At 40.1% G+C, this 144,179-nt stretch overlaps 1 protein-coding gene across 5 annotated transcripts; it reads left to right on the top strand.

The window, feature by feature from the left end:
• Positions 1–29,636: 29,636 nt before the first annotated feature.
• On the top strand, positions 29,637–126,478 carry LOC149149890 (U11/U12 small nuclear ribonucleoprotein 35 kDa protein-like). 5 transcript variants are annotated; one of them, XM_089440291.1, is made up of 9 exons: positions 29,637–30,662; positions 51,174–51,332; positions 51,466–51,563; positions 51,649–51,700; positions 124,916–124,986; positions 125,076–125,166; positions 125,322–125,397; positions 125,554–125,666; positions 125,769–126,070. In XM_089440291.1, the coding sequence occupies exons 2-9, from the start codon at positions 51,191–51,193 to the stop codon at positions 125,813–125,815; spliced, it is 690 nt and encodes a 229-aa protein (XP_089296417.1). In that variant the 5' UTR covers positions 29,637–30,662; positions 51,174–51,190; the 3' UTR covers positions 125,816–126,070. The 5 variants fall into 5 exon arrangements, with proteins under 5 accessions (XP_089296417.1, XP_089296416.1, XP_089296415.1 ...); XM_089440290.1 differs by having other exon boundaries at positions 29,649–30,649; positions 51,159–51,332; positions 125,554–125,632; positions 125,769–126,478; XM_089440289.1 differs by having other exon boundaries at positions 29,649–30,662; positions 51,159–51,332; positions 125,554–125,632; positions 125,769–126,478.
• Positions 126,479–144,179: the final 17,701 nt, after the last annotated feature.

Here is a 144,179-nt window from a genome sequence, read left to right as displayed (position 1 = left end):
GCCTTGTTGTTCTTATTTTCCCAAATGGCGAATTCCTTGTCTGAGGTAGGTTGTTCTGGCTCTTTGTCTTCATTTCCAACGCACTCCTTTCCACAACTCAATAACAATGAGAGTGTGTTGGATTTTCCGAGACCACTCAGGATAGTTCTCCTTCCCATTGAGAACCATTCCCACAACATATATAAATGAGTGCATTTTAAAAATATGTACTGTGTAAAAAAAAATCGCTCTTCTGCTGATAAAAAATGACGCGGGAGGTTGACGAAAATGAGGTGGTAGTCTGTAATTCGACTACTGGTTAACTTTGTAACCTCATCAGCAAAGTTGCATCTTTACACAATTCGCGGACCTGTGGGTTATGGGCCCACAACATTTTATTAATTTATTTATCATAGTCGTAATGAACACGATTTCTTTAACGTTTATGACTGGAAACCAAATAAATTTAATCTCCTTTATGATGGTCGGAACTCAACGATGTTTTAATCCCGTTGTATAAAACCTTATCACGTCCGAAATTTAAATTAACTCACATGCATCTTCTGACGCAATATGCATCTGATTACCCATTAAACGAACGGTCCAATCGCTCTGAACCTTAAACTCTTTTTAATGATTTTATTGGGTCCGCTAGCCAAGATAACTTGCTTGCAAGTTCCCACACGATCACCATGGATCTTTTTAAATCCAGTTCTGTACGTGGATTTTCCCCTTGAGGTTCCCGCTTATCAAACACTTCAATCCACGTCGTTGATCTCACTTCTCCAGATCCAACGGATATCACGTCGTCCGCTCACCAACTGACCTGGACGATCTCCATCGTCGATGTGACTCGTCCAATCGAACGGCTGTCGCACAATTTCATGTGAAATCTTGCACGACCAATATTAGGTCAAGAGCGTGCGAGAAAAGCGGTTTTCCTCTACTACGTGTCGCCCGCTAAGCTTAATCGCGTGAATTTTAGGAATATCGTTTACAACCTTTAGGGTGCGTGAGATACTGCTTCCAACTTATCAATACCACCCACGTGCTTAATTCATACTTTTAGTAAAGGTGCTTAATTCATACCATTTAGCGCTTAAACTCAGTATTAACGCTCAACACTAATTGACTGTGATTTATAAATAAAATGTATGAACAGAGAAAAATACCTCACATAACCAGCCGAATGTCTGCAGTAGTTGCCAGAGAGGGGCAGCAGTTGCGAGAGAGGGGAAAACTTGTGGAGTGGTTGCAAGAGGTCAGTTATGCAAAATAGGTAGAACATAAGCATGAGGGAGTTACAGAGCAAAGAGGGACACCAAAAATGGCGCTGGATCTGATACGATGTCAGACCAAGAGGTAACTCCTCAAATGTAATCGTATTATTCATTCAGGTTATTCATTATTATATACAAGAGAGAGTGACTGTTCAGTTCATCTCCCGATGACTCTCCATTTTCTCTATTATTTATTTACACTAAGTACAGTTGTTCACCCAATCCCTATGATTAGGTGTCAACAAAGTCCAAGTATGAGCTTAAAGGAGGGATCAGTGATAGAACTGCCACCATTCTGGAAGTCAAGAAAGTCTTGAAAAAGAGGAACCTTAGTGATCAGTTGCGAGAAATATGTGAAACCTTGGAGCTGCAAGTAAACATGTTCACTAACAGAATTGAAGCATTGATCTAAAAGGGATTGCCCAACATTTATGTGATAAATGAAAAATTGATCACTCAGGAAGAGCATATCCTGAAGATGAAAGAAATGGCTAGAAGCATCATCAAGTTCAGTGGGATTAAGGGCAGTATGACAGCAAAGGCATTTTTGGAAACCATGTCAAATGATTTCCATGTACAGAATGAGGTAAAACACATTTTTGTTGTTAAGCCAACTTTAGCCAAATACACAGAGGTAGATGAAATTTATCGTAGGGTAACAAAATTGACAATACAAAAGAAATGAGATGGGAAGAATTGGTCGATTTACTAGATTGAAGGATAATTCAGAAACAATAAAACAATTGCTAGCGCAACAACCAGCACTACAATCAGTTCAGCAACGCAACACAGTTCCGGGTTGACTCAGCAACCGAAACCATCAAAACAGGGTTACCTTTCTTTTTCAACTATCTACGTGGTCTATTCTTCTGCTACGTATATCAGATTGTTTGTAATTATGCTAATAATACACTGTCAGTTTGACAACAATTTTGTAAAGGATTGTTGTAATTTTCATTATAAATACTTCACTATTTGAAGTATTAAGAGTTGATTTCCGAATGTAATTTCTTATGCATATGTATTTTTCAAAGTACTAGAGCATCAACAATACAAGGACCTTTCACAGGATTCATGTGGTGTATCAAATGGTGATGTGTCCCTTCTGTTTATGTGTTTGAACATTGTTTTTATTTCTCTTTTTTTTCTAAAAAAAATGAATTATCCAACGCAAACTGTGATAAATAGGATTTGTTATTTAGAGCGCCCTATTTTGGGTGTTGATAATTTTAATGTTTTCCACTGAAGTCAAATTTGGGAATTCTTAATTGCTCTTGGATTTCTATTGAACCTTACACTTCTGTTATTTCACCATCCATTTAATTTTTGAAAAGATCCAAATAGTGCAACCTAGCTTGCCCTATGAGAACTCCTCTAAAAATTGATGCAAAATCCAATTTTATTTATAGACTCCATAGCCCAATGGAATTATAACACTCAAATCAACCAAACCAATCAAACAAAACAAACAAGTACAATCATAACTAGCCTAAAATTTACACTAAAACAAAGCTAAATTACACAGAGAGATCCCTCTGTGAAGCTGGTAGGGCTAGATCCCAGCGTCCAAAGTGGTTTTGATAATGTCTTATGTGTTTACTCCCTCAACCTCAAAAATATAGAATGACAACAAGGAGTAACCACTTCTACATCTCCAAGAACAACTTTGTCATGTCAAATACATTCTAATTGATGAGATGAGCTTTATTGGGCCTAAACTTCTTCCACGCATAGATGATTGTTTAAGGGAGGCATTCCCTTTGCATTGGAATATGCCTTTCGACAATTGATATATAATCCTCGTTGTTGATCTTGGGAAACTGCCTCTTGTAAAAGACATCCCCATGTATGTTGACACTTCACATGATAATGCCCTTTGGCGCAACTTTGGCACAATCGTCACACTATCTTACCATATTTCATTAACAAGGGGCCAACCCTGCTGAAGTTGCATTTCGCTGGCTACTTAAAAATCTCAAGAGTGCAACACCTACTATTTAGGATTGGAACCTCCTCATGTCAATGAGAGATTCATTTATATCGATGGATGACCACCAAGCATTCAAAAATTCAATGCATCTACATCCAACCAACCAATCTGTCGTGTTACATAACAAACATATGCTAAAAAAACTGAACATGTCAATTGCACAGTGCTATGTAGAGAAAATGAACCACTACCTTGTTGCTACACAAGAAGAAGATGAATAGTTGGATGCAAAAGTTCTTATTTGCAATGAAAAATAGGTTTCCCTCACATGTAACTTGTGGGTTGAAGCAGTCTTGTCAATGGATCCCTTGGAAAAGTTGTTTCCATTTTCTATGCACCTGGATCAAAACCCCCTAAGTTTCCAGCATTTGTTGTTGTTGATTTCTTCCAACACAAAGGCCCACCATGGGATGCCTTCAACCCAACTTATGTTCCGCTCCCCCAATAATGCAAGGTTCTCATAGGCAAATGCCCGTTTGAATGGCACGGGGCTTAACAATACATAAAACACAGGGAATGACATTACAAAAGGCGATAATGGACATTGGCAACACAAACAGGCAAGGCTTAACATTCACTACCATTTCCAAAGTCAAAAACTTGGCTGACCTCTGCATCTCTCCACAATTTCCCTTCAGCTGCTACTCTCGCATGCAAGGCAATGCTTACATCAAACGTAGGAAATAAGAGGAGTCCATCTTGACTTCAAAGTCTCTACAACCAACTACAATGTGATCGCTGCATGCAATGCCTTCTAATCCCCTTTCAGTAAGTATAATTTTGACTTAATTGCCCCTCGCCCTTCTTAGCATCGTTTATGCTTTTCTTTCCATCCACAATCTATGCTGCTTCACCACCCCTATACTTCCATTTTAATGTGAGGAGACATACTTACTTTCTTTTACAAATAATTGCTACAAATCTCACTTGCATTTTCAATATGTTTTTTCCTTTCTCAAATAAATAAAATCCTCCTCCTCTACAACTTGTTGTCCTTGTATTACTTTTTACATTTCATCAATGTTTTGCACTTTCCTTTACTTATACTAAAAAAATTATGGTTTCCACTTATGGCATTCAACTAATTCAACAACTCTTATTTTCCCCCTCTTCTTGATTATCAAGATGAATAGCGAGTACATGTCCCTACTATATGGATATTGGAAAGAGATACATGGCCAACAAGTTGATCTTCTTGACATAAAGGCCAGACACTTTCGTGTCCGGTCTTCCTTCTCCATCATCTACAACCAACCATTGACCTTCTCAACGGGCTGAAGGCCTTCTTGTAATGCCTTATACATGTTCATGAAAGGGATACGGTAAGAAAGCTTTGGCTGGATTGGAAATACCGCCATTCTCATCTTGGCACTTTCATATATGCAAACTGGTGTTGCCATTGCCATTGCTCATTCTATATATATGCATAGTTGCTTGTTCGATACCATTACTTCAAATCCAATGTAAAAAATAGAAAATGTAGTGTGCTTCATTCCATTCAATTTTCGATACAGTGAATGCAATCTATTGCAATTTTGTTTGTACCTCTTCCCTCACCAACATTGGTGCAATTTTGTTTTTACCTCTTCCTTTGTTTGAGTACACGTCAAGGAAATATATGAGGAACTAAAGAAACCACTTTTATAAGATGTTGAATAAATGTATAATGCTTCCTTTTGTTAATCTGAATATCAAGTCATAACTTATTTCAATTTGATGAAGACTATTGTTATTGTTAAGCCTTTGAAAGAGCTTATATACTATCTTTATGATATAGAAATTGAAGGTTAATTATTGAATGTAAGGCATCCACGCCTAATGTCTTGAAATTTATTGGTGCTATATTTGTTTCTTTGTAACTGGTTTTAGATTCATTTCAATTTAGTGCTCATTGCGAGTTCATTGTAGTGTTGTTACATCTTCCTTTGTTGTATCTTATTTGATTCTCAATCATTTCATTGTTATTTGCCACCTCTTAACTATTATTTCCGTCATAGGATTACAATCCTCATGTGACATGTATATTTGAATAATGGTGTTTTGCCTTTTGAGACCACATACTATCCTTGTTGGTTGGAGTGAACTTGTTTGTCTGTGGTTGTTGGTAAAAATTGGAGTTCTTTTACATATGTTATTCAATGTTTTCTGCACACTTAAATAATATGTGGGTTGACAGTTTAGTAATATGAACTAGTTCATGCACATTGATGCCACGCTCCCTTCTTTCGGATTTTGAAGCAACTTCATCTATATATTCTTTGCCAAAAATATTTTATCTCACAGGATTTAGTTCCTAATATATTGGACTGTTAATATGTTGGTTGTAAAGTTCTCAAATATGAGTCTGTCGATGATGTTTCTTAGTGTATTGTTTGTTGCAAAGTTTGTAGAAATTTTGAATAATATGACACATATTCATAGAGATTATCCTGATTATACACTTATAAGCGGAACATGCATAATACATAACCTCCTCTACGTTGATCATCAAATTACAGAAGCAGAAACATTCACAGGCGTACATAGAAGCATCAATCACACATATCAACACAATATTTTCCCGGGGAAAGAATCTCGCTAAAAACCCCAACTATCTGTATATTATAATGATTGAATCATGTAACAATACATAGTACAATACTCTTCACAAGTACTCAGTACTATCTCCACATGCTACACACAATACAGCTCAGATCTGATCTCCAAATCTCCCCCGCTGCTTGCCTGCCTCCACAGCTCAATACCTGCTCAAGAATTGATGAGAATGGTTTGCCAAACTCGTATTTGACCTGCAAATAATCACTCACACTCTGTTGGACGTGAGAATAGGCTACAATTCTTGATATTGGCCAATTCATTAGCATACTCAATCCCTTTGATTTTGAAAATCATCATGCACAGCTATAGTCACAACTGATAGCAATCTGATCCTCTAACACCTATCCCTGCTGAACTGAACATGCACTGACATGCAACTGAGTTAACTGATGTATTCTATAGTTGCATTATGAGTTAATAACTTGTGAATTAATTAATAACTAATTCACCCAACTCATCTCTAGTCTATTGATCAGTTAGACTAAATACAACTAGTTTAACAAGGCTAAACTGAACACAACTCCATCAACTGCACCTCCAGTCCACTAAACTCAACTCACTTGAGTTCTAACTGAAGTCCTGCATGCAAATATTAGTCATCCCATAGGTAACCACGTATTTCCTTCTGGGATCTGCATGTACCACATCCATAGCTCATCCTGAAGTGCTCCAAGAGAATAAGATCAAGTTTATAGTCCAAATATTATTATGAGACAATAATATTTGACTTTTCTATTTTTTACAGCCAGTCTAAAAATAGAGATCACTCACACTGTGATCACTGTGGTCACACTGTGGTCACCCACACTGTGGTCACCCACACTGTGGTCACCCACACTGTGGTCACCCACACTGTGGTCACTCATACTGTGATCACTCACACTGTGATCATCCACACTGTGATCAAAAATAGAACTTGCGCCATAATTTGCCTGCGGGCCCACTTAGTGAAGGCAACTCTTTTCACTAAGCTCCATCATCTTGTTGCATTCTCAACAAGCATTTCTTGTTGCACACTTTTCAACACTCCCTCTCAACAAGAAAGGCTTCCTCTCAAACCCGATCCTGTAACTTTGGAATGTTCTCCATGCAACACATCTGGCCGGTCCACTTGCTCTGTCATCAAAGTCTCTGACTGCTATTGCCTTTGTCGACTGAAAACTCTACATCTCTGTGCTCTTCAGTATCTGACTGCTCTAGCCTCTGTCACTTTGATCTCTGACTGCATCCGTGCTACTGTTGGTTCTATCTCCTAGCATTGCATCCGCACTGCACCTCCCAACTGACCACCCTGTTGGGCTAGAAACACCCTCTGATGCTGAAGCTCTACCTGCTGCTAACAAGTGCTCCCTCTCTGACATCTTTGCTACTGCAACATCTCCATGCATCTCGCACCATTGCACACCTCTCTGTGCCACCTAGCACTGTGCAAAACACTTGTGCCTCTCGCATTGTTGCAGCCTGCTAGCTATGCGCTGTCCTGGGATTCCCTGCACTGTCGCTCTCTCTGCCGCTCCATCAGCATCTGTCTCTACCCAATCAGTCAGTTCCTGCTACTACACATCTGGGGCTCCCGTAGCAAGGTCTCATCCAAGAGGTTGGGTACCTCAAGGATCCTGCCCCTCCTCCTTGGGACAATCAATCCACATCACCCCACCTCCTACCTGGAGGTATGGCTGCATGCGATCCCTCAGCCCACCTGGCTCGAAGTTCCCCCCTACTGGAGGTCTCTGCATGAGTAGATGTCTCTACTCGATCTCCTCTCAGCTTCCCTTGTTGTGGCTGCTCCACAACCTCCTGAAGCTATTGCACCAATCGTGGCTCCTCCACAATCGTGTGGGACTTCTTCTGGCTCTGCATGTTGAGAGGTAATATACGCTCCCTCTCAACCACCAAGTCTCCATCAGTTGCCTCGCTGCTCAAGGCTTTGCATGCATCTTGAACCTCAAGAGCATACAGGTTCTTGACCCGTGAACCAATCTGCTTCACCTGTCTGGTGATGATGTGTCTAAGGAAAACCTTTCCCTTACTGAAGACTACATCATAGCCTCTGTCTTCCAGCATCGCGATCGACACCAAGTTTCTCTTCAGTCCTGGTACATACTTGACATCGTTCAAGGTAAGGCGAGCTCCATGCTCCCTCTGAAAAATAACTGTGCCTACACCTGAGACACTATACTTCTCATCATTACCCATCCCTATGAGTATCTGGAGATCTTTCTCCTCCAAAGTACTGAACAAACTTTTGTCACCAGTCATGTGGAAAGAAGCTCCACTATCAAGAAACCAACCACTTCCCATCATGGATGAAACCATGCATGCGAAGAGTGTGAAATCCAACTCAAATTGTGAAGCAAGTGCCTCACCTTCAGATCCTTCCCCGGATCCCTTCTTGGACTTCTTCTTTGGGCAATTTGTAGCATAATGACCCAACTCATGACAAATAAAGCATCTCACCTTCGACTTGTCAACCTTATTCCCATCATTGGAAGAACTGGATTTGGAAAGAGAAACCTTCCCCTTCCCCTGCTTCGCCTTACTCGCTAAGGAACAGTTCTCCTCATCCTGCATGGATGAAGAACCGTCCCTGGTGCTCCGTCTAATCTCCTCCTACATCAAATTCGACCATAGTCATTCCCAATTTGGCAGTTTCTCCCTTCCATTCACCGAGTCCTGGTAGCTATACCAACTCTTAGGAAGGTCAAGGAGTGCTAGACTCACCATCCTCATCCGACAGTCACCCCCACACTTCACAGCTCATCCCGGCATTCGGTGAACTTCGTGAGATACTGGGGCATACTGTCTCCATTCTCACACTTAATGTTTCTGAGTTTTATCTCTTGCTTTGGAATTAAATTCGAATTCCACCAACACAAAACTCAACTGCTTCCGATCTAGAATTCGTGAGAACAAAGTATTTCTTGTACATAGATCGACTGTATGGGCATTCACCGGATATCTCACCTTCCAAAAGAAGGATGAATCTACCTGGTCACCCACATTGTGATCACTCATACTGTGATCACCCACACTGTGATCATCCACACTGTGATCATCCACACTGTGATAAAAAATAGAACTTGCGCCATAATTTGCCTGCGGGCCCACTTAGTGAAGGCAACTCTTTTCACTAAGCTCCATCATGTTGTTGCATTCTCAACAAGCATTTCTTGTTGCACACTTTTCAACAAAGTTTTGCAATGATCTATACCTATCACAAATCATTTTGACTAGCAATTTCTCAATGATCTATACCTGTCACGAAACATAGTTGACTTACAATTTCTCTACGAGCTATTGTGCAATTAGATTGTTGTAGCTACTTAATATTATTTAATAAGGTATTTTTCTTGCTTTGCAATTTCTTCACTGCTTTAAGGTGCATTTTGATAAGTTACATTTTCTTGAACCCTTTACTAAGGTGGTTCATCTAGGCGATTTATTCAACTCAATTATAGTTCTTGCCTTAGGAATTTAAGGCCGCTTATTCCTATCTTTTTTTATGGGTTTTTATGAGTTTAATGCATGGAAATCGAGAAAAACAACAACGCATACCCTCTTGCACACAACAAATCATATTAGTAACTTTTATACCTTTAACTATATTCTGACAATAACATTATGAAGTTCACCATAATTAAGGGATCTCAGCCTAAAACAAAGTTCCCCTTCTTGGATAAATTTTCAGGTTAGCCCTACGTAAGTTATAAAAAAAAATTAAGGTTTCAAAGGTTGCTCTTGATCTAATTTCAAGGAGTAAGTATAAATTGACAATCAAGGATGAATAATACACCCATGTGAAGATTAAAGGGTACACTAGACTTGCCATTCTACATTTTAGTAATCTGTCTTTCACCTGAGGGTACTAAATGAAGTCTACTTGATGATCTTAGGGAGTATACAATATATTGAGGAAGTTGTTTTGATAGCCCGGGGTTAGGCGCCTGTCTCACACACAAAATTATGCATGAGTTTCTTACCAAAACAACATACTACCAGCAATTACATTGCAAAACTCTAGGGCAACATCCAGGTGGTTTCAAACCTTGGATGTGGATGTTATTGGATGAATCTTCTGACCAAATAATTAGGAGAGTATGACACACACATTCTAGTACATCTGGCTATACAAGCATACATTTTGGTACTTCAAATTTGAATAAGAGTTTTTTGTGAAATATCTAAGGGAATATTTGAAGGAGATCTCAAAGAAAGGCAACATGTATTACACAGACCTGTACAACAATTCAACGCCAAAACAACTATTGTAGCTGAGTTTTATCCATTTCTTTTGAAGCATAATAAAGACAAATGATAATCATATTATTTCCAGTTGAAGAAGTGCCCGTACTTATGGTCGTGTCTATCCATTTGAAGAGGTCATTTTGTCAACAGATATGAAGATTGGTTGATGGTTTTGCAGCACAAGGTTTCACATTTGAGACCATGGTTTTATCCTTGAATGGTGCCCTCTCATTGTTATTAGGATGTTTACACACTCATGACAGGTGACTTAAGTTCCAGTTAGCACATCTTTTGAGCATTCATTCATGAAGGAGTTTGTTGCTACTTGGTTCATTTGTGGACATATCACCCAAGAAGGCGCACATATGACACTTGTTATTTTTGAGCCTAGACAATTGTCAAATCCTCAATCAAACAAATTCACAAGCACAAAACTTCATGCATATCCATAAGGGCATGTGCCGTACACCTATCTCTTCTATCTATTTGGTCAAACAACATACCATATACCTTCAATAAACAACACACATGCCCTCTTGGCTCATTCCAATGCATCTGTTGAGATCGTTCCACTACTCTATGCATGCTTATCTCACATGTAAGGTTTTATCATATAATTCAAATTCTTCACTTCTAGTAACAGATTTATAGACTCAAAATCCAAAGGATAAAGAAACAAATTGTGGTGCATTTCAACTAATGAGACATAAAAAAACAAAAACAAAAACAAAACCAAAAACAAAAAAAACCAAAACCAAAAACAAAACCCAAAAACAAAAACAAAAACAAAAACAAAACCAAAAACAAAAACAAAACAAAAACAAAACCAAAAACAAAAACAAAAACAAAAACAAAAACAAAACTTTAATCAGGCACCAGGCAGTTGAAAAAACGAAACATCTAAAACTCCAAAGCTAAAAGCATTTTCAACTTCATGTATTTGATCATTTTCCAAGATAGACCCTGTAGCCTACATTGTGCCACAACCCCAAAAGGGCTAATTATAGTTTGCAATTCACACCACACTATGCCATAAGTGCATGAGAAGATTCCAATGAATCGAACATATCCTGCCCTTGGCCATATATCATCTCTTTACTTAGAGACATGCGAACAATTTATTCATGTTTATAGCTTTTACCCAAATTGATTCTCTTACTCGGATTGATTTTATTTTAGGGAGTGAATATATGGTTTCCTTCATTGAACTCAATGATGCTATGCATTATCTTACAACCTTATAGCGTTGTCAAAGTTGTGAAGCTCCATATTGGTGGATCAATTGGTATTGTTCTTTTGCCATAGAAAATTATTGCAATTACATCCCTTTTTGTATTGAAATTATCAGGTTTTTCATTTTAAAAAAATTAATCTTGTTTTGCACTTTGATAGCACAAACAAGCTGATCCCATATTTATTTATGTTGGCTCTTCATGGATTTATTAGCAAGATCATTCTCCCTTTCATAGGATAAAGCAATAATTGTGGAAGAGAGTAAATGATTCTTTCTTTTAAATTGGAATTACAAGATCTGTTTTATAAGGAACTTATGACCACTAAAACTCGTCTAATTCCTCTTCTGCACAGTGGGTCATGCCCATTTCTCTTGTTCGTATAGATTAAATGCACACTTAACTAAGCTTAAATCCATGCCCACAGAGAGGCATAAAAAACTATCAAGTTTTCTACAAGAACTAAACTAGAAATCCATCACAAACTGCACTTCATTTATAAGCCATAGTATGTGTTAGCGCTTGAAATTTCACCTCAGGCTGAGAAAGGTAAACTCCAAGGCAACATCAAACCACTTAGCCTCGTAGCTAGCCCTACAGGGCAGGAGAGGGCTCTCTCCGGTCTATCTCAGTAAAGATCTTCAATGGGCGAGATGACCAATAGGGAAACACTGATTTTAGGCTAGTAAACTGATCAAGAGGTTTAATTTGGGATTTTTAAAGTTTTGGTGGAAAATTGGGGAATGGCAATTTCGGGTGCGGGGATTGGACACAATTTTCGCAGGGAGTTCTTTGGGGCGAGGTAGGAAACAGTATTGATGCCTTTGATAGAGATGGATGGATGAGAATGACTGGTGAGGAGTTAAGGAGAGCAAGCAATAACCTTGAATTCCCCTTAAACAATTGAAAACATTGATATTAAGCAAACTTAAAAGCAGTGCATGACAGTCATGAATTCTACTTTAACACTTCATTTGCCTAATTTGCAGAAGGAAAAGTAAGGAAATGATTTCACATAACACACTTACAAGTACAAAGAGAAACACACCAGCAATACATGTGACCACAAGAATCCCAAAAAGGACTGCAAAACCCTGGTCTTCCTTTGCCAAAAATTGCAGAGATACAATGAATAATACAATAAGAGCTTCTCCCTCAAGAGTCCAACCATGAAAATGAGCAAGAGAGTACATAATATAGATCATCTAACATCTTTCCCTACCTCTAGGGGTCGAGCTTACTATCCTAGGAGCTGTTTCAACCAATTCTAAACTAAGCACTGAAAACTAGGCAGTCAAAACAACTTGCCTCTATAAGCTAGGAAACCAGTTCATTCATTTAATTTTCACCTATCTCATGAATGAATCTTCTAGAAGAGATACATAAGTGTAAAAGTGTCATAAAATTACATCATTTACAACAAGGAGGATAAAAATCAACTCTAAAAAGTCAAACATAGTCAAAACTGCGTTTTGTTGAGCTGTAGGCTGAAATCCTGAGCAATTTGCCTGATGGGTCGCGCGCCATTCCTGAACGGGTCGTGCGCCTTTGAGAGAACTTTTGGGGCACTTCCAGGTGTCCAAATGGGGCAAGAGTAGGCTTGTTGGAAAGTTCTGTATGTCTACTTTCCAGCCCAAGTGGAATTTCTGAATTTGGTGGTCATTTACCCCTCCAAAATTGCAATCTCCCAAGACTGCTTTCTGTGTGTCAAAAATGTGGCAGAAAGTCATTTTTTGCTTGTTTTTTTGACTTTCTGGAGGCCCAAAACTTCATAAAATCTCTTGGCAATGGGTGAGCATGTGTAACTTTTCATGACAAATCCAGAAATGCTGAGTTTTCCCGGAACGGAGGAGCCAAATGAAAGGGTCGCGCGGGGGGTGAGACCCATTGAGGGGACAAAACCTGTTTTTTGCCTGAAAAAACCAAAATGACCCAAAATGCTCAAAATTTCTTGGAATTTGTGCTGGGGCTGAGCTATTTAGTGCCATGCTCCTTCAAGGAAGCCTCGGCCAAGATGTGGAGGGGGTCGGACCTTTTTCTTCGTTTTTGTGCTTTGGTCAACCGCCTTTGGAGCACTTTCATCTTTGCCTTGCACACGTGCATCCGTGCCCAATAATGATTCTTCATGTTTCTAAGCAATTTCTTATCTTGGTTGGCCTTGGCCAACAACCTCTCCAAATGAGCATTGAGCCGGATAAGCATAGACTCTCGCTCAACGGGTACTAAATCATCGGGTCTTCTTCGATTCAAGTTGCGGTCACTACGAATCCTCCACAACTCATCAAGAGTTTGCTCATCCTCCAACTGCTTGTTGCGCTACTCTAAATAGGTGATCGTCCACTGTGCCCCTTCTAATCTCTTCTGCAATGCATCATTTTCAGCTCTAAGGTGCTGAATGATCTCCTTTGACTCTAGGCTAGGAGAACTGATATCAAGATCAACAAGCTCTATATCTGGAACACCTGATGGCCCCTCATCAATCCTGAGCTGTTTGCCCCTCTCTGATACCTGTGCTGTTGTCGGAGACGAGGCCCCTTCCACCTGGTGTGGAGATAACACTCGTGGTGCTGATGAAGAAGGCGAGACCCCTTCCACCTGCTGTGGAGAAAATACTCGCCGAGCTGCTGCAAATAAGGCCCTTTGGCCTCTCTGATAAGTGACCAATGGAAAAGAGCTGATATATCTAGTCACGGGGATGTCATGTTGCTGTGATGGTCCTCCCTCCTCGTGAACAACCTCAGGATGTGGTGGTGGTGCTGTGAAAATCTCACGAGAGATAAACTCTTCCCATGGGATGCCCTGCTGTTTTGACTGTTTAAATGCTGCTCCAAGGGGACAAATAGCACAAGGGAAATGTTAGGGAAGGGAGACTTTGAAGGGAAATTGGGAAAAACATATGAAATAGGGAGTTAAGGGAAGGAATCATGATATATACCCCATCACATATTTATGATTTGCAAAGGCTTTATGAGAGGTAGGGTTTAGTTTGAGATTCTTGATTTTTAGGGATAGGGGTAGGGTTTAGGGCTTTTGGTATTTTTTGGTAGGGAGAATGAGTAAAATGATGAGGGAGGTGGAAATAGGATGTAGGGAAAAAGTGGGGGTGAAAAGGATAACCTTGAAAACAACAAGACAAACCCTAGCTCAACCAACACTTTGACCTTCTTGAGCAAATATGCATTGGATTCATTATTTCAAAATGATGGCTTTAAACAACATTCTCATGCTTTTCAAGCTTTGGCAAACAATGTATTTTCATAAGGAGAGACCTACCTGCAACCTTGAAGCAATCCGGGGTTATTTAGCAGCTTACTGGCGAAATTTGGCGGAGGAATTCCCAACGGGTCGCGCGCACTGCCCAACGGGTCGCGCGCCCTCAACGTGTCGCGCCCGTGTAAAGTTTACACTGCTGGAGGTGCCCTGACGGGTCGCGCACCAATCTCGACGGGTCGCGCGCCTTCACACTTCACCAAATTCGCCCAAATGCTCTTGAAAACGATTGCTCTATTGCTTGAAGGCACAATGAAGCTTAATGGAGGGAGAAAATGACTTTATAGCCTTGTTTTGAATTAATTTCATGTCAAAACCCTCTTTCTAATGTTTTTCATGACACTTTTTAAACTTTGAATGCTGCTGACTTTTTGGTTTCCTTTTGTCCTGAAATTGGTTGAATTGATGTTTTTCCTTGATAATTCTTTGCAGGGATAGCTTCTGAGGGGTCCTGGCAAGGGAACCAGGGCTGCCTGCTGTCTTTTGAAATATTTGAATTTTTACAATTTTTACAAAATTTTGAGAAATGACCGTGGCTTTAAAAACAGGGTTTTTAAATCCAAGGTAAAAAATTAGCTGTACAAGATGAAATCTGTTAAAGAAACACTTTGATAATCATCCCTCTGGCCTGCTGGGCATTTATTGACCTTTAGAAACATGACCTTGAAAACAAACTGGACCTAAACCCTAGACCTAAGACTTTTGACCTCAAGACAAGACAAGCAACTTTGAAATAGTTTATTGGCTGAAACAATTTGATCCAACAGTGCCAAGAGGGGAATAAAGACACCAGCTCCTCCATCAGGGTTATGGCATGCCTAATGGAATGCAATGAGATGACACTGATGAGACACCTACTTATGCAAATGCAAAGAGCTTTGATCACTGATGGAGGGCCACTAGACCGACTCTAACATTGGCTCCAATGGGGATGGTAGCTCCTTGGAGGTGCCAAGAACCGCAGACCTCTAGGAGAGCAGACCAGTGCTTTCAACCATTGGGCAATGGAGTAAAAAACTCAAGCTGAAATGCATGACTGAAAACTGATGATTTGACAACACAAATTAACTCTCACTTAACTAACAACTGACTCAATACTTAAACACAACCGACAAACTGGAAATGATGCTCAAAGTGGAGCTTATTCATCACAACCTACTCTAATAGTTTCATTCATCACCTGATCAAGTGAAATGAAACAACCAATGCAACCAAGTAAGTATCCCGTCTGCTGGTTGAATTCTCCACAAGTTCTCACTTATGAACAACAAGAGAAAACTATTGAAAGGCAACTCCCATGACAATTTGGAAACAGATCCGTAGAATGATATGAATTCTCTATCCACCTCCAAAAACACTGCATAAGGATCTTGAAATTCAAGCACACTGGAACTTAGCTCATCTAATGGATTACTTCTCATTTCCTCATACCATGAATGCAAACTTTGATTTGAGCCTTGTGACGAGACCTCTGCGGAAGATGATGAAGAAACCGGCTGCCGGATCAAGTTCATATCAGCACATGTTTCAAGCTCACATATAGACAATGGAGAAAAACTTTGACTGCAAACCTCATCCAAAACATCAGCTATTGGATCATGAAAAACTTGAAAATACTGCTGCAATGTATCCATTGAAAATGTATGACATCCTTCTAGCTGTTCATCTTTGTCTTGAGAGATTTTATGAAGATTCTGCCTTATAAACTGAAATGCTTCGAAACAAAAGGGTATAGAATCTCCCTGCATCATCAAATCATGTATTTCGTCTTCCACAGCTTCATCTGTAATCTGTCCTTCAATTTCATTTGGTGGCTGCAAATCTGATGCTACAGGCAGCTCAAGAATTTTGTTATCTGTCTCATCCTCAACATTAACACTGAGAGATGGCTGATTTGTGATAGGCTGTTCATTTGAAGATTTACTATGCAATCTACCCTTCAAAAACTAAAATGATTCAAAACAGAATGGTACGGAGTCACCTTGAATCATTAAATCATGTGTGTCCACTTCCAAGTCTTCAGCTGCAACTTGACAATCAATGGCTTTCGGGGATTGCAAATCTGAATATGAGAAGTCTTGAACAAAATTTTCATTGCTCTCAAGATGCTTCAAATCAAGACTTGTTGACATTTGATTTCTGATTGCATGGTAGTTATCTCTGATGAACTGAAACGAATCAAAACAAAAAGGCAAAGATCCTTCACTTACTTCAAACTTTGCTGCACTTTCCTCATCAATGTCATAGCTGATATGTGATGGCTGAACATTGTATTCAAGCTGCTGAAAATGAACTTTTTCCTCCCACAAACTAGCTGTTGATTTGTCTGCAAGATTAGCTTTTGTTTGGAGAACATAATCATCATCATACTCATCAAACTGAGGCAAATCATCGGTATAAAACATATCATCAAGCATGCAGGTCATATCAACAGTTCTTTCTTCGCCAAGGTGATCTACAAAACAATCATTATCAGATCTATGACAACTAGGATAAGAAAAAAAATGTTTTGGATCAGCCATTTGTTCTTCTTCAATCAACGAGCCATGGGATTGAACATCATAATCATTCCTTGGTGTGATCCTTTGCATCATCTCTTCTACTGCACTTACCAAATTGTCAAGCTTCACCTCTAGAGATGTTGATTTGGCCGGATCTATGTTTTTCATCTCTTCTTCTTTCAACCTTGCCCGTCGGATCAACAAATGAGCCTCTACATTTACTGCAGTGTTCTGCATCTCGTGAAGTGTTGCAATATTCCTTTCTCTCAGCTGAAACTCCATTTCCAGATCAAAGGCACCAGGATAGTGCAAGAGAGCAGATCTAGGAGTAGGCCTTATCTCAACTGGCATTGAATAATAAACTTGGTTAAATCTGGCCGAAAACTGTTGTACTATCTCCCCTGGCAATCTTTTCAGCTGGTTATACTCTTCTACAATCAAGAAAAGGTTCTGCCCGATCATCCACCTATCGAGAAAAACTTTGACAAACTGCTGGAAATCTGAGATGCTCGCATCAGGCAGGGCTTTGAACCAACTCTTCACTTTGGCTTGCAAAGAAAGAGCAAAAAGCCTAATACTGACATCTTCATCATCAACTTCAAAAAGATCTAGATAGTGTAGAGGTTGCTCGGGCTTGAGCAAAGCATTGTAATCTTCTCATATTTTCCTGACTAATGCAATATACAGATAGCAAGGGTTTTTAGCTGTGGCTTTCCCCAGGAAATCATTATGTAATATGTTGATTGAATTATTTATTTTGTATGCTTCACAATTTCGCGATCGTTAATTGTTTCCACAGTTGGTAGAGTAGATTCAAGTCTATTGTTTTAGTAAATTACAATTAGCAGTTTGAATCTACAAGGAATTTCTACATGGTAGCAGAGCAAGAATCAAAATAGAAGAGAAGAATTAAAGTCTGTCTTTGCAGGTAAATCGAATTTGCAGGATTATTCTTCAGAGCCAACAAGATGTCGTTTTATGGATTGAGACTCGAGTATGCCCTTTAGGGAAATTTGAATTATATTTCTTGGAAGGAAAAAATAGAGGCAGTGTTGGAAGACAACATGCTAAAGGAATTCATAAACACTGATATTCCTAAGCCTCCAACAACAGATGTTCAAGATATGGCAGAGTGGAAGAAATATGTGGCAAAGGCGAGGAGGATCATTCTAGAAGGAATTTGAGATCATATTGTCTCAAATCTCCATGGGAAAGATACCCCATATGCAATGTGGAAAGCATTGATAGACTTGTTTTAGAACGGCAATGACCACAGGAAGCTGGCACAGAAGGACAAGCTTTAGAAGATCAAGATGGAGAAGGGCGACAGAATACCACAGTACCTGAGCAGGTTCACCTAATGTCGGGATGAACTTGGGAGTGTTGGCATTACAGTTGTTGAAGATGATCTGGTAAGCCTAAAACTTCTAGGCCTTCCCAAGAGATGACTCAACTACCAAGATTCATTAAATGGGAGGGAGAAGCTACCAAATTGGGAGTGATTGTGGTCTGACTTGGTGCAAGAAGGGATAAGGCAAAACACTAGAGATGGAACCTCATCCAAGCATGATGATGATGACAACTGCGCCTTGGATGGAGACGAAAATAAAGGCAAAGGGAAGAAATCCCAATCCAAAGGAGATTCTAGTTAGGAGGGAAGAAGAAGGACATGTTAGAGATTAAATTTTTTCACTGTCATGAGTTGGGACACTATGCCATGAAGTCTCCGCACAAGAAGGCCGCCGAGTATCCCTCAAGAGGAGCGGCAGGTGAAAATCTAGCTTCAAAATTCGAGTTGGATTTCACCCTCATTGCATGCATGGTGACATTGATGATGGGTAGTGTGCGGTATCTGGATAATGGAGCCTCGTTCCATATGACAGGCAACAAATAATTTTTTAGTGACTTGGAGGAGAAGGACCTCCAGATGCACATCAAGACGGGAGATGATGGAAGGTATAGCACAAACGATATTGGTATAGTTACTTTTCAGAGGGAGTTTGGTTCTCCTCTCACATTAAAATATGCCATGTATGTTCCGAGTCTGAAGAAGAATTTAGTTTCAGTTGCTATGTTGGAAGACCATGGCTACAACGTGATATTTAGCAAAGGAAAGGCTTTACTTAGACACATTGTCACAGGACAAGTGAAGCGGATTAGGTGAAGGACCTCTACAAATTGGATGTAGAAGATTTTGATGCCTTGAGCATGAAAGTAGAGAAGGTGCAAAGTTGAGACATTGGTGAATTATTGTAGGGTTGTGTTATGTTATTTCCACGACTAGCCCCAGTAGTTAAGCTGGGCGCAACAGGGGGATGGCAACCCCCTCTGTCAGGGGTTTGAGGGGGGCGGTAGCCGCCATCTACGAGGTCCAGGGGAGCGGCCCGCAATTTTTTTTTGGACCCTATATTAGGTGGGTAGACCTACCTATGGTTTTGTGCATGGATTTCACACATGGTTTTGGGCGCGATGGTTTTCAGTCTAGGATATTTTGTAAATCTGGTCAATGGAACTACGGTTACGTTCTAATCCAGGGTTTATGGATTCTTCGACATATATATATATATATATATATATATATATATATATATATATATATATATATATATATATATATATATATATATATATATATATGTATTGGAACATTGAAAGGAATATAATGAAAAATCAATCTGGTAGTCCTGGTTTTGGGATCCAGGGGAAAATCTCGGTGTATATTTGTTTTATGTGTTATGCTCTCACCATTGTTTATTTTATGGTTTTAGAATTTGTATGCAAGTAATTTCTTTATGGGGTTAAAACCTACATTTGGTATTAGAGTTGTTTTGGCTTCAAGGGGACACCTTTGCTGTTGAGGGGTTTTTCTCGGGCCTGTGGTAGACCCTGTTCAGTGGGAGATATGTGGGATCAATTCTTGTGGTGAAACAAGATGGCGACCAGTGGAAAGATAGGGATTGAGAAATTTAATGGTCGGATTTTTGAGTTATGGGAACTCAAGATGGAGGATCTGTTGGTGGATAAAGATCAGTTTATCGCATTAGATCCGGTACTAAACCAATGACAATGTCCGATGAAGACTGGAAGAAGTTGGATCAGAAGGCAAAAAGCACAATACGATTGTGTGTGTCAAATTCAGTATTTCTGAATGTATCAGGGGAAGCTAGGACAAAGGCTTTGTGGGACAATTTAGGTACTTTGTACCAATCTATGTCTCTAGTGAATATAAATTGTTCCTACGGAAAAAGCTGTATAACCTGAGGATGAAAGATGGAGACTTGGTGACAGAGCATCTGAACACATTTAATACAGTGGCAAGTCAGTTATTATTTGTTGATATTAAAATTTCATATGAAGATAAGTGCATTAGTTTGTTGTGTTCTCTACCAGATTCGTGGGATAGTCTAGTTGTTGTAATAGGTAGCAATGCAACTGCCTTGCAGTTTGATGAAATAGTCTCATCCTTACTGACGGAGGAGATGAATCAGAAAAATATGGAGAGCTAGAATGGTGATGCCTTTTCTGTACGAGGACGCTCTCAGAACATAAACAAAAATAAGTCCTTGAGTGGGAGATCTAAATCTAGAGGGAGATCTAAATCTCCAAGAAAATCTGTAAAGGTGTGCTGGAAATGCAGAAAGGAAGGGCACTACAAAAGGGATTGTAAATCTAAAGCTCCTGAGAAAGGAAAGGGATATGATGATGCTCCTTCTACAGAGGCGAAAACCACCTCAGATGAAGGTGGGGATGTGTACTTGGCTTCTTCTTCAAGTACACATGTAGATCATGAGGCATGGTTGATTGAGTCAGGTGCATCCTTTCACTTCACTCCCCATAGAGAGTGGTTCTGCGAGTATGAGAAATATGATGGTGGTGATGTTTTCTTAGGGGATGACAGGAAGGCTAGAATCATTGGTCGCGGAAAAGTCAAGTTGAAGTTGCAAGGTGGAAGGCTTAGAACACTTCCGGGTGTTCTACATATTCTTGCATTAGCTAGAAATTGATTTTTTTAAGCAAGTTGGATGATGCAAGTGTAAAAACAGTGTTCGAGAAAGATACCTGCAAGATGGTTCGGGGAGCACTGGTATTGATGCGAGGAGTTCGGATTGGAACTCTGTACAAGCTGCAAGGTAGCATTATTATTGATGGGTGCAACAATTATGTGGTTCCTGAAAGTGGAGCAAAAAATCTAGTGGTCTCTGGAGAAAAGACCATGATATGGCATCAAAGGCTTGGACATATTGGAGATAAGGGCTTTCAAATACTTCATGGTAAAGGTGTGGTAAAAGGTATGTCTAATAGCTCTATGGATTTTGATTTTTGTGAAAATTGTGTATATGGGAAGCAGAATCGGGTGAGTTTATCCTCTTGTGGTAAGAGAGCGAAACATATATTAGAGCTTGTGCACAGTGATGTGTTTGGACCTGTGTCAGTTAAATCACTAGGGAAGTTTGTGTACTATGCATCATTTATAGATGACTTCTCAAGGAATACATGGATATATTTCCTCAAGAAGAAATCTGAAGTCTTTGATGGGTTTAAAGAATTTAAGGCTCTGGTGGAAAATCAGATAGAGAAGAAGATAAAGGTGTCGAGGACAGATAACGATGGAGAGTTTTACAAGAAGGAATTTGAAGAGTCATGTAAGAAGTGTGGTATAGCACAACAAAATACTACTCCATACACACCTAAGCAAAATGGAGTTGCAGAAAGAATGAACAAGATGTTGATGGAAAGGGCAAGAAGCTTGCTCAGTGGTGTCAGGTTAGGAGAGGAATTCTGGGCAGAGGCGGTGGAGACTGCATATTACCTGGTCAACAGATCACCTTCATCAGCGTTGGAGGATAAGACTCCACAAGAGCTATGGACTGGTAAGAAACCTTCTCTTTCACATCTGAGGGTATTTGGATGTCATGCATATGTACATGTTCCAAAGGAGAAAAGAACAAAGTTGGATAATAAATATGAAAAGTGCATCTTTATTGGGTATAAGGATGGTTGAAAAGGTCATAAGCCTTGGAACCCAGTAAAAAGGAAGGTTGTGTACAGCCGAGATGTGGCGTTTAGAGAGGTGAAAGATGTTATTAAACATGAAGTCCTACTAGAGGAACCTAAGAAGATAGAGATTGAGCTAAAGGAGGAAGAATCAAACTCTACAACAGAAGAGGAATCATAAGATGAAGAGCCACAAACTTTGGTTGTGAGAAGATTAGTTTGAGAAAGAAGGCAGCCAGAAAGGTATAGTCCATCTGCTTTTTGTTCAAATTTTGCTTTATCTATTACTGATGATGATCCGAAACTGTGAAGGAAGCAGTAGATCCAGAGGATGGCAAACTCTAGAAAGAGGCCATGGTTGATGAAATGGCATCTTTGCACAAAAATGAGGCTTGGGATTTGGTGGAGTTGTCAACTGGAAGGAAACCCATTGGCAACAAATGGGTGTTTAAGAAGAAGATGAATGCAGAAGGAAAGGTGGAGAAATACAAAGCTCGGTTGGTAGCAAAAGGTTATTCCCAGGTGCATGGAATTGATTTTGGTGATATTGTTGCCAAGGTAGCTTCTATTAGATTACTTTTATTTGTTGTTGCTACTTTTGATTTTGAGGTAAAACAAATGGATGTGAAGACAACATTTCTTCATGGGGATCTGGAAGAAGAGATCTACATGAAGTAACCTGAAGGCTTTACGGTGAAGGGTAAGAAAGAACTGGGATGCAAGTTAAAAAGGTCTCTATATGGGTTAAAACAATCACCAAGGATGTGGTATCAAAAATTTGATACATTTATATGGGGACTTGGCTTCACCAGAAGCAAAGCAGATCACTGTGTGTATTTTAAATTAATTGGTGACCATGTTATTTATCTGGTCTTCTATGTGGATGATATGTTGCTAGTTGGAAATGACATATCTAAGATTTGAAGACCAAATTGTCCTCCAAATTCAACATGAAAGATCTTGGTGCTACAAACTATATTTTGGACATGGAAATTAAATGAGATCAGGCAAAGAGGAAGCTCTTGTTAAACCAAAGGAAGTATGTCGAGACAATATTGCAGAGGTTTAATATGTATGATAGTAAAACAGTGAAGGTTCTTATTCCTGTAGGTGTAAAGTTATCTGTTGAACAGTGTCCCAAGACACAAGAAGAGGAAGAAGACATGTCTCGTGTTCCATATGCAAGTGCAATCAGTAGTCTGATGTATGCAATGGTCTATACTAGACCAAACATTGCACATGCAGTGGGAGTATTGAACAAGTTTATGTCAAAACCAGGGAAGGAGCATTGGAAAACATTGAAGTAGGTTTTCAGGTATTTGCATGGCACTAGTGATTATGGTTTGTGCTACCAAGGAAGACTAGGATTAGATAGAGTTTTGGACATCCGTGGCTTTGTTGATGCAAACTGGGCTGGAGATATGGATCAGAGAAGATCTACAAGTGGATATGTGTTTAACCTATTTGGAGGTGCAGTCAGTTGGATGAGTAACAGAAAATCTGTAGTGCACTTTCAACTACAGAGGTTGAATACATGACAGCCATTCATGCAAGCAAGAAAGCAGTCTGGTTGCAGAGATTGTGTTCAAGTATGGGGTTAGTACATCGAGTTATAAGGATAGTATGGGACAACCAAAGTGCGATTTTCTTGGCAAAGAACCCTGCTTATCATTCAAAGACAAAGCACATTCATGTCTTTGTGAGGGATATGGTAGAAGACAAAAAAGGTATTGCTAGTAAAGGTGGACACTTTGAAGAATACTGTAGGTGCATTGACAAAGTTTGTGAGCACTGAGAAGTTCCCTTGGTATAGAGAAACAATGGGCGTTGTAGGGGTTGGATCAATGATTGAGCTCTCATGTGGAAAGAAAACGACAAGTGTGAGAACATTAGGTTATGCTATGTTCTTTCTAGGACTAGCCCTAGAAGTTAAGCCAGGGGGTTAGCCCTGGGAATTTTTTTTTGGACCCTATATTAGCTGGGCAGACCTACCTATGGTTTTGTGCATGATTTTGCACATGGTTTTGGTTTTCGGTCCATGGTATTTTGTGGATCCAGTCAAGGGAACTACAGTTATGTTCTAATATAGGGTTAATGGATTGGGGTTTATGGATGCTTCAACATGTATATATATGTATTGTAACATTGAAAGGAATATAATGAAAAATCAATCTGGTAGTCCCGGTTTTGGGATCCAGGGGAAAATCTCTGTGTATATTTATTTTATGTGTTATGCTCTCGCCATTGTTTATTTTATGTTTTTAGAATTCATATGCAGGTAATTTCTATACGGGGTTAAAACCCACAATTATGGCATAAGAGACTTGGCCATTTTCACCATGGAGCCTTAAAGATCATGCAACAAATTTCTATAAGACTTCTCAAGGGTACACTAGAGTAGCGAGATACATGCAAAGGGTGTACACTAGGGAAGTACACCAAAGCCACTTTTCATGATAATGACAGTAGAGCACAAGTAATCCTTGAAAGAGTTCACTCAGATATGTGTGGACCATTCTTGACAACCTCCATGGCCAAGCACAAGTATTATGTGATTTTTGTAGATGATTTCTCATGTAAGTGTTGGATATTCTTCATGCAAAAGAAAAACCAAACATTCTCAAAAATTTTGTGAGTTTAAAGCACTTGTTGAGAAAGACACATGCAGGAAAGTGAAGGCTCTCAGGAGCGATAACAATGGAGAATATGTGTCGAATGAGTTCAAGAACTTATGTGCACAAGAAGGCATTTGACGAGAGTTAATAACACCCCATAACCCACAACAGAGGGTTGTTGAAAGGAATAACAAAAGCATTGTGGGATGCACAAGCGATGTTACATGATCAGGGCCTACCATTGCACTTATGGGATGAAGCATGCAATAGAACAGTATATGTGAAGAATAAGAGTCCTCGTCGGATTCTCAGGATGAGTACACTAGAAGAAGCTTTTTTCAGGTAAGAAACCAGATGTGGCACACTTCAGGATCTTTGGTTCATCTTACTATCATGTTTCCAAGGATGCAAGGAAAAAGCTAGAACCGACAATAGAGTTGGGCATAATACACCTCACAACTATCGGGTGTACCTGCCATCTCACAGGATGACAGTTGTTCCTATAGATGTGAAGTTCGATGAAGAGAAGGCCACAAGATGTTCCCTTGAGAGGGAGCTTCAGTTACATGCGGATGAGGAGCATTTGGCTCCAAAGGAAGAACCTCAGGATGATGTGGAGTAGAAAGTGGAAGCACCCACTCATGCAGAGACATCCAGAGATGGAAGGAAGTGCACCAGGGAAGTTGACAGATTATTGCATGATTCTAGAGAGAATGTGGGAGCACCCACATCACAACACAGGCAGAGGAGGTCACCAGATCGGTACATTGGGTACATGGATCTAATGAGTGAGCTAGTTGAGACAAAACCATCCTCATTCGAGGAAGCAATGCAGAAGCCAGTATGGGTTGATGCCATGGTAGAGGAATATTATTCCATAGTCAGAAATAATGTTTGGGAAGTTGTCCCAAGTCCAAAGAATAAGTCAATGGTAGGTTCCAGGTGGATCTACAAGGTGAAGCAAGAAGCAGATGGAAGCATCGAGAAACACAAGGCCAAATTTGTGGCCAAGGGGTTCTCTCAGGTGGAGGGAATTGATTATGAGGAGACTTTTTCTCCAGTAGCAAGGTACTCTTCAATCAGATCAATTATAGCTCTTGCAGTGCAAATGGGATGGAAGATACATTAGATGGATGTGAAGGCAACATTCCTCAATGGAGTGATTGAGGAAGAGGTGTACATTGAGCATCCGAAAGGATTTGAGACCTTCGACAGAGATTCACATGTGTTTAGACTCATGCGAACATTGTATGGATTGAAACAAGAACCCTATTCTTGGTACACCAAGATCAACAATTATCTCACCAGGTTGGGCTTCACCAAAAGTGAAGCATATGGAAACCTTTACCATATTGTGGTTGAAGGTAAATTGTTGATTACAGTAATATGTTGATGATTTAATTGTAACAGGTGATGAGAAGTTGGTCAAATCTTGCAAGAGAATTCAAGTTGAAGGACCTAGGGCTCATGCATTATTTCCTTGGTATGGGAGTATGGCAAGGAGATGAGGAATTGTTTGTCTCTCAGGGCAAGTATGTCGACAACATATTGAAGAAGTTCCACATGGAGAGCAGTAAACCGATGGAAACTCCTCTAGCAGGGAATTGGAGGAAGGAAGATGCTCATTTAGGTGAAGTGGAAGAGGCTACCATTTACAGGCAGCTTGTGGATTCACTTATGTACTTGGTGAACACACGATTAGACATGTGTTTTGCAGTTAACCAAATTAGTGAAGCAATGGTTAAGCCAACCAAACTGAATTGAAAGACAACTAAACATGTGTTGAGATACCTCAGAGGCACCACTTAGTTTGGTCTTTGGTACAAACGGACAGAGGGGGTGAAGCTTCAAGGCTTCATAGATACAGACTGGGTAGGAAGTCCATCAACAAGAAGAGCACATCAAGGGGAATCTTCAATATTGGGTCAACAACAATTTCTTGGTACAATAGGAAGCAGAGATTAGTTGCACTCAGTTCAACAAAAGCAAAGTACGTGATTGCTAGTCAAGCAGCTTGTGAGGCTATCTGGACGAGGAAGATCCTTGTTGGGTTATTTGGTCAACATATGGATCCTACAGTGATTTACTGTGACAATAGAATTGTATCAAACTCTCTAAGAATCTAGTTTTTTCGTAATTGGTCCAAGCATATCGACATCTGGTATCATCATCTAGGAGATTGTATGCAGAGGACAATCATGTTGTTGGAGTACATTCCTACAATGGAACAAGATGCAAACATCTTGACTAAGGCACTTTCAAGAGAAAAATTCGAGTTCCATAGAGGAAGAATTAGGTATCTAATAATCCCTTGCTGGTTGAGAGGGAGTGTTGAAAATGCAACAAGAAAATCCCAATTTAATTTTCCCTTGAATTAAATTAGGAGAAAAATTGTAATTCTACATCACAAGGCAACTTGTATGAGTTAATTAAGTTAGTTTGACTTAGTTGGTTTAGTTAATTTGAGTTGAGGGTCTAACTTGAGTCATGTAGAGTGACTTCTACTTTATAGGATCCCTGGGTGAGTTTATTTTGAGTTATAATTAATTAATTCAATTTAATTGAGTTAAAATCAGTTAAACTAGTTCCAACTGTTGGAGGAACTAGTAAGAGGTCTAGCAGTGGGGTGCAACTTCAGTGTTCAACTAGTTAACTCATAATTCAACCATAAATAACTCATGCATGTGTGATCTATGAGTTACACAGTTGAGATTGGAGTTCAAGGGTAGTGTACTATTAGTTGTATAATCATCCAAATTGTACAACTGGTGCATGCAGTGAAAGGAAGGCCTATGATGTATTGCGTATTTGTGGATGAGGAATTTCCCTAATTAATAGGGTCTAATTTCCAAGGAAACAACACAAGGAAATAGGGACTTGAGCTAGTAGAAATTTGGTTAAGTATTGGCCAAGGCATGTTTAGGAAGCAGTGAGAGAGATAAAGATAGTGCAAAGGTTGCTCGGGTTTGAGTAAACCATTGCAATCTTCTCATATTTTTTTGACTAATGCAATATGCAAATAATAGGGATTTTTAGTTGTGGCTTTCCCTAGGAAATCATTGTGTAATGTGCTGATTGAATTATTTCTCTTGTATGCTTCGTGATTTCATGATCGTTAATTATTTCCAAAGTTGGTAGAGTAGATTCAAGTTTATTGTTTTAGTAAATTACAATTAGCAGTTTGAACCTATAGGGAATTTCTACAAAAGGATGCATATCTCGATTTCACACAACCTTGAACTTTGTGTATTAGAGGTGCTTATCACATCTAGATGGGGCTCTCCTAATTTCCAATATAAATGGGGAAATGATAAGAAGTTAACATAATCTATTACTTGGCAACTACTTGGCTCCGAGGAGTGATAACTTGTGCTTCTAAAGCCCTATCTTCACCATAGACATCATAGACTTATGGCAAAAATGTCAGTGGCTAATTAGCATGAAATTAAGTTTTTTTGTTTGAACTTCACCAGTTCGAAAAAAAAAATATAAAATAAAAAAATATAAAATTTCATGGAGTCTAACATAAAAGCGATAGTTGGGAAAGGTGGCTTCTCACCATCATAGTAAAGGTGCTTTTGCAGGCTTCCATTAGGCATGTACTCACACTAAGAGTTTGTGATCATGGTCTCCACAATAACCAATTAGTGCAAGCACGGTGAATGGAGACAACTCAGAATGTCATGTCCCCATTTTTACCCTTCTTCATAGTGCAACCAGGGTGGATTTCTAGGGCATGAGATGGCCAGGTCATTGGAGCAGGTTTATGTCATCAAGGATTCTGATGGAGTTTTGTGGAGTTTTTATGAGATTTGATGGCATTCGCTTGGCATATTCCACCATCCGCACAGTTTGCCTTTCGTTTCGTCGCATTCCAACAACTTTCAGAAATCAACATTATTATTGGGCATAACTTAATTAATTATGCCCGAGGTGGCATTTCGAGAAGATTAATTGGTGGAACACCTCAGTGTAATAGCTCGTTGGAACCGAAACGGGAAGATCTACAAGATGGGATGGTTAGATATTAGTTTCAGTGGCCTGAGGAGACATGGTGGCCAATTTACCTTTTTCTCGCATTAAAAGAATATTTTAATTGGAGTAAAAGCAAGAAAAGTGCTCCATGATTAAAATAATAATAAAATAGAAGGTTCTAGAGAAGTCCATCAAATCTATAAAAGAGAAGGAGGAGACCATTGGAGGACATCTTGGTTTTTGATATTGTTTCTTGTATGAGAAGTTGAGGACCCAGTGTTCTACTCCATTGGTAGCCCCAGGACTAAAACCTCCCTTGGGTGATATAGAGAGCTTGGGCGAGCACCCATCTCCCCTTAGTGGATTCATTCAAATCCAAAGGTGTATTGATTGTTTTTCTATTTCAGTTTGGAGAACGGAGGGTCATTCCCAGCTATTGTATTGGCATCTATTTATATATAATAAAGTTGGGTTTTGGTTGCTGCATTTCTCATTGTTTCTCATGTTGTGATCTTTTAATGAGTTTTCGTGCAATTTATAAATTTATGGTTCTGGTTTCACATGACAATCTTCTAGAAAATGCATGTTAATTTTATATGAAGCATTTGTCCCAAATTTTTTTAATTTGGAACATTACAATGGTATTAGAGCTGGTATTCTTGCCAACCTGAAAGTTTATAAGAGATCTAAAGAAAATTATTTCTGGAGTCGTGTCTTGGTTGCAGAATAAATTTCTTTCATAAGATTGGGACCAAGAAATAAATTTTTATGAAAAGAACCTTTTATAAAGCCCATGAGAATTAATTTTTTTGTGAAACGCTGAGAAAACATTTATCGAAATTTTAAAAGGACATTGAGCGATTTTACAAGAAAAAAAACAAAAGTGGTGGTACATTATTTTAAAACGTGGGTGGTAAAGCAATTGGAAAGGGGCCGTAAAAGCTACTTCCTAACCTTTAAGGGCCAAGTCATTATTTTGAGGCCTTGTTAAAATTCAGAGTTTAATTGGGGTTGCGTCAATATTTCAAGGTGCTGTGGAAAGTTAAACGGCCACCTATCATTTTTAATTGGGGCCAATTTCAGGCAGAGAAACCTTTGAATATTTTTAGGTAACCACAACGTTACAATTAATTCGAGTTACTGGTTTGAAAGCCGCATCGCTGAGTCATTCAAATTTCCACAATTCGAAGTCTGGAGCGGGTTTTAATTGATCTGGTTAACCATTGCTTAGAAGCCGAATTTGATAGCATTGTCAATTTGTTCAGAGGCCGCAGTTCTTTTCAAAGGGGGCAAGGGTTCCAAGTATTATTTCTCCACAATTTCCTCAGAATTCATCCACAGGAAGGCGGAAATTTCAAGCAAAAGTTATAGGCTGAGATTAGCACACCAGAAGGACGACTGATAATTGGTTGGGCAGCATTCTTACTAATGTAGCAGAAGAAGCCATTTATTATGATTCCTGTAAGAAGAGGGAACTTATTGGTCGAGTTCTAAACGAGGAATCGATTTTCCTGTCACCACAAGGATCCTGAGCTACCTTTGCTGGCTGTACCTGCTATTTATTCACAGGAGGTTGACGCTATTTGTTAAATGGGCGGTATACCATTGTCTGAATAGCGTGGGGATTGTGGGAGAATTCTTTTCTTATGGGACGAGTCATTCCAGACTCCCACGAGTTGTCTTGTGGGATGTGTCTGCATTCATCACCTAGTTGAAGGCCGCATCAGGGAGTTCATTCACAGAAGCGTGGGATTTATCATCAAGAACAAGCTATTGTTTATTTCTGCGCTCATAATTTTATATATACCAGATGTAAAAGTTTCCAGTCTGCTCGAGGGAATTCATATCTCTGGTCCATCGCTGTTTGGAAATCACTGTGCATTGGGAATACATTTCTGAGTATATATTGGTCGTCTAATAGCCGGCATCCATCTTCAACTTCACCGCTGTACTGAAGACTGCTCTGCTGGTGTGTTTCCCAGGTTCAGTCTTTTCCTATTTGCTCACTGTGTATTCGTTTGTTAAGCAAGAAAGGTCTTTCCAGCGTTGATATATGTAGTGTAAGTTGTTTGGGAGCCTTTTTGGTGTATACGAATCATTGTATGAATTGTCATGGAGATAAAATAACCTACAGCATGTTAGTCTTCTTACCGTTTGACAAAATCTCCAAACAACAATACATTAAGCACACTCAGAAAATTATCGGCATAACAGAGTGAGGAATTATTTAAAGAGGCAGAGGAAATTTCAGATTCTAAAAGTATTATATTGGCTGGGTTTGTTAGCAAAGATTATCTCTTCCAGAAAAAGTAGACTGAATTCTCATTCCATCAGAGGATCAATTCATGAAATCTGAATCTTGGCATTGATATCATTCATATAGTATCAACCATCAAGAATTAAATGCTGTAGCAGGCTTCCTTGAGAGCTGAATTGCCCAAGTATGTACTGTCTAGTAGTCCAGATTGTTGTGTGTTGCCATCTTGTATGTTGTTGGTAAGCAGCATATATATATATATATATATATATGCTGAAGCCTTGTTGAAAGAGTGTTGTTTTGAGTGTGTATACTGCTACAGAACTTTGATGTGGGGTTGAGTGAAGTGTACAACTGACAATGGTCAACTATTTCACTGCTCTAAATTTTCTGCATAGGTTTTGAATCCTTTCCTCCCGGCCTCTCTCTCTGAATACGTTGAGATGGAGGGTAAAACAATTGGCTCTAAAATTTCTGCATCGATTCTGAATCCTTTCCTGCCGGCCTCTCACTGAATACGGTGAGTTGGAGGGTAAAACAATCGGCTCTAAATTTTCTTCATCTGTTCTGAATCCTTTCCTGCCTGCCTCTCCTACTCTATATTTCCTAAGCAACGACTTCCTGATTTATTGGTGGGTGCAGTAAAAGGAACCCGCTCTCAATAACCTGGCAAACCTCATTGACAGTTACTGTTTCTTTTGGGATCTCCTCGGAAAATACTATTTATGCTGCAATATCTGAAATTAAATAATCGGCTTAATCTGTTTTTGTTACTTTCCTTCGGCATTACCGGTAATCGCTCTGTATTGCATACGTACACTAGAATGTCTCTGATGATGAAAATACTCTGTCCATCATCTCCTCTCGCACTTAAGTGAATACTGACATATTTTACAATAATTTCCCAAGATCACATCAATAGCAATAACCACATTCAGTTTTCTCATACATGAAGGGAGCTTGCCCGCCACGGTTTGAACATTGATAATGACCACATTCAGTCTTCTCATACATGAAGGGGGCTTGCCCGTCTGGGTTTGAACATTGATCAGAGTTTGAACATGGATCATTGTCACAACAACCATGCCAAATTACCCCTAAAGAACAGCACCGCAAACTATTAAATATATATTGTATATTATATTTATATTTTAATAATATATTATTCATATACTTATGTACATTACACAAATCAAAGCAGCATTTGTTTGATCTAAAGCTGTTTGCTTTTGGCTTCTTGACTTTCTGCCCTTTTCGTTTGTCTGAGATAATCCGGGCCCCTGTATCTTTGAATCCCTCATTTTTTTGTAGATACTCTTTGGTGTTTTCTTGAACTTTAGAGATGATTTATTATGATTTGCCTTGTTGGCACTATCTTTAATTACCACTTTCTGCTGGCCTAGTCTTGTCTTCATTTCTTATACTGCGTTTCTTTTCTTCTGAATCTTTTTAATGTCACGCTTGTCTTCTACAAGCTATGGCATGGCAATCTCATCTGGTTATTTTTGTCTGTTATCTTCATCAAAGACCTCATCTTTATTGAATATTATGTCTCTCTTCTAATTCAAAGTGCCTAGTGTTGAACTCTTCATTGTACTCTATAAATATATTTACGATACTTGTCTTCTAGCTTAAGCATTTGGCATAGGTGCATGCACATCACAACCAAAGATCCTGAGATGATTTATGTGTGGCTTACTACCACTCCATTGCCTTTTAGGTGTGTTGTTTATGCTGTCCCTAACGTGGCTTTTGTTCAAGAAGTACACGGTTGTATGTACTATGGATTGCTTCAGCCTAGTTGTCTGAGAAATCTTAGCCCATGGTCTTGGTCATCTCCATAATGGTCCTATTTTTCATCCCTACAACATTGTTTCATTGTGGAGCATATGGGGAAGTAAGCTGTCTATCAATATCATGAGTTCTGTAATACTTGTAAAAATGATTAGATTTGTATTCTTCCCTATTCTCTATCTTGAAAGCCTTACTCTTCTTTCTACTTTGCCTTCCAGTCATAGACTTGAATTCCTTGATTTTTTCAATAGTAATTAACTTGTACTTGAGAAAGCAGGCCCGGTTTTTCCTTGAAAAATTATCAATATATGTTGAAATACTTTCAACTTGCTATTTGTGAAGTTCTCATGAGTCATGGGACAACAAAGGTCACTGTGCACTAATTTCTATTGCATGCTTGATCGCAATGCATCTTCTTTGGCAATTTTATCTCTATGTTACTTGCTGAAAATGCAAGCTTCAAAATACAACTATCTTCTGTTGAATTGGAGGCAAACTGTGAAGTATGGACAATATCTTTTCTAAAAGCGCGAGGAGCAAATCTGTTGGGACCACCTTCTTCAATACCTTCTACAACTAATCTTTCTTCCTGTTGTCCTCTATGAGGCATGTGTTTTCATCAGATTCAATCTTGAAATGGTCCTCTGCAATTTGATTGACTGGCAGTAAGCTTTTCATTAGGTTTGGTACATATATAACAGTCTTGCACATCTTTTGACACCTCCATATGGCGTCTTCATTGCCATTATTCTTTGACATTTGACAGCATGTAAGTTGTCATCTCTTAAAGCAATCTTCTCTTTTTGATTTTCACCATATGGAATTTTGCATCTCATGCTACTTGTAACACTCAAGCCTATATACAATGACTCTAATGAAGTGAGAACGAGTCCACTGTTGGATTTGTAGCTATGGTTAGTCTTCATAATTAATGTTCTAGCTTTTCAATAATATGTAAGCCATGCTCTTCATGTCGGCTTCAAAAGAGAGGGAAAATGAATTTTGAAATTTAAATTATTTTTGCCTCCAAAATGTAAAGTTGGCCCTCCAAGAAGTACAGGTTGGTCTGTCCATATAAACACACCACTTGGGTTCATCCAATCACTATATATATGCCAATATAACCTCATCAACTGGAAAGCAATTTCAGACCACTTATTCTTTCGTTTATCCACAGTAAGATGAATTCTGGGCAGCTAATTCAAAGCTCTTCTTATCTTCTGTACATGTGGGAGATTTTTCTAAAGGCAATAGACCAAATTTATGGGCAGATTGATTCTTTGAGGCAGAAAGCCGAATGCCTGAGAAATAAGACCTTATTCTCTGAGGTAGAGGTTTGAATTTTGAGCAGACCATACATAATTGTTTGGTGATCCAGATTTATGCAGAAACGAAATAAAATACAGATTTAAACCAAAAATACGGAGTTAATTTATGGTATGTTCTATGCTTAGTGCAGTTTACTTCAATTTCTTCTTATTAGCCATTGATTAACAATCACATTAACTTATAGTAAAATGTAGATAGAATATTAATAGATCGACAGAAAACAAGCCAAGACAAGAGACACCAGATGTGGCGGCTAGCTAGGGACAAACCCCAATGCAGGGAAACCCTTTGATCAATTCTTCTATAATCTTCAATAGTTCAGCAGAGAGAGAAATAGTACAATTGTACAGATCTGTAATTTTATGACAGCAGTAATAGAAACCCTAACCAACACTTGCAAAGTAGATCAAATGGTCCACAAATGACCTTGAGTCAACCTTGGTCAACTCGGCCTTCAACAACAATGAAGGTCAGCCCAAAACAGCCCAAAAGAAATGGTCAAAACAGGTCAACGTATTGGCAGCCCTGCGGTCAGCCCTAACCAGTCAGCGCTGGTCACTTCGTGAGTCAAATCAGGTCCACGGATGGCAGATCAGAATTGCGGCTTGCTTGAGGGAGACTCCCCACACTAGGCCATAGTCAAAATACCTCCCTTGCTGGTCAACGCAGTCATCCCTTGCTTGCTGCACCTAGGTCAACCACAGTCAACGTTGGAACAGACCTGTGTCCTCCTGCTTGCTGCGTCCTTCTTCTCCCACGTGAGAGCTGCTCCTTGTTAATCCAATCAAATAAGGAAAGAGAGAGAGACGAATATAAGATGAGATGAGATGATGGACTTGTATTTATATGAAACGTTGAGCATGTGTGCCACATATTTAGCTGCTGGCCGACCTTGATACTTTGTCAAGTAAATACAAATAAATTCATATCTACATAAATACTTGTCGGAATCGGATGATTGTTAGATCAATCCTACATCTCTCGACAAGAGGAATCCAAGAAAAATATCAGCTGCCATAAATAAGATGACCCACATGGAGTTTGGCCCTAGTTGCCAATTTTAACACTCCCTCTCAACTAGGGAGAACTCCATCTGCTAATCCATCTGACCGTCAGTACTATCTCTGCTATCAAATGCACTGCCCTGCACTGCACTGCTCTGCTGAACTATGAAGAAGAAGAAATGATCGAGGATGTATCATACCATCCTCCATTGACCCGAAGTCAGTCCCATAGAGTGTGTCATACCACTCTTATTGATCCCAGATCAGTGCCAGAAGAGAGTGTCTCAAACCACTCATACTGATCTTAGATCAGTTTCATTGATCCCAGATCAATGGAATTCATCATAGCATAAGGAGTATGGTAGATACAACGATGCATCCATCGATAGTACTACTATGGTCCCTAACCCCATTTCCCTACTCATTGATCAGATGAGAGGTACTTCCCATGAGTCCCAGACTGCATGGGTAGGATGCCTTGACAGGAGAACCAATCATCCTGTCCCTAAGTTGCCATGGGGTATCACAGGGGAAGGTTGAACCTTTCACCTTGTACATAGCGCACCACTAGGGGAGGGTGAGTCGCCCTGTGGTCGCATGTCACTCCAAGAAGTACCCCACGCCCCCCGGAGCTCCCAGAGCTTAGTGCATCCATCATGCAGGACCCTCATAAGAGGGTCTCTCAACGACTCCAAGTCGTTCTCGGAAAGTCAAGAATTTGACCTTTCCCAGGGGCTTCGTCAGAATGTCGACAACCTGCTCATCTGTACCGATATGTTGGAGCCTTATTGCTCCCTGCTGCACCATATCCCGGATATAGTGGTACCTGATATTGATATGCTTGGAGCGATCATGAAATATGAGATTCTCTGATAAATGAATCTCGCTCTGGTTGTCACACAGGATCACGGTAGTATCCAATGTAAATCGAAACAGCTCACTGAAGAGCTTCCACAACTAGACAACCTCACAGGAGGCCATACTCGCAGCAATGTACTCTGCCTCAGCGGTGCTCAAAGCCACCGACTTCTGCTTGCTGCTCATCTAGGCAGATCCCAAAGAGAAACAACACCTGGAAGTGCTCTTTCGGTCCACCACACTACCTACCCGATCAGCGTCGGTATATCCATGTAGTCTCACATCTTCGACAGTGTATCTCAATCCATGAGTGATTGTGCCGCGAAGGTATCCTAACAGATTCTTGGCACCAATCCAATGTGTGTGGTGAGGCTCAACCATATGTTGACTCAATGTGTTGACTGCAAAACATATATCCGGACGGGAGTTCACCAAGAACATCAATGCTCCGATGAGTTGACGATACTCGGTAGCATTTTGAAAAACAGGTTCAACAACACTACCGCTTAACTTCTTGAAGTCAAGCTCCATTGGAGTAGTCACGGGCTTGCAGTCCACCATATCGAATCTCTCCAATATCTTCACCACATATTTTCCTTGAGATAGGAAAATCTCCCCTGGCTTCTGCTAGACTTCCAGTCCTAGGAAATAGTGCATCAACCCTAGGTCCTTCATCTCAAATTAGGAAGCCAACTCCCTCTTGTATTTGTGAATGAGAGGGTTTGCACCTGTCAGAAAGAGGTTGTCAACGTTCAACACTAGTATGAGAGGTTTATCATCTTCAACCTTAAAATAAAGGTTAGGGTCAGGTTCACTTCTAGTGAATCCCAGCTTCATCAAGTAGCTATCGATCCTCTCATACCAAGCTTGGGGTGCTTGCTTCAGCCCATAGAGAGCTTTCTTCAACCTGCATACGTGAGATTCTCGATCATGAATCTCAAATCCTTCGGGTTGTTTCACATAGACTTCCTCTTTGAACGAACCATGCAAGAATGCGGTCTTGACATCCATCTGATGTAGGTTCCATCCTTGCGAGGCAAAAAGGGTTATGATCGAGTGGATGGTGGTATATCGAGCAACAGGTGCAAATATCTCGTCATAGTTTATACCTTCCTTTTGAGATAAGCCACGAGCGACAAAACGAGCCTTATACTTTTCAACACTTCCATCAACTCCATGCTTTATCTTGTAAAGCCATTTCGAAGTGACAATAGTTTTATCCTAGGGTCTGGGAACCACATCCCAGACATCGTTCTTCATGATGGACTCGTATTCCTCAGTCATAACATCCTTCCATACTTGATTTTTCATAGTTTCAGCGAACGATGAGGGCTAATTTTGAATGATCATGTTCATAATGGTCAAGTATCCATGATACCTGGTTGGCTTCTTGCTTTCCTGGAAAGTCCCTCTAGGTGCAATGTGTCCTTCAGCTTCATCAAGTGCCCCCTTAAGCCATGAGGGCCTCTTCCTAGAAGAGGAAGGCTCTTGTAGAGGGGGATCAATAGGGTCCATGGGTTCTTCTACTTCGGGCATTGTTTCATCTTGCTTTTCCTCCGATTTGCTGGTGTCAACTTCTCCAGATTTCCGTAGTATAGGAAGATTGTCAACTTTGCTAAGAGCCATATCTTCGTCAAAGGTGACATCATGGCTAATCTCAACTTCCCTTTGACCAGCCACATAGATTCTATAGTCCTTAGTATTTTCGCTATAGCCCATGAAGATTCCCTTCTTTCCAGATGCACCCAATTTATTCCTTTTCTCTTTCGGCACATGAAAATAAACAGGACTTCCAGAAATTCTAAAATGAGATACATCAAGTTTCTTACCAGTAAACATCTCTTCGAGAGTCTTGGAATCCAATACTTGATGAGGGCATCGGTTTTGAACATATACGGCGGTATTTGCAGCTTCGACCCATAGAAACTTCGGAAGCCTTTGATCATGGAGCATGGAACGAACAACTTCCATAATCATACGATTCTTCCTTTCCGCCACACCATTTTGCTCAGGAGTGTATGGTGTTGTGGTCTCCCTCTTAATGCCAACTTCCTTACAAAAGTCATGGAACTCATTGGATTCATACTTAGTCCCATTATCAGTCCTTAAGATCTTGATCTTCTTCTCAGTTTGATTCTCGATCAAGGCTTTGAAGTGACGGAACCAGGAGAACACTTCATCCTTCTTTTTCAAGAAGTATATCCAAGTCTTGCGAGAATAATCATCTGTAAAAGTGAGGTAATATAAATATCCTCCCAAGGAGTTCACAGGCATCATACCAGATATGTCGGAGTGAACCAATTGTAATATACCGGAGGTCTTGCTATGGCTTGAGGGGAATGGTCCCCTTTTGAGCTTTCCTTTGGCACATCCCAGACATACACCTTCTTGCTCTACTTTAAACTCAAGCATCCTTGTCACCATTTGTCTCACATCGGGTAGAGGTTTATAATGAAGGTGGGCAAACCTCCAGTGCCATAGTTCGGACTGAAGAGATGTGTCACAAGACATGACACCCAACGGACTTCCTTCGACTTGATATAGAGAGTCAACCCCAAACCCAAGAGTGAAAGCATCTTTAAAATTCTTTTTCCATACACGTACCTTGCCATCGATGAAGACCACCTTGTAGCCTTTGTTTTCCATTTCCGAAATGGACACTAGGGTCTTTTTGAGATCAGGTACATATAGGACTTCTTGCAAATGAATTGTATTACCCTGATTCAATTGAAGAGAGACATTCCCTACGCCTTTCATGGGATATTTGGAGTTGTCCCCAAGAATAATTTCCAGGTTGGTCTCCTCTATTAGATTAGAGAGAGCTTCTTTATAACCAGTGAAGTGCCTTGAGGTACCACTATCAATAAGCCAATTGCCCAATGAGTCCGGAGGAGAGGTAGTAGAGAGGGCCGATATCAGATAATATTCATCTTGCTTATTGTTTACAACGTTAGATTCATACATGGAGTTTGTTGCCTTCTTGGAGGGTTGACCACTTCCTTGATTTCCTGCATTCATCTTTCCTTTGCCATTGAACCTGCCCTTCCTTTGATTGTTGTTGGAATTGCCCTTGGAGTGATTTTGATCATCGTCATGAGATGTGTCCTTTCTATCAGGACATTCCCTCGCATAGTGGCCAATTTTGTTGCAAATGAAACATCTTCCTTTCCTTCCACCTTTTGGTCGGCCTTTCCCTTAGATTTTTCTCTGGAATTATTTCTCCTTTTAGCATGGGAGGAGAAAGCAGCGGGATTGCCTCTAAATGCAGGCATTTCCTGCTCTTCCATCCTTGTCTCTTCTTGAATGCATCTCGCCATCAATTCCTCAAATCCTGGAATTACATTATTGTTGAGAAGAGTGGTTCTGAATACATACCATTCGGATGGGAGCCCTCCAAGAGTTGTGATGATCAGTTCCCTGTCAGGAATGACTTCCCCAATAGATAGGAGATCATTCTTGATCTCGGTGAGCCTTAAGAAGTAGGCTTGCATACTTTCATCTTTGCCCTTCTTAATTTCCTTCAGCTTATTCTTAAGGAACAAAACTTGATTTGCATCACTAACTTTAAATAAGCTTACCAGTCTATCGTAGATTTCCTTGGAGGTAGTCAGCTCGGGAATGTAGGCCACCATGTGCTTGTCGATAGAGTCCCGGATGATCTTCTTTGCAATATCAATCAAGCACAATGGTTGAAATCCCATACCCACTTGAAAGGGTCTGTGGCTTGTCGAGCTATGGAGAGATCTATGATAGCTGTGCTACACATAAGGAAGGCTCTCATCCTATGTTCGTGGTTGCTTGGAGTTGTACATTCGTAGTATGTGCACAATCATCCTGTTGACGACCTCGGTCTGACCTTCAGTTTGGGGATGTAATGCAGTCGACTTGGTGAGCTTGGTGTCTAATAATGACCAGAGGCTTGACCAAAATGTGCTTAGCAGTGTTGCGGGGGAGCGCTCCCCCCCTCCCGCTCCCGCTCCCAATCCGCGCTCGGGCGGGAGCGCGGGAGCGGGTCGGGAGCGCGCTCCCTAAAAAAAATTTCACTCCCTGCCTTTTCGGGAGCGTTTTGCCTTTTTTGCATTTTTTTTTTTGTAGTAATGTTTGAAATGCAATTTTTTTTGAAAGAAACAAATAGTTTTTGAGTGGGGCAGCTTAATGATCAAGTGTAGGCCCAATATTGATATGCTATTCATGGTAATGTTAAATTCTTAAAGTAAAAGTGACATTTTCTTTAATTTTCATTTTCATCCTTTTACTTAAATTTTTAACATTACCATGAAATGACTCAGGATGTTTGAGAGTGGTTTCGTCCTCATTGGATTTCATATGGAGAAAGTAGAATTTTAGATTTCATTCAAAATCCAGCAGACTTATCAGTTTTTCAGGATTTCAGGATTGGGGGATTGCAATGTTTCCATTGAATTTTGTCATGTATTAGTGTATGGAACTCGTATTTAATCAAGAGTACCAATCCCTCTATGTACCTTGATGTTAGTGACATTGGTTGTCGAACTCCTCTATCATGACCCTTCTAAAAATGTACGCATCACTCAAACAAAATCTTGACTTGACATGCTATGCTTTTTCTATCTTATGTTAATGCTTAGAGGGTGATATTAATGACAAAGATCCCTATACAGATACAAAGGTAATGACAAAGATACCTCTGGATATTAATGCTTGGAGGGTGATATTAATGACAAAGATCCTGATTTTGCAACAAGACTAAAAAATTAGACATTTCTCGTGGTGGCAAGAGGCCCAAGCATAAGAAATAGATAATAGATTTACTTCTCTTTTCTAGTTTCTAGTAGCTTTTATAACTATTGACTCTTTCATATTTATTATGATATTTTTTTAAACAATATATGACAATTTAAGTTTGAAGTTGGCAATTATAACTCATTAGTAATGAATTATGAATATGATGCTTCATGAAAGTTGAAAGTTGTTTCATTTCATTTCATTTTATAACATTTCATTTCATGTTAGATATTATTTGTTGTAATGGTTACACTTAGCTTACAAGTACAACTTTGGTGATCAATGATGATAAATGTTATATATTGAATTTTGAAAGCTTGAAACTTTAAGATTGATGAATCATGAGACTCAATATGTTGTATGTTACTATGTTACTAACTTGCGGACGTGGTTGATGAAGATTATAACTTCTAGATGATTGTTGTTATATGGTTCAATCTATGCTTTTTTATGTTTTTTATATCTAATTCATCATTCTACATGTTTTTGTTGACATATATGTATCAAAAATTAAAAAATATAAAAAATATATATATTTTTAAAAAATTGCTCCGGGATTCGCTCCCAAACCGGGAGCTTCTGAAAATGGTCGCTCCCGCTCCCGTTTTCGCTCCCGCTCCCCGCTCCCGCTCCCGCTCCCAAGTAACATGGGTGCTTAGGAACCTGCTATCCCGATATGATATAATGGTTTGTGGGATCCCAAAATGTACCCATACTCATTCAAAGAAGAGTTTGGCAATGTCCTCTGCTATGATACTCTTCTTGCAGGCTGCCAATAGAACCATCTTAAAAAATCTGTCCACGACCACAAATACACAGTCATTACCATGCTTGGTAGAAGGGAGGCCAGATATATAGTCCATGGAGATGGATTCCTAAGGTTGGCTAGGAGTAGGCAGAGGAGTGTACATGCCTTGCTTCTTGATGGTTGGCTTGGCGTTCTTGATGGTTGGCTTGGCGATGGCACATGCAGTGCAGGATCTGATATATTTTCCAACATCATGTCGGAGTTTTGGCCAATAAAAATACTTCTGTAGTACTGCCACATTTTTCTCCACACTAAAATGTCACGCGACTCGACTGGAGTGCGCCTCCCAAATCAACTTGGCACGCTCTCTTGAAGGAACTCAAAGGTGGCCTAGGTAGCATAATAATGTGTCTTGGAGGTGGAAGTCTGAAACTTGCTTGCCATCCACTAGCATCTGGTATGTGGTGGTGAACTTTGAATCATTTTTATATAGTTGTGGCCATCTAGAGGTCTCGTGGCCATAAGAGTTGAGAACAATGGTTAGTGTTGCAATCAGGGGCCGATTGGGGTAGTTTGCAACGTGTTTGGTTTTGCCCTTCTTGTATTTAATGTTCAAATGGAATTGTTGCAGATATGTGGACCACTTCTGATGACGATCGTTCTGCAACTTCCCTTGTGTCTGTATAAACGAGAGGGGTCGGTGATCTTTTTGGATGGCCGTCTCCTTCCCCATAATGTAATGTTTCCATTGCCAACAAGCTTGCACAATGGAATACATTTCTTTATTGTAGGTGGGGTGTTTCCGAATTGTGTCGAAAAGTGTCTCTCTGTAATAGGCCACTGGATGCCCTTGCTGGGTGAGAACAACACCAATAGCATAGTCTGAGACGTCTGTCTCAATTTCAAATGGTTGTTGCAAGTTTGTCAATGTGAGTACTGTTGCAGAGCAAAGATGTTGCTTCAGCGCAACGAACGCCTTCTGTTGGGACTCAGACTAGAAAAACTTTGCTTTTGCTTTGCCTTTGGTAACTTTACTCAAAGACCAAGTGATATGAGAGAATCCCAATATGAACCTTTGATAAAAATTGGCAAGGCCCAAAAAGCTATGAAGCTCTATTAGAGTGGTCGGGGTTGGCCAATCCCGAATGACTTGGATCTTAGCCGGATCGACATGCATGCCTTGTTCGTTAATGATGTAACCCAAATATTGGACCTGTTGCACACATTTTGTCAAAGTTCCAAGGAAGCAATTGTACCATATTTTTCAAAGGATCAAGATCATTAGCCATCAACTTTTTGAGTCATTATAAAGCCATTTTGCAAAATTTGTAATGTAAATGATGCTAATAAGATCGTGTATGTATGTAACAACTTAGGTAAGCTTATTATTTTGGCGACGAATTTCATTCTAGGAGGTTTTTCGTCTCACTAATTTATCTGTGTTTCTAAAAACAGATAATCGACAGAGTTTTTCTCTCCAGCCTCACCCCAAAGCTAGGGTGAAATTTATCGTCAAAGTCTTAGGTGAGTCCTAGTGTTTTAGTCGAGTCTATTGTAAAAGTGATTTGGAAATAATTTAAGCTGTTTGGCTAAATTATTTTATTACAAGTCACTTAGTCTACTATATCATATTGTGTCATAGAATTGGGTAAGTTATTTGAGGGTCTATAACGAACGGGTATCCGCCCTTTGAGGGTTTAATTTGTAAAATCTTATGTAAAAAATATTTTAGTGCATAGTCCCTCATATTTAGACACCATGGCTAAAATATTTGAGGGTGGCAAAATAATAAATTCCCTCAAGTGTCAATTAATTAATTTTCCTGGGAGCTGTCGGAGTGTTTATTCGGGGTTTCAGTCAGAACATCTGTCTCCAATTGAGAAGTACTATTGCAGAGATTATTCTCTGTTGGGTGAGCCGGTTTTGGCACCCAGATTGTATTCTGAAACTGCTTAATAATTAAAACCCTCAGATAGTTGCATTAGTTTTCCCGCATTGGGTTTTTCCGGGGACATTGGTCCAAAAACAACGATGTAACTTGTATGCTTGTTTTGTTTCCTTCAGTTGATGATCTGTAATGTGTTGAGCATGTACTTGTATTTATTTTCAATATTTACATGGTAAATAATTTGTTAATTAATCAGAACAAGTAGGCAAAAATAAATCAGAAAGTACATGAAGGATTTCTAACAGTTAGACTTAGAAATCCCAACATGGTATCAGAGCATGGTTGCAGATCATAGGAGAACTGAGGACATCAGCCGAGCAGAGCAATAGCGGTAGAAAACAGCTGTCCCGAGTGACAGAAGCTGTTCCTAGCAGAGAAACAACAAGGAAGGGGTGACACAGTGCCTGCATCATCAAGTTTGAGTCGGGAAGAGGATCAGCCCAATGGCAGAGGGGAGAAAACTCGACCTATGCAGTGCCCGGTCATCTTTCTCAGTCAGGAAGGATTGATGCCCGTGGCCAGGAGGTACAGATTTTGTTGGTGCCGGGATTGCGCAGAGCCTAAAATCTCTAACCTTCAGTTTGCTGGGGCTTAGGAGGCTGTGGGTAGGTTGCAGAGTGAAGTTGGTAGGGTACTGTAGTTAGAACAGTACCTAACAGAGTAAGACCAAGGAGGAGGGAGTTGTTGCCGAGGATTTCTAGCCAAGAAATCCGGGTCAATGGTGCAACTGCACTAAGGATCGGAGTGGGGGCATCTCCACATTGACAAAGGGGTTTACAGGAGGGAAATTGAGGCTCAGAGGGAGTCACACCGAGAACTCCTAGAAGGGAAGTAGAGGAGCAGCGAGATGGCAGTGAACGGGGTAAGAGACCAGGACAGAGTGGACGGAGCCTCAAACTTCATAGTCTAGAAGGCCAGAATCTTGTCCGTTCTAGACAGGAATCGTGTCAAGCACTTTGCCTTGAAGACGATCGCAATTTCAGTTGACCCAGCTGAGAACAACAAGCACGAGGAGGCAATGGCAAGGGCCAAGAACATCATCCTTGACGGGGTCAAGGACCATGTAGTACCACATATTGCCGAAAAGGACACGACAAATGAGATGTGGGAGGCCCTAAAGAAATTGTACCAGCATACTTCTGTGCAGAGAAGGATGCTACTAGAAAATCAGCTGTGGTCATACTAGATGCAGAAGGGAGAACAGATCGACACCTTCCTCGGTCGATTGAAGGAGATTTGGGATCAGTTGACTTCCATAGGGGCCACGCCGGATCAAGAATTGATGGTGAGAACAACCCTGAATGCAGTCTCTGAAGACTGGGAGGTGTTTGTCCAGAGCATACTGGGCAGGGCGACCCTTCCAGATTGGGAGGAAATGTGGGCGACTCTTTGCCAAGAAGAGATCAGAAGGCTAAGCAAGGCGGGAAGCAGCGGCAAGGGGATCAGATTCAAGGAGGAAGAGCAGGATGCTGCCCTTGCATTTGAGGGAAAGCATGAGAAACAGAAGAAGAAGGACCTCTCCAAGGTCAAATGCTTCAAGTGTGGGGAATTGGGTCATTATGCGAGCCAGTGTCCGAGGAAGAAGAGCAAAGGAGAGGCTTTCGAGACCAAGGCTGCACCAGCAAGGGCGGAGAAAGAAGTGGAGACAGATGATGACTGTGCCATGAGTGTTCACATGCCACTTGAGAGGAAGTGGGGAGACATCGAGCTGTAGTCAGGTGGACTACAGGCGATGAGGGACAAGATCCTTGAGGTACCCAACCTCTTGGATTATACCTTGCTACGAGAGCCCCGAAGAGGAGTAGCAGGACTGGCGGATGTCGGTAGAGACGGATGCAGATGGAGTGACAGAGGGAGCTATAGTGCAGGAGTCCTAGGACAGCGTGAGGCAGCAGTGCGAGATGCACAGAGTTGTTGCAGCAACGCAGAGGTCAGAGAGGGAGCACTTGTCAGTGATAGAGGGAGCTTCAGCATTAGGAGTGTTTCTAGCCTGACGAAGATGTCAGAGTTGGGAGATTAGTTAATTACTTCTCAGTAACTGAGTTGCAGTGCAACAATTAGCAGTGGCAGTGCTATGGGCAGCACGATGCAGCATGATGAGAGGGGTTGCAGTGTAGATGCAACAGTGGCAGTGGCAGGGCCATGGGCAACAACATGGATGTAAAGGGAGTTGCCGTACAGATGCAGCAGTGGCAGTGGCAGGGCCATGGGTAGCAGTACATGATGTAGCAGTGTAGAGGATGTTGGGCAGTAGGCCTAACATCAACACAGGGACCGATGTTGGATGATCAGGGTGATGCTCAGTGAAGAGTATTATTAGAGCACAATCCTCGCTAAGAGGGAGTGTTGATTTGGGGTAGCATCGAATGTGCTCTAGCCATGAAAATTGGTGGAGAGGCTAAACACATGAGATCTCCAATACCCAGAAATGGTTTGGGCAGATTCTAAACAGTGTGGAAGATATTAAATAATTAATATTTTTAATAGAGTCCCTAAGTATAAACTTAGGGAAAATAAAATATTAATGAGAATTAATATAAAACTGTGTTAGAAGGGTCCAAAAGTCATGGATCATGCCAAAGTTAATCTTAGCCGTTGATTAGGGACTTAATCTCGGATGTTGAATTGTCAACGAGAAAAGTATAAGAGGAGGCATGAGGGTCACTTGGGGAACACACCGACTTGATCAAGATTTCGATTTTCTGGGGCAGGGTTTGCTGAGGAAGTCGAAAGAGTGATCAGAGTTGCAGTTGAGGGGTAGTGAATAGAGAAGCAAAGATGCAGAGATAGTACCAGGAGGATCAACGCAGAAGTCGGGAGAGAGGGATGCAGAGCCAGCTAGAGGTTCACGCAGAGCCAGCGAGGGCTCACGCAAAGGCAGCCAGGGCTTTCGCAGAGGCATCCAGGGCTCATGCAGAGGCGGCCAGGAGCTGCGCAGTGCGTCAAAGAGCCAGCGTGGGTGACACAGAGGCTCTAAGGGCTGACACAGTGCCTCCAGAGGCTGACGCAGAGCGAGCTAGGGTGACGCTGGGCCAGAAAGGGCTTACGTAGTTCCTAGAGACTGACGCTGGGGTTTTCCTGGGGCAGATTGGAGTTGGGAGTTGTCAAAGTGTTTATACGGGGTTTTAGTCGAAACATCTGTCTCCGACTGAGAGGTACTACTGCTGAGATTATTCTCTGTTGGGTGAGCCAGTTTTGGCACCCAGATTGTATTCTAAAACTGCTTAATAATTAAAACCCTCAGATAGCTGCACTGGTTTTCCCGCATTGGGTTTTTCTGGGGACATTGGTCCAAAAACAACGGTGTCACTTGTGTGCTTGTTTTGTTTCCTTCAGTTGATGATTTGTAATGTGTTGAGCATGTACTTGTATTTATTTTTAGTATTTACATGGTAAATAACTTGTTAATTAATCAGAACAAGTAGGCAGAAATAAATCAGAAAGTACATGAAGGATTTCTAACAGTTAGACTTAGAAATTCCAAAATGCAATACTTCAATAATCCAGTGTTTTCATGAACTCACAAAAAATTAGGACATTTATAAGATCATGAAAAGATATTCCATACATTAGACATGCAACAATGTAAGGAAATAGTATCAAATATCACTTACAAGATAATGTGAGTATATCCATCCATCAAACTTTCAAATAGAAGTTCCAAGACAAGATAGCAAAAATCCCAAACATAAAAATGCATCAATAACTGCCAATTTCATCCATCAATTGCAGGTCCAAATTCTTTTTACAAGAGAAATCCCAATCCAAATGATGACGATTTACAAAATGAGGTTGTCTTTCAATTTATATGAGCCTCTCACAAGTTCGAATGGACTAATTAGCCTAATGAAGGCCCTAAAATGTTATTAATGTGAAAAGTAATAATAACTTTGGTGACAAGCCCACCAAATAGCTCAAATGTGTAAACTAAGCCTTCCTAATGAGGCTGAAATGATAAAATAATGGTACAAAGGGCCGTTGGAAGGCCTAGATGAGTCCTCAAGGTGCTATGACGAAGGGGAGGGCTCCAAAATGATGATCAAGGGGTTGTCCGCTTGATTTCCAAGCAAAACATCCTATGGTGCTCCCAAGTGGTTGTGGGGCACAATCGATGGTCTCATGGGTCTCCAGTTGGATCAACATGTTGATGCTCCATCAATAAGGGCTAGAATGATGACATGTGCCCTCCCGTGTCTCTTTGGATGAGACAAAATCCCATCTGGGCCTTGGATTAGTTGTCAAGTGTCAGATGCAAATGTGTGGCTAGTTGGGCAACATGGTCCAAGTGCATCATCATCTCTGTATGAATAGGGCATGAACAAGCAATGTGTGGCGCTGATGAAGCCCGTGGCATGGCAATCAATGCTCTGTTGTGGTAGAGGCCCATGGCTCTCAACACTCACTCTACAAATGCCATTATGACCCTTTGGAGCGCTTAGACCCCGTAGAGGGAGACCAAGCCCAAATGGATACCCACCTGCAATCCTGTATAAGATCCAATGCGTCTCCTCACCTTCCAGTACAATAATCCATTAGTGCAATTGAGTAAATAAGCTTGCTTACCAGGGGCCAAAGTGGATACTTCATAGTGCCATGCCCTTCCAAATGGGCTTTAGAGTGTACAGGCATCACCGAGCTCGATAAGAGAGGTTATTGAAGGACCCTATTAGGTGGTTTCAACTTCTAAAGGAGTAACAGGTCCATGGTACATCCGTCAAATGGTAGGTGTCATGTGAAATGATGGTGGAACAAAGTGGGGCAATAGGGAAGGCTCCAAGCCACATGCCATGGTACACGGGTCGCTACAATGAAGGAAACCCACACATTGGGTATATGGATGTAGGAGGGAGCAATCGTGGTACATGAGTTACCCCGGTCTTTGTTTTTCCACCCTTCTTCATATGCATTTTGCCCTTTATATTTTTCTTTCTTTTAACTACTCAGGGCTCCAGAGGATGAGAGCATGATGTGTATGATAAAGCAGTGATTACCCTGTTAAGGTCGGGCAGTTCAAATCCCACCAGGATTTGGGACAATCATGGGTTCCTTAATGATGCAGGGGGCACTCATAGGGGCCCTAGGAACCGAGGATGATGGCCATAATGATGGGGGATAAAGCTCATGTTTGGCTTTTGCCCACGCGCTAAATTTTCATGTTCCGACCATTTTTTGCATTTTATGGTACATTTCCTGTTGCAAGTGGCCAAATTATGCTTTTAACTTTCTTTTTAGTTGCATCAGCTTCTAGGACATCGTTCTAGGCCCGACCCAAGGTGTGGACAAGGGGATGGGGAGGCTAACTCCTTGTGGATCCAATGGACAAATGTGGATGTGGATGGGAAAAATATGAAAAGGGGTTATACTGAATAGAGGGGAGTGAGATATATGGTATTAGGAAGCGGGACCACACAACCAAAATTAGGGTTTCCCATGTAGTGCCACTCCTAAAGCTAGTAGCCAATAGAGGAGATCCCACGGGACTAGGATACAAGATTAACCACCAAGTTGGGACAAGGGAACAAGAGTACAATCCAAGCCCATTCTTTCTGTCGAATCCCCCCACTAATCCATGTCCAAATGTGTCCAAGAAAAGCAAGCATAAACACCCAATTACATAATGAAAAGCCATACCTTCGGGGTTGGAAGGCCCACCTTCAAACATATGATCATAACAGATGGGCGAGAACACATAATGGCTGACTCAAGTGGCGGAGAATGGTGGCACATCAAGCTATCTGGTGGCTGTAAGGGCTGCTGGCTGCCGGCTGAAGACAAACCTAGGAGAAAAAAATTCTCCTATAGGGGTCACCCAATGGTGGTGGGTAAGAAGACGTATGTTTTATGTTTTATCAATGGAATTCTTTGCTCTTCTTGATGCATGTGAGGTTCATGTTTCCAGCCATGTCACATTTCTTAGAGGTGGTTTTCTCTCGTTTGTTTTGACCATTTTTGTAATGGTGGTGTACTCTGCTCAAATCAGTAGCGGGTGAGAGTTTGGAAGCTGAATGATTAGCTGCATTTTGTATTGGTGGTTGCACCCTTGATTTTTACAAACTGGGATTTTAGTTGCTGGATTTCTATCTCTAGAAAGCTGATGGGGACTTCATGCTTTTAATTCAAAATTTGTGCCTAAATTGTCAACTTACGCTTGGTGATTAATATGATATTAGATTACTAAAATGAACTGGTCAAACATGGCCATCAAACTCCTTTTCTTTGAAGCCGATGAAATTCAGCTGATATTCTGATAATGTGGCAGAAGTTGCTTTCTGGGTCACAGATCATAATGTTAAATCTTGTTGTATTGATGCAATATTGCCCACAGAACTATTTGGGTCACAAATATTATAGGCAGATGTAATCCACATAAATTGTCTACACATCTACCATGGCTGTGAGTCTGAGTGGCATAGTGGTTCTCTTCTTGGTGGTGAAGTTGTTTTCTTTCAGCTATGCGTATATGTTCTAAATTTGGTCGGACACTGTCAAACCTTAAAGTGTAAGGTTTTTATTAAGCCTTTGACATAGTTTTTGAACATATTTCAAAAGAAATCTAAATTGTGTGCCATGAGAAGTTCTGAAAATGCCTGGTGAGATCCTTCTGATTACAAGTTCCAAGCACTTTAACTTAAATATCATTTAATGATGCTTAATTTACATAAAGGTTTATGTTTTGTGAGCAATCCTTGCATGCATGTTTTGCGATCTGATAGCTGTGAATTTTATCAATTTTTAACAATCAGGTGGGATCAATTTAGCTTGTTTAGGCTTCGGATTTTCAATTTTGTTCTACAGGTAGAAGCACATACAGAAAAATGCTTAATATTTTTCTTGCAATATAATCTGGATTCCAGGCACTTTTTCTCTCTAGATAAAGATTGTCCTCACTCGGATGTGTTTATAACTACTATTATCTAAACAAGAGAAAATACTTCTTGCAAACATTATTTCAGCAGAATTTCATATTGCAGACATTCTAATGAAAGTTTAGTGACAAATAAACTAAAACTTCAAATAGAAGCTATAAATCTCGTTGCCTACAAAAGGGTGAGACTATACAGTGAATAAGCAAGAGTAAAAAGGCTCGATAAGAGTTTTGCAATATCCCTGGGAATCTGAACTTGATAAAATGTAAAATTTCAGGAGGTGGTATGGAAGGAAGAAGAAAAACAGCTATATAACAAGTAGAAGCTGACAGCACCAGGTTTGAACAGACTCTAGAAGAATGAGCCAAGAGATTAGAGTTGATAATGCGTAAATCAGTAGACAATTGAAAAACCCCAGGGGGTGACTTGTGCAATCAGGTGTTAAGTTGTTAACGAACAGTATGCCTGCTGGACCCTAATTTGAAATAAGAGAACTAAGTTTCAAAGTTTCTTGGAGTTATTTTTTTTGAAAACGTCCCATGAGTATCAATAGCTGAAGTAAATTAAATGAATCAACATGAAGTTATTATTTGAGAAATGAAATTTAGACTAATGTGTTTAGACCAGTGATCCCAATTCCATAATTGAAAAGAAATGGGTGCTACATTTATTTGTCAAAATATATAATCAGTGCAGAACTTGGACATGTATATATCAGCTTGATATTAATAGCCTCATGCCGAAAATATATTGTTTGTCTTAGTTATTCTATTAAGGTTTTCAGTAATATTTGGTCATCAATTTGCTGTGTGATGTTCATGTAACATGTTTAGTGTCGAAGAGAATTTTTCTTGTCATTTTAGGCCTTTTTACCTCCTATAATCTAAAGGATTTCATTAACATTCTTTAGCATTTCATGACAAAGGAGTAAATGCAAGGAGAATGAGCTCAAACGCAAATATAAATGCAGTTTTCTATGCAACTTCCTACCATCCAATTCAAGCAGGCAGCATTGATGGCACTGATATTACCCCTCATGACAATGGTGTGTATCGTGCAGTTCTTTGTGCTACAACTGGGCTCTGTGAGTAGTTATCTTCCTACCAGCATTTTATTAGTGTATTTTCTTCCTCCATTAGGTTTTAGACTTTTATGCATATGGTTACTTATTACTATGCTTGTAGTTTGATAAGATTTGATATGTTCATTTGTTGCAGACGATCCCTCAAGTGATCCCAAGGTCATTGGTGATCCATATTGTACCGTTTTTGTAGGGCGCCTTTCTCATAGCACCACGGAAGAATCTTTGAAAGAGGTATTGCTGTTTAGGTTTATGAAATAGCATTCAAAGAAAACTTTATGAAGTTTTCACATGCATTAATGTGTTAATTATTCTGCAGGCGATGAACAAATATGGAAGAGTGAAGAACCTCCATTTGGTGCGCCACATTGGTAAAATGCTGTCATCTTTTTCCATTATGATCTTTTTAGCCATTATATTTATCACAATTCATTTAATAGAAATAGTTCCTCTTTTGGAAGATATTCAAATTTCAGAGTCTTGGTTATATTTAATGAACTTTGGAGCTTCCCTCGCAAGTAACAAGCCTGAAACATATAGAGGTTTTAAGAACCACCTTGCAAAATTCTTACGATAAATTCTTTACAGCCATTTCTCAGTTGTGGAAGCATTTGAAAAAAGGAAGTGGGATTGTTTGCGTTGTTTGATACTTGCTGTCTTTAGTTACTTCTAGTGGAAATACAATAATTCTTGTCACAGCAGTGGCAGGTGGTAATGCGATATGGTTTGTTCCATTCAACACTACACGGGATTGAATAGCTTGCATGTATTTATCTATTTTTAGAAGCTAATTTCTAAGGAGGTTGGCTTGTTATCGATTCCTTTCGCAAACATTTGATGCAGTGGGGATGGTTTAGGATACAGTATAACTACCACTGTATCTACAGATGATTTTTCAGTAAAAGATAATACAAACTACACCTGCTGGGGAATATTACATATTACTTATTATTCTCGGAGTGTTAACCTACAAGTAAAGCACTATGGAACTTTGATACCAAAAATTAAGGATGATTAAAGGTAAAGAATACAAAATATATCTTTTAGAAGTATACAATGTCTCCCGAGTGCCCAATTGCCTTCCTCCTTGAATAAGACTAATTCTGTTGTACATTAGTATGTTCCTGAGGCCCCATTAAGGGTGTATTATTCCTAATTTTAGCTTATGAGCAAGAGTGACACTTTCATAATTAAGCATACAATCTATCAGTTATTTATTCACGATTTTCAACAGAGACATGGGACTCAAATGGTGTCCATGTTCTAGTGTGGTTTTGGATATGAAAAGACTGACAAGGCCCCCAATATGAGACCACCTCTGTCACAATGAAAACTCCCTAAAATGCACTGTTGAAGTGCTTTCTAGTGCTTAGTGGATGTACCCCTATTAAAGGTAAAAGCCCATTCGTGACAAACATGTAATAGATCGGACACTTACTCTTTTTTCTTGTAAACTACATCACTGAAATTTTTGTTTTTCTTGAATGACATTAGTTTACCTTTTCCCAATTAACGATGATAATCATAAATGGATGATTTTTTTTGTCTAGGATGCATTTTCTCTATCATTGATGCCCTAACATTTGCTGTCTCCTTAGTTCTAATTGGGACAGCTAGTTCTTTTCATTTTTATTATGTTTTATCTACTGAGGTTGGTAACTGGTTATATTTTTTTGAAAGTCGGGCTCTTATAGGGTGCCTCAAAACATTTTCTCTATCGTTGAATAATACAATGCTAAATGAAATTGAGTGATTCAGACACCAATGCTAGATATCCCTGAATCCTTCCTTTGGATTTATGTGCGGTTGAATTTCTCGTGGGATTTCATTCCCATACATCCCCTATTCATTTGCAGGATCTTAGGAGTTTCTAAGTGGACTAATTATTTGGTTGCAGTTCTTAACATCATCACAGAATATGACAATTTGTTTTTTGTAACCCAGAGGAACCCAGCAGCCTGCCTGACACGTAAACCTTGGGGGGCTACGATATGTCCTCCTCCCGTAGCCTGGGTCACAACAGGGGGGATTTGAACTTGGGTCTTTTGAGTTTCATCGATTTCACATTTCTAGGATTAACCAATTGAGCTGCCCCCCGGGACAGAATATGACAAACTTTTAAAATTATCATTTTTTTTCTGAACATGGAACACATTTGGAAAATTTAAGTGATACTTAATTCCTATAGTTTCTCCTCAAGTTGTCTTATTTCTTTTTCTGGGATTCAAATTGTCTTTTTTCTTACAGTGACTTTTGCGACAGATACATCTACTCTTCTAATAGCATTTGCTAAATTTTAATTCATAGAATCCATGTTGCAGGTTGCTTGATATTGTAAGAATGAAAAAACCTGTAATGAGTATATTAATTTTTAACCATATGTTTCAGACTTCATCAAGCTGAGTCCATCTTAATATTTGCATTGTGATCCCCTGAAGATGTACTCACATTGTTGAAGTCTGAAACGTAGGGTTAGAAAACTCGTAACAGGTTTTTCCATTCTTACAATTTCTAAATTTGTTGCTAACTGGGTGCAGGTTGAATAGGGAGACCATAGAAGAGAAAGATGTTGTATGCAACCTACGTGAAAGAAAGAAAGAAAGTAAAATACAACTTAGAGGAATGAGAAAGGAGGGAGATGAAGTATGATTAGTAAACAACCAGCGAAATATGTCGACATAATATCATAAACATTTAGAACAATATCTAAAGAGTGTAATTTTTTCCTTGGATTGATAAGTGTGTTGATGAATGAGGGTGAACAAACACATGAGAAGTAGCTATAAAATTACAAGCTGAACACCATAAAAGTGGGGGCATCGCAAATTTTGAACTCCTAGGTATGTTAATTGTTTTTATACAGTTAGACCCCCCATGGTTAGGGACTAGACAAAGAAAGCTTTCTTCAGCTCCTTCCAGTGTAGAACTATAGGGTTGAGAACCAAGGAGTTTCAGTCAATAGTTTGCCATCATTTTGAACCAAATAGGACCATGAAATGCAATGATCATTGAAGGATAACCTTGTTTGCAAGGATAAATCTCTTCTGGACAAAAAAGCTTGATGGCCTCCCAGTATTTGCAGAGACTCAATATCAAAAAAGGGTTAACAATTTTGACTCGACTAGACATAGTAACCAATATCTGAAAAGAGATCCCCTGCCAGGGTTTCTTAACTAGAGAAGTCTCTTGAGTGATGCTATATCAAAGCAGAACTTTCCAAGCCTGCTTTCCATACATGGTGAGTTACCCATTTGGCAAATAGAGCTAGGGCTTGGGATGCATGATGAGAAACATCAGCCTGAGGCGGGGGAAACTTCTTTGCATGATTCCCACAAAATTTTCAGTCAAGAGGATGTTGGAAATAGCTCAAATCAGAAAGAAAACAACTCTAATTTAAGGAAGTAACAAAAGAACATACTAGAATGGCGGGGTTACAACAAAATCTAGCAATAACAAAGTGTAGAGTCCCCACACCCATGCACCAAGGTGTTAGCTTTTTGTAACTTTGGAACACTGAACACTAACTGTTAAATTATGGTATGTTCTATGCTTAAAGTACTTATTTTTCTTCTTATTAGCCACAGATTAACAATCACATATACATTAAGTAAAGTGCAGATAGAACATTAAATGATCAACAGAAAACAAGCCAAGACAAGAGACACAAGATGTGGCGGCTAGCCAGGGACAAACCCCAATGTGGGGAAACCCTTTGATCAAATCTTCTTTTATCTTCAATAGTTCAGCAGAGAGAAATAGTACAAAATCTGAATTCTGTAATTTTATATCAGCAGCAGAAAACCCTAGATCAGCAAAGTCAAACTTGGTCAAACTAGTTGAAATTGACCTCTGAAATATTTGGTCAATTTCCGGTCAACTTGTACTCGAACAGCCTGAAGAAACAACCCTTGAACAGCCCCAAAAGTTTAGTCAATTTGCAGATTTCTGAAGTCAACTTGCAGCCCTAAACTAGGGAAGTCAACACTGGTCAAACCAGAGGTCATATCACCTCGATTTTCGTGCCAAAAATTGTGGCTTGCCTAGGAGAGGCAACCACACCCAATCCACACTTCTAGAAGGTCAACGCTGGTCAAAGAGATGACCTGCTGCCCTAGCATCCTTCTTTCTGGATCTTCCTTGCCCTAGGACGTCTTCCTTTCAGCCACACGTGTGAGAGAGAGAGAGAGGCTCCTTTTATGCATAGGAGAGAGAGAGAAGATGAGTGAATTGAATTGTCCAGATGAGGAGAATGCTCCTTGTATTTATATGTAAACGTTGAGGTTGAATAGACATGACTGTTGGGCTTGTGAGCCTCAGCCTACATAAGTTTTGTTGGCCGACCTTGACAATTTGTCCATAATCAAAATAAATTCATATCTCCATAAATACTTATCGGAATTGGATGATCTTAAGATCAATCCTACACCTCTTGATGAGAGGAATCTAGGAAAAATATCAGAAGCCATAAATAAGGTGATCTACATGGAGTTTGGCCCTAGTTGCCAATTTTAACACTCCCTCTCAACTAGGGAGAACTTCATTTGCAATCCGTCAGACCATCGTTGCTATCCATCCATCAAATGCACTGTCCTGTACAGCTTGACTCCACTCTGCTCTGCTCGAACTATGAAGAAGAAGAAATGATCGAGGATGTATCATACCATCCTCCATTGACCCGAAGTCAGTCTCAGAGTGTGAACCACTCTCACTGATCCCAGATCAATGGAGGTCATTCTAGCATAGGGAGTACGGTAGATATAGCGATGCATCCATCGATAGTACTACTATGGTCCCTATCCTCATTTCCCTGCTCATTGATCAGATGAGAGGTACTTCCCATGAGTCCCAGACTGCATGGGTAGGGTGCCTCGATAGGAGAACTATCATCCTGTCCATAGGAGAACGAATCATCCTGTCTAGTGGATGCCAAGGAGAACTAATCATCCTGGCCTACAGGAGAACTAATCATCTTGCTCCACAGTCGCCACGGAGAACAAATCATCCTGGCCCACAGGAAAACTAATCATCTTGTTCCACAGTCGCCACGGGGTGTCACAGGGGAAGGTTGAACCTTTACCCTGTACATAGTGCACCACCAGGGGATGGTGAGTCGCCTTGTGGTCACATGTCGCTCCGAGAAGTACCCTGCGTCCCCTGGAGCTCCCAGAGCTCAATACATCATACTCGATCCTCATAAGAGGGTCTCTGAACGACACCAAGTTGTTCTCGAAAAGTTAGAAATTTGACCTTTCCTAGGGGCTTTGTCAAAATGTCGGCAACCTGTTCATCTGTACCGATATGTTGGAGCCTTATTGCTCCTCACTACACCATATCTCGAATATAGTGGTACCTGATATCGATATTCTTGGAGCGATCATGAAATACGGGATTCCCTGATAAATGGATTCCGCTCTGGTTGTCACACAGAATCACGGTGGTGTCCAATGTAAATCCAAATAGCTCACTGAAGAGCTTTCGCAACCAGACTGCCTCACAGGAGGCCATGCGAGCAACAATGTACTTTGCCTCGGCGGTGCTCAAAGCCACCGACTTCTGCTTCCTGCTCATCTAGGATATTGAGGCAGATCCCAAAGAGAAACAACACCCAGAAATGCTCTTTCGGTCCACCACACTGCCTGCCCAATCAGCGTCAGTATACCCAAGTAGTCTCACATCTCCAACAGTGTATCTCAACCCATGAGTGATTGTGCCACGAAGATATCTCAACAGATTCTTGGCACCAATCCAATGTGAGTGGTGAGGCTCAACCATATGTTGACTCAATGTGTTGACTGCAAAGCATATATTCGGACGGGAGTTCACCAAGAACATTAATGCTCCGACGAGTTGACGATACTCGGTAGAATTTCGTAAAACAGGTCTAGCAGCACTATCGCTTAACTTCTTGAAGTCAAGCTCCATTGGGGTAGTTACGAGCTTGTAATCCACCATGCCGAATCTCTCCAATATCTTCACCACATATTTTCCTTGAGATAGGAAAATCTCCCCTGGTTTCTGCCAGACTTCCAGTCTTAGGAAATAGTGCATAAGTCCTAGGTCTTTCATCTAGAACTCAGAAGCCAGTTCCCCCTTACATTCGTGAATGAGAGGGTCTGCACCTGTTAGAAAGAGGTCGTCAACATATAGCACTAGTATGAGAGGCTTGTCATCTATAACCTTAAAGTAAAGGTTAGGGTGGGCTTCACTCGTAGTGAATCCCAACTTCATCAAGTAGCTATCGATCCTCTCATACCATGCTCGGGGTGCTTGCTTTAGCCCATAGAGGGCCTTCTTCAACCTGCACACATGAGATTCTCGATCATAAATCTCAAATCCTTTGGGTTGCTCCACATAGACCTCCTCTTTGATCGAACCATGTAAGAATGTAGTTTTGACATCCATCTGATGTAGGTTCCATCCTTGCGAAGCAGCAAGGGCTATGATCAAGCAGATGGTGGTATATTGGGCAACAGGTGCAAATATCTCGTCATAGTCTATACCTTCATTTTGAGAGAAGCCACAAGCAACAAAACGAGCCTTATACTTTTCCGCACTTCCATCAACTGCACGCTTTATCTTGTAAAGCCATTTTGAAGTGACAATTGTGCTGTCATGGGGTCTGGGGACCACATCCCAAACATTGTTTTTCATAATGGACTCATATTTCTCGTTCATAGCATCCTTCCATACTTGATGCTTGACGACATCTGTGAATGACGAAGACTCATTTTGGATGATCGTGCTCATGATGGTCAGGTATCCCTGATATCTGTTTGGCTTCTTACTTTCACGGAAGGTTCCTTGGGGTGCAATGTGTCCTTCAGCATCATCAAGTGTCCCGCTAAGCCATGAAGACCTCTTCTTAGAGGAGGAAGGCTCTTGCGGAGGAGGATCAATAGGATCCATAGGTTCTTCCACATCGGGCATCGTCTCATCTTCTTTTTCCTTTGGTTCCCTGGTGTCAGCTTCTTTAGATCCCCTTAAAGTAGGAAGATTGTCTACCTTGCTAAGAGCCATATCTTCGTCAAAGGTGACATCATGACTAATCTCGACTTCCCTTTGACCAGCTACATAGATTCTATAGCCCTTAGTATTTTCGCTATAGCCCACGAAGATTCCTTTCTTTCCAGATGCACCCAATTTATTCCTTTTTTCTTTAGGCACATGAAAATATATAGGGCTTCCAAAAATTCTAAAATGAGATACGTCAGGTTTCTTACCGGTGAACATTTCTTTGGGAGTCTTGGAACCCAATGCTTGATGAGGGCATCAGTTTTGTACATATACGGCGGTATTTGCAGCTTCGGCCCATAGAAACTTCGGAAGTCTTTGATCATGGAGCATAGCACGGACAACTTCCACAATTGTACGATTCTTCCTTTTCGCCACATCATTCTGTTCAGGAGTGTATGGTGTACTAGTCTCCCTCTTAATTCCAGCCTCTTTGCAAAAGTCATGAAACTCATTGGATTCATATTCACTCCCATTATCAGTCCTTAAGATCTTGATCTTCTTTTCGGTTTGATTCTCGATCAAGGCTTTGAAGTGCTGAAACTAGGAGAACACTTCATCCTTCTTTTTCAAGAAGTATATCCAAGTCTTGCGAGAATAATCGTCTGTAAAAGTGAGGTAATATAAATATCCTCCCAAGGAGTTCATAGGCATCATACCGGATATGTCTGAGTGAACCAACTGCAATATATAGGAGGTCTTGCTTTGGCTTGAGGGGAATGGTCCCCTTTTGAGCTTCCGTTCGGCACATCCTGGACATACACCTTCTTGTTCTAATTTGAACTCGGGCATCTCGGTCACCATTTTTCTTACATCGGGTAGAGCATTATAATGAAGGTGAGCAAACCTTCGATGCCATAGTTTGGATTGAAGAGATGTGTCACAAGACATGACACCCAACGAACTTCCACCGACCTGATATAATGAATCAACTCAAAACCCAAGAGTAAAAACATCTTTAAAGTTCTTTTTCCATACACGTACCTTGCTATCGCTGAAGGCCACCTTGTAGCCTTTGTCTTCCATTGCCAAAATGGACACGAGGTTCTTTTTGAGATCAGGTACATATAATACATCTTGTAAGTGGATGGTATTACCCTGATTCAATTGAAGAGTGACATTTCCTACGCCTTTCACGGGATATTTTGAATTATCTCCAAGAAAAATTTCTAGGTTGGTTTCCTTCTCTATCAGATTATAGAGAGCTTCTTTGTAACCAGTGAAGTGCCTTGAGGCACCACTATCAATAAGCCAATTTCCCAGCGAGTCTGGGGGAGCAGTAGTAGATAGAGATGCTGGTAGATAATATTCATCTTGCTTATTGTTAACAGTGTTAGATTCATACCTGGAATTTCTTGCCTTCTTGAATGGTTATCCTCTTCCTTGATTTCCGGCGCTTCTTTTACCTTTGCCATTTGACCTGCCATTCCTTTGGTTGCCTTGAGAGGGATTTTTATCATCGTCTCGGTGTGAGTCCCTTTTATCAGGGCACTCCCTTTCATAGTGACCCTTTTTGTTGCAATTGTAACATCGTCCTTTTCTTCCACCCTTTGGTCCAGCCTTTCCTTTGAATTTTGCCCCATAATTGTTTCTTCTTTTAGTATGAGAAGAAAAGGCAGAGGGATGACCTTTAAGTACGGGCATTTCTTGCTCTTCCATCCTCATTTCTTCTTGAATGCATTTGGCCATTAATTCCTCAAATCCAGGAATTACGTTATTGTTGAGAAGAGTAGTCCTGAATATATACCATTTAGATGGCACTCCTCCAAGAGTTGCGAGTGTCATTTCCCTGTCAGGAATTACTTCCCCAATATATAGGAGATCGTTCTTGATCTCGGTGATCCTTAAGAAATATGCTTGCATACTCTCATCTTTGCCCTTCTTAGTTTCCTTCAGCTTATTTATAAGAAACAAGACTTGATTTGCATCATTAACTTTAAATAAACTCACCAGTTTATCATAGATTTCCTTGGAGGTGTTCAGCGCGGAAACATAGGCCACCAAGCGCTTGTTGATAGAGTCCCGGATGATCTTCCTTGCTTTGAATTTTCCCTTGGTCCAATTGTTCCTAGCAGCAGCGGATGCATTTGATGGAGAATCAACAATCTTGCCTCTCACATGGTCCAACACTTCCTGCTCTTCTAATGTTAGATCGAGAGACATCTTCCATCCGTGATAGTTAGACTTCTCATGGAGTTTGTCTTTAGCAGGGAAGTGTGTTGAGGACCCCATGATTTCTTTTTACAATAGCCTTGCCAACCTTCTCTTTGGTGATTTCTCTTGCTCTTGCTTTTGCTTGGGCTTTGTCTTCACCTCAGCTCTGATACCATGTTAAATTATGGTATGTTCTATGCTTAGAGCAGTTTACTTATTTTTCTTCTTATTAGCCACGGATTAACAATCACATATACATTAAGTAAAGTGCAGATAGAACATTAAATGATCAATAGAAAACAAGCCAAGACAAGAGACACAAGATGTGGCGGCTAGCTAGGGACAAACCCCAATGCGGGGAAACCCTTTGATCAAATCTTCTTTTATCTTCAATAGTTCAGCAGATAGAAATAGTACAAAATCTGAATTCTGTAATTTTATATTAGCAACAGCAAACCCTAGATCAGCAAAGTCAAACTTGGTCAAACTAGCTGAAATTGACCTCTAAAATACTTGGTCAATTTCCGGTCAACTTGTCTTCGAACAGCCTGAAGAAACAACCCTTGAACAGCCCCAAAAGTTCAGTCAATTTGCAGATTTCTGAAGTCAACTTGCAGCCCTAAACTAGGGAAGTCAACACCGGTCAAACCAGAGGTCAGATCACCTCGATTTTAGTGTCAAAAATTGCAGCCTGCCTAGCGTCCTTGTTTCTGCGTCTTCCTTGCCCTAGGACGTCTTCCTTTCAGCCACACGTGTGAGAGAGAGAGGCTCCTTTTATGCGTAGGAGAGAGAGAGAGAGAGAAGATGAGTGAATTGAATTGTCCAAATGAGGAGAATGCTCCTTGTATTTATATGCAAACGTTGAGGTTGAATAGACACGACTGTTGAGCTTCTGAGCCTACATAAGTTTGCTGGCCGACCTTGACAATTTGTCCATAATCAAAATAAATTCATATCTCCATAAATACTTATTGGAATTGGATGATCTTTAGATCAATCCTACATCTCTCGATGAGAGGAATCTAGGAAAAATATCAGAAGCCATAAATAAGGTGATCCACATGGAGTTTGGCCCTAGTTGCCAATTTTAACACTAACACCTCAAAAGCTGTTGCCCACACTTTAGGTTGGCTCTTATCCAACAGCTGGGGGCTTCCCTATGCTAGTATTATCAAGGCTATGGAGCGGGGGATCAGGATGAAAATGAAGTGCAAGCCTTGATAAAACAAAAAGTAATAGTATATGAAAGTGAAACTGGAAATGGAAATAAGAAAACGAAAGGTGGGAAAGGAAGGAAAGAAAGAAGAAGGGAACAAGGAGATGGGATGATATGAGACTAGTGCCTATCAACCTATTGGGATAATGGAGATGTGAAATATTGCATGAAAAGGCTAGTTTCTCACAATCAACTACTTTGGTAGGCTATATGGTAGAAAGGGCTAGTTTGCCACAATCAACCATCAATGGATGAAGGAACTATTTGGTACATTCATCACCCAGGTGTGTACTTAAGGCAAAAGGAACTAGCTTGATGCAATTTACCCCCAGGTGTTTGGTGAATATGCCATAGAATCAAGTCTTGGAGGGATAGGGGTGCTACTCATCAATACAAATATCAAGATGCTGTTTTATGGCTGAAATGTCCTTCTAATTATGCAATCTAGTTGATAGAATAATGGAAATCAAGTGCAGAAATAAAGCAACAAATAAACAAGAGGGAGAACCTCCTGACATTGTTTATTCCTAAATGAATATTTGGCTCCTTATTAAGCCTTCACATAAGTATGATAACAAGAAGATTCTACAACATATAAACAACAATTGAAGAGCATGAAAAAAATATATAACAAAGTGGTCAATACCTCAATGGTTCGTTAATCTTCAAGCTCGATATACAAGAGAGCTCCACATCAGTCTTCTCCAAGCTCTACAATATCCAATCTTGTCCACTTATCAAAATCCATAATCACAAATTCCTCATCATCAATTACCAAGAATGGAGAGAGCTCTTCTTTTATAAAGGTAGCTCAACCTTCCTCTAAATAAAGTACAATATTTCCCTAATTAAATCCATGATAAATGAAAATAGAATAATGGAGTAGTTAGATACAATGTTACATTTATTGTTATCAGAATTGTATTGCTGGGGTCCAAAAATTAAATTATCGGCAATATCGGGGAAATATTTGAAAACTTAAAAAATACAAAAATATTATTTTTTTCTCAATGTTTTAACTTTCTAAACAACATCAACATCAAACAAACACATTGCTACATAAATATAGAAATAAAATCGATATATAAGATGTCAAGTGATACATCAAACATCAATATTTAAATATGATATTTGTCCTGAGTCATAAGATCTAATAGGATGATACAAAATCATATAAAGAAAATGTATCTCATGAGATGAATCATGGCAATGAAAATAACAAATTTCCCCTTGTTTGCTTGATGGAAAATGGTCACAACATCCTCAACAAGACCAATATATTGGTCGTGGTTACCGGGTGCGAGCCCCGGAAGTGATGATTGACGCTATGTGATTCATTTCACTAGTTTCAATCCCACTTCTTCACCCCTGTGAGCATCACTCAATGCAATGAGTGCTAAGTGAACTATTAAAAAATCATAAGAAATTAGTCAGTTACAACTACATCTCATGGAAATGGTCATACGTGAATGACTTAACGCAGTTGAATCCCAAAATGATATCTAATACATAAAATATTCAAATTTGGAAAACAACATGTAATTCATGTGCATCCATATGAATCCAAATTATTATACACATGCAAAATTTCTCATGTATATAACAAGGGTGCATATAACCAAAATATCATTGAGTGCAAGCCATTAGAGAGTGCAAGCCATCTCTGAATAAAACAACATCAACACAAAGGCTCTAAATGGCCTTTGAAATCCAAAGAAAATCATGCTACAACAAATAGTTACATAACATAAAAATCATTGCCTATATTGGGATCCTCCTCATCAAGATCCCACTCAGAGCATTAAAATAAGATTGAAAAAGTTTAGCATCTTAATTAATGATTTTGCTTTAGTGAAGTGTACATTTTTACTACGGTCATGAATAATTTAGTGAAGTGTACATTTTTAATACGATTATGAAGGAGGAGCTCAACAGTCAATGCCACCAACATTGAGGTACAGTGATCTGATATTGATCATAAACTAAACTGAAGTAGAATTGATTATTTGCCAACAGTGAATTGATCATTAACTTTAAGTGTTGAATGTGGAAGACTGAAGGAAAGAAGTTGATTTAAGACTTAATCAAGAACTTAAGAAACATAATTAAACATGAATTTGCAGCAAAAACAGAGATAGAAGATAGCAAACATTGATTACGGAGTTCATCCTTGATGGACTACATCTTCGGGTCTGCTTTCAAGATGGGTGTTCGTTTTATTAGGATTGATTGAAAGAGGTCTTTTACATAGCAAAAACACCAGATTGAATGTGCACGCAGGCACTTCTGGTCTCTGTCAACAGAAATCTCTCTCTCCTAGCTTTCTAATGCCTGTCTCGGTTCCCAATTCCGCCTCCGGACGACCAAGATACACTGAAAGCAAAACTGGCTCTCTCTCTCATAATCTGAGTACAAGTCTTCAAAGTCTCTAATATCCTTTCCCCATGAACAAAAGGTTGAATTTATAACTCATTAGGTTCATTCGAACTCTCTCAGGCTAAGATAGGCATGAATGTGTTTCATTGAAGGTTTATTGGCCTCGGTCTTGTCACATTGTGACATTAGGCATTAGTTACATGGTGGTTGAATTAAAATAACATAAAACCAACAAAAGAAACCCAAAATAAACTTTGGATTAGCGCTGGACCGCTGACAGTCTGAAAACGACGTGGAATAGTTTGACCATTGGCATGTGTCCGGGCGGTCTAACCCCTGGCAGCCACCTGGTGGTCATCTCGGCGGTGCCGGCTAATGGTGCGGTGACTCCTGTTCACACGACAACTGTTTGCAGTGGTGGTTTCACTAACCCTCTACGTAATATCTGACTGTTCACATGTCCCAGTTTCGCTGCAGTCTAAACTGCGGTGACTAGATTGCCGGCTACCTCTACGTTCACATGCACATTCTCCAACGCGGTCCCACTGCGGTTAGCCCCCGCGGTTAGGGACTGTGTATGTTTTGTTTGCATTGGTTTTAATACAAAGTCCGAAAGGTTTAGGTCTTAGGTTTATAATATAGGTTTTTGCATTAGGTTTTATACCATAGTGTTTACATTTGTGCTAGGTCTTAGGGCTTAGCCACTTAGGATTATGACCTTAGATTTAGTACTTAGCATAGGATTAAGACCTTATTACCTCACCATAGTAAAACCATTACAACAACTTGGTCACAATGACATTCCACCATGAAAACTTTAACCAAAATCGGACACTGAAGAACACTGGAGAAGCTGAAGATGACTTGAACTCTCTAGATACACTGGACTGACAAGATCCTCTTGGATGATACAGAGAGGGCTTGGTGATCTTGTTTAAATGTTAGTTCCATACCCTTGTACATCACAAAATGTAGTAGAAAAATTGCAATCCCACTAATCTTGAAATCCTAAAAATTGTTAAGTCTATTGGATTTCTCCATATGAAATCTAGTGAGGTCAGAACCATTCTCAAACATCCTAAGTCAATTAATGGTAATGTTAAAATTTTAAGTAAAAGGATGAAAATGAAAGATAAAGGAAAATGTCACTTTTAATTTAAGAATTTAATATTACCATTAACTATTAGGTTATGTATCTCATGTGACGAATCATGGGAAATGAAAACAATAGATTTCCCTTGTTTGGTTGATGGAAATAGTCAGACTATATTCATAGCTCAATCCCCTAACTCTATTTTAAAAAATTAGGGTCAAAAGAAAAAAAAATGTTAATAAGTTGAAATTGACAGAGTGGGGTAATAATTTCGAAATTATCGTGATAATTTCAAAAGGGCAAATTATTGCGATAATTACTGCCAATATTATCGCCAAGGTTGGTTTCGATGATATTATTATGATAATTATGATAATATCATGATAAGTGCAACACTGGTTAGATCTATCCTCAATTAATGGTTGACCATATTGAGTGAATATATCGACTCTATCTTCTCTAAGAGAGGTGGCCCCATCTAAAAGTATGAATAAATATGCAATATATTTCCAAGAGGGAGGGTGCATCATTAAAAATATGCATTTAACCATGTGTCAAGAAGTGAAAAGTTTCACATCCAGGGTGCTCTCCAAGATGCATGCAGGTAAATACAATAAAAAATTCCTTGACATAGGAGATTGTGCTAAAGATCCACCTAGAAATCTTCTCCAAGTGTACCTTCAAAATGCATGAGATAAGAAAACAATAAAATATTCTCTCTTGGGAGAATGCTCCATGTTGAAAAGTGTAACTAGGTTTGGTCTTCATAATGACATGTGTGTATATGATTTTATGTAATTGATGTAAAGAAGAAAATAAAATTATCTTTGTAATGCTTGTCTCATGGGTTTCATGAGCAAGGAGTTTTTTTTAGTTAAGGCTCCCATTGTGAGCCTTTAGGATAAGTTATCATGTCATAAAAGTCTATTGAGTCAATGTCATATATGAAAGACCCTTCTTAGGCATGTTACATATTTATTGGAGTCATTGTAAGAGTCAAAAGACCCTCCAAGAAATAATCCAAGTGCTACAAACAAGTTGGCCTCATGAAGCAGCGAGTCGACCTAAGGACACATCAAGTCGGCCTCAAAGGATGTGTCAAGAAGCCTATATATAGAGCCATCGACCTCATTTGAAAGAGGCACACTCAAGCACAAGAGAAGTTCGATTAAGGGATACAAATAAGTCTTATAGCCTAGCGAAGGAAGGACAAGCACAAGCGAAGGAGGAGCCAAATTGTTTGGGCCTATTTTGGATAAAATCTCTCACACGAAGGGTTAAGTTATCACCTTACCGCAGTCTAGATCGAGATACTACAACTGTCCTAGAAGGTCGAAATCAAGCAAGAAAAGATCATTATTGGAAGCCGAATTAAAGAACAAGCAACCTACATCCAAGCAAGGGAGAAAGGAGGAAGTTTTGTCCATGATCGAACTAATCTAGGGTTTTTGCAATACGAATTGCAGATCCAAAAATTTCAGAATTGCAGAAGTGAAGTGCAGCGAAAGGGTTGAAGGAGTGTCAAGGAAGAATTGAAGCTGAACGTGAGGCAACGTTGATTTGGTCTTGAGGGTTCTTGGTCTTGATATTCGTCAATTGAAGTCTCTATAAGAAGAAGAATTCATTTGGGTTTTCCTCTCAAGTAGGAGAGGTTTTGGCCTAGCTGATCGCCTATATTCTGTGTCTCTTGTCTCTTTGTTGTTTATGCATTGGTAGTTGTTTGATGAAGAAGAACACTATAATAATCTAACTAAAGAAAATTATAATCTAATGAAGTAAAAAGCATTCACAAACAATTATCAATAGAAGAGAAATCAACTAATTGCTATACCCTAGATTTCTCAACATGGTTTCAAAGCTAAGGTGACAAAGTCAAGGAAGGGCATCTTATCAAGAGACACTCAAGGATCAGGACATCAAAGCAAATCTAAGAAGATCATCTTGGAGTCAAAATATGAAAATAAGTATCAAAACCCTAGATCGAAGAAGAAGTCTACACAGCAAGTCTTGGGATTCTCAAGTTCTCATCAAAAAACCTTTAAGGCCCTACTCAAGTTAAAAAGATCTACAAATCAAAGTCACTTTAAGATTATTCATCCAAGAGAAGCAAGATCAAGAACGTTGTCATCATCAGCAAAAGGCAATCTTCCTCTCATTGAAGCAAAGTCCTTACCATTGAAGAATATCATTCAAGAAGTAACAAGAAGTCATCATCAACAAGGACAACACCATCAAAGGATCAAAAGTGATCTCCTTCTTTGTGGAGTCAAGGATCACCCTTGAAGAGATCTATCTTCATCAAGGAGAAGTTCTCTATCATCTATTTTATTATCAAATTCAAGGAGGCAACAAAGGGAAGAAGCATCTTCACAAGTATATTTATGTATGAATTTGTCAAAATGTCTTTTTGCAAGGAAAGCAACAATTTGGTTGCGGCTTCAAACTATCTTGCATGGAAGAAGAGGACAGATCTGAATCTCATTGAAAATGAGGTTATGGATCATGTCAAAGATCTATTACCAAACCAATAAAATAAGATACTCAAGCACTTGCAAAGTGTTAGTTTTTGGTAGCATCGAAGTGCTCTAGCCTTGAAAATTGGTGGAGAGGCTAAGGCACATGAGTTCTAAAGAACCTAGAAACCGTTTGGTGAAATTCCAACCAGATTGTATTTTATTAAAATAATTAATATTTTTAATGGAGTTCCTAAGTCTAAACTTGGGGAAATTAAAATATTAATGGGTATTAATCAAAATATGGATGAGAATGATCTAGAAGGCAGATCAAGTGATGTTTTAATCTGAGCTGTTGATTAGAGACTTAATCTCGGTCGTTGAAGACTCAACAGGAAAAGTATAAGATGGAGGCTTGGGGTTCATTTGGAAACACACACGAAGATAACGAATTGATTTGGAGTTCGATTTCTGGGGCTAAGAAGCTGAGAAATTCAAACTAGGTGATCATTCTGCAGTAGAGGGGCAGTGAGAATCCGGGAGAAGGACTTTCTGGAGAATACAAGGCAGAGAGAGGATAGAAAGATGTCCAGAGGAGGGCTGACATTGGCCTACGCAGTGTAGACGCAATCAATGAGGGGAATTCGAAATTCTGCAGAGGGAATTCGATTTGCAGCTGTTGGGAGCCAGGGTGTAAGACTGGAGGCAAGAAAATTGAACTCAACCAGCAGAAGATCCAGAGCAGAGAGGCAACGTAATACCCAGTAGGGGTGACACATTAGCTGCCCAAGGTGACGCAATTTGACACAGAGGCCATTAGAGGGTGATGCAGAGCCTCCCAGAGCTGATGATCAGTCACTATTTCTCCAGGTACAGGGTGATATCATTTCACCAGTCTTTTGTCCAGTATTTTCTCTGTAAAGGATTGCTAGATGAGCATCCTAGATTTGTATTCAAATATTTCTCCCGCATAATAATAAACCCTCAGATATGCTGCATCGGTTTTCCGGCGTTGGGTTTTTCTGGGGACTATTGTGTCAAAAAATAAGCGTGTCCTATGTATCTTGTTCTAACTTCTTTGCTTTTTTTTTTTTTTTTTATTCTGTTTCATGAGATCAAACATTTAATTAGTGTAGGCTGCAGAAGTAATTTGCTTCAGTATTAAGAAGAATAACTTAATAATTTAAAAAAAAAATCAAGTAGGTGAAGTAGATTCAGATTTGATACAATGGGGGTTCCTTGAGGATTAGGAATTTTCACATGGTATTAGAGCATTGATTTTGAAACAGGAAGAGCAGATCTAGTGCTAAGCAATGATGTTGAAACCTGCACTTGGCAGCAATTCGAATCCCCTTGAAGGGATTGTGCAGTCCTCGCTGGGAAGCAGATCTGAGGAAATCACTCTGAGTGAGACGAGAGAGAGATACGATTTCCAATTCGTGTGTTTGCAGAGGCAGGAGTGACACAGAGCCTCGATGCAGTGCTTGAAGGGCACAGTTTCTGTTAGGGTAGAAATCTGCTGGAAAAGAACGAAGACATGTAGAAGGGAATTTTCTCCTCAGAGAACTTTCCGCCAGAAAGTTCGAATTTCTCACTCGCTGAGCAACTGAGCAGTGCTAAGCAATGACTAGAGGAGTTAAGGATCACTCTTGAAGAGATCTATCTTCATCAAGGAGAAGTTCTCTATCATTATTTTATTATCAAATTCAAGGAGGCAACAAGTGGAAGAAGCATCTTCACAAGTAAGTATATTTATGTTTGAATCTCTCAAAATGTCTTTTTGCAAGGAAAGCAACAATTTGGTCGGGGCTTCAAACTATCTTGCATGGAAGAAGAGGACAGATCTGAATCTCTTTGAAAATGAGGTTATGGATCATGTTAGAGGATCTATTACCAAACCAACAAAAGAAGATACTCAAGCACTTGCAAAGTTTATGAAAGGGGAAGTGAGGGCTCAAAGGATTCTCATAGAATACATCAAGGATCCCCTCAATCCATATGTATCTAAACTCGACACCTCAAAAAAAATATATGACAAATTGGTAGAGTTTTTTTTTTGGTTTTTTGTTTTGTTTTGTTTTCTGTAAGCACTGCAGGAGAAGTTATCTCTCTAAGGCAAGAACTCTACAAGCTAAGGATATCGAAAGAAGAAGGAATAGCCTCATACTTTATGAGGATATCCGAAACAAGGGATCATCTTCAAGATCTAGAAGTAATGTCTGACAAGGAGATGACCACTGTAGTACTAAATGCACTACCAGAGGAATGGGGTAACTTTACTTCAAGCATCTATTGGAAGAAAGAAGCTACTCCATTCCAGGATCTATGGTATCTATGCAAGATTGAAGAAACCAGGTTGAGGGCTAAAATTGATGTGGGGTCAAGTGAGCAAAATCAAGCATATGGTACTATGAAAAAGAGGAGGAAAGTTTGGACCTCAGAAAAGGAAGAAAAACCTAGCTAAGGTTCAATGTTATGGATGTCAAGAATATGGGCATTACAAAAGAGATTGTCCCAAGCTCAAGAAGGACAATAAAAGAGGTAGAGAAGAAGCCCATATCATCGAAGAAGTGGAGGGAGCTGAAAAGAAGAAGTCCAGGAAAGAGGAAGTAAAATATCTCTACTACGATTGAGATAGGCTTCCTCATCTAGTTCTTTTCAAGTTCTTGTTTTCAAGTTTTCTGTTGTAAGATTTGTCTATCATAGATCACTAAGGAAAATGATAAGATGCATCATGGCATCATAAAAACATTAAAAGCAAAAGCTCGTGACATCATCACAGAAAAGCATGAAAGATCGCTGAAGTCTATGGAAGTCACCCATGGAAGGATATAGCTCTTGGAAACCTCATTAGAAACATAAGTAGTACTTATGGGAAAAGGAAGAAAAAGTCATCTAATACAGAGCTCATCATACATCAGACAAAATGAAACATTTGTTGGATGAGGATACTCAAGATCCTCTATTGGAATCTTTGTTGGAAGGTACACCAATCAAAAGGAAGCAAGAGTTTCATCAAGAATTCCAACTTGTGGGAATTCATGGGATGATGGTATGATGACAAAAGAGGTAAAGCAAATCAAGGGATTGAAGTTCTTTCAAATCAAGGAAGCTGCTGAAGGAAGTATGGATGACATAAACAAAAAATGATGTATATATGCTCTTATTCGATATTGTAGAGTCATGTCATGTAGTTGCAGGTAACATAAATGTTCTATCTCGAGAGCATGATCAAAAGATATGATATCCTCCCTTGAAAGGATGCAGGAAGGTGTGGTCACACATTGTCTAGATGAAATCAACATAATATGTCCTAAGATGAAATATGAGGTGGTTGGCAAATTGGAGGAACTATGACTGGAAGTTCCTAGAAGGAAATGCGTGAAGAAAGAAAGGAAGAGATCATGAAATATGAAACTTTGGAAAAAGGCAATCACCATCCGAGGACTGAGAGACATGACTAAGATATCTCCATGAAAGATATGAAGACTTTGATGAAGTCTGAAAAAGAAAGAGACCCTTGACAGTGTATATCTTTGGGAGATGTGTTAATGTGTATATAGGATGCTGATGTGAACTAGAAGATGTCATGATGAAAGACCATCACAAAGATAATTTTTTTTTAATGTTCATTTTTTTATTTTTGAATAATATCTGGATGGGATTATGTAGGGCTGCCATGGGAAGATCTATGGATATCTTCTACCCATGATGTCCATGTAGTAGGATGAAAGATCCTTAAGGAAACATGGCATGAAGAAGGCAACATGGCATGAAGGAAGGCTAGATATGAACTGATGGATCACTTTCCAATGAAAGGAATAATGACATGACTAACTCATGGATGAAAGTGACGGATGGTCTGTGACCTAAGAAGAAGTCCCAAAACATGAAGACCCCTGAATAAAGAAGAGAAGTTCATGACACCGTGAGGAGGAGTTCTTCAAGCAGCTAGTTGTCCCTAATTAAGGAGGAGCCTGGAAATAAGTTTCTTACTTGGTAGAAACTTGGAAGCAAATTCCTAATCCAAGAGTGAGCTTAAGTACATTCCCTCCATAGGAATGAGTACATTCCTTCATTGGAATAAGTATGTCCTCCCTAAGATTGAGAGGGAGAGATAGACACATCATTCTTGTCTTCACTTAGGAAGACAAAATGGAGGATTGGGTAAACATCTAGCATCTGATGCTCTTTGAGGATGAGTTAGGGCATCCAAGATAAGAATAGTCGTAGAGGATCGATATTCTTTGAGGACTGGGAATCCAAGATAAGAATAGTTCTGGTGGAGCATACTTTGAGAGAACCCGGGTGGGGTATGTTCCGAGAGAGACAATGATGAAGGTGTTTATACATCATTGGTCTCGCCAACATTGATCTCAAATCTTGTGGAGAGATAGAGCTGTTAGTCAAGGCCTTGCTATGTGACAATGCTGGTTGCTATGATGAGATGGGTTACCAATCCGACTCTTCTTATGAGAATTCTTCAGATTGAGAATGTCCAAGTACCTTGTATGGATTATGAATACCTCCCTAGTTAAGAGGGAGTGTTGAAAAGTGTAACTAGGTTCGGTCTTCATAATGACATGTGTGTATCTGATTTTATGGAATTGATGTAAAGAAGAAAATAAAATTATCTTTGTAATGCTTGTCTCTCATGGGTTTCATGAGCAAGGAATTTTATTTTTAGTTAAGGCTCCCATTGTGAGCCTTTAGGATAAGTCATCATGTCATAAAAGTCTATTGAGTCAATGTCATATATGAAAGACCCTTCTTGGGCATGCTACATATTTATTGAAGTCATTGTAAGAGTCAGAAGACCCTCCAAGACCAAATCCAAGTGCTACAAACAAGTTGGCCTCATGAAGCAGCAAGTCGGCCTAAGGACACATCAAGTCGGCCTCAAAGGATGTGTCAATAAGCCTATATATAGAGCCATTGACCTGATTTGAAAGAGACACACTCAAGCACAAGATAAGTTCGATCAAGGGATAAAAGAAGTCTTATAGCCTTGCGAAGGAAGGAGAAGCACAAGCGAAGGAGGAACCGAATTGTTTGGGCCTGTTTTGGATAAAATCTCTCACACGTGAGAAGGGTTCAGTTATCACCGAGATACTACAACTGTCTTAGAAGGCCAAAATCAAGCAAGAAAAGATCATTATTGGAAGCCGAATTAAAGAACAAGCAACCTACATCCAAGCGAGGGAGAAAGGAGGAAGTTTTGTCCATGATCGAACTAATCTAGGGTTTCTGCAATATGAATTGCAGATCAGAAAATTTCAGAATTGCAGAAGTGAAGTGCAGTGAAAGGGTCGAAGGAGAGTAAGAATTGACGCCGAAGGTGAGGCAAAGTTGATTTGGTCTTGGAGGGCTCTTGGTCAAGTGTCTTGGTCTTGATATTCGTCAATTGAAGTCTCTATAAGAAGAAGTATTCGTTTGGGTTTTCCTCTCAAGTTGGAGAGGTTTTGGCCTTGGTCAACCACTTATATTCTGTGTCTCTTGTCTCTTTGTTGTTTATGCATTGGTAGTTGTTTGATGAAGAAGAACACTATAATAATCTAACTAAAGAGAAGATTATAATCTAATGAAATAAAAAGCATTCACAAACAATTATCAATAGAAGAGAAATCACCTAATTGCTATGCCCTTGATTTCTCAACACTCCATAACCATAATATCAAAATAATAATGTAGTCCACAATGTGCGTGAGCAAGTGTGCAACCAGTCATGTGTGAATCCTAGGTTAGGACACTCCAACCAACTCCATGGATAAATGTGCAAGGTGCCAAATAGATGGAACTCTCCACAAAGAAAAGAAGTCGTTAAGGTTTTGGGACTTGTTGAGGGCTCTGAATTCTTAGTACTCAATAGTAGGGATTAAATCCAAGGAAGAGGCCTATTTCGACTCTTCCCTATTTCGTGTGGAATAACTTCCAAGTTATGGCCCAACAACCTTTTCATGAGCTCTAGTATGTTTTTGAATTTATAATTTTTTTTTTTGTTGTTTTATGTTTTTTTATGTTTTATCAATGCAAGAAGTAAAACCAGTGTTCCATGGGGACGCTTCTCCTAGGGTGGCGGGTGCACCACTCATTTTTCCCATGCTCTAGGGTTAGGGGGACACTTGGGAAAATATTCCCCACACCCCCCTTTGGGGGAAACTCAGGAAAACGCATGGGGAAACATTTCCCTAGTGTGGGGATGTGTTTCCCAAAAGGGGGACGTCAGAGCACCCCCCCTCCCTCAGAAGGGAGATACCTAGGTGCTCGCTTCCCTAGATTTTTTATCTAACAACCCATGAGTCACATTCCCCAAGGCACGATGTGGACTCCTGTTCTGCAAGTAGATAGCAGTGTTGCAGGCCTCTGCCCACAAAAATAAAGGGAACCCCTGATCATGAAGCATGGCTTTGGCAGCCCCTACAATGGATCTGTTCTTCCTCTCTGCAACCTCATTCTGTTGGGGGTTGTAAAGAACTGTGAACTCCTTCCTAATGCCTGCCTCAACACAAAAATCAGCAAACTCACCAAGGCTATACTCCCCTCCATTGTCTGACCTGAGGACCTTGATCTTCCTACTTGTCTGGGTCTCCACAAGAGCTTTGAACTCTTGAAACCGCTTGAAGACCTCACTCTTCATCTTCAAGAAATAAATCCAGGTCTTCCTGGCGTGGTCATCAATGAATAAAACATAGTACTTATAGCCACTCAAGGATACATGAGACATTCGACCACTCACATCGGTATGAATCAAGTCAAGGATCCCGATCGCTCTGCTGCCACTGTTGGGAAAAGGGGATTTGGCAAACTTCCCCATAGCACGTCCTCTGCATACATCAAGGTGATGAGAACTGAAATCTGGCACACCAGTGGTGATCTCCCGCAATGTACTCAAGGCCCCATGATACATGTGCCCCATCTTGCAGTGCCAAATCTCACACAACTCCGAACTGCTAGATCTGCTGTTAGTCCTGTCTCGAGTGCTGCTACTCAATGCCATTAGGGGCTGGAATTAGAACTTGTACAACTTCGCATGGCGCACACCAATCACTCTAGCTAAAGAAGTTGGAGTTCCCCTAGGATATATAAGCACCTACCCTCTCCTGAACAACACATTATACCCTCTGTCCTCAAGTGCTAAGACGGATATCAGGTTCTTCTTCATTCCAGGCACATATAGAACATCTAACACTTTCAAGGGAGGTTTGGGTCCCCTATCAAATGTCAATGTCCCCACACCGACTGCTCTAACAATGCTTTCATCACCAAGTACTACCTCCATATCCATATCATTCTCTAAAAGCTCTAAGAAGTACTCTCTGACTCTTGTCATGTGGTGGGAAGTGCCACTGTCAACATACCAAATGCTAGAAGATGCCTTGCTAGTAGTGGGGAGTGCACACTCCCTCTGAACCTGTATGGCAGGTGATCCTGCACTAGTGGCCTCATAAGCTATGAACCCAAACTCCCGATAAAATCTCTCTGAGAAGCTCTTTATCTCTGCAGAAGATGCCATGGGTTTGTCTCTCCCTTTCTTCTTCTTCTTCTTCGGACACACAACAACATAGTGTCCCAACTTTTGACAATTCCAACATTTGACTTTGGAATAGTCCTTCTCCTTGTTCTGCTGCTTGCCTTTACCTTTGCCTTTGCCTCCACTGTTGTAAGCTTGCTTCTTTGCTCTGCTCTTCTTGCCTCTTGCTAACAATACCACATTGTCATCCTCCTCCACCTGTTTGGCTGTCCCAAGATGGTTCTTTTTGATTTCATTCTGAATGCAATCATCCCACAACCTCTCCCAATTTGGAAGGTTTTCCCGTGCAACAATGCCATCCACAAATTTCTCTCAAGTCTTGGGAAGACCATTCAAAGCAATCCTCACCAACTCAGTGGGTGCAATGATCTCACCTACGGCTGCCAACTCATCTCTCACTGAAGTGATCTTTGTGAGGTATGCTATAGCACTGTCAGTGTTAGCCATTTTAATGGCCTTCAGTTTCTCCTTTAGGACCATTTTTCTGTTTTCATTTGAGCTCTGGTAAAGACTAGTCAACGCTGTCCACATCTCATGTGCATAAGTCTTTCCTCTCACATGAAGAATGACATGATCTTTGATTCATTCCAGAATCAATCTTTTTGCCTTAACATTCTTTTTGTTAAACTCTGCCAACTGTATAGGGTTAGCAGGTACTGCTATTGGGTTCTTTGTGGTATTTACCATAATGCCCGAGACTTATGCTTCATCAAAGATGCTCTAGATTTTCTCCTTCCATGCACTGTAGTTGTTCTCCCCATCCTACTTATCTTCAACTCTCAAACCCAAAGACATGTTTCACTGTCCTACCAAACTGAAATTTTCAAATCTATGGTAAAGGTTTCTGTTTTCTGTGTGAAAATCAGCTTGCTGTAATTTTCACTTTGTTGTCCCAGACTGCACTTTTCATCCAACCAAGCTCTAATACCATGAAGAATTTGAACCCCAACTCTGGTTATCAGTTTTCCTTAACAATCCATGCATTTAGTATTAAATCCAAGCATGATAAAAATTCTAAAATCTGGAAAGGAGAATATTTTCTGAAAACAAAAATTTAGAGATTTCACAACCGTTGAAATTGCATAAATAAAACACAAGAAAATTATGACAGCCACACACAAAAAATAACAGTGATTTTTGGTGAATGTGACCCTAGAAAAACCCACCTATAACTCTTGGGGAAAACCAGTGTGAGAGTTCTTCTTTATTTCTAAAAATGCTTTTACAGAGAAATTGAAATACATAGTAAAAATTCCAGCAACCATAAATTACAACTTATCTCGATTTCCGTGCTTGAACTTCTCCTAAAAAATCGTGCCAATCAGCAAACTGCCAAAACATAATTTTTTTCCAACAATAAAACAACATTAAATTGTGTACGATCTGCCTCGAAAATCATGCCCGAAACCTGCTATACGGATTGTATGGATTTCAGTAGTACGATTGCCTCGAAATTCGTGCCCAAAACGTGCCTCGAAATTCGTGCCCTTGCTATTGCCCCTCTTTCTCGATATCTATATTTTCTCCTGCTGTACGGTTTTGCCTTGGGATGCGTGCCAAGAAATGCTGCTGCCCAGATTTGCTGAAATGTCTTCTTGCTGTTCTCCTTCACTTCGTCACTGCTTAGAAATTTTCTCCTTGGTCTCTCTTCTCTTTCTCAATTGCTCATGAAAGAATGAAATGATGTCTTTCTCTTCTTTTCTCCTTTTACTCTCTAAATGACCTTTTGGGTCACCTTAAGATCTAATGGCTGAGATTCATTTAGATCTAGGGATGAGAATAAATGTGCATTTAATTCTCACTTTCTATTTTTTAACTCACCCATTTAAATAAAGATCCACTTAGCCTTTTATTTCCATAGTCACTTTTTCACTTTCTAATTCTTCATTGACTTTAATAAAGTCACCTTTAAATTAGAATGTAACTTTGCCACCTATAAAGTCACTTTTAAATTAGAATGTAACTTTACCACTTATATAGTCACTTTTATTTTAAATTGACTTTACCACTTATAAAGTCACTTTAGGATAAAAGTACAAATAAATTTGGACATTTTTCCCTAAGCCAAAGATCAAAGCCTTAGGGGACCACTTGTCCTTTGGTACCCAAATTTTAACACAAGTGTTATGAGCAATTGATGGTTATGTTAGCGCCACATGACAATTGAGCTATGGGATGCTCAAGCATAACAAAAAGTTTAGCTCTTTGACAAATTTTCTCTTAACACCATCATTAGAAGGGTGAATGTTGACGAGGCCTAGAGAATGGTTATCAAGATTCATAGTATCCATACCAACCTTTGAGTAGGGTCAAAACCCTCCCCAACAACAATAGAAACAAGTAGAAGGGAAATAAGGGTGGTGACACCAGTTTTCTCATAAGGGTGATCTGAATAAATACACTTAGCACCTGACCAAATAATAGATAAAGCTATATCTAGTTATTCTGATTTCCTACAAACACATGATATGCACATTGCAAATCATAGGACTATATGTTTTTTTCCATTGTTACTCAAGCCTGAGATATTCCATGAAGCAACTTTCATTGGGAACCATCATGTTGTGCATCTTCTTGATTGTTGTCCGCAAGGCCACTGAGAGCATTATAAGGTTTTGAAACTTCAATTGGTTTTGTGGGAACATTTGGGTATCCCACATGATAGGGCTTGGTTGCTTGGGCCAGGCATCAGTCAAATCCTTTACCTAACCATTTATCAATGAGGGAGGAGGCCTGAATTGTTCCAATTCCTTGTCAAGTAGGACTTGAGACCTATTGAAGTGTTGACGTGTTGAGTAGAAGAGCTAGAGGCCTGTTGAGGTTGGTTATCATTGAAGGTTGAGATTGTCTATGGTCCCCAATCAATGAGGTTTTTTTGGTTAGGGCCTTTTATGGCAGATTACTCTTGTTTTAGTGAACAACTTGTTTCCAACCTACCTCAATATCATTGTTAACTGGAGAATTGAAATGTTCTTGGGGGGTTTGAGTGGGTAGGACCATTGAAGATTTGGCCTATAGGCAATTAAAGAGTAATCATAGATTTATTTATATGGGCTTTGGTGCTAGGGGGAGTGATTAGGCATGTTAATGTACATGCTAGGTTGTTTGATCATTTTGTCACTTATCTTGATGATGACAAACACCTTCAGATACATAGATTGGCTTAAAAGCAAAACCTTCTCTGGAGCCTAGGGTTGAAAAGAAGTTTAGGCTCATAAGAAATAAGTCACCAAAAGGATCATGGTGCATTCTAGGAATGACCAAAAGTTGCAATGGGAGACTGGAAAATTCAACCTACATTGGCAAGGATAATTGAGCTGCTTGTTTAGTAGAAAACCCTTCACTCCAATGGAATGAGAATGATACTAGGAGCAAGGTCTCTCACACGTATGACCAAGTGCAATAGGAATGCAAATCCTAGTGGAGGTGCAACAACAAGGTGTAGCAATGATTTTAAGAAATTTTGACTGCATGTGGGAAGAAAGCGTCTTGTGTGCCTGAATGTGAACCATATGAGAAAATGCTAGATCAATGGGAAGTTGTATATGATGGGTCATGGCAAATTTCCTTAATCTTACTACTGCATATGCCTAAGCCACAACATTAGTATGTCTGGATAGCTAGATGCAGGTTAGAGCAATGTGAAATCTCTTTCATTTAGGTGTGGAAAGGAAGTTTTGTGCACTTTTGGATATGTAGTATCACATAACACCATTTGGATAGCTAACTTCATGATGCAGGTGGATATTGGTGGCCACCTGCCTATTCCACTTGGAACCCCAACACTGTGTCCTTTCAGTTTCCTTAATTCTAGCACAACTTTCTATTTTTGGTAGTTTTTTAGGTCCTAAACTTCTGGAGCCGTTTTGGGGGCCTTATTGACCATGCATATGTCAATAGTTCCAAGAAGCAGAGTACACAATGGTGGATAAATTTTTAAATTCATTGTCACCATTGTAATCCCAAATTCTACAGTTTTATTGTAAAAATATATTCTAGTATGAGTTATGACTATGAAGCTATGTAAAAACATCTAGCCTTTGATTCTTAACAAAGGGTTTCACTCTAGGGAGTTTTTAACCCTTTGCCAATTGTTTGTGTTTTTGAACCCAAATAATTGGCAGAGTTTTCTCCCAAGCATCCCCTAAAGCTAGAGTGGAATTCTGTGGTAAGGTCTTAGGTGAGTCCTATTGTCATAAAGTCTACGTATTTTTATCATACTAGATCATATGTCTTGTGTCGCAGAATTTGGTTGAGTCCAAGGGGTCATATGTCGATCGTAGATTTCCCCTTCTATGGGTGTTTATTGTAAAATCTTAACGTAAAAACGTGTTTTATAGGAATATTTTTGGTGAATGGTTACTCATAATTAGACACCATTGCCAAAATATTTTTAAGACCCACTTAGAGGGTGGAAAATATGTTTAATCCCCTCTTAAGTCTTTTTATTTATTTTTTGGCAAAAAGAAGATTAAAATTAATTAGCCAGAAATTATCAAAAAATAAAATGAGAGAAAAAATTAATTTCTCTCAAAGTGGAAGAAATCATAAAAAATTATTGAGGACCTTTTTCAAAGGGAAAAATCAAGTCAAAATTAAAAGGCCTCATTTCCAAGGTAGAATGTCCCAGTTCAGAAATTCGTTGGACCAGAAAGACTATTTTTCCAGCAAAATCGAATTTCTTGGACCAGGTGGTTGATTAAATGCACAAGTTACGACAATTCTATTTTTTGAAGATTCTCCAGTGGTCCAAAACCACCCAAAAGTTCGATTTTGGCCCATCCAACTCAAATTTCAAGGGGATCAAATTTCTTTGGAGATTTGTGCAACAGTTATCAATGGATAAAATTAATTTGATGAGGATCAAGCCTTGGATCAAGTCAAACTAGCTGTTTTTCCACTTGGAGGGGGGTCTAGATCTCTCTATTTTTTATATAAGGAAGCATAAGGCTTCTCATCGGGATCTTGAATCAATCTTTAGTCATGTACTAATAAGAAAATCTTAAGCAAGCTTTGAGTCAAGCTCTGCTAAATGTAATTTCTATTTTGCAATAATAATATCAAAGTCTTTGGGGGTTTATTTGTGATGGTGTTCCTTTTCTGCTTCTTATGGTAATGTTATTCTGAATCATGTTCTTAATGCTCTACTGAATATAATTGCCAAGTTCTATTTCAATAGCCAGTAGTTGGATTATCTATTTGCATAGGTATCTTGCATTAGGTACTGGGCTCAGAAAAACATTCTAGCTCATTCAATCTAGCATGTTGCTCTAGATCTTGAGGGTTTTAATGTAAATCTAGCCCTTTTTGATCTAATAACTTAATTTCAAGTGTGTAGAGATTATATGGTATTCAGATCTTGGGCATGAGGGGAAGTCTTCGGTTGGACCAGCCAACTCCCAAGGCAAGAGGCTTAAAAGCCCATTGTGTTAAATTCTCCAAGGCTTATCTAACGATTTGTATGCAGTAACTTGGCCATGGCTCTAAATTAAAAAATCTCTATCTCAAATTATTTCGAAATTAAATTGTGCAATAAAGTTAGATCTGGTTACTAGAGCTTGAAAACCTTATCATGAATATTGTGAATAAATTTTGTAAATAATTTTACTAACCCTTGTAATTTATTTTCCTAATGTATATAGCTAGTGGGGTTTTATTCTTTTATTTTAATTTCATTATAAATTTGGAGGACATCTAGGCTTTTGTCACTTTGCAGGTGCTTCTTCTCAAGATCAAGGGCCAAATTCAAAATCATTGAAGCCTGAAGCCCTCACCTAGCCTAGCGGCTAGGGTTTGGGCACTGAATAACTGTTAAAGGAAGCCGTCCAACCTAAGGAAGAAGGCTGTAAGGGTTTTAGGCTTTGATCTATACCTAAGAGGCTTAAATCAATCACTCCAAGCCTCTAGATCATCAACGCTTAGCCAAAACTTGGAGTCTGTTGTTAGTTTTTGATAGCATCGAAAGTGCTCTAGCCTTGAAAATTGGTGGAGAGGCTAACGCACATGAGTTCTAAAGAACCCAGAAACCGTTTGGTGAAATTCCATTCGGATTGTATTTTTATTAAAATAATTAATATTTTTTAATGGAGTTCCTAAGTCTAAACTTAGGGAAATTAATATATTAATGGAAATTAATCAAAATATTGGTGAGAATGATCTAGAAGGCGGATCAAGTCATGTTTTAATCTTAGCCGTTGATTAGAGACTTAATCTTGGCTGTTGAAGACTCAACAGGAAAAGTATAAAATGGAGGCTTCGGGTTCATTTGGAAACACACAAAGAGATTGAGGAAATCAATTTTCTAAGTTGAGAAGTTCTCAGGAGGAAAATCAATTGGGGAGATCTTGCAGCTGAGGGGCAGAGAGAATCTGGGAGAAGGAATTTTCGGAAAATACAGAACAGAGAGGCAGAGAGAGCTTGTAGAGAGGCAACGCGGTATCTGGGAGAGCTGACGCAGGGCCAGTCTGGGCCCACGCAGTCCTGACGCAGAGCCAGAAGGGCCAGCGCAGAGCAGAAAAGATAATTGTCATGTAGAATCCAGAGCTGTCGGAACAGCCGGAACTGTTGAAACTGCTGGGAATTGCCGGAACAGTTGGGAGAGCTGACGCAGACGACAGAGAAGGTGACGCAGGGCTAGTGCGAAAATAGCCGGGGTTAGCCAATCTTGTGCCGTATCAGCTAGAATTCTGCTGAGTGAAGTGAGGTAAAACTCACTCAGATTTTCCGCCAGTATTTTCTCTGTAAAGGATTGCTAGATGAGCATCCTAGATTGTATTCAGATATTTACTGCCAATAATAAGAATCCTCAGATTTGCTGCACTGGTTTTCCCACATTGGGTTTTTCCGGGGACGATTGTCCAAAAAAAAAGTGTGTCAATGTGATTGTTCATATGCTGATGTTTCTCTTGCCGTTTAATTTTCAATTCTAGTTTCTGAAGTTTGCAACTGAATTTATTTTGGTATTTACTGAAGTATTGGTAAATAACTTATCATAAATAAGTAGGAGAAATAAATCAATTATTGTAGCAAATTTTCACATGGTATCAGAGCAAGGTTTAGGCAAGATGGAAGCAAAGAAAAAGGGCATGGAGAACAATAGGGATCAAAATATTTCTGAATTAGCTTCCAGGTTGGAAGAGGAGTTTGCTTGCCTATCAAGTTCTGCATCAGCTGAGGACTGGTACATTGATAGCGGGGCTTCAACTCATATGACTGGAGAACAAGAATATTTCTCGAGCTATCAGGAGGAACAGATGAACTTTCAAATCACAATGGGTAACAGGACAAAGTGCACCCCAGTAGGAAAATGAACCGTTATATTCCAGACAGCAGCTGGAGATAGTCTTCGGGCCACGAATGTACTGCATGTGCCAGGTATGGGAATGAATTTGATTTCTGTCTCTCAATTACAAGATAATGGATATGACGTATACTTCATTGGTAATAGAGTATATATCAAGCATCCAAGGTGGAAAAAGAGGGCCCAAATTGGAACTCGATGCAACAGATTATACAAGTTGCAACTCGAGTCTCTTATGGCACTGATAAGCAGTAATTTCGACGGAGAAAAAGAATTAAATGAGTTGTGGCATAGGAGGATGGGACACTTACATCATGGGGTGTTACGAATGCTCAAGGAAACTGTTACGAGGGTTCGAGCGCTTACTACCAAGCATGATGATACATGCAGAGGCTGCGTGCTAGGTATGTATGCTAAAGCAACATATTCCAGAAGCAACAATAGAGCTAAGAGTGTATTGGGGTTAATGCACTTAGACATTTGTAGTCTAATGTCTATAAGTGCCATCAGTGGCGCTGAGTATTTTTTTACCTTCTTAGATGACCATTCGAGGAAAACTTGGATCTATTTTTTGAGAACCAAGGATGAGTTCTTTGATCGCTTTAAAGAGTTTAAGGCTCTAGTGGAAAACTTGACAGGAAGGAAGATCAAGATCTTGCGCTTAGACAATGGCGAAAAATACACAGATAAGAACTTCATTGATTTCTGTGCAAGAGAAGGGATTGAAGAGAATGGACAACACCCTATAATCCAAAACAGAATGGAGTTGCAGAAAGGAAGAACAGAACTATTGCTGGAGCAGCCAAGGCGATGTTATATGATCAGAATCTACCCAAGTTTTTATGGGAAGAAGCATGCAACACGACTGTACACATTCAGAACATGACTCCTCACAAGGCTTTAGGAAATAAGGCACTAGAGGGAGTTTTCACGGGAAAGAAACCAAAAGTAAGTCACCTCAGGATATTTGGAAGTGTAGCTTATTGCCATATTCCAAAAGAGAAGCGGAGCAAGTTAGAGTAGACTGTCGAAGTTGGGTATCTAGTAGGTTACAACGAGACTTCAAAGGTGTATCGGATCTACATTCTGAGCAGCAGAAAGATTGTAGTAAGGCGGGATGCGAAGTTCATGGAAGATAGAGCCTTCAGGAAATCTCGTGAGATGCCATTTGAAGAACAAGATGAGGATGCTCCTCTAGTCCAACAACAGGGATTAGATTTGGCAAGAAGTCAAGCATCTAGTTCAAGCACGATAACCTGCACTAGCATCTCCTCAAGAGAAGAGGAGCTAGGGTGTCACAACAGGTATAGGAAGAGGAACAGATGGAACCTCCCACCACCAGTGGAAGAACTAGCCAAGAAGTACGACAGATTCTGAGGGACATAGAGGAAGCCGAGAAAAGGCAGCGTAGACAACTTGACAGGTACCAAGCATTGGTAGTTCAGGTCGAAGAACCCTCTAGTTTTCAAGAAGCCGTACAACACCAAGTATGGGTAGATGCCATGGTAGAAGAGTACATTTCTATCATGACAAATGATGTCTGGGAAATTGTACCAAGACCAGAGAATAGATCAGTTGTAGGTTCTAGATGGATCTACAAGATCAAGTATGCTGCAGATGACAACATAGATAAGTACAAGGTTAGGTTTTCCACAAAAGGATATGCGCAAAAGGAAGGAATAGACTATGAGGAAACCTTTGCCCTAGTAGCTCAATATACCTCTATCAGATCCATTATATCCCTTGCAGCACAGATGGGATAGGAGATTCACCAAATGGATGTCAAGACAACGTTTTTGAATGTGGTGATAGAAGAAGAGGTATATATCGAACAACCAGAAGGTCTCAAAACACATGAAAAGAGAACTCATGTGTGCAGGTTGAAGAACGCCGTGTACGGGCTAAAACAAACACCTAGAGCTTGGTATGGTCGAATTGACAACTACATACAATAGTTGGGATTCATCAAGAGCGATGCCGATCCCAATCTTTATTATCTGTTGGTAGAAGGTGAGCCGTTGATTCTGGTATTGTATGTGGATGATCTATTTTTGATAGGATCATCCAGACTCATAGAGGATTGTAAGAAGAACGTGGAAACTGAGTTTGATATGAAGGATTTGGGGCTAATGCACTATTTTCTGTGATGGGAAGTTTGGCAGCAGGATGGTGAGATCTTCCTTGGCCAAGGAAGATATGCATCATAAATTTTGAAAAGATTCAAAATGCAAGATTGTCGACCTGTGATTAGCAATTGGAAGAAAATAGATGCTTCGGGAGACAAGGAAGTGGACCCCACCTTATACAGACAACTCATTGGGTCACTTATGTATCTGGTCAACACCAGGCCAAACTTGTGTTATGCTGTCAACACCCTTAGTCAGTTCATGGTGGAACCAAAAAGGGCGCACTGGGCAACAACAAAGCACATTCTCAAGTATGTGCGTGGAACAATAAATTTTGGATTAAGGTACACCAAGGGCAATGATATCGAATTGAGTGGATTCACTGATGCAGATTGGGCAGGAAGTTCAATAGACAGGAAAAGTACCACTGGGTATTGCTTCGGTATTGGATCTAGGATGACCTCCTAGTGCAGTAAGAAGCAGAAGTCTGTAGCTCTGAGCTCTGCTGAAGCTGAGTATATGGCAGCTAGCAAAGCAACATGTGAAGCTATATGGCTCAGGAAACTGCTTGTAAATCTATTTAGGAGAAGGATGGAAGCGACAAGGATCTTCTGTGATAATCAAAGTTGTATCAGGCACTCTAAAAATCCAGTATTTCATGATCGCTCCAAACACATCGATATTCGGTGTCACTTTATCAGAGATCGTGTTCAGCGTGGAGCGGTATAGTTGGAGTACACTCCCACAGGAAATTAGGTAGCAGACATACTCACCAATGATCTAGGAAGAGCCAAGTTTGTTCAATTTCGGGAACAGATGGGTATGTTGGAAAATCCCTTTCAATAGAATGATGAAGCGTTTGAGAGGAAGCTGTAGTACAGATGCAGCAATGGCAGTGTCATGGGCAGCAATACAGTAGTAGTAGTAGCACAGTGTTGGTGGCAGCAACAGTGCAAAAAGGAGGTGCTTCAGAAACAACGCAACATGAAGGTGGACATTGTTGCTAGAGCACTTTCCTTGCTAAGAGTGAGTGTTAGCTTTTGGTAGCATCGGAAGTGCTCTGGCCTTGAAAATTGGTGGAGAGGCTAAGGCACATGGGTTCTAAAGAACCCAGAAACCATTTGGTGAAATTCCACCCGGATTGTATTTTATTAAAATAATTAATATTTTGTAATGGAGTTCATAAGTGTAAACTTAGGAAAATTAAAATATTAATGGGCATTAATCAAAATATGGGTGAGAATGATCTAGAAGGCGGATCAAGTCATGTTTTAATCTTAGTCGTTGATTAGAGACTTAATCTTGGCTGTTGAAGACTCAACTAGAAAAATATAAAATGGAGGCTTGGGGTTCATTTGGAAACACAAAGAGATTGAGGAAATTGATTTTTTGAGGTGAGAAGTTCTCAGGAGGAAAATCGATTGGGGAGATCTTGCAGCTGAGGGGCAGAGAGAATCCGGGAGAAGGACTTTCTGGAAAATACAGAACAGAGAGGCGGAGAGAGCTTGTAGAGAGGCAACGCAGTAGCCGAGAGAGCTGACGTTGGGCCAGTTTGGGCCCACGCAGTCCTGACGCAGAGCCAGAAGGGCCAGTGTAGAGCAGAAAAGCTGCCTGTCATGCAGAATCCAGAACTGTCGGAATAGCCGGAACTGCAGAGAATTGCCGGAATAGCTGTGAGAGCTGACGGAGAGGGTAGAAAAGGTGACACAGGGCCAACGCAGAAATAGTCGAGGTTAGCTAATCTTGTGTCGGATCAGCGAGAATTTTGCCGGGTGAAGTGAGGTAAAACTCACTCAGATTTTCTGCCAGTGTTTTCTCTGTAAAGGATTGCTAGATGAGCATCCTAGATTGTATTCGGATATTTATTGCCAATAATAAGAATCCTCAGATCTGCTGCACCGATTTTCCCACATTTGGTTTTTCTGGGGACGATTGTCCAAAAACAAGTGTGTCAATGTGATTGTTCATATGCTGACGTTTCTCTTGCTGTTTAATTTTCAATTCTAGTATGTGAAGTCTGCAACTGAATTTATTGTGGTATTTACTGAAGTATTGGTAAATAACTTATCATAAATAAGTAGGAGAAATAAATCAATTATTGCAGCAAATTTTCACATCCGCAAGCCTACAAGGGATTATTTCACTTGCAAATAGGGGTTTCATGAAAGGTTTGAATTTTAAATTTCTTTGCAAATTTTTTGTGGCTATAGATTGCATATTTGGGCATAATTCTAACTTGGATTACTTGTTTCAGGTTCATAAACAAGGATTTAAAGGCTCAAAGTCTGAATGCAAGCCTATTTAGGGTAGCGGCAGGGGTTAGAAACCTTCTAAGGCTTAGTCATAGGCCCAAGACCTAGCCGCAGGCTTTGGAAGGCCAACCAAGCTCATTGCAATTGATTTTTCACTAATCTACTTGTGTTTGCAGGCTTAGCGAAATTCTTGGAGGGTTTTTAGTATTTACATTGATAATTTGCCATATTAATCACCGATCTATCAAATTTTGTGACTAATTTGTGATTGCAGGCCTATTATCACTTGGGTAAGGGTTTTTGTTTGGTAAGGGGTCACGTTCAAGAATCAATCCTTCTCCTTTTGCCTAGCCGCAGGCCTATTAGTCCTTTCTAGCCCTAGTCGTAGGCTTTTCAAGGGTATTTTATGGTTGCATTTTGGGTATTGTGCTAACTCCCTGTGGTTGTAGGTCTCGCGTGGAGCCTTGGCACTTGATTGAAGCTTATGCATTGTGATTTGGGCCTATATTTGGATATATCAGCCCTTGAGACTAGACTGCAATCCTCCAAGGCCTTAAATCTTCTTCATTGTGACATATTTCCTCACTGTCCATACATCAGATCTGAAGCAATTGTTTGCAGACCTTAATCTCAAGAGAAAACACATAATAATAAGCCTAAAGAAATACTCTAAAACCATCACATAATAACCATAATAATCATAAGTGTTTGGCTGTTGTCTTATGCATTTTTAGTGATAATTCTTGTCATAAAGTGACCACTAGCACTAGTACATTTTGACTGATCTTAGCTTGCAGAGGTCTGATCTGATATAGCAGTGGCATGGTACAGTACTTCTAGTCCCAAACTTGCATATTGTGCATTGGCTCTTCCTCATTTGCATTTGATGATTGATCTTGACTTAAGTGGATTGAGATATATTGACAATAAGCTACAGTGAGCTCATCTCTTTGTTGACAGTGGTATACTGAAAGTCGGATGCATATTTAGCAAGTTAATCATTAGCATTTGGACAGCTGATTGATAGAATATTGGCATTTGTTCTTGTTTCAGATTTTGGTCAAGGATAACCTTTTCATTTCTCACTAACCATCTCTCTCTCATCTCTCCACTAATTGCATCTTTCGTAGTTGCATTGCACACTTGCATGGTTAGAATCTAGTTGCATTTCATAATTGCATAAGTTGCATTGCATGGTTTGATTTGTTTCACTGTTAACAATCTCCTCTAATTGCTTATAGTTGAGCTTGTATAATTTTGAAAGGTTCCTCTTGTTTAAATCGCTATATATAATAAGTGAAAGAGAGATCCTAACAAGACACATTTAAGTAACCAAGAATCGTTGCTATCATCTGCTTCATGTGAGATACATTGAAGTGTCTCTCTAATTGTAATTGGCATATTGTAATCTTGTAATTGTTAAGTGGTATTTGAAAATCTTGGTTACAAGCGGTTTTATATTAATCTTATTAGAGCACATTTCATATTTGCAAATTTCATTGAAGTAAATTCTAATTTGTGTTGATTTGGGGTAGCATTGGATGTGTTCTAGGCCTCAAATTTTGCAGGGATGCTTGGGCACATGTATTCCAAAGAACCCAGAAAGCGTTTTGAGAAATTCCACCTAGAAACAATTTTATTAAAATAATTAATATTTTTTAATGGACCCCTAAGTCTAAACTTAGGAAATTAAAAATATTAATGGGTATTAATCTAATTGTGGGTGTAACTTCTAGAAGAAGACGAGGATCATGCTAAAATGATATTAGCCATTTACTAGCTTTTAATTTAAGCCATTGAATGTCAACGAAAAGATTATTTAAGGAAGCTTGAGGGTCATTTGGAAAACACACCGAGAGATCAAGAGATCGAATTTCTGAAGTGAGAAGTTCTCAGGAGGAAATTCTGATCGAGTAGATTTCTTGCAGTTGAAGGGCAGAGATAGCATTCAGAGAGAGATTTTCTCAGCCGGAGAATCATCAGCATAGAGAGGCAGAGAGTGATCTAGCAGCTCTCACGCAGAGGCTGATGCAAGGCCATGCAGAGGCAGCACTGAGGGTGAGAGAGTCCAAAATTTTGTAGCAGAGTCAGTTTCAAAAGCCGAGAGTCGGGAGTCGGGGTCTGAGAGCGGGAAGCTGAGAGCAGTTACTTCTGGAAGCAAATCGATTAGCTGGTTGGGTGACGCAGTGCCTAGAGGGGATGATGCAGGGACTGCATGAGGACTGCGCAGAGGCACCTCATCCAGTGACCGGATCAGCCGAGATTTTTCTCAGTGATTGTGTGATGTAATCTCACAAATCTTTTTGCCAATATTTTTCTCTCTGTAACTGAATAACCCTTGAGGTATTCAGAGATGTATTCAAAATTTGCTACTGCTTAATAATAACAAACCCTCAGATTTGTTGCACTGGTTTTCCCGCATTGAGTTTTTCCGGGGACATTTGTCCAAAATTAACGCTGTTATTGTGTTGTATTTTCTTTCTTGCTCAGTCTCTTGTTTTCGTATATAAATTAATTAAGTGAAGGATGCAATGTATGTATTTCAATATTTGCCATAGGAAACTGCAAATAACTTGTTTATGTAAATCTAACGAGTAGGAGAAATATCATCAGTTGTTGTAGTAGGGATTCAATTTAGGAATTTTCATAATTTGGTCATCTTGCATTTTCATCCTAGAGGTAGAATTGCATGATTAAAATTTACCTCCAAGCATAAGTTTGGTTGATAGAAATTTAGGGCAACCTTTTTCATCAATTTACGACACTCGACCCTTGTACAAAGGTTAAAACAAGCGGCCTTGCAGTTCTCTTGTCGACAAGCCCTTGTAGGAATGGAGGCATCTGGATTGTTAGAACTCCATGGTAGGTATTGACCACTCCATGTCAACTACCCTATAGTAGTACACATTTTTGCAAAGAAAATTCCATCATGTTTGAGCAGTTAGATATCCTGGATTCATCATCATCAGTCGTCAGTTTGTCAAAGTTGTAAATCCATTCTGCAAAATTTTAATGTAAATGATGCTAGTAAAATCATATATGTATGTAACAACCTAGGTAAGCCTATTATTTTGGCGACGAATTTCATCTTAAGAGGTTTTTCGTCTCACTGATTTGTCTGTGTTTCTAACCACGGATGATCGATAAAGTTTTTTTCTCCAACTGATTCATCTGTGTTTCTAAACACAGATGATTGGCAAAGTTTTTCCCTCTAGCCTCACCCCAAAGCTAGGGTGGATTTTATCTTCAAGGTCTTAGGTGAGTCCTAGTGTTTTAGTCGAGGCATTTGTAAAAGTGATTTGGGAATAATTTAAGCTAATTGGCTAAATTATTTTATTACAAATCACCAGGTCTACTAGATCATATTGAGTTGCAGAATTGGGTAATATATTGAGGGTTTATAACGAACGTGTGTTCCCCCTCTGAGGGTTGAAATGTAATTATCTTATGTAAAAAATATTTTGGTGCATGGTTCCTCATACTTAGACACCATGGGTAAAATATTAGAGGGTGGAAAAATTATTAATCCCCTCAAGTGTCAATTAATTAAATTTGCTGACAAAAATAAATTAAAATCCTAAGCCATGAACTTAATTAATTAGAGTCAGCGTTAAAATCCTAGAGAAATTAAATTCTCCAAGTGGAAAAATTCGTGGGTTTTAAAGAAATTAATTTTTGGAGGTCCCCCACCAAGGGAATATTGGAAATTTCAAGAAAACTTGGACCCTTGGGCCTTGGTGGTTAAGTCAAAGTCAAGTTTTTGAGGAAATTAGATCAAAATAATTATTTTTGAACTAATAAAAAATGGTTTTTATGAGAAATTCGAAAATTCCTTAAAAATAAAGATTTTCGACGTTGAAGATTAAAAGATGATCAAATATTTACGAACGGTTGTGATTATTTTGACGGGGATCAAGCCAACTAGCCGTTATTTTCCACTTGGAGGATTTATCTATAAATTAGAAGTTATTTGCTTCCCAAGTTATAAGAAACTTTTGTAAAAGGAGCTCTGAGTCAAGCTTTGCTGCTGTAATTTTTCTAGAAATAATGAAAAGACTTTGGGGTTTATTCATGGTGGTGTTTCTCTTCTGCTGCTTGTGGTAAATTTTGGATTATGTTCTTAATGCTCTATTGAATAATATTTTATAAGTTTTTTTTTCTTTAGCCATTGATTGGATTAAGTATTTGCACAAATATCTTGTATTAGTTATTGGGTTTAGAGAAACATTCTAACTTGATTGATCTAGCGGGCATCTCTAGATCTTGAGGGTTATCATGTCTATCTAGCCCCTATTGATCTAATAACTTGAGCTTACGTGTGTAGAGGCTTCAGGGATTCAGATCTTGGGCATGAGGGGAAGCCTTTGGTTGGACCAACCAACTCCCAAGACAAGAAAGCTTAATAGCCCACTTTGTTAAATTTCAAGCCTTATCTAACAATTGGTTTTGCATAGATCTTGCCCATTGCTCACCCATTTAAATTATTTCACTCCCCTATTTTTATCTATTGTGCATTCAACGAATATATCTGCTTATAAGAGCCATAAATCATTGTGTATATTGTAAAATAAAATTTTGTAGATAATTTTATTTTTTAACCCTTGTGTGCAGCTGGGGTTTTGGGCTTTTGAAATTTTATTTGTGCAGGTGAACTTCAAGCTAGATCTGAAGAATTGTTGAAGGTTTCAAGGTTTTAGCCCTTGGAAATTTTTTAGAGGGTCTCTAGAGGTGGATCTAGGCCTAAGAAGGTATGATCCACCATCTACTGCTCCTTCAAACTCAACGCTCAAGCTCAAGAAGAAAACGTAATCCTTCAACGAAATTTTTGTGATCGTTTGTGGATAAATTTTAAGATCTGGAGCAATTTTTTGAGTTTTGTGAGGACTTCAACAATTTTTAGGGCCCCTTGCCCAGCGTGGCCCCTTTTCTTTCCTGCGGAAGTCCTTTCCTCCTCCAAGTCCACTGCTGCCTGTTCTGGACCTCCTTTGCCCTTCGATATCCTTCTTCAGCCGCCCACAACCTCCTAACCCTCACAACTTGCCTCCTTCAAATCTGTCGTGGCCCTAAAGGCCTCTGGCCCTGCCTGCCCTGCCTTCCTAACCTTTCTCCTTGCCCTCTGTCCTCAACACAACCCTTATTTCTCCTCTTATCCCTCTCCCCTGCCTCCGTCCTCTCCCTTTTTCCCTTGCGTTCCCCCTTAGGCAGCTCTCCCGTCCATCCACTAGTCCTTTTCCTCACTGCTGTAGCCTCCGCTGCCTTTTCTCCTCCCAACGCAGCCTTCCAACCCTTAGACGCAGGCCTGTTCCGGCTTTGCCAGCCTTGGCCGTGACCCCGGTAGCCTCTTTCATTTGCTCGCTGGCCTGAAAAGGCCTTTCTCCCTCTGCAGCAAGCCTATTTAGGCTTTTCTTTGACCTCAGCCTCCATCTTTTGCCACTTTCCTCCTCGCTGTAGGGTCTTCTTGGCCCCTCTGCCTCAGCGCAGACCTTAAGGGCTTCTTCTCTTTGCTGCATCCCTTTATCCAGCCCCTCTTTCCCTTCACCTTGGTCACTGTGGCAATCATTAAGTTAATCATTGACATTTGCAGTGAACTTTGGGGTAAGATTTGATTTTGCAGGTGGACCATCTTTGGGAGAATTTTGTTGACAAATCTGGCAAGTGTCTCCAAGCCCTTGAGACTTGCTGGTTTGCTTCTCAAAACCCTCACTGGTTCATGTTTGCAGCATATAAACATTACATAACAGTGGAAAAACAATCATAAGGATAATCTAAAATCATTCAACCAAACATATAAGCAAAGTAATAACTCATTGCATCAATTGGCTTGTTTTTGGGCTCATTACGTGTACTGTTGATAAATTTCATAAGCATTGCATAGGTCTGAAACAAATTAGCTGCATAAGCACTTTTCACTGTTGGTTCTCTATTTCAAGCATACTAATTTTAAAACAAAAGGAAGTAAGGACCTTAGGACTGTTTTGGCACTTATTAGATCACTTTGTATCATAAGAAATTCACTAAGGTAGCAAGTTAGCTTACTGCTGTCTAAAAGGGTTCTAATAATTTCACACATTGTTCATGCTAAAGGCTGAAATCATAAATATCATAAGAGAGCTTATTCCATTCTTGAGTTAGATTTGGTAGTGAGTTGCTTTGTTTCTTTGACATCACATATTATATTCAAGAGAACTCTAAAATAAATCTCTGCTGTCATAAACTCATTTGCTGCTCCTTTATCACGGAAATACATGTAGTTTAGTGCTGTCCTAAATTACTCATTTGTGTTATTTTGAATCTAAATATATAAGTGGCTTTAAAAGTGCTCTCATTAGCTCATAAGGTTGTTAACATTGGATAAGAAATATCTTGTTGAGCATTTTGTTTGGTACAACATTCTTGGTACAACTCTCTTGTTTCATTGCTAATACATCTTATTGATAGATAACCTCACATTGGTGCTTTAAGATCTAGGGATTTGTAAGTCTTCTTGTTTCCATTGAGCATCTCCTAAAGTGAATAGTCATTGGCATTTTGTAATTTAACTAAGGAACATTGGTTACATTGTCTAATAATTGTTCGCTAAGTGTTCTAATAGAAAGGTGCTCTAATTGTTACTATTGGCCTATTTTGTTGCTATTTTGAGCAAATTGATAAATCGTTTATTTTGTTGGGCATATTTTGCTAATTTGGCACATTCTCTCATGGTTAAGATTGTCTCTTGAATATCATGGTCAAAGCACATGTTTCCTTGATTCAATCTCAAGTACTTAATCATTAATCAACCTTAACTCGAGAATCACACTCAACATCCTTGCATTGCATCCTAAGTTAATTTGCATTAATAACTTACGTCCAAGCATAAACTTGGTTGATAGACCTCTAGGACCATCCTTATCATCTAGCTTGAGGGGCTTAGCAACTCTTCAATGGTTAACACGGTGACCTTGCAGTCGTGAGAGCCACAGTCTCTGCAGCACCAAAGGCATCGGGTGATAGGAGCCTAACAAAATGTATCCTTAATCAAGCCCTTGCTTGCTTCCTGTTGGCCTCCTTCCCACATCCTACCTTGGAGCCTAGCTTCAACACAGTTAAGGGAAGGTCATACATAGATTAGGCATTTAATTAAAACTAACCAAGATCTTTGCATCACACCTAGGTCTTGGGATTTGCATTTCATATAGACTAGAAAAACATCAAAGCAACAATTGTCCATCCAAAACTTGGTCTGAATTTTATAATGTAGAGTGTTGGCTCCATAAGGCATTGGTCTCAAATATAAATCTAATCTAATCTTTAAAATCTTGTTAAATTTAACCAAGTAGCTAGGCCACTCAACTGTGTCTCCCAGGCTCATTGCTTCCCAACTTGTCCTTCATCATCTCATTTCCATAGGGTCTTCTCCCATAGCTTGCTGTTGGGAGACAATTAGAACAGAGAGGTTGGGGATTAGGGTAACAACCCTAACCTGTGTCGTTGTCGCGGTGCCTATACAATTTGAGCGACAACAATAGGTATTGTTATGAGGCTTTAGCTTCCTTCCCCTTGACTTCTTTCTACAACCTTGTGCGAGACTTGCTTCAAAACAATTAAGGAGAAGGCTCTCACCTATACTAGGCATCTAACTAAAAATAACCAAGATCTTGCATTTCACATTTAGCTAGATTCTGCATTTCATCTAGGATAGGTCTTGCATATCCTATTTGCAGCAATTGTTTATCTGGTAACTTGACATATTAATCACTGTTGTGCAAGTATTTATGAATTTTAAGGCACTGGTCTATCACTGATATATCTTAAGAATGTAATTGGTTTGTGCTCAATATGCTTCCCACATAATTTTAACTCAAGTTGCTAAGATATTCATTTGTATCTCCTAAACTTGTTGATCCTCAACAAGTTCCTCATCCATTTCACCTTTAGGGACTACCCCCCTTAGCCTGCTTAGGAGATAGCTTAAACAGAGTGAGTATGGATCAAAGTGACAATCCCTAGTCTGAGCGTTGCGTCTTGTGTGTACACTTCAGGAAGCAACAAACCTAAAAGACATTTTCTGGGAAAATAGAGAGATTGAAAAAGTGTCAGAATAAGTTTCACAAATTCTCTTTTTGCCTCCTCATGGAGAGCTTCAAAATGAGGTATTATGATAGCCAAATGGAGATCGTATACCAAAGTTACGACCCCAGGAAGTTGGTGGTCCAACTTATCCCAGCGAGGCCAAAACTGTTGGCACTTCATCTCCTAGGGTTAGGGTTTCACACTTCTTCTTTATGATAAAAAGGCCTCTGAGCCTCATTGTAAGACAGTTCATAAGGCATGTAGCAGTGACATCTCTTCTCAGAGATAACTACCATTTCCCAAGCTAATTTCTTTCCATTTTGCATGTAAACAATTTTCAATATTTGTTATTAATGAATTGAAGTTCAGTTTTCGCTGTAGCTTTGTGTTTCTGTTTAAATCTTTATTTCATTTTGTTCCTGCATAAATCTAGATCAGTGGTATCAGAGTGTTATTCTCTTTCTCTGTTTTCTGTGCATGTCCCCAACGAGGTCGGGGTACAAGGAGTTAGGACTTGAACTAGTTGAATCCTTGCACGTTAAAATTGGCAACTAGGACCAAACTCCATGTGGGTCATCTTATTTATGGCAGTTGATATTTTTCTTGGATTCCTCTCATCGAGAGGTGTAGGATTGATCAAACGATCATCTGATTCGACATGTATTTATGGAGATATGAATGTATTTGTCTTTACTTGATAATTTGTCAAGGTCAGCCAACAACAAAATGTGGCACACATCCTCAACGATTCATATAAATACAAGACACCTTGTGGCATTATTCACTCATCTCATCTCTCACATTCTTCTCTCTCCTTATTTGATTGGGTACACATCTAGGAGTAGCATCTCTCTCACATGTGTGGAAGGACGAAGTGATTTTTGGCTAGGGCTGTGTTGACCGAGTTTGACCAGGGCTGCAAAAAGTCTCTTTGACCAACGTCGACCAGCATTGACCTTTCTTGGACTGCAGATTTGGTGTCGCTGCTTCTCCTAGGCAAGCAGAGATTTTGGCACACAAACTGAGGCAATCCGACCTCAGGTTTGACCATCATTGATTGCCCTAATTGCTGGCTGCAAGTTGACTTTTGTTGACCTTCGTTTGACTGAGTTTTTCAGACTATTTTTGGGCTAGCTCTTCTTGTTGTTGGAGGCCGAGTTGACTGGGATATTGACCAAGTTGATTGGAGGTCAATTCTGACTTGTTTGACCAGCTTTGACTTGTTGGTTAGGGTTTTGCTGCCGCTGTCATAGAATTACAGAATTGTATATTTATACTATTTCTCTCTCTGCTGAATTATTGAAGATTATAGAAGAATTGATCAAAGGGTTTCCCCACATTAGGGTTTGTCCCTGGCTCGCTGCCAGATCTGGTGTCTCTTGTCTTGGCTTGTCTTCGGTCGATTTATTTATGGTCTATCAGCGTTTTACTTTATGTTAATGTGATTGCTAAACAATGAAATTGACATTGGGCTAATAAAAAGAAATTGAAGTAAATTGCATAAAGTGTAGAACATACCATAATTGAACATGGTATCAAAGCTGAGGTGAAGACAAAGCCCAAGCAAGAGCAATCACCGAAAACTGTTGGAAGAAGTCTTAAGACTTCATGGGTTCCTCATCACATTTCCCCGTCGAAGACAAGCTCCGTGAGAAGTCTGACTATCATGGATGGAAGATGTCTCTCGATCTAACATGGGAAGAGTAGGAAGTGTTGGACTATGTGAGAGGCAAAATTATTGAGCCTCCATCAAAGGCACTCGTTGCTGCAAGGAACAAGTGGACTAAGGGTGAAGTCAAAGCAAAGAAGATCATCCAGGACCCTATCGACAAGCACTTGGTGGCCTACATTTTCGAGCTGAACACCTCCAAGGAAATCTACGATAGACTGGTAAGCTTGTTTAACGTTAGTGCTGCAAATCAAGTTTTGTTCCTAAAAAATAAGCTGAAGGAAATCAAGAAGGGAAAAGATGAGGATATGCAGTCCTACTTCTTAAGGATCACTGAGATCAAGAATGATCTCCTATCAATTGGGGAAGTCATTCCTGACAGGGAACTGACCATCACAACTCTTGGAGGGCTCCCATCCAAATGGTATGTATTTAGAACCACTCTTCTCAACAATAATGTAATTCCAGGATTTGAGGAATTGATGGCGAGATGCATTCAAGAAGAGACAAGGATGGAAGAGCAGGAAATGCCTGCATTTAAAGGAAACCCCACTGCTTTCTCCTCTCATGCTAAAAGGAGAAATAATTCTGGGTCTAAATCTAAAGGAAAGGCCGGATCGAAAGGTGGAAGGAAAGGAAGATGTTTCGTTTGCAACAAAATTGGCCACTATGTGAGGGAGTGTCCTAATAGAAAGGACACATCTCATGACGATGATCAAAATCACTCCTGAGGCAATTCCAACCACAATCAAAGGAATGGCAGGTTCAATGGCAAAGGAAAGAGGAATGCCAGAAATCAAGGAAGTGGTCAACCCTCCAAGAAGGCAAGAAACTCCATGTATGAATCTAATGTTAACAATAAGCAAGATGAATATTATCTGATATCAGCGCTCTCTACTACTTCTCCTTCGGACTTGTTGGGCAATTGGCTTATTGATAGTGGTGCCTCAAGGCACTTCACTGGTTACAAGGAAGCTCTCTCTAATCTGATAGAGAAGGATACCAACCTGGAGATTATTCTTGGAGACAACTCCACCTATCCCGTGAAGGGTGTGGGAAATGTTACTCTTCAATTGAATCAGGGTAACACAATTCATTTGCAAGAAGTCCTATATGTACCTGATCTCAAGAAGAACCTGGTATCCATTTCGGTAATGGAAGACAAAGGCTACAAGGTGGCCTTCATCGATGGCAAGGTACGTGTATGGAAAAATAATTTTAGAGATGCTTTCACTCTTGGGTTTCGAGTTGATTCTCTATATCAAATCGGAGGAAGTCCGTTGGGAGTCATGTCTTGTGACACATCTCTTTAGTCCGAACTATGGCACCAGAGGTTTGCCTACCTTCATTATAAGGCTCTACCAGATGTGAGACAAATGGTGACAGGGATGCCCGAGTTCAAAATAGAGCAAGAAGGTGTATGTCCGGGATGTGCCGAAGGAAAGCTCAAAAGGGGACCATTCCCCTCAAGCCATAGCAAGACCTCCGATATATTGTAGTTGGTTCACTCCGACATATCTGGTATGATGCCTGTGAACTCTTTGGGAGGATATTTATATTACCTCACTTTTACAGATGATTATTCTCGCAAGACTTGGATATACTTCTTGAAAAAGAAGGATGAAGTGTTCTCCTGGTTCTGTCATTTCAAAGTCTTGATCGAGAATCAAACCGAAAAGAAGATCAAGATCTTAAGGATAGATAATGGGACTGAGTATGAATCCAATGAGTTCCATGACTTTTGCAAAGAGGTTGGTATTAAGAGGGAGACCACAACACCATATAATCCTGAGCAGAATGGTTTGGTGGAAAGGAAGAATTGTATGATTGTGGAAGCTGTTCGTGCTATGCTCCATGATCAAAGGCTTCCGAAGTTTCTATGGGCCGAAGCTGTGAATACCGCCATATATGTTCAAAACCGATGCCCTCATCAAGCATTGGGTTCCAAGACTCCCAAAGAGATGTTCACTGGTAAGAAACCTGATGTCTCTCATTTTAGAATTTTTGGAAGTCTTGTATATTTTCATGTGCCGAAAGAGAAAAGGAATAAATTGGGTGCATCTGGAAAGAAGGGAATCTTCGTGGGCTATAGCGAAAATTCTAAGGGCTATAGAATCTATGTGGTTGGTCAAAGGGAAGTCGAGATTAGCCATGATGTCACCTTTGACGAAGATATGGCTCTTAGCAAAGTTGACAATCTTCCTATACTAAGGAAAACTAAAGAAGCTGACACCAGGAAACCGGAGGAAAAGGAAGATGAGACGATGCCCGATGTGGAAGAACCTATGGATCTTATTGATCCCCCTTCGCAAGAGCCTTCCTCTTCTAGGAAGAGGCCTTCATGGCTTAGGGGGACACTTGATGATGCCGAAGGACACATTGCACCCAGAGGGACTTTACGTGAAAGTAAGAAGCCAACCAGGTATCAGGGATACTTGACATTATGAGCATGATCATTCAAAATGAGCCCTCATTGTTCGAAGAAGCCGTGAAGCATCAAGTATGGAATGATGCTATGAATGAGGAATAAGAGTCCATCATGAAGAACGATGTCTAGGATGTGGTCCCCAGACCCTAAGACAAAACCATTGTCACCTCGAAGTGGCTTTACAAAATAAAGCATGGAGTTGATGGAAGCGTTGAAAATTATATGGCTCGTTTTATCGCTCGTGGCTTCTCTTAAAAGGAAGGTATAGATTATGACGAGATATTTGCACCGGTTGCTCGATACACCACCATCTGCTCGATCATAGCCCTTGCTGCTTCGCAAGGATGGAATCTACATCAGATGGTTGTCAAGACGACGTTCTTGCATGGTTCGATCAAAGAGGAAGTCTATGTGGAACAACCCGAGGGATTTGAGATTCATGATCGAGAATCTCACGTGTGCAGGTTGAAGAAAGCCCTCTATGGGATGAAGCAAGCATCCCAAGCTTGGTATGAGAGGATCGATAGCTACTTGATGAAGCTGGGATTCACTAGGAGTGAAGTCGATCCAAACATTTACTTTAAGGTTGAAGATGATAAGCCTCTCATACTGGTGTTGTACGTTGACGACCTCTTTTTGACAGGTGCAGACCCTCTCATTCACAAATGTAAGAGGGAGTTGACTTCCGAATTTGAGATGAAGGACCTAGGACTGATGCACTATTTCCTAGGGCTGGAAGTCTGGCAGAAACCAGGGGAGATTTTCCTATCTCAAGGAAAATATGTGGTGAAGGTATTGGAGAGATTCAGTATGGTGGACTGCAAACCCGTGACTACTCCGATGGAGCTTGACTTCAAGAAGTTAAGCGGTAGTGCTACCAGACCTACTTTGGGAAATGCTACTGAGTATCGTCAACTCATAGGAGCATTGATGTTCTTGGTGAATTCCCGTCCGGATATATGTTTTGCAGTCAACACATTGAGCCAACATATGGTTGAACCTCACCACTCACATTGGATTGGTGCCAAGAATCTTTTGACATATCTTCGGGGCACAATCGCTCATGGGTTGAGATACACTGCCGGAGATGTGAGACTACATGGATATACCGATGATGATTGGGTAGGCAGTGTGGTGGACCAAAAGAGCACTTCCGGGCGCTATTTCTCTTTGGGATCTGCCTCAATATCCTGGATGAGCAGGAAGCAGAAGTCAGTGGCTTTGAGCACTGCTGAGGCAGAGTACATTGCTACGAGTATGGCCTCTTGTGAGGCTGTCTAGTTGCGGAAGCTCTTTAGTGAGCTGTTTGGATATACATTGGATACTACCGTGATCCTTTGTGACAACCAGAGTGGGATTCATTTATCAGAGAATCTCGTATTTCATGATCGCTCCAAACATATCGATATCAGGTACCACTTTATCTGGGATATGGTACAACGAGGAGCAATAAGGCTCCATCATATTGGTACAGATGAGCAGGTCGCCGACATTCTAATAAAGCCCCTGGGAAAGGTCAAATTCTTGACTTTCCGAGAATGACTTGGAGTCGTTGAGAGACCCTCTTATGAGGGTCTTGTATGATGCATGCATTGAGCTCTGGGAGCTCCGAGGGGCTTGGGGTACTTCTTGGAGCGACAAGCGACCATAGGGCGACTCACCCTCCCCTAGTGGTGCACTGTGTATAGGGTGAATAGTTCAGCCTTCCCCTGTGATACCCCGTGGCGACTTATGAACAGGATGAGTGGTTCTCTTGTCGAGGCATCCTACCCATGCAGTCTGGGACTCATGGGAATTACCTCTCACTTGGCCAATGAGTAGGGAAATGGGGTTAGGGACCATAGTAGTACTATCGATGGACACATCGTGTATCTACCGTACTCCCTATGCTAGGATGACCTACATTTATCTGGGATCAATTGGAACTAACTTCGGGTTAGTAAGAGTGATATAACTCACTCTCTTTTGGTGCTAATCTGGGATCAGTAAGAGTGGTATGACACACTCTTTGGGACTGACTTCGGGTCAGTAGAGGATGGTATGATACATCCTTGATCATTTCTTCTTCTTCATAGTTCAGCAGAGTAGAGCAGAACAGTGCACATCCGAGCAATGCAGGGCAGTGCATTTGATGGCAGAGATAGTACCGACGGTCAGATGGATTAGCAGATGGAGTTCTCCCTAGTTGAGAGGGAGTGTTAATATTGGCAACTAGGACCAAACTCCATGCTGGTCATCTTATTTATGGCAGCTGCTATTTTTCTTGGATTCCTCTCGTCAAGAGGTGTAGGATTGATCAAACGATCATTTGATTCGACATGTATTTATGGAGATATGAATTTATTTGTATTTACTTGATAATTTGTCAAGGTCAGCCAACAACAAAATGTGGCACACATCCTCAACGATTCATATAAATACAAGACACCTTGTGGCATTATTCACTCATCTCATCTCTCACATTCTTCTCTCTCCTTATTTGATTGGGTACACATCTAGGAGCAGCATCTCTCTCACGCGTGGAAGGACGAAGTGATTTCTGGCTAGGGTTGCGTTGATCGAGTTTGACCAGGGCTCTAGAAAGTCTCTTTGACCAGCGTTGACTAGTGTTTACCTTTCTTGGACTACAGATTTGGTGTGGTTGCTTCTCCTAGGCAGGCCGCAGATTTTGGCACACAAACTGAGGCAATTTGACCTCAGTTTTGACTAGCGTTGATTGCCCTAATTCCTGGTTGCAGGTTGACTTCTGTTGACCTTCGTTTGAAGAAGTTTTTCAGACTATTTTTGGGCTGCCTCTTCTTGCTATTGGAGGCCGAGTTGACTGGGATATTGACCAAGTTGATTTGAGGTTAGTTCTGACTTGTTTGACCAGCTTTGACTTTGCTGGTTAGGGTTTTGCTGCTGCTGTCATAAAATTACATAATTGTATATTTGTACTATTTCTCTCTCTGCTGAATTATTGAAGATTATAGAAGAATTTATCAAAGGGTTTCCCCGCATTGGGGTTTCTCCCTGGCTAGCCACCACATTTGGTGTCTCTTGCCTTGGCTTGTCCTCTGTCAATTTATTTATGTTATATCAGCATTTTACTTTATGTTAATGTGATTGCTAAACAGTGAAATTGACATTGGGCTAATAAGAAGAAATTGAAGTAAATTGCACTAAGCATAGAACATACCATAACTTAACATTGCATGACTGGCCTAAACAGTGAAATTGACATTGGGCTAATAAGAAGAAATTGAAGTAAATTGCACTAAGCATAGAACATAGCATAATTGTATATTTGTACTATTTCTCTCTCTGCTGAATTATTGAAGATTATAGAAGAATTGATCAAAGGGTTTCCTCACATTGGGGTTTGTCCCTGGCTAGCCGCCACATCTGGTGTCTCTTGCCTTGGCTTGTCTTCTGTCAATTTATTTATGTTCTATCAACGTTTTACTTAATGTTAATGTGATTGCTAAACAATGAAATTGACAATGGGCTAATAAGAAGAAATTGAAGTAAATTTCACTAAGCATAGAACATACCATAACTTAACATTGCATGACTGGCCTCGCCTACCTCGATGGCCTCCCATGGCGGAAGAAAGAAAGACGAGGGAGTAGGAGGTCCTTTTAAAATATTGCTCGAAGAAGTCCTCGAGCAACAAAAGAATGAGATGATGGATAACTTTTCCTAGATACTTCAGCGGGTATCAGAGGGCAAAGCATCTTCATCTGGAAGCCACCTCAGAGGCGCCACCCCCTTTAAGGTATAAGTGAACTTTGATATTCATATATTTGAAGGCTAGATAGATGCAAATGTCGTAGATAAACAGTTAAATCATGTTGGAAGGATGTTTTTCGGTCCATAATTTTTCCAATAGGGAAAGAATTACTTTTGCACTTCAAAACTGACCCCCACATCAAGGACTGGTGGGAAACTTACTATGAGCAGAGGGACGAGAATGAACCCTCACTATTTCAGCCACACCCACTTGGGACTCTTTTGAGACACTGTCAAAGAACAATATTACCTTGTCGGGAGCTATGAAGATAAAAACATAAAATGGACCACATTGCGACAGGGAAGGGACCAAGACATGCTAGAGTTCACATATATTATTTTGACATGTCGCTATTTTTATTTTCCTCTATAGTACAATGAAGGTGGATTTCTAGGGCACAGGATGGCCAGGTCATGGGAGCAGGTTTATGTCATCAGGGGTTTTGAGGGAGTTTTGAGGAGCTTTTATGGGATCCGATGACATTCGCTTAGCATATTCCATCATCCACACAGTTTGTCTTTTGTTTTGGTGCATTCCGACAACTTTCAACAGATAACATTATTATGGGGCCTAAATTAATTTTGCTCGAGGTCGCATTCCGAGAAGATAAATTGATGGAAAACCTTAGTGTCATAGCTCGTTGAAACCAGAACGAGAAGATCTACAGGATGGGATGCTAAGGAGTGACTTCCAGTGGTTGGAGAGAGTATGGTGGCCAATTTACCATTTTCCCACATTAAATAGTTATTTTAATTGAGGGAAATGTGCTGAATGATTAAAATAATAATTAAATAGGAGCTTCTAGAGTGGTCCACCAGATCTATTAAAGAGGAGGAGGAGGAGGCCATTAGAGGACATCTTGGATTTGATCTTTCTTCTTGTATGAGAGGTTGAGAACCTGATTCTCTACTTCATTGGTAGTCGTAGGACAGAAACCGTCAGGTGATTCAGTGAGATTGGGTGAGTACCCATTTCCCCTTGGTGAATTCATCCAGAATTCACATGAGAGCTCAACAATGACATTTCAATTTAGTTTTGGAGGGCCAACACAACATTGGAGCAGATTCTTGAGGCCAGTTTTCCATCTCAACTATTTTATTGTATCAACATGTAAACCCTAGTTTCTATTATAATAAAAGTTGAGATTATTTCTGCTCATCGTATTATTGAATTGCATGCACTCTATTTGTTATCTTTTACATGGCAATTTTCTGTTTATGAATGAAAATTTTATCTAAGTCTTTTTGAGTTAAAAATTCCGAGAAAACCCCAAATTTTTGCATTTGAATGTTACAATGGTATCAAAGCATTGGTCTTGGCTCAGCCTGCGGGATTTTAGTTGTGAGGGTTTCAATTCCAATTGCAGATTGTTCGAGGGTTTTTTCAGGTGCTGAAGGAAAATAATTTCTAGATCAAATTCTCTATTTGCCGAAGAAATTTGTCCTGGCCGTTAGCTACTCTACAAAATCTCTGCTGCAAAATACTAGACAAATTTTCTTAGGATTTGTCATCTGCTTAATAATCATTCAACGATTTGTACAGGTCAAATTAATTAAAAGCGTCCATATGAATTCTAATTTGGAGCCTTATTTTCCATGGTTGCGTTAATGTAATTGAGGGACGAGTGCGATGACCAACTTTTCTTATAGAAACAAATTTTGTGGCTATTCTCCCAGCGTAAAGGGGTAGATATACTCTTTCCTCTACATTGGTGTCCTTCCTCTACATTGGCGGATCAAATCATCAGGATTTAAAGACGAAATTTTCTGCAATTATGTGCACCGAATTGCTTGTAGGAGCCGCCAAATTTGTATCGTTGCATTTGAGTGGGACTATTTTGCAAGGGCCATAGGATTATTAAAGGGCCTACAGTTAAAAATCATTTTATAAAGGGTGGTCAGATTAATTTATTAAAAGAGGCCATGAATGTTTTTGGAAAGCCACATATTAATTGAAGAATTTTGGGCGAGTTTAACTTGAGCCAAGTTTTCCTTTGTTTTTACTACAGGTCATCTGTCTATCCTACACTTGTGATTATTGTGAGAAACGAATTTGCAGGGGCCACCTTCGAAGCCTCGAGATCAGAGTCAAGATCGCTGTGGGTATGCCCAAGATCTGATGTGATTAGCACATGGGCATTCTCATTGTTGTTGGTATAGGCCGAGTCAATACCTCCAAGACCAAATTTTGGATTTTCGCGTCTGGTTGAATACTTCTTGGAAAGCTTTCGGGCCGAGTTGCATCTATTGGGCCGAAATCGCAGGATAAGGACTAAGCCACTCAAGGGGTGTTGATCGAGTTATTTTTTCCCAGGTAACCAGAGGGCCGAAGCTTACAACGATTTTGGAATAAGTTTTTTAGAGGCCTACATGATCACATCTGCTGGGAGAAACCAGTGGATTGTGGAGCCACTAAGTCAAAGTAGCGCAGCAAGCGAAAGAAAGTCGGGACTAGGGAGTCGGGTGGCGAATCGATGTCAACACACTGCATTGAATTATAACTATCCACGTCGGATCAATTTGAGTCAAAGGGCCGCATTATGATCTTGTGTTGCCTGAGGCAAGTAGAATTGGAACTAGCTGCGAATGTTAAGGAATGACAACAGGATAGTAGTGGGATGAAAATCGAAGGGAAGACAACAAAGACGCATGGTAGAACAAATACCTGTAGCAGCTTGAGTCCCCACACAAAGCTCTGTTGTTTCCTGATCGTGAATACCTACCCAGAAGAGTCTCTACGTATTGTGGGAAGAACGTTCGGGCTTGGAGTGATTCGACTCATTCTTGCTAAGCGTGACAGAGGGTCCTATCATTTGTGTCCAAGGTATTTGTTGCAAAAAGGGAGGGCCAACATTGTTCGTTCTACTACTTGCTAGATGTATGGAGGATTGTATATGCATTTACATGAAATACTAATATATTTTGCCGTTGCTAGAAAGTGCCTCCTTTGCTCATGTATCTCTTCACAATTTTGAAGGCACAATTGGCAGCTACTACAAGCTAGGTTCCTTGTTTTTATACTGTAAATCATTATTTCAAACACTGTCTTAGCTTGAATTGATTCTAGATAGACTTGTTTCAGCGCATAGTGCATTTTTGAATTTGTCAGTCAAGGTATATGTACATTTAAACCCCAAATTCAAATTTGCACCTACAATAGTTAACTAGAAAAATGTTTGAAGAAAAGTCTCACTGAAAACTCACTCAAACTCATAAAATTTTGAAGATAAACTGGAAATATTCTAGAGGGGAAGGGAGAGTGTCAGTGAAAACAGCTTAATGTACTTGATTTCATTGGACTAAAACATGGATGAAACCTTCACGAATGCCCTTCATAACTTAACAACAACCAACAAAAGACCCTTTTCAAAGGGGATGCATACTATTTTGCAACAAGAGCAACCAAAGAATTTGCAGGAAAAACATGAGATAGGGTACAAAATCCTAGCCCTTGGGACAGATCTGAAACACATGAGGGTCACATTGAAAGTCCTTTTAAAACTAGATGAACTGGATGCACTCCTTTATGAAGTGAACATGTCAGAAGGAAAGAAACTAATTTGGGCTCTAAAACTATCTATGCTTGCTCTCGTACAACACAAGTTCTTGGAGGAACCTTGTGAAGGGGTCAGACTTCCAGTTGCATCTTGTCTTAGTAACATTATGAGGTTGACTGCACCTATACCTCTTTACAACAATGATGTTATGAGGAGAGTTTTCAAAATGATAGTAGAGGCCTTTCAACACTTGGATAACATTGTGGGTCTTACCTTTGGGAAAAAGCTCCAAATTTTGGAGATGTGGCCAAGCTCCAAACCTATGACATCATGGTTGATTTAGAGTGTGATGACTTGATTCTTCAAATGTTCCAATACTTCTTTAGCATTAAGAAACATCACTCAGACACGGTCGTAGTACACATACAGTCCATCTTGTCTTTAGTTATGGGAGATCGTGATGCCATTTGCAGGGAGTTGCGGACTAGATTGTTGACCATTTGGAGGAGAGAACAACTAGTCTTGCTTGCTGCTTATGGACTAGCCGAAAGGTTGGTTGAGCAAAACATTGAGTTGTTCAGAAGATAGTTGACTAGGGAGAAGCTGCGTAGGTTTGGTGGATCATGCAACAAGAATGAGTTGAGGAGGAAGGGTCTTTGCTTCATTTGCAAGAAACCTTGGGGATCTAACCATTCATGCATGGGAGACACCGAGGAGACGACAAGGTGAGATTCCTTTTGAATTTCAGGATGAGGATTCTTCTTCTATAGTTGATTCCATGGGTTCTCTTACGAGGACATCGCTAAGGAGCATGAGCAGTCATGGGGAGTTGTTGAAAGTAGCTAAGATATGCAACCATGTTTGGTAGAGGAGATTTATGAGCAACAACTTGTTCCCATTCAACATGAGCAACACATAGTGGAGCATAGTGCGCATGACAGGCCATCTTTGGAGAGTCAACTAGTGGCGCATGTTGAGCCCATGATGGAGGAAGATGATTAGACATCCTTGGGGCCAGCCATTGATGAGTAGGCAGATGTATAGACGACCACCAGGGAGGTAGTATATGCAGATATTGGTCATCAGGAGGCATTGGGACCTGACAGGATAGTTTTGCAAGTGACAAGTGGACCGGTGGAGCATGGACTTTCCATTCAAATGAGGGAGGCTCCTTTAGAGATAGTGGCACATCCATCTTTGGGTCTACCCATTGAGGAGGGGCAGGTAGATGCAGTGGAAGCTAGCAAAGCTGTAGTATTTCCAGGTAGTAGCCCTCTCCAGGAGTACATAGACAGGGCATGCAACACAGTTTGGCCACTTGTACCCATTACAAGGAGAGGCATGGTTTTCTCGATGGATATTGTTGATTGACCAGGCAAAGTTGCTTGAGTTGGGCATGGTGCAACATGGGAGACTTATCCCAGATGCAAGTGCCTATGCATCCGATCCCTCCCACAGGATGGATTGGCGAGAGATCATGAGTTGGTATCCTATTGATGGAGCAATGTTCTTATTCAGGGACGTAGTACATCAGGAGCCCTTAGATGTAAGGGATATTGCATGTTTCAGTTGGCAGAGGGATGTAGGCCGACAGTTCATCAGCATACCATTTGCACTAGGCCTACATCAGCATAGTGGGGTTGACCTTGGTCTATGCCAAAGGTTAGACTGGTGAGAGGTGATGAGTTGGTATTCTATTGGTGGAGCAACGTTTATGGCCAGAGACAGAGCTGAGTTAGAGCCATGGGATATAGGCGAAGATGATTGGTCAAAGTGGCATTGGGATCCAGGCGGATCTATTTATAGCAGGATGAGCGGGAGATTTGTTTGGGATCCAGGCATTTGGGGATCCGTTCATGATTGGTTAGCATGGAGGCATGGCATAACACAGTGGTTCATATGGGATCTTGGTATTAGTTTGCAGATGCCTCTACAGTGGATAGGTTTGGATTGCTTGAGGGAAAGCAATCTTGGGGCTGGAGGATTTGTCATGTCCTCATTTTTATTTTCCCCTATAGTACAGCCAGGGTGGATTTCTAGGGCACGAGATGGCCAAGTCATGGGAGCAAGTTTATGTCATTAGGGGTTCCGAGGGAGTTTTGACGAGTTTTTATGGGATCCAATGGCATTTGCTTGGCATATTCCATCATCCACACAATTTGCCTTTCGTTTCGTTGCATTCTGACAACTTTTAGCAAATAGCGTTATTATGGGGCCTAACTTAATTAAGTATGCTCGTGGTGGCATTTCAGGAAGATTAATTGATGTAACACCTCAGTGTAATAGCTCATTGGAACCAGAACGAGAGGATCTACAGGATGGGATGCTGAGGCATGATTTCCAGTGGTTGGAGAGAGTATGGTGGCCAATTTGCCATTTTCCCACATTAAAAAGATATTTTAATTGAGGGAAATGTGCTCAATGATTAAAATAATAATAGAATAGGAGCTTCTGGAGGGGTCAACCAGATCTATAAAAGAGGGAGGAGACGCCATTAGAGGACATCTTGGATTTGATCTTTCTACTTGTATGAGAGGTTGAGAGCCCGGTTCTTTACTTCATTGGTAGCCTTAGGAAGGAAACCCTCGGGTGATTCAGTGAGATTGAGCGAGTACCCATCTCCCCTTGGTAAATTCATTCAGAATTCACAGGAAAGCTCAACAATGACATTTCAGTTCAGTTTTGGAGGGTTAGCACAACATTGGAGTAGATTCTTGAGGCCAATTTTCCATCTCAACTATTTTATTGTATAAGCATGTAAACCCCAGTTTTTATTATAATAAAAGCTGGATTATTTCTGATCATCGTATTATTGATTTGCATGCACTCTATTTTTTATGTTTTACATGGCAATCTTCTTTTTAAGAATGAAAATTTTACCTTAGTATTTTTGAGTTAAAAATTCTGAGAAAACCACAAATTTTTGCATTTGGAATATTAGATTTTCATATCCTTCGCACGAAGTTGGGTATCAAGGATTTTGAGCGACATCTGGTACTCAAGTACTACAGTTGTCTACACATACATTCAGGACAAGATGGAGTTCTTGGATGTCTCCTCGTTGGGCACTGCGTACCGATATGCTGTCAAGATCGGGCAAAAATCTAAACTGAAATGAGGCTTTGGATTTGCAAATTCGAAGCAGGGAAAAGGCACCCCTAAACCTTAGAACAAAGGACATAGTCAAGGTAGGGTGACCTAGGACAACCCATTGAAGCGACAAGCAAAGAATAACACCACGAAGACGAAGAAGGACACATGAAAATGGTGTGAGTTCCACAAGAGCCCCACTCATAACACAAAATGAGTGTCGCGCCAAACAATGTTAATTTTTGTAGCATCAGATGGTGTTCTAGTCTTGAAACTTTGTGGAGAGGCTAAAACATAGGAGTTCTCCAAAACCCATAAATTGTTTCTAGAAATTCCACTTAGAATTGGCTCAATTAAATTAATTGACCATAATTAAAAATTTCCTAAGTCTAACTTAAGAAAAATGGTTAATTAATAGTAACTAATTGAGAAGGGTGAGAATTCTCTAGAAACTCACATGGATCAACTTGGAAATGATCTCAGCCATCAATTAATTTTTAATCTTGGTTGTTCGAGTCCCAACTGGAGATTATAAGAGGAGGTCGATGGGTAGATGGAGAAAACACTAGTGCAAATACTCAATGGTCTAGGCAGTTCGATTTTCCAATGCAGGTGATTTAGCAGGAGAAGTTGAGCCAGAAGATCGGGTAGCAGGTGGCAGAAGAGGTTAGCGGTATCTGGAGGAAGGATTTCCAGTTTCGGAGAGTCTGAAAGAGGAGGTCGAAATTTATCTTCAGGAGGCTGCGCAGACTCCAGAGCCTCAAGATAGGCAATTCAATTTGGCTGAAGGGAAGGTCGTTTTTAGTTCTAGAGGTCAGGAAGATTTTGCAGAGTACTAGAGAGACATTTTCTTAGTCAGTAGTTCCAGGCCAAGTGTACGAGGGTCTGCGCAAAGGTGACACAGGGAAAAGCGTGTTTGGACGACTTGCTTTTCAAAGGTCAGATAGTGCCGAGATTGCTTGGAGTGAGGGTAAAATTTCCCTCAGTAATTTTGCCAGTATTTCTTTTTGGATAGAATCGCTAGTTTGGCAACATTTATTGTACTAAGAATTTCTGCTACAATTAATATAATACAAACCCTCAGCTGCTGCATCGGTTTTCCTGCATTGGGTTTTTTCTGGGGACATTTGTTCAAAAATAATGGTGTCATAATTTTTGTGTGCTAGCATATTTCTCAGTTCCTATTTTTGCTTCTACAATATTTTATTTGATGAAGAAATTGCAATGTGATTAATTTGATATTAATCAAAAAATTAATACACTGCTAATTAGTTAGGAGAACTAATTCCAGTTGCTGCGTTTCAAGGAATTTTCACATGGTATCAGAGCTTATTTGACGGATGTGAGCCTCAGGAGCGAAGAGAGAAAATTTTGCTGTTCAGAGGGAGCAACAGTCAAAATTTTCTGTGGCTACGTAGTGCCTAGCCAGGAAGTGCAAATTGTTGGACAAAGGGTTCGATTTTTCAGTTGCAGGTGGCAAAAAAATTTGACTTGTCTAGAAATGTGATTCCAGAAGGCAGAGGGAGCAGCAATAGCTCATATTTTCGCAGAGCAAATTTCTTGTCTGGGCACAGAGGGTTTTGTAGTAGCAGAATCAGTGCTAGTAGGGAAGAGAAATAGCACACTGAATTATACTCAAGATGTTTTAAATAAATTGTCCAGAATTCTCCAGTGTGGCCATGGATCAATTCGATATTCAGGGGGTTTCAGAGTTGTCTTCTAGATTGGAGGACAAATTTTCTTGCTTAAATAACTCAGCTTCACAGGGTGTTTGATACATCGATAGTGGAGCGTCGACTCATATGACAGGGGTTAGAGAATATTTCTCGAGCTACAAAGAAGAGTAGATGGAATTCTAGATTACGATGGGAAACAAGACTAAGTGCACTCCAGTAGGGAGAGGTACCATCGATTTTCAGAGGGAGTTAGGAGGAAGTACCAACGCTACAAATGTACTACATGTGACAGGATTAGGTATGAACCTGATTTCAGTGTCCCAGCTACAGGATAAGGGATATGATGTCCACTTCGTAGGGAAGAAAGTGTTTGTCAAACACTCGAGCTGGAAGAGGGTGAAATAGATTGGAGTTCAAAGCAGCAAGTTGTACAAGTTGCAGCTTGATTCTCCAATGGCACTGGTAGGCAACGACAATAGCAATGGGAAGGACCTGAATGAACTATGGCATAGGAGAATGGGACATTTACACCATGGAGCACTTAGAATGCTCAGGGAGATAGTTACAGGTGTTCCAGAACTTGACACATAACACGATGATGTGTGCAGAGGGTGCATGCTTGGGAAATATGCTAAGGTGACATTCCCAAGAAGTGACAATAGAGTAGATCACGTGTTGGGACTTATACATTCATACATTTGTGGCCCTATCTCCACTAGAGCTCTTAGTGGGGCCGAGTATTTCGTCACTTTTATTGATGACCATTCCGTGAAAACCTGGATCTACTTCTTGAAGACCAAGGATGAGGTTTTCATTCACTTTAAGGAGTTTAAGGCTCTGGTGGACAATGTGACAGGGAAGATGATCAAGGTACTTCGCTCAGATAATGGTGGAGAGTACACAGATAAAGACTTCACAAATTTTTGCGCGAAGGAAGGCATTAGAAGGGAGTGGACAACTCCATACAATCCACAACAGAATGGGGTAGCGGAGTAGAAGAAAAAATCTATAGTTGGGGCTGCAAAAGCGATGTTATATGACCAGGATTTGCTCAAGTTTCTATGGGCAGAGGCATGTAACACATCGGTGTATATTCAAAACAGGATTCCTCATAGGGCATTAGGGAAGAGAACGTCAGAAGAGGTCTTCTCAAGAAAGAAGCTAGAGGTAAGTCACTTAAGGATCTTTGGCAGCATAGCGTACTGCCATGTGCTAGATGAGAAGCGCACCAGATAGGATCAGATTGCAGAGAAGGGGTTCCTCATTGGGTATAGTGAAACCTCAAAGGCATACATGATGTATGTTCCTAGCAGCAGGAAGATCGTAGTGAAACGGGATGTGAAGTTCATGGAGTATAGAGCCTTCAAGAAGTCTCGCGAGATGGCAACAAGTGATCAGAGTGAGCCAGCAGAAGCTCCATTGGTCCAGCAATAGGGATAGCCACAAGTACAGCCAGTGGGACCGCCAGGAGAACAGTCACAGGGATTCAATACATTGACCAATACTAGCATTTCCTTAGTTGCAGGGGATCCAATGAGTTCACAGTAGACGGAGCAGCAGAGGCAGGATGAAGAGCTGGTCGAACCTCCCACCACTAGTGGTCGAATTAGCAGGGAATTTTGTCAGACATTGAGAGATGCAAAGGAGTTCATTGGAGCTCCTAGGACGAACAAAAGAGAGTGCAGACAACCTGACAGATATCAAGCATTGGTGGCACAGGTTGAAGAACCTTCCAGCTATCAGGAGGCCGCATATCATCAGGTGTGGATAGATGCCATAGTAGAGGAGTACAATTCTATCATGACGAACGATGTTTGGGAGGTAGTGTTGAGGCTCGAGGACAGGTCAGTTGTAGGCTCTCATTGGATCTATAAGATCAAGTATGCTGCAGATGGCAGCGTGGAGAAGTACAAGACTAGGTTCGTAGCAAAGGGGTATGTGCAGAAGGAAGGGATCGATTATGAGGAGACCTTCGCCTCAGTTGCTAGATATACTTCTATCCATTTAGTTATATCCCTAACAACACAGATGGGATGGCAGATTCACCAGATAGACATCAAAACAACATTCTTGAACGAGGTGATAGAGGAGGAGGTGTACATAGAACAACCAGAGGGCTATGAAACACATGAGAGGCGCAAATATGTGTGCAGGTTCAAGAAGGCTCTATACGGGCTTAAGCAGGTTCCCAGGGCGTGGTATGGTCGGATTGACAACTACTTGCAGCAGATGGGATTCGTCAAGAGTGACGCAGATCCCAACCTTTACTACTTGATGGTAGAGGATGAGCCACTTATCTTAGTGTTGTATGTGGATGAGCTCTTCTTGACAGGGTCATCAAGGCTCATAGAGGACTGCAAGAGGAACTTGGCAGCACAGTTTGACATGAAGGACTTGAGGTTGATGCATTACTTCCTACGCTTGGAAGAGTGACAAAAAGACGGGGAGATCTTCGTTGGTCAAGGAAGATATGCTACAAAGATTCTAAAGAGATTCAAGATGCAGGGTTGCAGACCCATGTCTACGCCCATGATTACCAACTGGAGGAAGATAAATACATCAGATGAAAAGGATGTTGACCCCACCTTATACAAACAACTTATTGGTTCTCTCATGTATCTGGTCAACACTAGGCCAGACATCTGCGTCACGGTCAACACTCTCAGTCAGTTTATGGTGAAACTGAAGAGAGTGCATTGGACAACGAAGCACATTCTGAGGTATCTACACGATACAATAGAGTATGGGTTGAAATATTGGGATGATGTCAGACTACGTGGATTCAAAGATGTAGATTGGGCAGGTGGTTTAGTGGACAGGAAAAGTACCTCTAGGTACTGCTTCAACGTTGGATCAGGGATGGTTTCTTGGTGCAACATGAAGCAAAAGTTAGTAGCACTAAGCTTTGAAGAGGCAGAGTATATGGCAGCTAGCATAGCCACGTGCGAAGCTATAGGGTTTCCGAAGGTACTGGTGAGCTTGTTCAGGCAAAGGATGGAGGCGACGAATGTCTACTGTGATAATCAAAGTTGCATCAAGCTCTTTGAAAAACTAGTGTTTCATGGCAGGTCAAAACACAGAGATTCAGTGTCATTTCATCAGAGATTGTGTGCAACATGTAGTGGTCCAGCTACAGTATGTTCCCATAGAAGAGCAAGTTGCAGATATACTCACAAAAGCTCTAGGGAGAGCTAAGTTCGTCTATTTCAGAGAATACATGGGTATAGTGGATAACTCGTTTAGAAGAGACAAAGTACTTTGCATGATTGTCAATTGCAGTAGTCGCAGTAGCCGCAACAACAGTTGAGAGGGAGTATTATTGAGTTGCAGTGCATATATAGAGTTGGTAGCAGTACAAGTTGTATAGTGCAATGTTAGCAGCAACACAGATGCAACATCGAAGTTGCACAGTAGTTGGTAGGAAGTGGCAGGGTGCTACAGTGGCCTGACATTGACATCATGTATGGAGGATGTTATAGAGACAGGTTGTTGTGACAGATTGTGCAACAATTGAGAGAGAACACCTTCCTCGCTAAGATGGAGTGTTAGTTTTTGTAGCGTCGGAAGGAGTTCTAGTCTCGAAACTTTGTGGAGAGGCTAAAACACAGGAGTTCTCCAAAACCCAAAAATCGTTTATGGAAATTACACCTAGAATTGGCTCAGTTAAGTTAATTGACCATAATTAAAAATTTCCTAAGTCTAACTTAGAATAATTAATAGTAATTAATTCAAAAAGGTGAGAATTCTCTAGAAACTCACATAAATCCACTTGGAAATGATCTCAGCGATCGATTAAGTTTTAATCTTGGCTATTGGAGTCCCAACTGGAGATTATAAGAGGATGTCGATAGGTAGATGGAGAAAACACCAGTGTAGATACTCAGTGGATGGGCAATTCGATTTTCCAGTGCAAATGATTCAGCAAGGGAAGTGGAGCCAGTATATCGAGTAGCAGGTGGTAGAAGAGGTTAGCAGTATCCAGAGGAAGGATTTCCAGTTTTGGAGAGTTAGAAAGAGGAGGCTGAAATTTATCACCAGGAGGCTGCGTAGAGCCTCAGGTTAGGCAGTTCAATTACGCTGAAGGAGGATTTTCCAGAGTGCTGGAGAGAGATTTTTCCAGTCAACAACAAGCAGGGTGACTTGATTGGTAGCAGTTCTAGGCCAACTGTGTGAAGGTCTACACAGAAGTGACGCATGGCCTACGCAGGGGTGTTTGGATGACTTTCTTTTTAGAGATTAGACAGTGCCGGGATTGCTTGGAGTGATGGTAAAATTTCCCTCTATAATGTTGCCAATATTTCTCTTGGAATGAATCGCCAATTTGGCGACATTTTATTGTACTCAAAATTTCTGGTGCAAATAATAAAATACAAACCCTCAGCTGCTGCATCGGTTTTCTCGCATTGAGTTTTTTCGGGGACATTTGTCCAAAAATAATGGTGTCATAATTTGTGTGTGCTAGCATATTTTTCAGTTCCTATTTTTGCTTCCGCAATATTTATTTGGTGAAGAAATTGCAGTGTGATTAATTCGATATTAATCAGAAAATTAATTAACTTCTAATTAGTTAGGAGATTTAATTCCAGTTGCTTCATTTCAAAGAATTTTCATAAGCAGTCACTGGTGGCCGAGCTGAAAGCTTCAGAGTCAGATGCATGTTCCGACTCTGAGTCGGAACCCGACAAGGGGAAGCAAATTACTGATGTAAAGCCCAACGCCATCGTTGCCACCACCAAGGTCTAGAAGATTGAGTGCAAATATCCAGAGGAGGGGTAGCGTCTCTTCCACTCACAGATGTGGGTGAAGGGTTTTCCACTGCAATTCATTGTTGACAGTGGGAGCCAAAAGAACCTCATCTCAGCTCAAGTTGTGAAGTGGTTGGGCCTACCAACAAAACCAGGTCCACAACCGTACACCATCCGATGGCTCCACCAAGGGCGAGATCTCTACGTTAGCCAACAGTGTCACTTGCTCTACAAAATCATGCCCTTCATGGATGAGGTACTGTGTGATGTTGCTTCCCTTAAGGTTTGTGCTGTATTATTAGGCCAACCATACATGTGGAAGTGTCATGCTGTGTATGAATCTAGGCCTCACACTGTCATTATTACTTTCTGAAAAAAGCTATATGGGATATCAGAGTTAGTCCTTTCTACTGCCATTTCTTTGATCTCTATGAAGCAATGTAGTAAGATCATCTCCCAGACCGAGATATTTGTTTTCTTTTTGATTTGCTCTCAAAGTAAGAGGAAGATTGTGGCCACATCCATGGCCCCTGGGTAGGGTTCCTCCATGTAGCAAAAACAGGTGGATAAGGTCATGGAAGAATACAGGAACATCTTCTCCTCACCCATAGTGGTACCTTTGCACTATCAGGTCAAGCATTCGATCGCTCTAACCCTTGGAGCACCTCTACCCAATGGGCTGATATACGGCCTCTCTCTTCTAGAAAATGAAGAAATGAAGCGACAGATTCAGGAGTTGCTACAAAAAAGGCACATCCGACCAAGTTCCTCACCTTGTGGGAGCCCAATTGTACTCTTACAAAAGAAGGATGGGACCTGGAGACTATGCATTGATTATCAGGCACTAAATAAAATCACTGTCAAAAATAGGTATCCAATCTCACAGATTGATGACCTTCTCAACCAGCTCAAGGGGGCCAAGTAGTTCAGTAAGATTGATTTGAAGTCTGGCTATCACCAGGTTCCAATAGAACACACCACTGTATGCAAGACTGCCTTCAAATCCAAGGAGGGCCTTTTCGAGTGGTTGGTCATGCCTTTCGGGTTGACAAATGCTAATGGATGACATATTGCGACCCTTCACCAACTCGATCGTAGTTGTATATCTGGATGACATCCTCATCTTCAACAAGAGTTGGGAAGACCACTTGCAACACATTCAACAGGTCCTTCAAACCTTGCGACAACACAAGTTATGTGCCAACTTGGAGAAGTGCACCTTTGACATGAACCAGGTCCAATCTCTGGGTTATGTCATTGATTTGCAAGGCATGCATGTGGATCCAGCTAAGATCCAAGTCATTCGGCACTGGTCAGCCCCAACCACTCTAACAGAGCTTCATAGCTTTCTGGGCTTTGCCAATTTCTATAGAAGGTTCGTGTTGGATTCTCTCATATCACTTGGCCTTTGAGTCAAGTTACCAAGGGTGGAGCGAAAGCAAAGTTTTTTTGGTTCGAGTCCCGATAGGAGGTGTTCGTTGAGTTGAAGCACCACCTTTGCTCTGCACCAGTGATCACATTGTTAGACCTGCAACAACCATTTGAAATTGAAACAGAGGCCTCTGACTATGCTATTGGTGTAGTGCTCAATCAACAAGGGCATTTGATGCATAGTTTTAAAACTCCGACTCCGACTTCGACTCGACCGAGGATCGACTCTGACTTCGACTCCGAAATGGTAATGACTCGGCCGGCTCGATTTCAATGACTCTGTCGTTGTAAAAAATACATTAAATATTTATTTTTTTCATAAAAAAACATAATTTTAAAGATTTTAAACATAATTTTAAAGATTTTCATTCATGTTTCCAAACACACAGCATTATAATATAGATGGAAGACAACATATGATCAAAGTAGGCTCATGAACCAATCCATTATATCAAAATGGTACCCAATGGCAATACATAGTCAACTGTCATACATGATCAAAGACTCAAAACAAAAAACACATAACCAAGGAGGCTAGAAATGGCCTCTACAACAAAAGTAAACTGTGACGGTGACCAGACTCCAGTACTAGTACCAGACTCCAGGCTAGTAGCTACTGCCAGAGGAGCCAAGATCATGTCGATCAATCTTTGGATCAACATCATCAGAGTCAGACAGGGGGCCCCATGGCTCCTCCTCATCATCATCATCTCCAACTGCAATTGTAGAAGTGGTACCACTAGCAGGCTGTGCAACTGCAACAGATGCAAGCTGAGATAGAGTAGATATGCGGCTGCGCTTCTGTCGTGGCTGAGCAGAGGAAGCACCTACAACTGGAGTCCTTGCTGGCTGTGAGATTGAGGTTGGTGGATTGGGATCTGCATTCAACTGAACAGGCTGAAGTTGAACAGCATGTTCAAGTTCAACTGATGTTTCGAAATCTAAATCTAAATCAAGATCCTCATCAGGATCAAACTCTGCTGGTCCACTACCCAATCTGATGTTGGATCAATGTCTTTCAACACAATGAGTTCTGAATCAGGTCTTTTGTTCAGCAAATGGTTTCGTCTGAGCCGAAGGTTGTATTGGACATAAACTAGATCATTTAACCGTTTTTGATCCAAACGGTTTCTCTTCTTTGTGTGAATCCTCTCAAAGACAGACCAATTGCGCTCACACCCAGATGCACTGCAAGTTTGACTCAAAATACGAATTGCAAACCTTTGCAATTCAGGACAATGGCCACCAAATGCCTCCCACCATTGTGCTGCAAAAAACATAGGAGTGTAATGAGTTAGCTCAACAAAATTACAAATTATATCTAACTTTCAAATTGTAAACGATTTAACAAACTTAAAAAAAAAAGTAAAACTATTAAGAATTTGAAAACCGAAATTTTTGTTTACCTGGCTCATCTGCTTCTCTTGCAATCTTTGCTAGGTTCTTCCTAAAGGTACCTGATGCATTGCTGAAGATATTGGCCTGTCGGTGTATCTCTAGCTGATCAGACTCTAATGGAATCATGCGATCAATGCAATCAATCAGTCCATCTTTGACCTCCCCCCTCAAAGCTCCTGACTCCTTAGCTTTATAATGATACCGTGGGTTCAAAAAATACCCAGCTGCATGTATAAGGCGATGGAGTTGATTGTTCCATCTTTCATCAATGATTGCCCAAATGGGCCCATACTTTGCCACTCTATCCTTGTATATCGTCTTTATTTGCTCCTTTGCTTGATCCATAGCCTCATAAATGAAGCCCATAGCCAACCTTTCCCCATCCACCAACCACAACACCTTAACTAGTGGCTCAGCAAGCTTCACAATCTCTGCTACCTTTCTTCAAAAAGTTTCTTCATAGACTTTCCTTTTCAATTCTTTGCCTTCCGGTTCGTTAGACCAATTGCTTTGATTCCATTCATCACTGGAAAACATCTTTTGCAAGTTTCTATGTTGGGAAAGCATAGATTGCAATGTCAAAAAATGTGTAGCAAATCTAGTGATGGCAGGCCTAATAATATCCTTGCCCCCAGTGTGTTTCCTCATGAGGCTCAAAACCAATGTATGATTGTAGATAAATTTTGTTATGCTTTTGGCATGATCTATAGTGTTTTTGACCCAATCTAATTTTCCAATATCCTCAAGCATGAGGTCTATGCAATGTGCATCGCATGGGGTCCAAAAGATGGTCTTGTGTTTTTCCTCTAACAGTTTACCAGCAAGAACATAGTTAGAGGCATTATCTGTGATGATTTGAACAACATTAGCCACCCCCACCTCCTCAACAACCTGATCCAATAGATGAAACAACAAGTGGCCATCTTTTACCTTATCAGATGCATCAACTGATTTTAAAAACATGGTTCTCTGTGGGCAGAAGACAAGAAAGTTTATGATGGTACGGTTTCTTTGATCAGTCCATCCATCTGACATGATGGTACACCCTGTTCTTGCCCATGAGTCCTTGAACTCTTGCAAATACTCATTAATGGATTGAATTTCTTTCTGCAAACGAAACCCCCTTAGCTCATGCATAGTAGGGCCTTTGAAGCCTTTTTCCAGCAGCATGTATGGCATCAAACATAGACTCATAATATGGTGAACGAGCAACATTAAAGGGGATATCAGCATCATACCACCATCTAGCTATGTACTCACAAGCAGTCTCCCTCAATTCTTTCTTCCAATGGTCATCTAAAGTGGGTTGCATTTGAGTTTTACTAACTTCAGGACCATGTGCATCTGATGGAGAGGAGGGAGTGAAATAACTTTTGATAGTCACATCACCCTTTTTCAAATTCATTCTACCCTTTCCCTTATCTTGAACAGAACCAAAAGAGGGAGGAACATATCGGAAAGGGTTGGATGTATCAGTTTGAGGGATAGAGGAAGAACCCTAAAAATCATAATGGGGGTTGGTAGCCATCATTTTTTGTATCTCCCTCTTCCTCCCAATTTCAGCCTGTATGTCTCTTTGCCTAGCCTTATCTTCTTTAAATTTCTCAAAGCTGGCCAACAAATGCTTCCTAATCTCCCCAATTTCTGGTGAGGTACATGGGGTAATTTGGCCTCTAATCCCTGCCAAGTGTTGTTTCAGCCTATTAAGCCCCTAGGACCTTCCTTAATTTTCCTATGGCAAAATTTGCATTGCATTTGACTATCAACCATTTCAACATATGCCCAAGCAGGATATCTTGCTCTAGGTGCCATTTTTTGACTAGGAAATGAAAGCAAACAATCTGAAAATGAAAAAAAAAAACATTGATTCAATGTTCATTTATTTGACAAAAAAGACTCTCTAAGCTTTCTAGATATGCACCTAAAATTTACTAAGCAAAAACAGATTTATAGAGGTGAAAATAAATACCTCCAGGCACAAACTGCCTCTTCAAGCTTGCTCCAAGAATCAGCTCCTCAATGCTGCTCCAAATGGCTGCCCAAGAAGCTCCTCACTCCAGCTACAATGCTCCTCCAAGACTCCTCACTGCTGCTCCAAAAACAAGCTCAAAAACTGCTCACTAACTCTCAAAGAAGACTCTCACTCAAATGCATAAGATTGCTGTGAGAGAATGAGAGCACTTGTGTTAAATAGGGTTTGGGAGGGGGAATGGACCCCAAATGACATTTAGCAAATTCATATAACTCCTTGGAGTCCAAACCAATCAGAAAACACTTTAAAAATCCATTAAAAAAATATTAAAACGCTGTTTAACGTGTTCTGGGTCGGCTTTTTGTGACTCGGCCGAGTCATAACGGAAACGGCCGAGTTGGCTGAGTCACCCATGACTTGGCTGAGTCATTCAATGACTCGGCCGAGTCATGGGTGACTCGGCCAAACGAACCGTTCCAAAGGTCGGGTCATTGCAGAGGGTATTGGCTCGGATCAACTCGGCCGTTTCGGTATCGAAACGGCCATTTCTTAAAACAATGATTTGATGGCCTATCATAGTGAGACACTCTTCGATACAATTTGAAAGTACCCCACATATGATAAAAAGATGTATTCCATCGTGTAGGCTTATCGGCAGTGGCAACTTTACATTCTAGGGAAGGAGACGATCATCCACAGTGATCACCGACATCTCCAATTTATACAGACACAAGGGAAGTTGCAAAACGACCACCATCCGAAATGGTCCACATATATAACAGTTCCATTTGAACGTTAAGTACAAGAAAGGTAGCACCAATCATGTTGCAGATTGTCTTAGCCGATCACTAGTTGTGGCATTGATCACTGTGCTCGACTTTTACGGGAACGAGACTTCTGGATGGCCGCAACTTTATAAAGACGATCCATAATTTGCCATCACATACCAAATGCTGATGGATGGCAAGCAAGTTTCAAACTTCCACCTCCATGATGCACTGTTATGCCACCTAGGAAACCTTTTTGTTCCTTCAAGCGAGCACACTAAGATGATTTGGGAGGCATACTATAATCCGATTGCAGGACATGTTGGTGTAGAGAAGACAGTGGCAATACTACAGAAGTATTTTTATTGGCCAAGTCTCCGACAAGATGTCAGAAAATATATCAGATCTTGCACTGCGTGTGCCATCACCAAGCCAACTATTAAGAAGCAAGGCCTGTATACTCCTCTGCCTAGTCCTAGCCGACCCTAAAAATCTGTCTCCATGGATTATATGTTTGGCCTTCCTTCTACCAAACATGGTAACAACTGCATATTTTTGGTCGTCGACAAATTTTCTAAGATGGCCATATTTGTTGCCTGCAAGAAGAGTATCACAATAGAAGCCACTGCCAAACTCTTCTTTGAATGAGTATGGGTAAATTTCGAGGTCCCATAGACCATTGTATCAGACCAAGATAACAAGGTCCTAAGCACATTTTGGTCGAGCCTTTGGTCATTATTGGACACCAAGCTCACCAAGTCGACTGCATTCCAACCCCAGACTGATGGCCAGACAGAGGTCGTCAATAGGATGATTGTGCACATACTACGCATGTACAACTCTAAGCATCCGCGAACATGGGATGAGAGTCTTCCCTATGTGCAACATAGCTATAATAGAGCTCTCCATAGCTTGACTGGTGACAACTCCTTTCAAGTGGGCTTGGGATTTCAATCATTATGTTCCCTTGATGTTGCACTGCCTTTTGCAACTACACATGAAGAATCTGCTCATGTTCAGTGCGATGTTGATAAAGCCACCAGGTTTATTGATCGCATTCAACACATCCACCAGCAAGTTCACGACATCTTGGATAAAGCCAATGCCAAGTACAAACAATGACATGATCAACATCAGGTGCCACATAAGTTTCAGGTGGGTGACAAAGTTTGGTTACATCTGTAGAAAGAACGCTTTGCGGGAGCCCATTAGAAGCTTCGGCTACTCCAATATGGGCTTACACCATCACCAAGGTTGTGGGTAACAACGCTTTTGAGCTCAACATTCCTCCATTCCTTGGCCTACACTCAGTGTTCAATGTGGACTGCCTTCGACCATACTTTCCACCGTTGTTGGACACATCAAACATTGTCGAGCAGTGGACACCAACAGAGCTCAACCCTGACTGCATTGAACAAGCCATGACTGATCGGATCATGGACACACAGATTAAGCACACATGCCAACAAAGGATCCAATTGTATCAGGTTGTCAAAGTTTGCCAACTCCCGCACCAAGGCAAGTGGCTCACTAGGGATCAAGTTCGATAGAAGTTTCCCCATCTCATGGAGACACTCAACGCAATGGGGATCATTGCTTCTTAAGAGGGGAGGGCTGATCCATGTGGATATTGGTGGCCACCCTTCTATTCCACTTGGATTCCCAACCTTGTTTCCTTTCAGTTTCCTTAATTTTAACACAACTTTCTATTTTTGGCAGTTTTTTTGGTCATAAACTTCCGGAGCCATTTTGAGGGCCTAAAAGATGTTTTCTAGGAAAACAGAGATACCGAAAAAGTGTCGGAAACTATTCCACAAATTTTCTTTTTACCTCCTCGTGGAGATTTTTGAAACGAGGTATTATGATAGCCAAACAGAGATCGTATGTCAAAGTTACGACCCTAGGAAGTTGGCAGCCCAACTTACCCCAGCAGGGTCAAAACAGTTGGCACTTCATCTCCTAGGGTTAGGGTTTCACACTTCTTCTTTATGATAGAAAGGCCTCTGAGCCTCATTGTAAGACAGTTCATAAGGCATGTAGCCGTCATATCTCTTCTCAGAGATAGCTACCATCACCCGAGCTAGTTTCTTTCCATTCTCCATGTAAGCAATTTTCAGTATTTGTTATTAATGAAGTTCAGTTTTCGCTGTAGCTCTATGTTTATGTTTAAATCTGTATTTCATTTCGTTCCTGCATAAATCTGGATCATCTCATTGCTAAACATGTTATGTTACATGGAACAGGGGTGGGAGGGCACAATCTAGGCATGTCATTCATCTTAATGAATCAATGATTATTTATACAACATTGAAAATATGCTAGGTTGCTTCTTAATTTAGTGGGCATTCAATTTTTGAATCCTTTGTCTAAAAACTGATTATGGCTTGATTTTTCTATAAAAAAGCTTCTTATATTTTGATTTTCTTCTGGAAAACATGGTCATAAGTTGCATTTGCCATGAATTGTGGAACATTTTTCCAGGTCAAAGCATGCTTAATTATTCATGAGAGAGCAAGTGCTATATTTTGTGGTGATCACACCCCCTGCGACTTATAGAAGTCCAGTTCTGTTCAACCAGACTACGTTGAAGCAATAGGAATATATAAAATGTAAAGAAGTCTCGAGTTCTTTTCTACACATTTATCTACCTAAACTAGCAAATTGCTTTGGCACTACTAAAATCCTTCATACCATGCAAAATGGTAAGAAGCTAGAAGGAACTAAATATCTAAATAATATGAAACACAAAAAATCTCGTTTTTCTATTATTTGTGTCCTCCATGTTTAAATCCATTTTTCTGTTTGTCATGCACTTAAATAATATGAAACACATAAATCTCACCTTCCTTATTCGTGCCCATGTTTGAATCCACTTTTCTGTTTGTCACGCACTTTTGTTCGTGGATGGTGGCCAAATTCTTTGTAATTTATTTTGTTCCTATGATGGTTGTTTCGAGGCTGTCCAGATCATGGATTTACTCAGGAATGTCCAGACTTGTTCTGTTATAGATAACCCAAAACTAGATCTGATGCTATGAATGATCTTGAGTTAGACACTGGAAATTGATTTTAGGTATCTTTTATATGAGGAAAACCAACATCTTTTTAGAGCAAGTTTCCATAATTAGGTTATCCTGCTTTTACCCTTTTCTTTTGCAAGGAAAACCCTGTGGTGAAACCCAAGTGATTCTTCTCCACATTAGTGGATAGCATCTCTAGTTTAGTTAGCCCATCCATGTAGACTAGTAGTCTAGTACACCTAACCCAAGTGGATGCAACCCAGGCACCTTCCAGCATGGAATTTAACAAATGCCTAACAACGTTGGTGACAACCACTTGATCTAATCCCTCGGGCTCTGGTTTTACTCCTTTTTTTGCATATTATATTTTACTTTTAAACACTGGTTAAAATCACATGCTATAATTTTTGGACAAATGCAAATATCTGAAGTTTGAACCGATAGGATGCTTTGATTATGATCTCTAATCATGTGTTTGTCCATGTCTTGTCTGATAAAACTGCCTTCCTATGCTGCCTTCTTTTGTTTAAGCATTTTTTTTTATCACTGTTATCGCAGTGACTGGCGCATCTCAGGGATATGCTTTTGTCGAGTATGAAACTGAAAGGGAAATGCGGCATGCCTATGAGGTGAGTTTTGCATGATGAATATTTACGAAAAATCAATTCAATAATACTACCGAATTGTATATTTCTAATGGAGCAAAGCCTTTATGCAGGCTGCTTATCACAGTACTATTGACGGCAGTCAAGTAATTGTAGATTATAGCAGGCAACAGCTAATGTCAGGTTGGATTCCCCGTAGGTTAGGTAAGTTGCACTTTGAGCAGACAAATGGAACCACGAAATAGTTGCTTTTCTGAGGTTGAGAGTCCAATTTGGCAATATTAACATTTTGATTAGTTGATTTTCTAAAGTTGAGCGTATAGATCCAATTTGACATATTAACATTTTGACATGGATAGGAGGAGGATTGGGGGGTCGAAAGGAGTCCGGACAACTGCGCTTTGGAGGTCGAGATAGACCATTTCGGGCTCCTTTGTATGCATTTTTACTATCAGCAATGGTTTGAATTTGAATTTGACTTCATACTTGAGTTCTTTCCCTTCCCCAAAGGTTAATTGCTCTCAGTCCTGTTTTCCTTTCATGACTTGATATTTTAGTATTTATTATTTGTTTGACACCCATGATATTTAGGCGGCCCATTCCAAAAGATGAACTCAAGAAACTTGGGATTCCTCTACCTCCAGAAGGTCGTTACATGTCACGTTTTCAGGTGGTTTCTTTCTTCTACTTGAAACCAACCCTTGGTATTCTGTTCTGTCTTTTCCTGTTTCAGGTATCAATATTTTTGCAGATGATGTGCAAATGTTGGAATAAAATGACCGACGTTATTGTTTTCACAATGACAGACTCCACCACTACCAAGGCGCCGAAGCCCAGATGTTCGCCATCATAGACAATCAGATTACAGGTCTACTGGGTTATCCCGTCCATATGGCGATGCATCAGAGACTTCGCCAGATTTAAAATTAGAACAAGAAACACAAAGCAAAAAGTCGAGTTCTTCTAGGCTGGTAAATGATGAACGAGAACGAGGAGTTTCAGTTGCAAAGGAACCCATTGGATCCTTTGGAGGAGACAAGGCAGGTGACAGGGAAGGCAGCATGCATGCAGATACTGATGAGGGTGATTCCAAGAATAGGGGCCACCATCATCATCGGCATAAGCATAGGAGTCACACAGATAGGCATACCCCTCACCGCCATGAAAGGAAGAGGAAGGAGAGTAGTTCTGAGCATAAGAGGTCCTTAAGTCCAGATAAGATTGATGAAGATAAACGGAAAAGATGGCGCCATGATAAGTATTCTGATTACAGATAACGAATGATACTTGGATGCGTCTGCTTATTAGGGAGGAGGTGCTGCATTTAGTGTGACACCCTTTTGATCTTTACAGTACATTTTATAATTTTAGAAGTGATATATATCCATCCTCCGAGTGCCAAGTATATGTGCATGCTTCCTTTGTTTCTGGAGAGATGCATCTGATAATGCGTTTCTAAACATTGAAATTAAATTTCCCATTGATTGAATTTATATCCATTTATACAAAGAATGCAGTGTATCTATTCCTGACTGCTCAGCCAGATGAGCAATTGTGTTGAATTTTATTCAAGGACATGTGTTACTGGCAGAGGTCATGAAAAATTATCTTCCAAGCTAAAGGTTGGATGATTTTGTTAATCTTTAATTATATAGTATTTGTTCTATTCTATGCGTACATACGTTAATGTTTACCTACAGACTAGGAATGACCCTGATGACATATATTGGAGTAGAAAACACGAAGCGCCAATATCAATGTAAATGTTAACATATTATATTATCTAATCTTAATAGATTATTTATCAGTTAATGCTTACATACACACTAGGAATGACCCTGATGACATATATTGGAGTAGCAAACACGAAGCTAAATGTTAAGATATTATATTATTTAATGTTAATAGATTATTTATCTGTTTAGGTTTATTTCAAATTTAGATCCATCGAGTATTGAGAGGGATCAAATCCTGAATTAAGATGAATCTGAATTAAGATAAATCTATATTAGTGTTTTTGTATTTTATAATGGATTTTTTCAAACTTTTAAATAGGTTTCATCATAACAAATACCATAGGCAAATGAACGGGTTGTCAAATCCTCGAGCCCAAAAACAGCCATCGATAAATTATTAATGTTATTTTATTTCATTTCATTTTATTATTATTTGACCAAATCAAAATGCTTATGTTTACATTACATCTATTCTATACTCCACTGGAAAATGCCTCTTAATACAATTAAGCAACCAAGTGTGTGATAACTTGTTAGTTAATATATTATTTATTAACTAATCAAGTGTGTGTAACTTGTTACTAATAAAAAATAGTGATTGTAAGTAATAAAAAAATAGTGATTGTAAGTAGTCTCCAGGGATTATTTCAATCTTCTAAAGGTATTATAAAGCATGTAAAGATGTAATGTATGATAAGTGAGAAAGTGGTGTTCGTATTATATTTTTGTTGTATTATTAATAATATGTGACTATATATATGTGAGAAAGTGGTGTATGTACTTAGCATATAGAGAGTTTACATCAAATTAATACTAACTATATCTAGTATTAAAAAACAATAATTATGTTAGGTAATAAATCAAAGATATTGATAGAAAGAACATGCTTTACATAATTAGATCAAATGCATAACATTGGAGATAAGTATGCATGCATTAATTTAGTTGATGTTAAAAAAAAGGATTAATGAACGTATCATGATGAACATCGAAACAAGACATTCTTTTCATGTATTTCTAATTTATATTAGTGGGCTTATCAAAAGTGGCAGATACTTATTGGATTATTGCATCCAATGAGTGCCTACATTTGAAATTTGAGTAAACATCTATGAAGATAAGTAAAAAACATGGTTAAAAAACTAGTTATTTTTTCCTTCTTTCTCTCCAAAATTATTTGCATGTATGGTTGACATCATTGTATTGAATCTTATTAGCTCTTTTAAATTTGATGCTACTAATAACACCTTATTTTTTTGGTACCATTTTTTACCTTAAATTTATTTAAGGCATAGAATGAGGAACACCAAGCACTTGGAGGAGGGCATTTAGTCTTTGGAACTTGGGACCATGTGATATATACAATGGAGTTTGGACATCTAAGTTTAGGATGCTTGGGCTAAGGAACATACTTCATGGAGGTTGGTGATGGACTTGAAAACATTTTTTGAGGTGGAGCATTAGAGCTTAGTAACCACATTGACACACGTTAGAGGAGATATGGGCTTATGTAAAAATGTTATTGTTTTCCCCATGATTGATATGCACCCATAGAATGTTAGTCTTTGATACCCTATTTGTCCCTCGTTGAATGACTATTTAATGTCACATAAACCATTTCTTTATCTTTAATACCCTTCAATCTTATGAGTTGGAGCAATAACTTGGTCTTTAATATCCTTCAGTTAAGCGACATGTCTTGCCACAAATCCATCTGGCCGCAACATAAACTCACACCCTTGAATTTTATAATATAATAATGTAATGCGTTGAACTAAGTTACTAAGTATTTTAAACTTTTACCATACATCGTATGTAGGTTTCACTGCAAAAATGAAAATATATTTGGAAATCATATGTTTTTCATAACACTAATTTTAAAAAATAATAACCTTTAAATGACATAAGGGTGAGGTTGAGCCAATTATATGTATGCAATGAATGCGATGCAAGTCTCAAACTTTAAATTGATGTTTCCGTTTGACTCCCATTAAAACCTTATGGTCTTGAACATGCCCACAAAATGTTGAACATTGATTAATCGAGAGAAACTACCCATTCCTTGCCATTGTACCTAACCCCTTTGGTTGCTATTATTATCTTCTTACAACAACATCCCATTTAACTTTGTAAAGGACGATTCTTTATTCTTTTGTGTAATATTATTTAGTACAAAATATTTGTCCCTCATTGGATGACTATTTAATGTCACATAAACTATTTCTTTATCTTTATGACCATTAATATCTTTTAATCTTATGGCTTGGAACAATAACTTAATCTTTGATACCATATTTGTCCCTCGTTGGATGACTATTTAATGTCACATAAACTATTTCTTTATCTTTATTTTTTTGATCTTTAATACCCTTCAATCTTATGACTTGGAGTAATAACTTGGTCTTTCATATCCTTCAGTTAAGTGATATGTCCTACCACAAATCCATTTGGCTACAACAGAAACCCACACCCTTGAATTTTATAATATAATATTGTAATGTGTTGAACTAAGTTACTGAGTATTTTAAACTTTTCCCATACATCATATGTAGGTTTCATTGCAAAAATCAAAATATATTTCACAATCATATGTTTTTCATAACAATAATTTAAAAAAATAATAACCTTTATATATATAAAAATACCAAATACTTAAGTAATAAGTAACATTAATAATGTTTCGTTAAAAATTTCAAAATTTACTTAAAGAAATTAGCTAAACCACATTGTGGCAATTCATTATATCTCATAGCCTTTTTTTTTAAACGAAGCGACTATTTATATTATATCGAAAGTTTTTTTGCATGGGAAGCTCCATTTACATTCAAGAGTTACGTTATTAGCTTCAAAATTCCAGTAGAGCCAAAGTTTAGTTTTCCTAGAGCCACTAACTTTCCGTTCTACACTATTACATTGATATTGTCCATAAATCTTGCAAAATTGCCCCAAAAATTTCTTATATCGATATAAGATACTACATATCTTTCTAATTAGCCCAGAAGGGCTAGGTTCCAAGTCTTGCTTGTTCTCAAGGGTCGTCTGCTTGCCACACGCTGCTTCATCCCCTCCAACTGTTGCTGCGGTCTCCGCATCCTACAAGGTCAAATTAGGTTCTAGGGAGCTCATTTTTCCCTCTTCCTCAAAGCTCTAGGCTTCCTCTTGTTGCCTTGATTTCATTAACAACATATCTGAATCCATGCGAAGAATCCTTTGTTCCATGCAGGTATGAATCCAGTCCAGCCATGCAGGTATGAATCCAGTCCAGCTTGCGGTCCGTTGCCTTCACTCTATCATCCCATTCCTTCTCCATAAGCTCTTGCTTCCTTTCCAACAACTCATACATCCTTATTAAATTTTTGAAAATTTTCTGAGACACTTTCTTCTCGTGCTCAAAATCTCGAGGTTCTTCCCTGCTATCCATCTTCAACAATGACCAGTTGTCCCTTTGGTGAATTCCAACGTATGAGCGACCAAACATACTCTGGAGTCCTCCGACTTTCATTATTTATCTCCTCTTGTTCCTCTTTGGAAAGTTCCTCGCCATCGAATGTAATTAACTCTTCCTGCAAGTGGAACATTAATTCAAATTCCCTAATCAGTGAACCAAACCTTGTGTTGAGAGAATTCATCACGTCATTAATGAGCCTCTCTACCATTAATTGTCTTTACCACATTCACTGTGCTTGTGAGCACTGCCAAGAATTTAACTCATGCCGCCCTTTGACACTGTAAGTGCAATTGAGGGGAGCTCTACACATGCAATACGACATGTACTTGGGAGGCCCGATACCCACCTGTCCTCTTCTGTCATTCTCCCTGTGTCGATTTGAGACCACCTGTCATCTTGTGTTTATTCTCCCAAATGCCACTGACGGAAGTTCCATTTTGTTCGCTTTCCCAAAGATTTTCATTAATTGCTTCATTTTATGGTATTGGTGCCATTAGGCTCGATCCTCCTGGAGCATTAAGACTCCTTGGTCCATTCAAGAGCCTTGGTTGGCCAAGGTGTCTGCCTCCATGTTAAGAGATCTGAGGATGTTGAGGAAATAAATATTTTCAAAATTTGTCGCCATCATAGCTTTTCTTTGAACAATTGCAGGAGAATTCGCTGTGTTCCTTGATAACACATGTGAAACCTCCCTGATTACTAGCATTGAGTCTCCAAAATCAACAATTTTTTGAATCCATAATCCTTTGCAAGATCAATACCTTTCCATAGAGCCCCGTTTGCTTTGTTGTTAGTTGCCAATCCTAGTTCCCAAGCAAAACTATATTCTTTTTGTTCGTTGGGGCATTGGATTATCCCTCCCACTGTGATCGCCCCTATATCTCATAACCCATTTTTAGACTTGCTTTTGTTTTTTATTTTGGTAAAAAAAAATGCTTTGACTTTCAATTAGTTTTGAAATTTTGAGAGATTCTATGAAGTTTATTGAAGTTTTGAGAAAAATAAATATTAAACTGAATATTTTGAAAAAAAAATAGTTTTTAATTTTTTTAAACGTAAATTGTTTTTTTTACTAATTGGTTGACACTTATTTTTATGTGGTTTTAAATTGAATTGTTAGATATTAAAAAAAAAAAATCTATTTTTTTTCTTTCTATTGGGCAAGTGTCATAATAATGATTGCTATTGGAATCTTTCCACAACACAATGTCATGTGATAACTGCTCACCATAACTTAAGCAAGTATTTGCATAAAAAATGGATAGCAACATGATCTAAATAAATACACTTACGAGTAGTTGTTACTGCCCAACATTATTTATGTTTTCTTCGTGTACAATTTAATAAGTGGAGTAAAAATGTAAACATGCAGTCTTAATTATATAATTTTACTTAATATCAATAAGAAATCAGTAAAAAACATTAATGATAAATTAAAATGGTTATCAATTCAAACAATAAATGAAACAATTCGTCTCACCAACCTAAATAATAATATTTAATTACATTGTTTCTCAAAATACCACAAGAATGCTCTGAATAGAAACATTGAAGAAAACTAGGGTTTTCAGCGGCTGAATCCTGCATCAACAAACCCTCTTCTCACTCCTATTGCCGCTAATGTGCTCTGACGCAATCTCTAGGTTGAGTGGGCTCATGATGGGGCCTCCTAAAGGAGGGGGTTCCACCCCCTCCTTCAAGTCCATCCTCACCGACACACTTCATTCACCCACTGCCCCCTCGTCTAGGTCCGACCAGCATAAAGGTAAACAACCCAAATCGTCGACCCTCAGTGCTCAGTGGTAGTCGCTTATGAGAGGCCGTTGCCTTCCAAAAGCAACCAAGAATCCCAGAGTAGTGATCCCCAATAACCGCCTTAGTTTATGCAGAATCATGCAATCATCTGTGAATTCATGGGTATCGGGCCTAGAGAAGAAGATATCCTGCAATGGATCCAGATCAAATGGTAGCCAAAAGCCCCCTTTGATCTCTTCGTACGTGCCAAGGGTTTTTCGTAGTAATCTTCGAAGATATGGAAGATGGAAAGCGAATTCTGGATAATGGCCCTTATTTCATGAATAGTGCTGGTCTATTTATGAGGCACTGGGAACCCTACTATAACCCAGATAAGGAACAATTATTAGTTGCCCCTATCTGGGTTCGACTATATTCTCTTCCAGAGGAATTTTGGGAGATGGACATTTTGGATTCAATCGTCAACTCCATTAGTGACTTTGTCCAGGGCTCAGAGATCACTCAGCGTAGAAGGTTTTCTTTGTATGCTCGGATCTGCGTGTATATGAACATCTCCCAACCTCTCCCGGAATCGGTGGAAGAAAAATACTAGGATGGGACCTGGTCACATCCGCTGGACTATGAACAAGTCCCGTTTAAATGCAGACTCTGCCACGAATACAGGCATTTATTTCGTGATTGCCCTTACCAAGCTTCGACTCTCGTGGAGGCTCCTTCCGCGTACGACTTCCAGGAATTTCATAGGCGACATCCTCCTCCAACCAAAGTCCCTCCATCCAAAGCCTCAATAAGCACCTCTAAAGAAACCTCCAGTCGAATGGTTGGACCCTCTCAAGTGACCCCCAACCACCCCTCTAGTAATTCCCAAGCGGCCCGAGCCGCCCATGTAGTAACTCCCAAGCGATCCCAAATCTCCCTCCAAGAAACTGCTTCATTATCCTAGCAGATTCGGTTGAACTAGAGCAGTCAACGACACTTGGGGTTGTGGTCCAATCCCAAGCAGTGATGGAAGTAGAATTGGGATAGGAAAACTCCAAGAATAAACAACCGAGCAAACGTAAAACCCCGTAGGCTTATACTAACAATAAGGAAATCCAGCAAGTCCTCACCCAAATACGCCATGCTTTAGAACATGATGTGAAGATGGATCAACTCAATTTCGATGAAAGGGTTATGGTCGCCTATTTGCAAAATTGGGCTAAAGATGGATCAACAGATATCCCCCAAGATCAGCTAGACCAATTCCATCAAATCTACAAGGATTGGGAGAAACGCCAAACCTCTTTGGTTTCCCTTCCTCAATTGGATTTAGCTATATGGGATGAAGATACATCCACGCGACGGACAAATCCTAGCTCGGGCTCCAGGAAGAAAGGCAATAGGAAAACTAGTGAAGTGATCCGGAAGCATGGGTGATCTTAGTCAACTCAGGACAAACTAACATCCTCACAGAGTATTATCAGTGATCCCCCCCCGCCCCCCCTCAATGAAGCTGCTATCATGGAATATAAGAGGCCTCAAATCTAAGGGGAAGTTGAGGTATCTGAAGGATAGAATTCAAACAGAGAAACCAGACATAGTATTCCTACAGGAAACTAAAGTGACACAGGAAAAACTTAAAGATATCGTCAACAGGAGCTTTCCTTTGGCGGAATGCATGGCACTAGACACAAGGGGTAGTGCATGAGGTTTGGGTATCCTCTGGGACCCTTGATCCATCTCCTTCAGGCACTGGATCACCAACCCCCATACCCTTTCGGGACAATTTGAATGCATAAGATCTTTTGACAAGGTTTGGTTAATAGGGGTTTACGGCCCTTCCCTCCCAGGGATGAAAGTAAGTTTTCTCCATAGTCTGTGACACCTCAAGGAGATTTTGGGGGACACCAACTGGAACCTAGCTAGGGATTTGAACCTCATAAAAGGTCTCAGTTAGAAGAAGGGAGGAATTTGGCTGTTGGATCTGATATCCCCAGCATTCCAAGAAACCATCCAAGACCTGGGAACTGAGGACATTGATTTTAAGACTGGATCCTTCACCTCGAACAACCGACAGGGAGGTAAATACCAGATAGCCTCAAAATTAGATTGTTTTCTTCTTTCTAATAAGATCATCCATCAGGATCTATTTTTCAAGCGTCGATCCTCCAGTGCTCGGGATTGGATCATTGGCCAATCTGTCTTGAGATCGATCTGAGGATGGCTCCTCGCAACCATCCGTTTCACTTTGAATCATTCTGGCTTGACAAGCCAGACTTCCTAGATAAGCTAGAATAATGGTGGAAAACAATTAGGGTGATTGGTCGCAACCCAATGGAAACTTTCCAACTAAAGCTGAAAGAACAAAAAGGAAAAATAAAAGAATGGAACTGATTGGACTTCGGCAATATCCACCGGGAAAAGTGACGACTTGAAGAAGACGTGATCTATTCAACAATATATCATCTTGGAAGGGAGAACAAATTCCCTCATAGCCCAGGAGGGACAACTCCTAACTGATCTAGAACAACGATCGAAAAAGGAGGAAATCCTATGCAGATAAAAGTCATGATTCCAATGGCTCAAGGAGGGCGAGCGAAACACAAAATTTTTCCACAGGACCATGTTGAAGCATCACCAGTATAACTAGATCTTCTCCCTCAATGGCTCTGATGGTAGACAACTGGTGCAACATGAGGAAATTTTAGAAGAGTTGATCGCTCACTTCCAGTCTCTGTTCATAGAGCCAAATAATGATAAGAGTGAGGCAATCTCCAGGATCTAGAAATGCATTCCAAAATTAATTTCAGAAGATAAAAATGAGGTCCTTATGAGAGAAATCTCCTTGGCAGAAGTGGAGGAAGTGGTACAGGCTCTTTCGTTGAACAATTCCCCTAGCCCGGATGGTTTCACCTTTGAATTCTTCAAAGCTGGCTGGAAATTTCTAGGAGATGAGATTCACGAGCTAGTAGAGCACTCTCGCTGCACCCAATGGATTTTGTCAGGTCTGAATGATTTTTTTTTTACACTTATCGCTAAGAAGGGCGCGACACTAGACTTTGGTGGCTTTCGGCTAATTAAACTTTGCAACGTAATCTACAAGATTCTCTCAAGAATTCTAGTTCGACGGCTCAAACCCTTGCTTCACAATATCATTGGACCTGAACAATCTGGTTTTGTAGAAGGGCGACAAATAATGGATGGGATATTGGTGGATCACGAGGTGGTGCACTCTCTGTCCTCATCCCGAACCCCAGGTATGCTTATCAAACTAGATCTCTCCAAAGCTTATGATCGGTTAAATTGGGATTATTTGTTGTCTATGCTCGCTACTTTCGACTTCTTCCCTTCCTGGATCAGTTGGGTCAAATCCATGATTTCGACCCCCTTCTATTCAATCCTTGTGAATGGAGCACCCTCTCGGACCTTTCGTGGATCCAGAGGGCTTCGCTAAGGAGATCCCATCTCTCCTTTTCTCTTTATCATAGCAACAAAAGGATTGGGAAGACTTATCAAAGCGACTGTTGAATCTCGCAGCCTCCTGGGCATCAAGATATCGCAAGAGGCCCCTCCTCTCACCCACCAACAATTTGTTGATGACAACATGCTATATGGGAAACCCACCTTAAAAGAGGCAAAGAAATTGGGATCTATTCTGGCGCTATTCCAGCAGGCATCTGGTACCCAAATCAACAACGATAAATCAAACATCTTCTTCTTCAACACTCATCCTAGAGTGCAAAGTCATCTGGCAAGAACTCTCGGATTCAGAGTTGGCTCACTCCCCAACACTTACCTCAGAGTACCTCTGGTGTCAAACTCTCTCAAGATCTCCTATTGGAAGGAGATGTTATCCCACATTGATACGAAGTTATCAAGTTAGAGCTTCTGGGTACTGAACTCGGCGGACCGAATTGTTCTTCTAAAGGAGACCCCCAGGCTATTCCGCTATATCAGCTCTCGGTCCTTCTGGCCCCTAGGAGCATCTATAAGGAGCTCACAGCCAAGTTCTAGAAATTTCTCTAGGCTGGACTGCAGATCGGCCGAAAATGGGCCCTAGTGGCATGGGATAAGTTGTGTAAACCAAAGATTCATGGTGGCCTAGGATTGAAAGATCCTAAGTTGCTATCTCATGCCCTTAGTGCAAAAGTTTGGTGGCGATGGTTGCAAGGCGGACAAGAGATATGGAAGCAGCTTTGGGCGTGAAAATACAGGGTTGCGGGTTGGTAGGATCCATCGCAGCACCATCCTAACCTACCAAACGAGTCCTTGATATGGAATCGAGAAAAATCCCACCAGAGCCTCATTCAGGATCATGGGTTCTGGGAAATCAGGAATGGAAACAAGGCCAGATTCTCGAAAGAGGCTTGGATGCATCACCCCATATTGGATCAAGACCTTACCCTCAAAGATCTCCAAGCATTTACCTCCCAATTGGGTGTGGTTCGTGTTAAGAACTTCTAGCAGGACCCAATCCCAGGGTTGAAATGGAGGGAATGGAAATCTTCATCTCACTGGCCAGCCCATGACCCACCTCTGGACTGGGAGGCTCTCACCTTGATTCTCCGCTAACGCCCTATTCTCAACAACGAGGAACCAGACAAGTTGCAGTGGGGACACCTCTTGAAAGGAATGTTCTCCCTCAAGGAAGCTTATTCAATCTTATCATCTACAGGGGACCTGGAGCCAAATCCATTGTGGAAGCGAATATGGTACTCTCGATTATGGCCAAAAGTTTCATTCTTCTTATGGTTAGTAGGCCAAGGTAAGCTCCTCATATGGGATAAAATACAAGAAAAAGGTTTCCATGGCCCCTCCTGGTCCCCTCTTTGTCGCAATGAGGAGGAGATGGATGATCACCTCTTAAAGTTATGTCCAAAGGCGTTGAAGTTCTAGGGCCGCCTCACAGATGTGTTTGGAGCATCTGACTATTCAGCCAATAACCTGCGAGAATCACTGGAGACATGGAGACAAAATCTCTTTAAAAACCCCATTGTTAATAGAGCATGGTGCCTCTCACAGGGATTTGTCCTCTAGAATATATGGAAAGCCAGAAACAGGGCAATTTTCCACTCAGAAGCCTTTCAAAGCAATAACATATGGAAAACCGTCCTTCAGAACATCAAGGAAACTCTGTCAATCTTGCATTGGTTGGAGGATGACTAGAAAGTGGAGGGTAATGAACATGTCATTCTGAATGCCCTTGATCTCCACAAGACTCCTTTGACCCCGGGCCAGCTCATTGCCTCACAATATGGGAAGCCTCTTCCAGCACTTTCATCTGCCCCCCATAGGGATTTCTTGAGTTTAATTTTGATGGGGCCTCCAAGAGCAACCACGGGCCGGCCAATCTCAGGGGAATAATTCACAATGACAAGGGGCAAGCGGTAAAATTTTATGCAGCCTCCTGTGGTAGCACCAAAAACAACGTAGACGAATTTCTGGCCTTGGAAAGAGGGTTCCATGTAGCAAAGGAAATGGGGGTGTCTAAACTCCAAGTCACAGGAGATTCCCAGATAGATATAGCCATGCTTCAAAAAATCATTAATGGATCCTCTCCGGACAGAGTTATAAAGAGTTGATGACTGGAACTAATAGGGGAACATATCATTCCATGATTTCATCCTTTGAATATGTAATCATAGAACATGTCGACTGAGAGGGTAATAAGGCAGCTGATAAACTAGCAAATTGGGGTATTGATCATCAAGGGCAGGATCTCCTCTAGGACTACCCCCCCTTTCACAAAATACCCACCTAGTGGATCTATGTCGAATAGTGGCAGAAGAAGAGGCTTCCTTGATGGGGGTGAGGAACCCGACGCACGAAGCATCATGTGGCTCATGTTTGTAAACAATTGGAATAAGGGTGGAGGGACGACCTGCCCTCCCTCTCAAATCACCTGGCGTACGGGGGAGAGTTGTGGCATGTGTGTGATTCCTCAGCCCCTCGACTGGCGCGGGAGGCAATGATCTAAGACATAGGATGGGTTATGGTGAATTCATTTGCGTTGGAGTTTCAATATGGTTTTATGTTCCCTATTGGTGTTATGCTCGCTAACGAAGGAAGCATCGTCAATTTTTATAGGCACTGTGGAAACCCCAAAGTTTCTTCCCATACTCTTGGTTAATATCCTTTCTGTTCCAGGGGTGGTATCTTGTGTTTTTCTGCGTAAGCACAATGCGACTTTCGAAGGTGCCGACTAGTTTGTATTTCTAGTTCATTTGGAAATTGGAAGTTGTGGGTTATTAGTTTCTTGGAGGTTGGTGGAGGTGGTATAGTTGGCAGTGCTTCTGGGGGTGGTGGCGGCTCTGTGCATGGCGCTCCTTCGTAGGCTGTTGGGCCTATAATTGGGTTGCTCTGCTTCTCAGTGTATGGTTTTCTATGTGTTCTGGGGCAAAGGGAGTCAGGTCCTTGAAGGTCGTCGTGGTTGCCTGTTGCTGGTGCAGTTGGGGAGGTGCTCCTCGAAGTGCTTCGGGTAAGGTCGGGTATTGCTCGACCCTTCTTCTTCTGAATTTTCAAAATTACAATGAGTTTATGTGTCGAAGCCTAGGGTGGAAATATTGGTGGGGTGGCAGAAGTCTGGTAGGTGCGTGTTGCTGCTTCGGGGAGGGAAGTGCTAGCTCTCAGCCCTACTTGGGTGGCTAGTGGTTTCAACCTTGGGCGAGGCAGGCCTGGTGGTCAGGGGTTAGGCATGTTTGGAAGGCTATCGGTGGTTCCTGCGTTCTTGACTCCGGTATCGACAGTGCCATTGTTGGTCTAGCCAGTATGTGCCCATCTCTGTGGCGAGGGCGGTCCTCCCTCCCAACAAAGCCTGGCTCGGCTAGATGCGGGGACCCAGAAATGCAAATACAATATTTGGACCCAGGAGTGGAGGCGTCAAGGTCTCGCTAGGGTGGTAAGACAGCGGGGCGCTCCCGATGGAGGGTGGCCTTGTGTTTGAGGTGGTCGTGGAGGTGGCGACTAGGTGATGCAGCGTGGGGGGTGGTTGTAGCAACCACAACGGAGTGGTGGCATGAGAAGGCGCGGGTCTGCAAGGCGTTCGACACTTGGTGCAAGGGAAATTCAACATTATTGTATGGAGAATTGCCGTGAGCTGATGCAATCCCTGTTGGAGTGGTTGGAAATGGCTGAATGGATCCGAAGAGAGGAGCATGTTGAATTGGTAGCCACCTTGGACAAAATGCACTACTTCCAGTGACAGGTTCGAGAACGAGTGGTGGTGGTATGGCGTGGACAAAACTTGCTATTGGAGAAGGTGGAGAAGTTGGAGTCCTAGATGGCTCACTTCGAAGGGCATGTCTAATGCTCCTTCCATCCTCCGCCTCCTCCTGGGACAACCCCAAACAACCCAGCTTCCATCACGTTAGATGACTAGCATGACTACATGTGTTCTCTTTGTGTTACTTGTCTTCTAGTGTCTCTAGCCTTCTCGCTTATGGAGGATGTCCTTAGTTTCAGTTTTGTTTTTGTCTCATATACTCAAAACGGTGGTCAACAAACCTGGTCGAGGTGAGACCACTTGTTTTTTTTTTTAATCCTGATGTACATCTTTTTTGATGAATGAATAGAATTTCAACTTACAAAAGTAAAAATAAATAAAACAACTCCATTTTTAATATTTATATCTTTTATTGTTGAAAGCATTTGTCTAAATGCAATTTTTGTTTGTTTCTTTGTTTTTACTTTAATTTAGCTATCAATTACCTTTTGTGTAAGAGGTGGGCACTAAACAACAACTCTACCTATTACATTTGTTTATCTTTTTTTATATAATCAACCCATATAAATTATATACTAACTTAACTAACAAAATATAATAAATCTCTTGTTTCCTAAAAATTATATCTCAACTGAAGCACAAAATCTTTTTGTTTTCAAAATTTATATTCTTACAACTCATAATAGTCATAAAACCCATTTAATTACAATATATTTATTTTACGAACATCGTCATGTCATAGCTCAAATCTTCTGTTTTCAAAACTTACACCATATTACATTTATAAATTGCTTATATTTAAAATTCGTTTATTTAAAAAAAATTACACCATATTACATTTATAAATTGCTTATATTTAAGATTCATTTATTTAAAAAAACTTACACCATATTACATTTATAAATTTCTTATATTTAAGGTTCATTTATTTAAAAAAACTTATACCATATTACATTTATAGGACCCCACAGATTGGACAACTAGTCTGGCAATACCTCTTTTCAAGAGCAGTGACGTCAATAATCCCTCCAATTATAGGACCATCATGATAAACCCTTTGTTTGCAAAGCTATTTGGAAGCATGCTAGAAAACAAAATTAGCAAGTGGGCAGAAGAAAGAGATAACATGCTAAAGGGCAAGCAAGTTTTAGACCTAAACATTCCATAGTTGATCATTGTATAACTTTAAGGCACATCATTGAAAAAGTTTGGGAGAAAAAGAAGAAAGCTTTTGTTGCTATGTTGATTGTAGAAAAGTGTTTGAATCTATTCCTAGGGATAAGCTTTGACATAGAATGGAGGAACTTGGGGTTCCTAAACATTTGAGAGTAGTTGTGCATAGGCTGTATGAAGAGGTGAAAGTCAAAATTAGAACTTCAACAGGCATTTCTGAAAGTTTATAAGTGATATCGGGGTCAAGCAAGGTTGCCCACTATCTCCTACCCTTTTTGGTTTATATATCGACAAGCTTGAGGAGTGGTTAAATTCGCAAGGGGGCGATGGTATCTATTTGGGCAAGTTTGTTATAAGGCTTCTTTTGTATGCAGATGACCTTATTTTGATTGCTAAATCGGCTCTTGGTTTGCAAGAGCACTTACTATCTCTTGAGCATTTTTGTAGAAGTGTGGAGATGCAAGTCAATATCAACGAAACGAAAGTAGTGGTTTTCTCTAAAAAAAGAAAACATAATCAACATAAGTTCTATTTTGAAGGCAACATTTTGAAAGAGGTTGCGGATTACAAATACCTCGGAATTGACTTCAACAAAAATCTAAGCTGGAATGGTTGTAGAAAGAAAAGAACTTTGGGGGGTTGGAAAACATTTTATGTTTTTCAAAATAGGTGTAGAGAGGCAGAGTTATGAGACTGGAAAACCACTCAAACTCTTTGTGGGCTTCTAGTGGTTCTGGTGATTCTCTATGGTTGTGAACTATGGGCCAACAACACATCCGACATGCAGTGGAGACAAATTGAGAAAATTCAGAACCATTTGATTACAAACAAATTCAAGATTAAAAGTGCAGTTCCTTATGCTATCTTGTTAAGTGAAACAATCACTGCTCCTATTGAAGCAATTTCTATGGTGCGAGTCATAAGGTATTTAAAAAAAATTGAGCAAATGAAAAATGGTGGATGGCCTAAGGTTGTCTTTAATGACAAATTGTGCAAGAGAAAAAAGACTTGGATGTAGCAAAATAACAAATGGTTTAGTAAATGGGGTATTTGCTTGAACGTGTGTCCCATAAACAACAAAGAGATAAAATATTTTGTTATGGAAAATTTTCACAAGTGTACTTGGGATAAGGAGCTAGGAAGAAAGAAAAAGTACTATATTGAAGTGTTTAATCCCACTCATAGTCATCAACCAAAAGCATACATAGAGGTCAATATCTCTTGGAGAGCCAAAATTCTTATTGCTCAATTAAGGACTAATTCTCATCAAGTCCGTTGTGAAACAGGGCGCTGGAAAATGCCAAAAGAAATGTGGGAGGAAAGAGTATGCATTTTTTGTTCTTCCGGAAAAGTGGAAACAGAAAAACATTTCATTTTAGAATGTGAGGCCTTCAAAGGCAACATTGAAAGTTATGCAAATACGCTGGTAGCTAGCTCTTGGGATAATCTATTTAGCAAGGGGTTTGTCGAGAAGCTGGGAGCATTTATTTTGAAGCTTCACACAAAAAAAGCCGAAACAGATAAAGAAATAATTTGTCCCATAGACTATCTTTATTTTTTTCTTTCTTTCTACATTACTTATATTTAAAATTCATTTATTTAAAAAAAATACTAATATAATATTTATAAATTATATTTAATTTAAAATTTATATCATATTATATTTATAAATAAATTTTTTCAACTTATTATATTTAAAAACTATATTTAACCAATATAATATTTATAAATTATAACACCACTTCAATTAAAAAAAAATCCAAAATATTTTATTTCCAAAACTATATTTAAATTTAATCTTAAATTATAAAAGCCTTTTCAAAATTTATATTATGCAAAATCTTTCTTACCATTTAAACTCATGATAATCTTAAAAGCCATATAATTAATTACATCATGTTTATATAACTCTCATCATATCATGACTCAAATATCCTATTTTCAAAATCTATATCTTACCACATTTATAATACTCAGTTTACTCAGTTCATAGAACTCAGTCCATATAGAGAAGACCATTTAGAAGAAGAAAAAATAAATTACAAGTTAAAGATAGTTTATGAAACAGAGTACTTTTCAGACTTAAATATGATAAGGTTATACTCACACAAAGCCATTTATACAGTGCAGAACAGCCATGGCCGTGTGTACATTTTTAAGCAAAACAATTGTCAGACTTTAACTGTTCTTGGCTAGGTAATCCCACTTGCCCCGAACTCCAGCTAAGAATGCATTGAGCAAGAATGCAGAATACACTAGAATTCCATTGTCAGTCCACTTCTGAGCAGGAGATGCTGCCTGAGGTTTTTCCTTATAGACAGTAGTCATAATTGGGCCAGAATCATATTTACAAACGCTCGCCAAGCAGGTAACTGCCTGCTGCCCATTTCACCCAAACCGGGACTTGTAGAGCACTGTATATCCATCTGTCAAAACCTTTTATTCCCCAAACTCTTGCTGATGTGCTGCATAACGCAATGCATGCAATCTCCAGTACTATCATTGCACATACAATAGTAAAAGGAACTGGATTCTTGGAATCTCGCTCTCTTTCTCTTTTATTCAAATATGGCTCTCTTTCTATTTTATTCAAGGGATACGGTCTTCCCAAGTACAAATGGAGACAGTCCATGCCCAAAACCGTAACAATCCCCGCCATTATAATAGCTAGTCTAGTTTCAGAGAGTGGCATGGAGGGAGTATATTGCCATTTGACAACCACATGTCCTTCAATTGCAACGAGCAGAGCCCAAACAAAAGAGCAAATCAAGTTCACACAAGCGCCTATAATTGCTGAAGTTCTGAGACTCAGAAAAGTACCTCTGAAGGTTAACACCTGGCAAACATCCATGTGCTCTGTTTTGATGTTAGCAGACCGAACTTGTGATGACTTGACCCGAGCATAGGTTACAAAATCCATTTCCTCGACTGTCAACCAGGTAATCCCGTATTGACCTTCTTGCCAGTAGAGAAGTAGAGAAACCATCCGTTTTGAACCAATTAGTCACTGCCAGGTTTAAGAACATTTCTATTACCCTTGGCACTATTAAAGAACCGTTGCTATATGTGACCTCGACTCCTCTGGCTTCCACGATTTCAGTAGACATGTAGTCTTCCTGGGCACCCAGAGCCATGTAATTTTCCAGGGCATCAGAAGCCATGACTCTCACTCCTCTGCCTTCCTTGTCTTTAGACCTCAAAGATCTCATCATCAGGTCTGTCCACTCATCATCTTCTGCTGGACGCAGTGGAATGCAGATGCAAGTGCCTTGTTCTTGGACGGACTTCCGATAAATGTAATCAAGAGTTTCAAGAACTGAAAATCTGTCCAACAATCTGTCCAGCTCTGGTTCTGTCAGTGTCATCCTTTTACCCTCCACCAATCTCACCACCCCTTCAACTTCATCAATTTCCTTTTCACCCTCTATCAATTTCAGCCATTCAAGTTCACCAATTTCCTTTGCATCCTCTATCAATCTCACCCTTTTAGATTCATCAGTTGCCCCTTCAGATTTATCAAATTTCACATACAACAAGCCCTGGTCACATCCATGGCAGCCATTTTTCAGACAGTCCCGAGATAGCAGCACGCACAGGTTATCAGTCACTCTCTTCAGCGTTCCAGAAATCCGATGAGCAAGCAGGATGTTGACCGCTTCCACAGTGCAGAATACAATGCATTTGTATTCATCATTGCAGTTACAGATCTCAGCAAGGAGTGCAGCAGATCTTTAAGGTAAGCATTCCAGAAGGATGGACTGCACATCATGTGCACTGGATATATACCTCATAAATTGTGTGATGGAAGAATTGGGGGAGTGAAATGACAACAATAAAACAGAAGGATGCTTATATTTCTTACATGTTTTAAGGCCAAACCCGTGTATGTGCTCCAGTTTAGGAC

Source organism: Pinus tabuliformis, chromosome 9 (assembly GCF_031772625.1).
Source record: "Pinus tabuliformis cultivar Carrire ecotype Pingquan chromosome 9, CPIR1, whole genome shotgun sequence".
Lineage (NCBI taxonomy): Eukaryota > Viridiplantae > Streptophyta > Pinopsida > Pinales > Pinaceae > Pinus > Pinus tabuliformis.
Note: the sequence above shows the minus strand (reverse complement) of the source record. Positions and strands in the feature narration are given on the sequence as shown.

What these genes read in the sequence shown, in the direction of transcription:
- LOC149149890 (XM_089440290.1), top strand. Translation starts at nt 51,191, where the DNA reads ATGAGCTCAAACGCAAATATAAATGCAGTTTTCTATGCAACTTCCTAC. An exon ending in CCATTTGGTGCGCCACATTG is followed by an intron (nt 51,701 to 124,915) that starts GTAAAATGCTGT and finishes CTGTTATCGCAG; the next exon opens with TGACTGGCGCATCTCAGGGA. An exon ending in AAATGCGGCATGCCTATGAG is followed by an intron (nt 124,987 to 125,075) that starts GTGAGTTTTGCA and finishes GCCTTTATGCAG; the next exon opens with GCTGCTTATCACAGTACTAT.